Source organism: Schistocerca cancellata, chromosome 9 (assembly GCF_023864275.1).
Source record: "Schistocerca cancellata isolate TAMUIC-IGC-003103 chromosome 9, iqSchCanc2.1, whole genome shotgun sequence".
Classification (NCBI taxonomy): domain Eukaryota; kingdom Metazoa; phylum Arthropoda; class Insecta; order Orthoptera; family Acrididae; genus Schistocerca; species Schistocerca cancellata.
In genome coordinates, this window is record NC_064634.1 from 304,430,527 (window position 1) to 304,573,068 (window position 142,542).

The 142,542-nt window shown below is 42.0% G+C and overlaps 1 protein-coding gene across 2 annotated transcripts; it reads left to right on the forward strand.

The window, feature by feature from the left end:
- Positions 1 to 11,528: 11,528 nt before the first annotated feature.
- On the forward strand, positions 11,529 to 84,997 carry LOC126100566 (uncharacterized). 2 transcript variants are annotated; one of them, XM_049911183.1, is made up of 6 exons: positions 11,529 to 11,669; positions 42,941 to 43,177; positions 46,142 to 46,351; positions 59,540 to 59,685; positions 65,995 to 66,399; positions 84,470 to 84,997. In XM_049911183.1, the coding sequence occupies exons 1-6, from the start codon at positions 11,581 to 11,583 to the stop codon at positions 84,748 to 84,750; spliced, it is 1,368 nt and encodes a 455-aa protein (XP_049767140.1). In that variant the 5' UTR covers positions 11,529 to 11,580; the 3' UTR covers positions 84,751 to 84,997. The 2 variants fall into 2 exon arrangements, with proteins under 2 accessions (XP_049767140.1, XP_049767141.1); XM_049911184.1 differs by lacking the exon at positions 46,142 to 46,351.
- The last annotated feature ends 57,545 nt before the right edge of the window (positions 84,998 to 142,542 follow it).

Here is a 142,542-nt window from a genome sequence, read left to right on the forward strand (position 1 = left end):
TTTCAGTTTCTCCAGGTCTCATCTTCTTAAATTACTGCATTTCTGCAGTTTCTTCAATTTTAATCTACAGTTCATAACCAATAAATTGTGGTCGGAATCCACATTTTCTCCTGGAAATGTCTTGAAATTTCAAACCTTTTTCCTAAATCTCTGTCTTACTCTTACATAATCTATCTGAAACCTTACAGTGTCTCCAGGCCACTTCCATGTATACAACCTTCTTCATGACTCCTAAACCAAGTGTTCGCTAGGATTAAATTGTGCTCTGTGCACAACTCTACCAGGCGCCTTCCTCTTTCATTCCCTACCCCCCGTCCATATTCACCTACTATTTTTCCTTGTCTTTCTTTTCTTACTATCGAATTTCAGTCCCATATGACTAAGTAATTTTCGTTCCCTTAACTATCTGAAAAAATGCTTTTATCGCATCATACATTTCTTCAACTTCTCATCATCTGCAGAACTAGTTGGCATATAAACTTGTACTACTATGGTAGGCGTGGGTTTCGTCTCTATCTTGGCTACAATAATGCGTTCAGTGTGCTATTCGTAGTAGCTTACCCGCGTTCCTATTTTTTTATTCATTATTAAACATACTCCTGCATTACCCGGACTTTTTTTTGTATTTATAACCCTGTATTCACCTGACCAGAAGTCTTTTCCCTCGTGCCACCGAACGTCACTAATTCCCTCTATATCTAACTTTAACCTATACATTTCCCTTTTTAAATTTTCTAATCCACCTGCCCGATTAAGTGATCTGACATTCCACGCTCCGATCTGTAGAACGCCAGTTTTGTTTCTCCTGATAACGACATCCTCCAGAGTAGTCCCTGCCCGGGGATCCGAATGGTGGACTATTTTACCTCCGGAATATTTTATCCACGAGAAACCATCATCATTTAATCATACAGTAAAGCTGCATGCCCTCGGGTAAAATTACAGCTGTAGTTTCCCCTTGCTGTCAGCCGTTAGCAATACCAGCATAGCAAGGCCGTTTTGGTTCATGTTATAAGGCCAGATCAGTCAATCATCCAGACTGTTGCCCCTGCAACTACTGAAAATGCTGTGCCCCTCTTCAGGAGCCACACATTTGTCTGGCCTCTCAGCAGACACCCCTCCATTGTGGTTGCACCTACGGCACGGCTATCTGTATAGCTGAGGCACGCAAGCCACCCCGCCAATGGCAAGTTCCACGGCTCCAGAGAGGGGGGGGGGGGGATCCCACATTTATACTTTTTTTATCATCAGGTAGATCTGATGATGGCAGTCTGATGAAACGCTTAATTATAAGAAGTAAGTCACGATGTTGTTAGGAAAATTTTCGGAATAAATGTGTCATGGTCAGTGTCTTCTACAAAGAATTACCGTCTTCCAATAGAGTACCTGCCGCATATACATGCGTCCATTACCTTGTACATTTGTCTGGTAATAAGTTCAAAAACTGAAAGTCCATTGCACTGTTCTGCATACTGCCTCACGAAAGTCGTATTATAAACTGACGACCGAATCAGCCGATGTTTGCCGGCCGGTGTGGCCAAGCGGTTAAAGGCGCTACAGTCTGGAACCGCGTGGCCGCTACGGTCGCAGGTTCGACTCCTGCCTCGGGCATGGATGTGTGTGATGTCCTTAGGTTAGTTAGGTTTAAGTAGTTCTAAGTTCTAGGGGACTGATGACCTTAGAAGTTAAGTCCCATACTGCTCAGAGCCATTTGAACCATTCAGCCGATGTTTGTTTTCACGCGAGTGCAAAAATATTGTTCACTAGTTGAGATAATCGATCACAGCTTCAACGGAGATGCTTAATTTGCAAATCTACGTCTTTTGTTGTGTACCATGAATAAAGGGCTCCACACACACGAGAGACGGATCGCAGCGAGTCGTCGCGGGCAACAACGCTGCACTCGGTCGCTCGCCTTCGCTCCACACACGCACGGACTACTCGGCAACCATTTTTCTGGGAAACTGTAGGTTTATGTTCTAGAATGCATTTTTCAATTACGTAAAGTGCGTTGTGTTCCTCCTACCAGTGTGATAATACAATTCATTTTTCAATAATTTTTCGATTTTTCGTCTTAAGCTTACTGCAATTAATTTAAGAAATTTTACACTAGACGCTTTACGCTCTCATTTACACAGCATGTTCTGTTGTCATGGGTGCTTCTGCCTCTTATTTACAATTCTGCAAACTACTGCCTTTTTCCTTCGATATTACCGGAGCTTGCGGGCGAAAGAAGCTTAGTTGCACAGTCATTCTTGGCAACATTTTGCCTTTTTTGAAACCACTTTTACTTGCGCTGCACTGTCGATAGTTTCACTTCACCTCGCTTCTGAACAGAAACAGAGCTGCAGTTACATGTGTTCCGCAATCAGCATAGTGTTTATGTTTATTTTAACATTCTAAACAGGAACACTATGCTGAATGCGGAACACATGTAACTGCAGCTCTTTGGCTCTTTTTTTTGTGCTGTCCATCCAGCCGTTAATTCGTCATTGGACTGCTAGTTGTGAGTTTCAGTGAAGTAAATAAAACACAGTGGATTGAGACCCTACCCACACTTGACAAGCTCAACATATGGTCACCCTACACCATTTTTCGTTTACCTGCAGTGCTGTAGTCCAATATCAACAGCTACAGCGAATGTATTTCCAGATCTTTGTCATGAGCTACTCCACTCCGCCGCGTTTTAATTATTTTATTAAAACCCCACAAACACAGAAATTTAACATGAATTAGTTCTAAAAAAGAATGATTATTAATTTTCAAGAAAATTTGCTTCTGTGTCTACCACGGATTTAATAAAGACAGCCAAACGGCATTTTCCAGGCACTGAATCCATTCCTGTCTTGAGTAACCCTCTCACCACACTGTGGGCACCTCGTTGCAGGTAATCCAGGATACAGTTCTAGTCCTTGTGCTCGGTTATACGACAATGTCGTTCACATACGGTAGAAAGGCGACCTGGTAACGTAACTGTTGACCGATCTCTGGGACATAAATGTAAAAAGTAACGGTCGTAAGGGATCCCCTTGTGGAAAACATTTGTAGATGGTTCTAGAAGTCATTTGTCCGTCCGCCTGCTTAATCCTAAGATGCTGTGGTGTAGTAAATGCGAGCACGAGTTGACCATTTTGGGTGGTACACGAAGCTCACATGGTTTGTCGTAATATATAAATATCAACACTACAATATCAATTGAAAAGGAACTAAAAAACGTTGTAATTTAATCTCAAAGATACAAGAAGAAAATTTGTTCGACTGTCATACCAGAGGAATACTCTAAAAAACTTTTTTTATCATTGAGAGCCAAAGGACTAATTTCGAAGTTCTTTTATTACTTCTAGTATTAACTACCTTTTTTGTTATGATGTGCTGGCGCGAAGACGTACTGTATAGTTTCATGTCTATCTGTGTGTTAAATAAAGGTGTTAAATGATGAAAAATGTGTTTTATAATTTCTGTCAAGATCAAGCCTAAATCCCATACCAATGGAGTACAAATTATTCTGTTAATTCGAGAAGGCGAATTTTAGATGGAGGCGACGATGTTTACGACGGCGCTGCTCAACAATAGAGGTACGTGATTGTGCTCACTACTTTCCTTTGGTGGCCGCTAAGACAAATTTCGATGTGTTTTTGCCGAGGCATTCAGAACCTGCAATCTTCCTTTTCTTATAAAAATAGGAGTCTGACTGAAAAAGAAATATTCTTAAATTTAAATAATTGCAATTCTTTTACCCAGGCCACGGGGAATGATAGAAAGTACGTGCCTCTACCCTGATTGTACGTTCGCAATCTCCGAGTGTGTTACGACGTAATTATTTTACACAAAAAAAAATTAAGATAGATCTTTCTCATCAGATCGCAACCACTCGTACGCGAATGTACGTACCCTCTGAATGTGTCTAGTCAGTCGTGCGCATTGTTCTAAAGCTTTGCTGTTAATATTCTGTGGATCAGATCTCCGCAATTAATTTTTGTTTATGCCGCAAATCGCACTTCACGCGAAGTATTTATTACGCAAGTTTCAGGCTCCATTTAATGTCAAAAAAATTCCGAAGTTCGGCTGTCTAAGCAAACCGCTACAATAACTTCATATCTCTACAACTACAATAACAAAAAATAATAACAAAAAAACAGGAACAATAATAGAGAGAGGGTACGTTACACAATCTATATATCTTCTACGGCTGCAAACGTATTCCAGATTCTCGGATAAGTCTAATTGCACATCTGTAACAAAAGCACTTAGTAAATCCGTTGCGCTCACATTTTTAGGGAAACCAAATATCCTGTTATTATTCTTTACAAACTATTCAAATCTGTTCTCGATCATCTTATTCATAATCTTGCAGATCTCTAAGTTAAGGATGTTGGGTGGAAAGTTTGGAGACTGGCATCATTTTGATTAGCTTCCATTACTCAGGGACGTAGGTGTCTCGAAACATATCTTTGACCAGCACTAGGAGAACGATTTTTTTTTTGGTATGGGAGATTAAAAATTATGCAGTAAGATATTTTGTCTGAGCCTATATTTTTCTTCCTCGTTTATACTAAAAGGTGTATCCAGCTATGATGTATAATTAGGTGCATATCCTTGCTGGAAGGTCAACTCAAGCGCCCCTCGTGGCACATGGGGTGGTGCTGTTCAAATGTGTGTGAAATCTTATGGGACTTAACTGCTAAGGTCATCAGTCCCTAAGCTTACACACTACTTAACCTAAATTATCCTAAGGACAAACACACACACACATGCTCGAGGGAGGACTCGATCCTCCGCCGGGACCAGCCGCACAGTCCATGACTGCAGCGCCCTAGACCGCTCGGTTAATCCCGAGCGGCTAAGGTGGTGCTAACAGGTCCATGAGTGACTGTGTAGTCCTTCGTCTGGGCTACATTCTTCTGTTTCTTTAAAAAAATTAAGTGTTTTTCCAGAGTGTTTGTGCTAAAACTTTGTTCCCAAGTTTGGAACAACATTTAATCCAGCCTCCCTTTCTTGCGTTACGTGTGATCTTGCAGTTTTATTCCTCATGTCTACAAAATTGTTATACGCACCAATTTTAAATATCACATGCCGTCTTTTCCGGCCCCGGTAGCTGAGTGGTCAGCGCGACAGAATGTCACTCCTAAGGACCCGGGTTCGATTCCCGGCTGGGTTGGAGATTTTCTCCGCTCAGGGACTGGGTGTTGTGTTCTAATCATCATCATTTCATCCCCATCGACGCGCAAGTCGCCGAAGTGGCGTCAAATCGAAAGACTTGCGCCCGGGGAACGGTCTACCCGACGGGAGGCTCTAATCACACGACATTTACATCTTTTACAAGCCGTCTTATGACAATCGCATAAGAACACTATGCAACAATTCAACGGCAACTGACAAAATTACTTTCTTAAAGTACATCTATCTACGTTTGGGGTCATCGTTAGATGTATCGGTTGATCAAAAAGTCAGTATAAATTTGAAAACTGAATAACTCACGGAATAATGTAGATAGAGAGGGTTTTATTAGAACAAAAAAAGAAGTTCACAAAATGTCCGACAGATGGAAATGCGTGATTCTGGTTTTGTAACTGCTAACGTGACGCGCTGGCGTACGCACGCACACACACACACACACACACACACACACACAGCGAACTGTTTTTGTTCATGTGGCAACCAATGTAAACAACAACATACGTAATCAAAACGCTTGAAGATGAACTTGTCGATTCGAAATCGGTAACGCCCTGTTTGTCTAGTGAACAGCATTATTAACAGTGGTTGATGAAAGTTTTCCTCCTTTTTGTACACAGACACAGTACCGAAACATTCGTTTTCGACAAAACCGCATTCTCCCTGAAGGTCTGGTAGCAGCTCCGGAGCAGTGGTCTGCTGCTGTTGTGGTTGTTGTTGTCTCTGCTGATATTTTCCGGTTTCTGAGTAGTCGTTCAGAAGAAGAAAAAAAAAGGTGCTTCACCTGGTGGAGTTGTTGCAATTGCTTTGCCTGGGTCTGCATCTGGCGTTGCGGCGAGGCGGTTTGGACACTATCTTCGCTAGCACTGAGTGAAGCAAGCTGCAAAATTAATGCCCACCTGAGTATAGCGTTCGTTCACCATCCGTTGATCTGCATTCGTAGGTACTATGCAGACGATGTTAAAAGCAGCGTTGAAGGAAACCATCGTCCATATTTACGATTTCATAGTCCACGTAAGTCAGGTAACAAAAAAAACCTGTAAATCTCTAGTAATAAAGGGCATAAGGGGATGCTTCCTTCCTTCATTGAAAGTATCCGTTTATCGATACTAATGTTTTTTATTGTCTTTTAGCTATAGTGTCAACAAGCCCATATTTACATCCGCTACTACACATGCAGCTTACGTCACACGTAAGACAGCCAGATATGTGCTAAGTCCAACCCGAAATATTACAAGATTAATATAGTCAATACTCTGCTACGAAATGAGTTTCACACTCGGTCCTTTTCAGTGGATTCTTCAAATGAAGATGCTCGCCAAAAATGTTCTGTAAATGCATACTGAGCACACCACGCAGAATTCTTTACAAAGGCCGATAGTTTCATAAGCGGTTTTCTCTACAACAAACACTCCAAAATCTCTCAAACTTCACAGAACTGTCCGTAACTGCATCTGCTTGCACGGCGATACAAATCGAATGCGATATAACAGCCGTTTCTTCATTTTACAAATAATTTTTTCGGACACGTCTAACATGACCTTCTTGTTCGGCAGCTAGTCCACAACTCATAGAATGGCGTTGCTTTCGGGGCATGTAACTCATCCCACTGCGCGGGAAAGACTGTACTCTCATTGGTTGATCAAAATGAACAGCCTATCAGCTTAATCTTTCATGATCATATTCGCACTCAAACTGCTTTACTTCAATCAACAATCGCATATGCATCTACGTCATTTCGTGCTGCAAGTATTAACTAAATGTTCCATCAAACCAAACCAAACGAAAACTAAGAGAAAACTATGCTTGAAATATATTTTAGAACTGATTCTCCTCTTACTACATTTCTGGTTGCCTTATTACAAAAGCAAAGGCTCATAAACATATGTCATCCGCCTGTTATGGGACATGACATCCTGGTGGTGAAACACTTGCTACACTCCTGGAAATGGAAAAAAGAACACAATGACACCGGTGTGTCAGACCCACCATACTTGCTCCGGACACTGCGAGAGGGCTGTACAAGCAATGATCACACGCACGGCACAGTGGACACACCAGGAACCGCGGTGTTGGCCGTCGAATGGCGCTAGCTGCACAGCATTTGTGCACCGCCGCCGTCAGTGTCAGCCAGTTTGCCGTGGCATACGGAGCTCCATCGCAGTCTTTAACATTGGTAGCATGCCGCGACAGCGTGGACGTGAACCGTATGTGCAGTTGACGGACTTTGAGCGAGGCCGTATAGTGGGCATGCGGGAGGCCGGGTGGACGTACCGCCGAATTGCTCAACACGTGGGGCGTGAGGTCTCCACAGTACATCGATGTTGTCGCCAGTGGTCGGCGGAAGGTGCACGTGCCCGTCGACCTGGGACCGGACCGCAGCGACGCACGGATGCACACCAAGACCGTAGGATCCTACGCAGTGCCGGAGGGGACCGCACCGCCACTTCCCAGCAAATTAGGGACACTGTTGCTCCTGGGGTATCGGCGAGGACCATTCGCAACCGTCTCCATGAAGCTGGGCTACGGTCCCGCACACCGTTAGGCCGTCTTCCGCTCACGCCCCAACATCGTGCAGCCCGCCTCCAGTGGTGTCGCGATAGGCGTGGATGGAGGGACGAATGGAGACGTGTCGTCTTCAGCGATGAGAGTCGCTTCTGCCTTGGTGCCAGTGATGGTCGTATGCGTGTTTGGCGCCGTGCAGGTGAGCGCCACAATCAGGACTGCATACGACCGAGGCACACAGGGCCAACACCCGCCATCATGGTGTGGGGAGCGATCTCCTACACTGGTCGTACACCACTGGTGATAGTCGAGGGGACACTGAATAGTGCACGGTACATCCAAACAGTCATCGAACCCATCGTTCTACCATTCCTAGACCGGCAAGGGAACTTGCTGTTCCAACAGGACAATGCACGTCCGCATGTATCCCGTGCCACCCAACGTGTTCTAGAAGGTGTAAGTCAACTACCCTGGCCAGCAAGATCTCCGGATCTGTCCCCCATTGAGCATGTTTGGGACTGGATGAAGCGTCGTCTCACGCGGTCTGCACGTCTAGCACGAACGCTGGTCCAACTGAGGCGCCAGGTGGAAATGGCATGGCAAGCCGTTCCACAGGACTACATCCAGCATCTCTACGATCGTCTCCATGGGAGAATAGCAGCCTGCATTGCTGCGAAAGGTGGATATACACTGTACTAAAATGGCTCTGAGCACTATGGGACTTAACTTCTAAGGTCATCAGTCCCCTAGAACTTAGAACTACTTAAACCTAACTAACCTAAGAACATCACACACATCCATGCCCGAGGCAGGATTCGAACCTGCGACCGTAGCGGTCACGCGGTACACTGTACTAGTGCCGACATTGTGCATGCTCTGTTGTCTGTGTCTATGTGCCTGTGGTTCTGTCAGTGTGATCATGTGATGTATCTGACCCCAGGAATGTGTCAATAAAGTTTCCCCTTCCTGGGACAATGAATTCACGGTGTTCTTATTTCAATTTCCAGGAGTGTAGTTACGTAAGGGTGTAATACAATATAGAATTGAAATTTGATGTATGTCCCACATACACATTCAAATTCACTCTCGTTTACTCTCACCCTAACACAAAATATAAATATTAACTTTTAAACTGTTATTTCCATTACGAATGAAAAACTATCGGAAGGTTAGAATTGAAAATCTTTATAAAATAAATCAGCACACTAAGAGTGCTATTACTGTTTTCAAATAACAAAAGGAATATAATCTGTTATTATTACTATCTGAATTTATTTGCTGAAATATCAGTTAAGTTCTTTTTAGTAGGTTGTTTTTATATCTCTGAAACTATTACAGGTAGTGGTCTGAATAACAAAAGGTCATGTACCAAATTTGGAATAAAACAGCTAATATTTAATGTAGTTATTTAGTTTCTTAGGTGAGGTGAATGATTTTAGTACGCGCCACAGTGAGTATTCTCACGGTCCGCTTTAGCGACAGGTGTGGCTATGACGCATACGGCAGGCCACATGCCGGCCGCCACCGAACGCTACTATACTGCAGGCTTCCAAAACAGTTTGCCATAACGTAACAAACTTACTGAAAAATCTGCAGTCGCGTAATATCTGCGATGATACAGTGTGGTGGAATCACATGATAGGCTGCCTGCTAGATTAGATGGTTATAACTATAGGCTGCCTGGCAGAAAGTTTGATTTACAGAGATACCATTTCGTTAGACACTAGTGGGGTCAGCATAGCTGTCACTTGGCCAGTATCTGTCAGGGGTTTTTCCACCACCTTCTTTAGTGTACTTCAAGCAATTTGTGTGAGTACTACAAACAAGCAAAAGTGCGTAATACACTTTCAACTGCACAGTTTCAGGTGTTTACTGTCGCTAACATTGAGGAGGAGGAACTGCGCCCACGACCGCTGCCCGCGCCACTGTAGCTGCGGTTCTCTACGTCACCTGTAGTCTATCAAGAGAGAACCCTGCGAGCCCTTGTCTCAGGTCTTCTCTACACAAGTACATCTGTTTCTTTTTTTGAGTTTTCTGATTGCTGAAAACTGGCTTAAGTTCGCTGAAAATTTATTTTAGGGTATTGCAAATGCAACGAACATTACAAAATAGTCCACAAAACGTAACTTGCCCACTCTTTCTTTTTCTGCTTTCACTTCCTCTTCAAATTTGTCAACATATGTTTTAATTCTTTAATCTTTTTTGAGAGTACCACTAGATATGTGGAGCATCCTTATCTTACTGGTCAATCAGTGCTTCTTGCCTGTGTCCGCCTCATTAAGTGGACGTGCTGGACACGATTTCTCTACGCTGGCAGTATTAATTTTTAGGGTATTTGGGACCGTTCCTCAACAAACTGTTCGAGACGGAACTTCGAAAATAGGAAATTAGAATTTCTGCAATCATTGCTTCTGTTTAATGCAGATTCAGACTCAGTGAGGTTTTAGAGAACAGACATATGTTTAAACTATTTGTTAGCAATTATAAAGAAACCTGATTGTTTTGTCTTTGAATCGCAAGCGGTAAATTCACAAAAGGAAATTAATATGTTTGTTCATTAGACGTGAAATAACGACTACAGAAAATCTGAACTACTTCTGGTGCATGATAATAGAACTGATTGTTCCTATACGAGAAATAAATGTAACTTAAGGAAAAGGAAATTTAATGTTTTATTTGGTTGTAACTTACAACTTTCAAGCATATTTTTTGTAGTTAATATTTTACTGCTGTGTATTCACCATCGTCTGAATCAAGGGAATGATATCTCTTTTCGTCTTCACACTTCCTTGCTTTCTGACTTACTTTGCGCAGTTGAGAAGCCTGCACCTATTTTTGTCTCCGATACTTTTGAAAAAAAATAACATCGATACTTTTTTATGTCCTCCTGAGTTGTGCCTAGATTGACTCCTAATCTCTCCAGAACATCGATTCTTTCATATACCTTCGTTAAAAGATGGAAGAGCTTCTAAACCACCCAGTTTTACTGTTTCGTAGCACACAAATACCGTCTTCGGTAAACGATTTTAATTTACAGATTTCAAACTTTCATTGAGTTCTGGGCCTCCCCATACTTAGAATGTTATTAAGCAAGGTTCCAGGTACAAGTATTATGGTGTTCACAACTATCGTGTTCCTGTTCATAATTTTTGCCATGAGGTAATGCTCTTTTATATTTGCACTAGCTTTCAGGATCGCTGGTACAAAGATTGTATTGCTGATCGCCATCATTTCGTATTTTATGAAAAAACACACAGCTTTTAATCATGCCGCTCCTGAAACGAACCCAGGATCTGCACCTGTTACCAACAGCCTTTCTTCCCGGGTACCATTCATGACTGGAAGATGAGGGGGAGGAAGAGACAATGGTATTCAAAATACCTTTCACCACACGCCATAATGTAGCTTGCAGAATAGTTGTAGGTGTAGATAATCGACATGGAAGTCGGCATGAAATCAGTCGAATGATAGGCGTAGAAAATTTGAGAATGTAGAGTCATAGATACATTTTAACAGTCGTTTGTACCGTGTCCAAGACTGGAGTCAACGACCCGACCCAAGACCGAGACAGTTTTGTAGCCGATACAAATTCTCTCCCTGGGCGAGTAACTGCTTGTTGTCTGCTCATGAGAGGTGAGTTCATCTGGTGGAGGGCAGATGAATTCGGCTCCCTTAACACCGCGATTTGCCAGACGACGTTCGCCCTGCGTATGGGTTTGTATTGTGCGGCGTTCGCCACAATTGGGATCAACCGGAGCTTTTTCCTATCTCGCGAATCCCACTTCCTGCCGCCGGATACCGTCGTGTGCTCACTTCCGGCCCTAAAGCAGAGCTCGTGTCGCATCGAAGCGGCGGGCTCCTCCAGGATGCATTTCCAGTAGGTAACTGCAGGACACCGCCATGTCATCGCGACCGGCATGCTTCATGGTCCTGCTGTGCATCGCCATCGGCGTAGCCACAGATGATCAGCCGCCAATAAAGGACAACAGGTGACGTTCTAGTCTATAGTTAATGTAATAGCACGGCGGAATTTAAACATAGGTTTAGAGGCTGATAGTCTAGCATTAAAATGTACGGCTTTGTGATTTAATTCCTTAATGTGAAGTATCTCAAAGGCTGTGTAGATGTTCATGGTTGAAACATGCGTAAGTTTCCGCTCCCACTCTGCCTTGTATTTTAGTTCACCTAGTTGTCAACATCCTTCTATAGCAGCACACTCAATGCATTAACAGTCACATATTCAATTAAATGCTAGGAGCATAAAATCAAAACAGAAACAAAAGCTTAACATGCTTTTGCTGAGAATGCGATAATGTTAAAATACTGTCACCCTTTTAATCTCTTGTTAGTGCAGTCAGATTGTATTCGGAGCTTGATTACGTCGTGCCATACTCCACTAATTTCATATATACTGATCAGCCAAAACATTATGACCTCCTAGCTAATAACCTGTATCTCCGCCTTTGGCGCAGATAATGGCGGCGACGCGTCGCCGCAAGGGAGCAATGAGGCCTTGGTAGGTCACTGGAGGGAGTTCGCATCGCTTTTGCTGACACATGTCACATAATTCCTGTAAATTTCGGAGAGGGATGCTAAGTTTAATCACATCCCAGAAGTGTCCGATCGGGTTCAGATCTGACTCGTTGGGGGCCACCATATCAATTGTTCTTCGAACCACTCCATCACAATCCTGGCCTTTTGACATGACGCATTATCTTGCTGAAAAATGCAACTTCAATCGGGAAATATGATGGTCATGAAGGTGTGTACGTGGTCTGCAACAATTGTACGATACTCCTCGGCCGTCATGGTGCGTTGAGCGTGAATATTCCCCAGAGCATAATGCAGCTGCCACCAGCTTGTCTCCATCCCACAGTACAGGTATCAAGGAGCTGTTCGCCTGGTAGATGATGGATTTGAGCCCTCCCATAGATACGACGAAGACCATGCAACGCTCTGCCACTGCACCAACGTCCAGTGTCGTTGGTCACGTGCCCATTTCAATCGCAGCTGCCGAAGTCGTGGTGTTAACATAGGTGAACACGCATTGGTCTTCGGCTATGGACTGTGTTCGGGCACACTTGTGGACTGTGTTCAGGCATACTTGTTCTCTGACCAGAATTAAAGTCTGAGGTTAGTTTTAAAGTCTGACGTTAGTTCTGACACAGTTCGCCTCCTGTCCTGCTTTACCAGTCTGCCAAGTCTGTGACGTCCGACATCTGTAATGATGGGTGGCCGCCCAATCCCACTACATCTGGACGTAATTTCACCCTGATTTCGTCACGTATTTAAGTCAGTCACCACAGCACTTCTCGAACACCCGACAAAATGTGCAGTTTGCGTATTTAGTGCCCAGTCTCTGGGGCATCACAATCTGCCCTCGGTCAGACTCATACACTACCCACTTTCCCCATCCTACACAATGACAGCATGCTCACTAATACAATATGCACCATGCGTGTGTCTGACTAGCAGTTATTCCTTGCCAGGTGACGATGCTATCGCGTAGACAGGTTTATATCGACAGTAGGTCGGTGGACATTACGTTCTGGCTGCTCAGCGAGTTTTCGTATACACTACTGGCCATTAAAATTGCTACACCAAGAAGAAATGTAGTTGATAAACGGGTATTCATTGGACAAATACATTATACTAGAACTGACATGTGATTACATTTTCACGCAGTTTGCGTGCATAGATCCTGAGAAATCAGTACCCAGAACAACCACCTCTGGCCGTAAAACGGCCTTGATACGCCTGGGCATTGAGTCAGATAGAGGTTGGATGGCGTGTACAGGTACAGCTGCCGACGCAGCTTCAACACGATACCACAGTTCATCAAGAGTACTGACTGGCCTATTGTGACGAGCCAGTTGCTCGGCCACCACTGACCAGACGTTTTCAATTGGTGAGAGATCTGGAGAATGTGCTGGCCAGGGCAGCAGTCGAACATTTTCTGTATCTAGAAAGGACCGTACAGGACATGCAACATGCGGTCGTGCATTATCCTACTGAAATTTAGCGTTTCGCAGGGATCGAATGAAGGGTAGAGCCACGGGTCGTATCACATCTGAAATTTAACGTCCACTGTTCAAAGTGCCGTCAATGCGAACGAGCGGTAACCGAGACATGTAAGCAATGGCATCCCATACCATCACGCCGGGTGATACTCCAGTATGGCGATGACGAATACACGCTTCCAATGTGCGTTCACCGCGATGTCGCCACACACGGATGCGACCATCATGATGCTGTAAACAGAACCTGGATTCATCCGAAAAAATGACGTTTTGCAATTCGTGCACCCAGGTTCGTCGTTGAGTACACCATCGCAGGCGCTCCTGTCTGTGATGCAGCGTCAAGGGTAACCTCAGCCATGGTCTCCGAGCTGCTAGTCCATGCTGCTGCAAACGTCGTCGAACTGTTCGTGCAGATGGTTGTTGTCTTGCAAACGTCCCATCTGTTGACTCAGTGATCGAGACGTGGCTGCACGATCCGTTACAGCCATGCTGATAAGATGCCTGTCATCTCTAGTGATACGAGGCCGTTGGGATCCAGCAAGGCGTTCCGTATTACCCTCCTGAACCCACCGATTCCATATTCTGCTAACAGTCATTGCATCTCGACCAACGCGAGCAGCAATGTTGCGATACGATAAACCGCAATCGGGATAGGCTACAGTCCGATCTTTATCAAAGTCGGAAACGTGATGGTACGCATTTCTCCTCCTTACACGAGGCGTCACAACAACGTTTCACCAGGCAACGCCGGTCAACTGCTGTTTGTGTATGAGAAATCGGTTGGAAACTTTCCTCATGTCAGCACGTTGTAGGTGTCGCCACCGGCACCAACCTTGTGTGAATGCTCTGAAAAGCTAATCATTTGCATATCACAGCATCTTCATCCTGTCGGTTAAATTTCGCGTCTGTAGCACGTCATCGTCGGGGTGTAGCAATTTTAATGGCCAGTAGTGTATATATACTGGGTCCTCTCCTTAGAGTCGCTGGCGCTTTTTCTCTGGTATTTCGGGAAATATGTACTGTTTCGTTTTGAAACGTGTAGCTGTGTCAGGCCAAACAAATACTGCTCATCCCATGTTTCATGCGAGGCCTAGCGTCGACGGAATGCATCACTTTGTTTCCCCTTTCAAACCAAATGGTTTTTAAATCGGAATTTTATGTGTCCATTCAATAGAGCGCTACAAGATTAGTCTAGTGCGATAGTCATTTTAGCGATAAGTGTTAAACGGGAAAGGGAAACACGAGGGATAACGAGCACTTCGGCAGCGACTGAGGAGCTCACTCCTGCTTGGTGGTAGCAGACAGCATGGGCCACGGCGTCTGAGAATTACAGCCTCACCTTACGTCTTCTAAAACAGCGGGTAGAACGACAACACCTATGTTTTGCTCCACGTCACCCTGAGCCATATAATGCTCCCTTCAATGCGTGCGAATTTCTCAGGGCCCTTGCCGATTGTCCTAACACATCCCCTGCTCCAGATTGCATCCATTCCCAATGATTAAACATCTGTCGGTGGATTTCCAGCATCATCTCCTTGCCGTCTTCAACTGCATCTGGATTGATAGCGAATTCCAGTCGCAGTGGCGAGAAAGTATCATCCTTCCAGTGCAAAAACATGGCAAGCTAGATGTGGATGGCTATCGTCCTGACAGTCTTACCAACGTTCTCTGCAATCTACTCGAAAGTATTGTGAGCTGGCGGTTGTGTTGGTTCCTTCAGTCTCGGTGCTTTCTTGCTCCGTCCCAGGTCGGCTTTCGCCAAGACCGCCTCAACACTGACAATTTGGTATATCTGCAGTCTACCATCCGAACTGCCTTTTCCAGTCGTCGAAACCTTACAGTCGCTTTTTTTTTTTTTTTTTTTTTTTTTTTTTTTTTTTTTTTTTTTTTTACCTGTTGGAAGCTACGATACCACTTGGCGACACCATGTACTCGCTACTCTGCCCGAGTCTCCAGGGTCCATTCCATATTTTTATATGAAACATTTTATCGCTGCGCACTTCCAGAGTTCGAGTCGGTGCTTCATATAGTCCGCCCCATATTCAAGAGAATAAGGTCCCGCAGGGCTCTGTACTGAGCGTCCCACTCTTTTTGATTGCCATTAATGGTCTCACAGCAACAAAGGGGTCCTCGGTATCCCCCGTCTTATATGCTGACCATTTTTGTATTTCTTACTCCTCTTGGTAGAACTTCGACTGCAGAGAGTCATACGAAAGGTACAGTCTTGGGACCTCGCTCACAGTTTTCAGACTTCAGCCGCCAAGACTTGAGTCATACACTTCTGTCGTCATCAGACTGTCCACCCACATCTGGAACTTTACCTTGATGACCAATGTAATGGTGACTTACCGCTTTTTGGGAGTGGTCTTCGACACTCACTTCTACATCTATCTACATCTACATTGATACTCCGCAAGCCACCCAACGGTGTGTGGCGGAGGGCACTTTACGTGCCACTGTCATTACCTCCCTTTCCTGTTCCAGTCGCGTATGGTTCGCGGGAAGAACGACTGTCTGAAAGCCTCCGTGCGCGCTCTAATCTCTCTAATTTTACATTCGTGATCTCCTCGGGAAGTATAAGTAGGGGGAAGCAATATATTCGATACCTCATCCAGAAACGCACCCTCTCGAAACCTGGCGAGCAAGCTACACCGCGATGCAGAGCGCCTCTCTTGCAGAGTCTGCCACTTGAGCTTATTAAACATCTCCGTAACGCTATCACGGTTACCAAATAACCCAGTGACGAAACGCGCCGCTCTTCTTTGGATCTTCTCTATCTCCTCCGTCAACCCGACCTGGTACGGATCCCACACTGATGAGCAATACTCAAGTATAGGTCGAACGAGTGTTTTGTAAGCCACCTCCTTTGTTGATGGACTACATTTTCTAAGCACTCTCCCAATGAATCTCAACCTGGTACCCGCCTTACCAACAATTAGTTTTATATGATCATTCCACTTCAAATCGTTCCGTACGCATACTCCCAGATATTTTACAGAAGTAACTGCTACCAGTGTTTGTTCCGCTATCATATAATCATACAATAAAGGATCCTTCTTTCTATGTATTCGCAATACATTACATTTGTCTATGTTAAGGGTCAGTTGCCACTCCCTGCACCAAGTGCCTATCCGCTGCAGATCTTCCTGTATTTCGCTACAATTTTCTAAAGCAGCAACTTCTCTGTATACTACAGCATCATCCGCGAAAAGCCGCATGGAACTTCCGACACCATCTACTAAGTCATTTATATATATTGTGAAAAGCAATGGTCCCATAACACTCCCCTGTGGCACGCCAGAGGTTACTTTAACGTCTGTAGACGTCTCTCCATTGATAACAACATGCTGTGTTCTGTTTGCTAAAAACTCTTCAATCCAGCCACACAGCTGGTCTGATATTCCGTAGGCTCTTACTTTGTTTATCAGGCGACAGTGCGGAACTGTATCGAACGCCTTCCGGAAGTCAAGAAAAATAGCATCTACCTGGGAGCCTGTATCTAATATTTTCTGGGTCTCATGAACAAATAAGGCGAGTTGGGTCTCACACGATCGCTGTTTCCGGAATCCATGTTGATTCCTACATAGTAGATTCTGGGTTTCCAGAAATGACATGATACGCGAGCAAAAAACATGTTCTAAAATTCTACAAGAGATCGACGTAAGAGATATAGGTCTATAGTTTTGCGCATCTGCTCGACGACCCTTCTTGAACACTGGGACTATCTGTGCTCTTTTCCAATCATTTGGAACCCTCCGTTCCTCTAGAGACTTGCGGTACACGGCTGTTAGAAGGGGGGCAAGTTCTTTCGCGTACTCTGTGTAGAATCGAATTGGTATCCCGTCAGGTCCAGTGGACTTTCCTCTATTGAGTGATTCCAGTTGCTTTTCTATTCCTTGGACACTTATTTCGATGTCAGCCATTTTTTCGTTTGTGCGAGGATTTAGAGAAGGAACTGCAGTGCGGTCTTCCTCTGTGAAACAGCTTTGGAAAAAGGTGTTTAGTATTTCAGCTTTACGCGTGTCATCCTCTGTTTCAATGCCATCATCATCCCGTAGTGTCTGGATATGCTGTTTCGAGCCACTTACTGATTTAACGTACGACCAGAACTTCCTAGGATTTTCTGTCAGGTCGGTACATAGAATTTTACTTTCGAATTCACTGAACGCTTCACGCATAGCCCTCCTTACGCTAACTTTGACATCGTTTAACTTCTGTTTGTCTGAGAGGTTTTGGCTGCGTTTAAACTTGGAGTGGAGCTCTCTTTGCTTTCGCAGTAGTTTCCTAACATTGTTGTTGTACCACGGTGGGTTTTTCCCGTCCCTCACAGTTTTACTCGGCACGTACCTGTCTAAAACGCATTTTACAATTGCCGTGAACTTTTTCCATAAACACTCAACATTGTCAGTGTCGGAACAGAAATTTTCGTTTTGATCTGTTAGGTAGTCTGAAATCTGCCTTCTATTACTCTTGCTAAACAGATAAACCTTCCTCCCTTTTTTTATATTCCTATTAACTTCCATATTCAGGGATGCTGCAACGGCCTTATGATCACTGATTCCCTGTTCTGTACATACAGATTCGAAAAGTTCGGGTCTGTTTGTTATCAGTAGGTCCAATATGTTATCTCCACGAGTCGGTTCTCTGTTTAATTGCTCGAGGTAATTTTCGGATAGTGCACTCAGTATAATGTCACTCGATGCTCTGTCCCTACCACCCGTCCTAAACATCTGAGTGTCCCAGTCTATATCTGGTAAATTGAAATCTCCACCTAAGACTATAACATGCTGAGAAAATTTATGTGAAATGTATTCCAAATTTCCTCTCAGTTGTTCTGCCACTAATGCTGCTGAGTCGGGAGGTCGGTAAAAGGAGCCAATTATTAACCTAGTTCGGTTGTTTAGTGTAACCTCCACCCATAATAATTCACAGGAACTATCCACTTCTACTTCACTACAGGATAAACTACTACTAACAGCGATGAACACTCCACCACCGGTTGCATGCAATCTATCCTTTCTAAACACCGTCTGTACCTTTGTAAAAATTTCGGCAGAATTTATCTCTGGCTTAAGCCAGCTTTCTGTACCTATAACGATTTCAGCTTCGGTGCTTTCTATCAGCGCTTGAAGTTCCGGTACTTTACCAACGCAGCTTCGACAGTTGACAATTACAATACCGATTGCTGCTTGGTCCCCGCATGTCCTGACTTTGCCCCGCACCCGTTGAGGCTGTTGCCCTTTCTGTACTTGCCCAAGGCCATCTAACCTAAAAAACCGCCCAGCCCACGCCACACAACCCCTGCTACCCGTGTAGCCGCTTGGCTTCCCCATCTACGTCAGTTTAAGGAAGACTGCTGGTGGCATCTTCATATTATTCAATGTCTGAGCCACACTGACTGTGGTGCTGGTCTCCCTACATTTCTGCAGCTGTACAACGCCCTTGCTCAGTCGCATCGTGAGTCTGGGAGCCTGGTGTATGATTCAGAATCGCCTTCAGCATTGTAGCTGTTGGACCCTACACACTACTGTGGAGTTCGGCTTGCAGTAGTAGCTTTCAGAATGAACCCACTGTACAGCCTCCTCGTGGAAGCTGGCATTCCTCCATTGTGGATAACGTGACAACAACTGTTTGCAAATTATACCACGCACATTCATAGTTCGCCTCGACATCCAAATTATTATCTCCTTTTCCCACAATGGCGGCCCAGATCAGGGATTCCAATTGCAGTCTGTGTTCGGTCCTTTCTCAATGAACTCGATTCTTTCCCTCTGTCACCTTTCCTCTGGGTCCAGTACACCTCCATGCTCCATGCCTCGGCAACAGCTTCGTCTGAACCTACCACAAGCCCCAAAACACTCAGTTCCTCCTGAGGCCCTCCAACGCCAATTTTTCTTTATTCTCGGCGAGTTCCAGTACTCAGAAATAGTCTACGCTTACGGCTCAATGGTCGACGGTCGCGTTGGCTCCGCTCATGTTCACGCTGGACATACTAAACAGCGATCCTTGCTGGATGGCTGCAGTGTTTTCACTGCGAAGTTGGTAGTCATCTCACACGCACTTGAGCATCTCAGCTCCTGCACAGGTGAGTCATTCCTGTAGTGACTCCTTAAGAGCCTATAAGCTCTCGACCAGTCCTTCCCTCGTTATTCTTTGGTACTGACCATCCGGGAATCTCTTTATGCCCTCAAAAACAGTGGACATTCAGTGTCCTTCATTTGGACCCCAGCCATACTTGGCTGACTCGCGATCACCTCTTACGTCACAAGGACTCACCTCAGTGTTTTTATTGTTTCCACTTGACTGTGGTCCGCATCTTGTTGGGCTGCCCAATTCTAGCCGCCCTGAGCGCATTTTTAACCTTTACACTTTTTTACTTTCCCAGGCTCCTTTTGAGAATGGTTTTAACGTGTGATCTGTTTGAGTGAAGAAAAAAGGGGTTGATGACCCTGTAGTATGGTCCCTTTACTCCCCAAACCATCCAACGTACACCACAGAACATGCACCTGACGACCCTTAGAAGAGACACCCTATTAAAACCATCGCGAACGGAAATGTTATTCGGACATGGGTTCCTATTCAAAATATTACATACTCACTCCCATATGCAAGTCCTAGAAGTTTGTAACGAGAATGTCCGAACATTATATATATAGGGAAATCATCTGAAACATTACCGCAAATATTTCGGAAATGTAAAGTGCTATTGATGTGCTGTTTTCGGAGAATTGATTCGTTCTCAGGGGCTCGTACTGTGTGTTTTGTGCTAACATTAACTTTTTAAAATGAAACAATGCCTATTAATACACTAAATGTGGAATAAATTATAATGTCAGTGGTTTTTGTTGTAGGATTCTAGTGCGAGTCGGTTACGACATATAGCAATTTGAAAGTTCCCACACCGACACTTGTACAATACCTGGGGTAGCACACACTAAACAAGAACACAAGTGCGTACACTAGTCAGGTGTATTCTGACCAGTAATGAGACAACTGACCATCATAGGTTGTGTTCAAAATAACCAGCAGCAGCAGCAATACACGCTTCCAGTCTGGTCTGCAGGACACGTGGTAGCATTTAAGCTGAGATGTCCCAATAGGCTGCAGTAATATATCGCTGCATATCATTGGGTGTAGTAGGTATGTCCTTGTAGACAATATCTTTCAGATTTCCCCACAGAAAAAACTGTACAGGCATCAAACCCGGAGAATGGGTTGGCCAAGATACCGGTCCTCTGTTTCCAACGATTTGGAAACAATTCGTGAAGGCATCCTGTAGTACTTTGTGCACTATGGGCTCGTCAGCCATCATTCTGGTACGAGAGGTTCTTCCTGGTCCACAGAGGAACATCTGCTAGCGTCCGTGGAAGATGGTCTCTTAAAATGCTGCGACACTTGTGCTCTTTCAGTGTTCTGTCCATGAAACACGGACCGATGAGCTGGTGGTTCACTATCCCATACCACACGTTTACACTCCATGGACGCTGACGTTCCACCTTCCGAAGCCAACGGGGGCTGAGAAAAGACCGGTAGCCCATGTTTCAGCGGTTTACCTGGCCACAAAAATTGGTAAATGTTGCTTCATCACTAAACAAGATACATGATACATCTGGAGTATTCTGTCTTAATGTCCACATACTGAAGTTAACACGATTCTCATAATCGTTTACATGCAGCTCTTGATAGGGATGGGACCTATGTCGATGGAGAATGAATAAGACACTTGCTTGACTGATATCACTTCCTTGTGCTATTACGCGACAGCTAACTCGCGGAACAACTGCAGCAGCAGCAAGAACATTAATTTCCCCCTCTTCCGTCGTCCCTGTTTCCTTCTGTTACGTTGTCTAGATGTTGCACTACCTCTTTCACGTAACTGGTTGAAGAGTTTGATAAATAACTGCAGAGCTGATTGACATCTACTGGGATATCTTGCCGCATACACCGTACATTCTTCGGACACTCTCTACACACCATGAGCACGTCTGCTTTTTCTGCATTGGTAAGTCCCAGCGTCCGCTCCTGACCTACTCCTCGGACTGTCACACACTAACTTACAGCAAGGCGCAATGCTCTAAAGGAACACACAATCACACAGTAGGCAAACATAAGAACACCGTACCTAGCAACAATGCAGGCTAAACGGCACAAACATGTGTCGGTGTGGAACCTTTTCAAAAAACGATACCTCGTAAGCCATTCCCACTAGAATCCTACCCAAAATCACCTATTTTTCGCCTTATCTGGCAGTTTCAAAGAAATTTAAATCAAAACATCTTGACATATTCACACTTTTTACGATTTAACCCTAGTTCTCCCGCGCAACGAGGTCTCTTAGCTATAAGAGTCATACTACATGACGTGACAAATGATATGCTGGATGACATCATGACATGTTTCATGTTATACGATACGACATCATGTATCATGTTACTTTACTTGAAACAGTGCCTTATAATACATGACATGGGTACTAATATAACAAGTAAAAAAGGGTGAATTCGTCGAGATGTTTTCATTTAAATGTCTCTAAAGCTGCCAGATAAGTCGAAAAGTTAGTTCCCTTATTTTACGTCCCTAACTCTGCCCAGGCCATATTCGCCTTCATTTTTCATTCTGATCCCTAACTATAACTCTACCATAATTTTGGCATTACACCGCCGTAATCTGGAAAGCAAATGTAAATTTTTATTGACTAGGGTGACGCCCGATCCGGTACACATTTTTTTTAATTGTCTTTTGAACCATGTTGCTTATGTCGTGGCAGTTGTTTTCACAAAACAACTGGGCCTCCGTTAATTACATGCATTTGTCTACCTTCGTACAAAATTTGACACGATTCGCAAAAGCCTGAATCACAAAAAAGGTACACACAAAAAAATAAAAAGTGTTTTTTGCGCGTAAAATCCGAATGAAGCTATATTTTTGAGAGCGATTTTTCAATTTTGTCGTAATAATGCATTTTTATTTATTTTATTCAGTTTAAACTCTTCCCGCATATTCAATTCATCTAAGAACGAATTTTATGTCCTACATTTAGCTCGACTTTAAACCATTGTATCTCGACAATAGAAAAACATTACTGTATAAAAAAATTCGTTTTGACTTCATCCGTTTACCTACCTTCGTGCAAAGTTTGAACCGACTCGCGAGTATAGAAGCGGAGTGCTTCACAAAACCCCCAGGAAAATGTGTTTTTTTGCACGTAAAATCCAAACGAAGAAATATTTTTTTCAAACGATTAAAAATTATCTTAGATCAAGTTCCGACATACCAGTGGAACAAAGGTGAACCATCACTCTCGCTCCAGTCTTGAATTACATAATGGTGACCACTTTTGCGTGTAAAATCCGAACGATGCCCATACGAAAGATGCCACTGGCTGAGCATTAATTTCAGCGCAATTAAAATATGTTTCAGAAGGAAATAATCGATTCGCACAGTTTGCCTGGGCGCCAGCTCCGGTTTCGTCGTTTAAACCTTGCTTCATATACTGTAAGACAGCGACATTAAAACATTTCGGGGCTTGTGATGACGTCGTTGGTCGAAGTGATTGGGTTGGATCGAAGGCTCTGGTTTATCATAGTAATTCATTGCCAACACTTTGTCCAGACAACTGTAAGTAGGCTGCTTAGGTTTTTATGTTGGTACCGTCACCTAGCGCTCTATATGAAAATCACTGACTGTGCTGTGTGCAGTCAGTGGCTGGTTTGCATTGTTGGAATTTGCTATTGTAATGTTGGGCAGTTGGCTGTTAACAGCGCGTAGCGTTGTGCAGTTGGAGGTGAGCCGCCAGCAGTGGTGGATGTGGGGAGAGAAATGGCAGAATTTTGAGAGCGGACGATCTGGACGTGTGTACATCAGAAAGAGTAAATTTGTAATATTGGGTATCATGAACTGATATATATGAGTTTTGAACACTCTTAAGGTAAATACATTGTTTGATCTCTACCAAAATCTTTCATTTGCTAACTGTGCCTATCAGTAGTTAGTGCCTTCAGTAGTTAGAACCTTTTATTAAGCTGGTAGTATTGGCGCACGTTGTTTTGCAGTAGTTCGAGTAACGAAGATTTTTGTGAAGTAAGTGATTCAAGAAAGGTCTAGGTTGTTGCTAGTCAGGGCCATTTTTTGTAGGGATTATTGAAAGTCAGATTGCGTTGTGCTAAAAATATTGTGTGCCATTTTAAGAACAGTCATTTATAACTTTTCTAAGGGGACGTTTCACAACGTTCCAGGAGGTAGTATCTTTTAACCAATTAAGTACAGATGTAACGTTTTGTTATTTCGCAGATGGTCATAGATGAGACGAGTGAAATGTGGGAACGATGTGCTAGGGTGACGTGACTGTTTAACAATTCACAGTTTTAGCCTCAGGTTTAAGCGTTGCTTTTAAAATATAAAATTTACATGCAAAGATCAGCTTGTTATATTCCAAAGACTGCGAAACAGTCCAGTTATAACGAAGACAACAGGAATATTTCCCTGAAAAAGGGTACTATGTGAAAGTGTTACAAAGTATAATTTTCAGTGAGTGGATAGTGTTAAGTATAAATGTAACTGTGTTGGCTGCAGGAGAGCTTATCCGATGGAAGTAAACTAATATAAATAAATCGAGCCATAATGTCATTAGGACTGTATTTGAGATCATGAATCCAGATATAGTCCCAAGCAACACAGAAGTGCTCTCAAGGAACAACTTCAGATAAATAGCTCAAATGGCTCTGAGCACTATGGGACTTAACATCTATGGTCATCAGTCCCCTAGAACTTAGAACTACTTAAACCTAACTAACCTAAGGACATCACACAACACCCAGTCATCACGAGGCAGAGAAAATCCCTGACCCCGCCGGGAATCGAACCCGGGAACCCGGGCGTGGGAAGCGAAACCGCTACCGCACGACCACGAGCTGCGGACAACTTCAGATAACTGCCAACTAACAATTCTGAGTCGAATCTACTTGAGATACAACAAAAGGAAAGAAAATCGTTACCTGAACGATTATACAAGCATTGGAGATTCACATTATTTGGTAATTATTACTCCAAATTGTGACCACAATAACCCACCCATAATTTTTAAACTTTCATTTAAGGCTTCCTCAGGTTTTGTTTTTATTTCTTTTCCTCCAACCATCGCTTATCATAAAGCAGCCATACACAAATTCAAAGAACTTGTACGTCATCAGAATATGGGAGAAGTCGGCTTCTGTTCCTTCAGTCACGTACTGAAACAGCGTGTTGTTGTCAGTATCAGGAGAGATGGCAGTTTCCTTCATTGCGAGAAAATATTCGTGAAGAGACTCTCCTGTTTCTTCTTTCGTTGATACTGCAGTCGTTGGATCTCTACAGCACTTATTTTCATGTCGAACTCTTCCAGAAAAGCTTTCTTCAGTGCAGACCTGGTATAAGACTCTTCTCACGATGAATAAATAGCTTCAAGTGATTTTTTTTTTGTTGCTAAAACGAGATTTACAGTTGACTCCAACCCACTGAAAACGCCATTTCCCGAAGTCCATGATATACTTTCTAACAAGTTATCCGTCACCCCCACTAAATAACTTAACCGCAACGACACGAAATTACGGAGAAAATTTACATTGATCTTGTGAATATGGTGAGGATCTTTTCTGTCTTCTTTTCGTGTAAATTTGATCTTTTATCGCTATCCATTTGGATTGCATCCTCTTCTTCGTCATCAGCATCATCATCATCCTCTTCAAATTACATGTTGTTGTTAATTTTCACCGCACGTTTGTCAGTGTTAGATAAATTCCGGCAGTTATTTCGTTTTTCCTCCCACTATCTGTACGCAATATATTGAGAAATATTGCGATTTGCTCGTAACTCCGCTTTTAAAAATGATGCTTCAATGAATGACTTCTCAGTTTCAAATTCACCAGCTGTTAATTGAAAAGTAAAACCAGAAAATTCTCTCAAGCCTTTAGGATTTCTTTTTTCATCTGAAATCCTTCGAAAATTAACTTATGTAGACATTTAATGATTTTAATCGGCGCGGAGGTTCTGTTTTATTTTGTTCGTCGATTTTGTCTAACGCTCGAAAGTCTAGAGTTTTTTCTGTTTTTAGTCAGCTGTTACTCCTTTCGTCACATTGCCCCGACACAGCTCCTGGACCAGATCGGATCCACAGTCAGATGATTAAACATCTCTCCGCTGACTAACAGCGGCATATCCTCGTCATCTTCGACCACACTGGTGCGATGGCCTATTCCCGTCGCAATGGCGGGAGAGCACCATCGTTCCAGTGCTTAAATCTGTTAAAAACCCACTTGATGTGGATCGGCCCGTCAGCATCATCAACGTCCTTTGCAAGCTGTTAGAACGTATGGTGAGTCGGCGGTTGTGTTGGCTCCTAGAGTCACGTGGCCTACTGGCTCCATACTAAGTGTGGTTTCCGCCAGGGTCACTCTACCGCTGATAATCTAGTGTCCCTCGGGTTTGCCATCCGAACAGCCTTTTCTAGACACCAACACCTGGATGCCGTCTTTTTTAATTTAAGAAAAGATTACGACACAACCTGACGACGTCATATCCTTGCCACATTATATGAGTGGGGTCTGTGGGCCCCCTCCCGATTTTCATCGAAAACTTCCTTTCGCCCCGTACTTTCCGTGTTCAAGTTGGTGCCTCCCATAATTCCTCCTATATTCAGGAGAATGGGGTCCTGCAGGGTTCCGTATTGGCTGTCGCTCTATTTTTAGTGGTCATTAATGGTCTCACAGCAGCTGTGGGGACGTCTGTCTCACCTTCTCTTTATGCAGACGACTTCTGCATTTCCTATTGCTCCTCCAGTAGTGGTGTTGCTGAACGGCGCCTCCAGGGAGCCATCCACAAGCCGCAGTTGTGGGCTCTAGTCCATGGTTTCCAGTTTCCAGCTGCGAAGTCGTGCGTCATGCACTTCTGTCGGTGTCGTACCATTCATCCGGAACCAGAACTTTACCTTGATGACGATCCACTCACTGTAGTGGAGACATACCGATTCTTCTTGGGACTGGTCTTCGACGCCCGATTGACTTGGCTTCCTCATCTTCGTCAGCTTAAGCGGAAGTGCTGGCAGCACCTCACCTACACTGCTGTGGCTCTACAGAGCCCTTGTTCAATCCTGCCTTGACTATGGGAGTCTGGTTTATGGTTGTTTCATTCTTCTCTTGTCCAATTGTTTTAATAGGAACAAGGAACCGATGACCAAGCAGTTTGGTCCCTTCCTCCCTCCCCCGCCCCCCCTTAAACCAACCAATCAGTCCTCGTCACAGATGAAAAATCAACACAATTACACGTCGCTAAGTCGCCGCACGCCAAACGGCACTCAGAAAAGTTCGTTGTGAATGTCATAGGTTAGGCGGCAAAAATTCGTCGTCACTCGTACAGTTGAATTGGGAAAGAACCCCCAAATTTTGTAGGAAAGACTTACATGAAGAAATATATGTTAATCACCTCGTCATAAACTTTAATGCTAAACTCCCTTCCCCCCACCCCAAAAAAGAAAAATCTTCACCACCAAACTCGTGTTTTGAACATTGTTTCGCCATGAACGCACAATACTACTACCCAATATTCAGCCACTCTGGCGTGTCACCAGTCTCGCCGACAAGGAACCCTTAAACCCCACAACCGAATCCCACATAATCGTCACTTGAAAGGAGATGCCCGTCGCAGAAACATTACTTATAATGACTTGCCAGAAAGCGAGTTTACGGCGAACAAGAGATGCATTTAAAGTAAATCGTGACTGTGTGTAATATCTGCCGGAACCCCTGCGTACAACCAGGTATCTCTCAACCCGTACTGCTCCGCATATCCTGTCACCAGTAATGTTACAGCACGTGACTCACTGTAAAGCACCTCCAACAGCGAAGACGTTCTCCACTCGCGGAGCTTCCTCTTTCTGTCCTCCTGCACGCCAGCAGAATAACTTCTCAGTGCGATGGAATATTACTGCAACGAAAGTAGGCAGCACGTGAGACATCGCTCAGGCCGTCTCCATGAGTAAATCTTATAGCAGTACGTCACAAGTGGGTCGCAAGAGAAACCTGGGACAATGACGTCATGTCCGTAATCCTAGATTTTGTAATAAATATACCTGTCAGTGACAAAGAAAACTTTGAAATCTGGATTGATGCAACATCTACGCTCCTGGAAATTGAAATAAGAACACCGTGAATTTATTGTCCCAGGAAGGGGAAACTTTATTGACACATTCCTGGGGTCAGATACATCACATGATCACACTGACAGAACCACAGGCACATAGACACAGGCAACAGAGCATGCACAATGTCGGCACTAGTACAGTGTATATCCACCTTTCGCAGCAATGCAGGCTGCTATTCTCCCATGGAGACGATCGTAGAGATGCTGGATGTAGTCCTGTGGAACGGCTTGCCATGCCATTTCCACCTGGCGCCTCAGTTGGACCAGCGTTCGTGCTGGACGTGCAGACCGCGTGAGACGACGCTTCATCCAGTCCCAAACATGCTCAACGGGGAACAGATCCGGAGATCTTGCTGGCCAGGGTAGTTGACTTACACCTTCTAGAGCACGTTGGGTGGCACGGGATACATGCGGACGTGCATTGTCCTGTTGGAACAGCAAGTTCCCTTGCCGGTCTAGGAATGGTAGAACGATGGGTTCGATGACGGTTTGGATGTACCGTGCACTATTCAGTGTCCCCTCGACGATCACCAGTGGTGTACGGCCAGTGTAGGAGATCGCTCCCCACACCATGATGCCGGGTGTTGGCCCTGTGTGCCTCGGTCGTATGCAGTCCTGATTGTGGCGCTCACCTGCACGGCGCCAAACACGCATACGACCATCATTGGCAGCAAGGCAGAAGCGACTCTCATCGCTGAAGACGACACGTCTCCATTCGTCCCTCCATTCACGCCTGTCGCGACACCACTGCACGATGTTGGGGCGTGAGCGGAAGACGGCCTAACGGTGTGCGGGACCGTAGCCCAGCTTCATGGAGACGGTTGCGAATGGTCCTCGCCGATACCCCAGGAGCAACAGTGTCCCTAATTTGCTGGGAAGTGGCGGTGCGGTCCCCTACGGCACTGCGTAGGATCCTACGGTCTTGGCGTGCATCCGTGCGTCGCTGCGGTCCGGTCCCAGGTCGACGGGCACGTGCACCTTCCGCCGACCACTGGCGACAACATCGATGTACTGTGGAGACCTCACGCTCCACGTGTTGAGCAATTCGGCGGTACGTCCACCCGGCCTCCCGCATGCCCACTATACGCCCTTGCTCAAAGTCCGTCAACTGCACATACGGTTCACGTCCACGCTGTCGCGGCATGCTACCAGTGTTAAAGACTGCGATGGAGCTCCGTATGCCACGGCAAACTGGCTGACACTGACGGCGGCGGTGCACAAATGCTGCGCAGCTAGCGCCATTCGACGGCCAACACCGCGGTTCCTGGTGTGTCCGCTGTGCCGTGCGTGTGATCATTGCTTGTACAGCCCTCTCGCAGTGTCCGGAGCAAGTATGGTGGGTCTGACACACCGGTGTCAATGTGTTCTTTTTTCCATTTCCAGGAGTGTATATACAGACTCCATTACATCGAGGCCTCAGTTTAAAATGCCACGCGAAGACCAACGAAGTAGTTCAGCATTACACAAGCCTAGGATCAACTGAGCGTTTCAGAGCTTTTCACTGGGCAAGTAAGAGACAACACCATGTGGAACACTGCTGAGTATCGTCGACAGGGCCCCGGGTTTTCATTGTAGCCTTTGCAGCATAGCACACATAACCGCTTGACCGGTTACTGAGAGGAATTCGAATTCACTAACTGATCACATAGCCACACGGCCATAAAATCGTGAAAGTACAGTGAGAATGTTGTAGCGAAGTTGCCTAATATCGAGAAACTCACCTTTCTTTTACTGGGTCCGTTGAGCCCTTGGCTTCGAAAGACGACCAATAAATCCTTTTTTGGAATCAGATACTCGAATTCTCAACATTTTACTACAGTAAGCTTATCCACTTGTTATTAGTCAAGATTTCATTATTTTATTCTTTCTTTTTTTGGCAATTCGTAATGTATGTATCAAAATAATAGAAGTTTTTCGTAGACAGAAAAGACGTGCTCGAAATGTGGTACATTTATTCTGTTAGGATACTTTTTTTTTTTACGACGATTATTTGAAACCTTAAACTGTTGGAGTGAACATTAATAAACTTTATCTTTGTCCAAACATTACAGCGTGAATTGCTTAGTGCTGAACGGTCGCTCAGTAAGGCGATCTGGGGCAACGTGTTGGGGGTTCTGTAAATTTATTGCCAACAAAACCATTCCCCGATGAGCCCATTCTATCCACAGTGTCTGACGATTTTTACAGCGATCCTCCACTGAAAGTGTATTCCCACCAGGTTCCACGCTGTCCGTTCTTTCGTAGTCATCCGCAACATAAGTACAACCCTAAATGTACACTTTTCACCGTCATGTGAGCTGAAAAACTGCACGTAGGATGTAGTGACCATATCTTGCACTGAAAGATGGCCAGCGATGTCAAAATGAAGATTCAAATGGTTGGTTGGTTGGTTGGTTGGTTGGGGGAAGAGACCAAACAGCGAGGTTATCGGTCTCATAGGGTTAGGGAAGGAAGTCGGCCGTGCCCTTTCAAAGGAACCATCCCGGCATTTGCCTGCAGCGATTTAGGGAAATCACGGAAAACCTAAATCAGGATGGCCGGACGCGGGATTGAACCGTCGTCCTTCCGAATGCGAGTCCAGTGTCTAACCACTGCGCCACCTCGCTCGGTAAGATTCAAATGGCTCTAAGCCTCTACGCACTATGGGATTTAAGATCTGAGGTCATCAGTCCCCTAGACATAGAACTACTTAAACCTAACTAACCTAAGGACATCACACACATCCATACCCGAGGCAGGATTCGAACCTGAAACCGTAGCAACAGACTGAAGCGCCTAGAACCGCTCGGCCAGAACGGCCAGCTCAAAATGAAGAATACACCCAAATCGCTACTAAATACCCACGGAATTTAAGGGCTAACGTTGCTCCAAAATATTAATTCTATTTCCTTAAGCAAGAGTAGAAGAAAACTCGACTGTACATGACTATAGGCACATTGCACCAGTGTGTCGCACTCTTGAGCAGAAAATTATAGCAGCACGATCCTACGATGATCAAAGACAGAATGCTTGTGAAATCGACAAGCGAGAAAAATGGTTGACATCGTTGTCATTGAGGAACAAACCAATGAATTTGAGACTTCATGACGAAAACTGTGGCCTGCCTTTACAAGTGAGGCACCTAACCTTTGAAACTGCGTGAAAATGAAACCATTGAGCTCTTACACATGTTATACTGTTACTAACTACGAGGCGTGTTCAGTAAGTAATGCAACACATTTCTTCTGAAAGTACGTTAATTTTATACAGATTTCCAATACACCATATTATTCCCCACTCTTTGGGCTACAAAATCCTATTTTTCAACATAATCTCCGTTCAGTGCGACGACCTTACGCCACCTTACTGGGAGGAACTGTATGCCAGCATTGTACCACTCTATTGGTCGATTTCTTGCTGTATCAATAACCTCTCCATCATCCACGTACTGCTCCCCGCAGAGAGCGTCCTTCATTGGGTCAAACAGATGGAAGTCGGAAGGTGCGAGATCCGGACTGTAGGATGAAGGAGGAGGAGCAGTTAAACAAAATTTTGTGAATTCTGAGATCCTCTCGGGTGCGCAGACTTTTGTGGACAAACACGCTGAAGTCGTTCCTTCAGTTTCCTAACGGCAGCCCAAACATTTCACAGTCGATCGTTGCACCGTGAGGCAGGACTTCAAATCTCTCCATGACTTTAATGGCTGATGGTGAGGCTTGGAACTTTTTCTTCCAAGGAGAGACGGTGTGGCGCCATTCCATGGATTGCTGTTTTGTTTCCCATCCGAACTGATCAACCCATGTTTCGATGTTCGACGAAAGACTGTCAGGATCAGCCCCGCAACGTGCAAGCAATTCTGCACAGATGGTCCCTCGTTGATCCTTAAGGTCTCCTGTTAGGTGGCGAGAACCCCACCGCTCACACACCTTTGAGTACAATAACTGGTGGACTAGTGTGTAAGCACTACCAACTGAGACGTCCAGTTGTGCAGCGAGGTGTTTGATTGCGTTCCGTCGATCACCTCGAATCAATGTGTCCGCACATTCCAACAGTGTAGAAGTCACGGCTGTGTGTGCAGCCGACCAGCACGCCAGAGGTGGGATAGGTTTGCGTGACGTTGTTGCAATGACAGACGTCCCGCCGAAAGACTTATCGTGCTTTTGTTCACTGCCATGTCCCCGTAGACATTCTACGACGCTCTAATTTTCAGCCAAAAGAAACTCAATAACAGCTCTCTGCTTGGAAAGCACCTCCGCTACAAGCGCCATTCTGAAGGATATGTGTAGTGCCGCCACAAATTGGAACTTCATGGAACTACAGAGGCTGAAGCGGGAATATCCCACGGTGACACACAACAAATTCCGCATTTTTTCAACCGAAATTTGTTGAAAAAATGTGTTGCATTAATTACTGAACGCCTCTCGTACATATTCCGAAATCACATCACAGATCACCGCACGCGTCGATTTACCAGTACATCTGCACTACATATACAGTCAAATAAAAACATATACGCTCTTCTAAATGCTACTGCTGTTGTATGGTAGATAAATAGGTGACAGTTACGTCAATCGCTCTCACCTCTTCCTGGGTCAGCGTATCTAGTCCCTGCAGCTGTGACTTTCGCTTTTTTTCAGAGCTTTAAATCTCCCCAGCAAATTTGGAAGCTTTCGTCAGCTATAGTCGAAACACAGAATCAAATGATTCAAATGGCTCTGAGCACTATGGGACTCAACATCTGAGGTCATCAGTCCCCTAGAATTTAGAACTACTTAAACCTAACTAACCTAAGGACATCACACACATCCATGCCCGAGGCAGGATTCGAACCTGCGACCGTAGCAGTCACGCGGTTCCGGACTGAAGTGCCTAGAACCGCACGGCCACCGCGGCCGGCGAAACACAGAATCCAACAGTACAACTCTTGAATAAAAAATGATGTTTCTTCCACTCAACAAAACAAGGAGCCTATTCGTATCAGTACTTCAGGTACTCGAGAGAATACAGAAGTAATTGTTAGGCAACGACAAGCCACGCTTCATCCGACGTAACATTGTTGTCAGCATGTCCTGTGATCAACATTAAACAACAATGGCAGTAACTACAGGGCACCTCGTTACTGGACACCGTCGACAACTACGATTAAAGGGCACTGGAATAATTTTTATACAAATTAAATGTATGTAGGATGTATCAGACAAATTTTGCGATTCAAACGTACCCAGCGGTACCTAAATGATGAAAACATCCGAATGGCTAATAATACTCCCAATGGGTTTAATAGCTAACGATGCTAGAAGATATTGACTCAGCTTCCTTAAGCAACAGGAGCAGAAAAAATTTTGATACGGTGCCAGCTGGATTCAACAATACTATAAGCAGGGCACCAGCACGAACCTGCAACGATCACAGGCAGCATGTATGTGACAATCGAAAACGAGAAAGGCAGGTGACGCGTTTGTCACTGTAAAATTAAGTAATAAATTTGAGAATACACAAAGAAAGCACATTAACTTCGTCAAAAACGAAGGGGAAATGGTCTGTCTCTACAAGTCAAGCTCCTAATCTTTGCAATTACTTGTAAAATGAAAACAATGCGCTCTTTCACGTGTTATACTGTTACTAATTACATGTTTCGAACTCACGTCAAACTCCACTGCACGCATCAGTTTGCCAGAGCGTCTGCACTACATACACAGTGAGATTAAACCTTGTATACTCGTCTAACCGCAGCTGACGCTGCATCGTAAACAAAAAGGTGACAGTTGAGTTAGTGGCTCTTACCTCTTGATGAGGAGATGTACCTCGTCTCTGCAGCTGTGACTTTCACTTCGTTCAAGACTGCAAAGCTCCACACGAACTTTACAATGTTTTGTTATTTGTAGGCGAAACACAAAATTCAACACTACAATGCTTGAATCATAACTTAACCGTCTTTTCCTCAATAACTCAAAGAACACATTCGTAGCGATACTCCAGAGAATACAGAAGTAATAGCTACGTAACGACAAACGATGTTTTATGCGACGTGGCACTGCTGTTAGTATTCGCTGTGATCAACATTAAACAACAACGATACTGACTACAGGGGCAACGATCATTCAAAGCAATGAAGTATAGTAAACATGGGCTCTAAAACACATACCCTGGGAGCTATGAACACTTCTTCGATACTTTAAGCAAATATCTTCCATTGCAAGTTCTTTTGTTTTCCTTATTTTGGGAGGACTAATACAAGAAAAAACTACAAAGTAAATATAGCATCTAAAATGCACACCTCAAGGGCTTATGAGCACTTGTGCATCAGAAGAATTGCGTTCACAGTAGGGAAGCTCTTAAGGTTGCACTTTCTTGTTTGGCTCCGTACTACGACCTCTCAAAATATGGAAAGTAAAGCGCTTGCAATAGAAGAAATTTGTTCCACACTGTCGAAGATGAAGAAGTGATCATAGTCCTTAAGATATGTACTTTAAAACCCTTGACTGCTACACCTTTTGCTTCGGTTGATCGTTCCCATCATATCCATGAATATTTTTAAACCTATTATTACAACGTCTGTTCTTTCAAATGCGTGCATGTCTGATGGAACAGACATTTAGTAATAAGAATTACAGCCTAGAAGGGCAAATCAACGATAATACTAACATTGAACGAGTTTGTCCCATCAATGCTGTTGTGGGAATCCAGGTAATGCTTCGAGAAATATAGGCGTGACCTTGTGGCATTTGGTGGATTGGATCCGTCCTGGAAGTGTGCACGGATAGCTGAATCATTAAGGCGACTGCTTGCGATAAGCCGGAAACTCGGGGTAGAGTCCCGGACCAGCACAGAATTTCATGTGTCACCAATAGGTATGATTACCATGCCCAACACTGTTGATGTTAAAAATATTCGCAACTACGACAAAATTTCGTAATACACATGATTATTGACAATTTCTCCTAGGACAGCTTGCACGTACTGCATAAAAACCGTATTTTGCTACTGATGATGAAAATTCACGAACAGCTAACAAACACTCAATGGATTTAACAGCTAACGATGCTGCAAGATACACTCCTGGAAAGGGAAAAAATAACACATTGACACCGGTGTGTCAGACCCACCATACTTGCTCCGGACACTGCGAGAGGGCTGTACAAGCAATGATCACACGCACGGCACAGCGGACACACCAGGAACCGCGGTGTTGGCCGTCGAATGGCGCTAGCTGCGCAGCATTTGTGCACCGCCGCCGTCAGTGTCAGCCAGTTTGCCGTGGCATACGGAGCTCCATCGCAGTCTTTAACACTGGTAGCATGCCGCGACAGCGTGGACGTGAACCGTATGTGCAGTTGACGGACTTTGAGCGAGGGCGTATAGTGGGCATGCGGGAGGCCGGGTGGACGTACCGCCGAATTGCTCACCACGTGGGGCGTGAGGTCTCCACAGTACATCGATGTTGTCGCCAGTGGTCGGCGGAAGGTGCACGTGCCCGTCGACCTGGGACCGGACCGCAGCGACGCACGGATGCACGCCAAGACCGTAGGATCCTACGCAGTGCCGTAGGGGACCGCACCGCCACTTCCCAGCAAATTAGGGACACTGTTGCTCCTGGGGTATCGGCGAGGACCATTCGCAACCGTCTCCATGAAGCTGGGCTACGGTCCCGCACACCGTTAGGCCGTCTTCCGCTCACGCCCCAACATCGTGCAGTGGTGTCGCGACAGGCGTGAATGGAGGGACGAATGGAGACGTGTCGTCTTCAGCGATGAGAGTCGCTTCTGCCTTGCTGCCAATGATGGTCGTATGCGTGTTTGGCGCCGTGCAGGTGAGCGCCACAATCAGGACTGCATACGACCGAGGCACACAGGGCCAACACCCGGCATCATGGTGTGGGGAGCGATCTCCTACACTGGCCGTACACCACTGGTGATCGTCGAGGGGACACTGAATAGTGCACGGTACATCCAAACCGTCATCGAACCCATCGTTCTACCATTCCTAGACCGGCAAGGGAACTTGCTGTTCCAACAGGACAATGCACGTCCGCATGTATTCCGTGCCACCCAACGTGCTTTAGAAGGTGTAAGTCAACTACCCTGGCCAGCAAGATCTCCGGATCTGTCCCCCATTGAGCATGTTTGGGACTGGATGAAGCGTCGTCTCACGCGGTCTGCACGTCCAGCACGAACGCTGGTCCAACTGAGGCGCCAGGTGGAAATGGCATGGCAAGCCGTTCCACAGGACTACATCCAGCATCTCTACGATCGTCTCCATGGGAGAATAGCAGCCTGCATTGCTGCGAAAGGTGGATATACACTGTACTAGTGCAGACATTGTGCATGCTCTGTTGCCTGTGTCTATGTGCCTGTGGTTCTGTCAGTGTGATCATGTGATGTATCTGACCCCAGGAATGTGTCAATAAAGTTTCCCCTTCCTGGGACAATGAATTCACGGTGTTCTTATTTCAATTTCCAGGAGTGTATATTGAATCATTTCCTTATGCGTCAGAAGGAGGAGACAGTTTGGTACGCTGCCATATGGACTCAACATGACCCTACGGAGTTGGCAGCAGCTTTCAAACTGTCTTCGTGACACAAGGCGGAAAATGACTAAGTAATCGACATTCGCAAAAAAATTAAAGACGGCGTTTTCATGGTGAAAGTAAGCAATGAATTTCAGAATGCACGATGGCAATACATGATCATCATGAAAATCCTAGTCAAGCGGTCTGCCTCTGCAAGTCAGGGATCTAATTTTTGAAACTGAACGAAAATTAAAACAATGTGCTCTTTAAGGCGTTACACTGTTACTAATTACATGTTCCGAAATCATTTCACACTCCACCGCCCGCATCAATTTGCGAATACTTCTACACTACATAAACATACAAATAAAAATTCATACTCATTTCTAACAGCAGTTGAGGTTATGCAGTAAATAAATAGGTGACAGTTAAGTCAATGTCTCTTACTTCTTGCCGGGGCGATGGATCTCGCCTCTGAACGTCAGACTTTCACTTTGTTCAAAGCTTTTAAATCTCCTCAGGAACTTCGGAAAGTTACATTAGTTGTAGACGAAACACAAAATCTAGGACTACAATGCTTGAATCAAAAGTGAAGCTTCTTCTACTCAATAACACAAAGCACGTATTCGTATCGATACATCAAGTACACGTAGAATGCGGATGTAATTGCTAGACAACGACGCACGACGTGGCAGGCGACATAGAATTGTTCTCAGCATGCTCTGTGTTCAACATTTAACAGCAATATCAGTAAAATGGGGTACATCATTGCTTATCAACATTGACAGCAATGATTAAACGATGACTGGAATACAATTTTAAAAACACATGGTGAACGAAGAGAAATTGTCAATATTCAGCAATATGACAGGAGCGGTCACTCGAAGCAAAAAATATTTTAACTATGGCTCCAAAATGCATACCTTAAGATCTATGACCACTTCTTCATCTTCGATGCAGTGAAACAAACTACTTTTACCGTAGGCTCTTTGCTTTCCATATTTTGGAAGGAGATAGTATGGAGCAAAACATGAAAAATTTCTGTATAAACATGGGCTTTTAAACGCGTACCTTAAGAGCTATGAATACCTGTTCAGTAAAAGAGATGTGTTTCACATTAGCGAAGATGAAGTAGAACTCAAAGCCCTTAAGAAATGTATTTTAGGGCCCTTGTTCACGGGACATTTTTTTCTTGTTTTGGTCCATACTAACTTCTCTCAAAATATGAAAAGCAAAGAGCTCCTAGTAGAAGAGATCTCTTTCACTCTGTCGAAGATGAAGAAGTGTTCATGCCTCATACGGTGCGCATTTTAAGAGCCCACCAGTACTAGACATTTTTCTCCGAATAATCCTTCCTGTCACATTCCCGAATACTGACCATTCCTCCTGGAACATCCTGCATGCACGGTACAATAACCATTTTTTGCGACTGAAAGATACCCAGTGGTATCTAAATGATGAAAACACCCGAATAGGCAATCAACGTCCAATGGATTTAACAGCTAAAGATGCTGCAAGATATTAAATCAATTTTCTTAAGCAATCCCAGGAAAAGACACATTTGGTACAGTTCCAGCTGGTCTCAGCATGAGTATACGCAGGTCGCATTAGTTTCCAAACCGTTTTCTACGTCGTAGGCGGGAGGAAGTTACAGCAGCACGAACCAACAACAGTCACAGACAGTTTGTATTTGAAATCGACAAGTGCGAAAGATTGACGACGCCATAGTCAGTGGAACTAAGCAGTGAATTTAAGAATTCACATGAAAGCACATGAACTTTTTCAAAATCTTATTGATGTGATCTGCCTCTACAAGTAAAGCACATGATCTTTAAAACTGCTTGACAATTACAGCAATGAGCTCTTTCACGCGTTGTACTGTTACGATCTACATATTCCGAAATCAGATGAAGCTCCGAAGCACGCATCAATTAGCTAGTACACCAACACTTCATACACAGGCAAACAAAAGCTTCTACGCTGTTTTAACCTCAGCTCACGCTATATGGTTAGTAAATAGGTGGCAGTTATGTCAATGGCTTTACCTCCTGGTGAGGTGATACACTCTCTTCTGAAACTAGGACTTTGCTCCGTTCAAAGTTTTTATAGCTCCCCAGGAAATTTAGAATCTTTCGTTAGTTGTAGTCAAAACACGAAATTCAACAGCACAATTCTAGAACACAAACTAATTCTTCTTCTACTCAATAACACAAAGAAAATATTCTAATCGATACTTCAAGTACTCGAAAGAATACGGAAGTAAATGGTAGGCAACGACAAACGAGGCTTCATCCGACATAGCATTGTTGTCAGTATGTCATCTTACCAACTTTAAATGGTAACTCAATGACAATGGGACGCATCGTTATTTAGCATTGTCGATAGATATGATTAAACGAGAACTGGAATAAAATTTTAAATAAATTAAAGTATATGTGCGATGTAATAACCATAATTTACGACTGAAAGATACCCAGTGGTAGCTAACTGACAAAAACATCTTGGCAATGAACATCCAACGAATTTAACAGATGCTGGAAGATATTGATTCAGGTTGTTTAAGCAACAGGAGCAGAACACATTTTGATACGGTGCCACTTGAACTCGACACGACTCCACGCAATTTCCAAAATGTCTTCTTCGTCACAGGAGGCAGAAAATTAGCACGAACCTACAAAGCTTACAAACAATATGTCATGTGCAATCGACAGTCGAGAAAGATTGACGACCCTGTTGTCGCTGTGAAACTAAGCAATGAATGTGGGAATACACGTTTAAAGCACATGAACAGCGTCAAAATCGAAGGATAAGTGGTGTGCCTCTACAAGCCAAGCACCTAATCTTTGAAACTGTTTGAAAAATTAAAACCATGCGCTCTTTCATGTGTTATACTCTTGCTAATTCCACATTCCGAAATGACCTCATCCATTTGCTGGTACTTCTTCACTACTTACAGACATGAATAAAACCTGCTGCAGGTAATATTGCATAGTATATTAATCGGTGACAGCTGAGACAATGGTTTTTACCCTTTGCGAGGACTAGATGCGGGTACATACGAACACGTACAGTCGTGGACAAAACGAGCGAGACACCCCGCCTTTTCGATATACTGATCCGCACAACTTTGAAGTCTGCTACACAGCATAATAGGCAAGGCTACGAAGTGCTACCAACATATTATGCACAGGCGTGAAATTGACAAACTATCCGAATTTTCTCAGACTGTTTTCAATCATGTGTATGACTATATTAATGCTGATTAGTGTGTTAAACACAACACGTAAATATAAGATATAAATGAAAGAAGAAACGCTAATTAGTATGAACTGTACTAATAAAAATTAATTTCAGCTTATCGAGGTAACATAACTGTTTTAGTAAGACAAAGTACCCCAGATCGTTACGAATTAGCAAAACGGGTTTTAAGGGCTGGGTAGACAGATAGACGATAAGGAAAGTGAGACTAGTAGGGTTCCATTTTTACCTATTTAAGTGACAAAATCCTAACAACGAAAATAGCTACAACAGTTACTGAAGATGAGGGCCGCATAAATAATTCCCCTACTCTTTATTGGAAATGTTCTAGTTGCAGTCGATACATCAGCATATTACTCGTAGCTATGCTTTAGATCCAAATCACGTTTACAGGAATGCAACTAAAATCCATTTGCATATACACGTAGTAATTCTGATCCCAGTATTAATGCCACCGCGTTTTAGAAGTGCGAGCATTCCCATTGCTAGATAGCGTAAGAAACACTTCGGCTAATGAACGTTTTCAGGTTGTGGCGAGTCTAATGCAGAATTCGAAACATTGTAGAATACGTTTGGCAGCTATGTAGCCGTTTATTTCCTGGGGTGGTGCAGAATTATGCTATTATATTGACTCGCTAATAACAGTATTTTGTTATTTCGATAAACTTCCCGAATGATTGAGACATAAGCGGTGACATAAAGGTAGAAAATTCTTGTTTTTGAGCCCAGAAAGCTCTATGCAACAGAAACTGCAGATCATTTTGCCATTTTCATTGCGAAATTGCCGGCTTATTCAAGTCTAGGGTAATAATAGAGGGCTGTTTGCCTGTGTTGTCTGCTACCGTAGTGAAAAGTGTTTGCTACTGCAAGGTCGGTCTGGTTTGGTTTTTTGTTCTAATCTCGATGGAGACAGATAGACTAGTAGTACAGCAATTTTAAGAAATTCTCGCGCCCCCAATATGTTTTATTGCTATCTTTATTCAGTACTGGCGCCCTGTGGATGCAAATATGAAAATCTTGTGGAATTTCATAGCTCTTACTGATTACTTTTTCCGCTTCTGTCAATAACTGGATTGACTTACGTGTGGCACTAATGATTTTCAACTGAATTTCATTATGAATCTTCACGCTTTGCTAAATTTGCACATTTTCATGGTAGGTCAGCAACGCTAATCCAGCATGACTGGTCTGAACGTTGACACAGACCGTTTTGCAGCCAAATACGCATAATATTTCCCTAATTCGTAACGATCTGAGGTACTTTGCCTTACTAAAATAGTTATGTTATCTCGATAAGCTGAAATTCATTTTTATTAGCACAGTTCATACTAATTAGCGTTTCTTCTATCATATACATCTTATATTTACGTGTTGCGTTTAACACACTAATCAGCATTTATATAGTCATACACATGATTGAAAACAGTCTGACAAAGTTCCGATAGTTTGTCAATTTCACGGCCGTGCGTGGTATGTTGGTAGCACTTCGTCGCCTTGCCTGTTATGCTGTGTAGCAGACTTTAAGGCTGTGCGAATCAGCATAACGGAAAGGTGAGGGGTCTCGCTAGTTTTGTCCACGACTGTACATGTGCTGAAAAAAACTGTGGAAGTGCCGCGAGATATGCAGAGTTGAACATAAACGCAGATGCTTGGCAAGCCTGCAGGTTGCGCTGTTGCACTTGACCAGGATCGGCACCATGTTGCAAGTGTGTCTCGTGATCAGAACAGTGTTCTGTGTAGCTGGTAGTGTGGTATGTCGGCGCCAAGTGAACTCGAACATTGCAAAACAGTTTGTGGTCGTTTGATGGGTGTTTCCGTTACCAGGGTGGCCGAAGTATTAGGCGTTTCAAGAGGCAACCACTTACAGGGAAAGCGGAAAACCTCATGTACCACATCACGACTCGGACTAAAGCGTATGTTGAATGATTGTGACAGACAGTCACTGAAGTGGACTATGACGAAAAATAAGAGGTCAAGAGCAGAACCCATGGCAGAACTGAATGTCGCACTCGCGAACCTTGTCAGCGCCGAACGATGCGAATGGAGCTCCAGAAAGAGGAAAGAGTAGGGCGAGCTGAAATTCCAAAACCACTGACCAGTGATGCAAATGCTCATAACAGGAAAACGTGGGACTGGGGACATAGAACCAGACTATGGAGAAATGGAATACTGTCAGTTGCTCGGGTGTGTCTTCCTTCACACAACTTCCAACTTCTGGCCAAGTTCATGTACGGAGAGTAAATTATGGTTTGGGCAGTTATATCGTTGTATTCCCTGGGCCGACTGGTTAATCTGCAACATCCCATTACTGTCACTGATTATGTGATCATATCGGCTGATCAGGTCCAGTTCATGATGGAATGTTTGTTCCCCAATGGTGATGCCGTGTGTTCCAAGGCGACAGCGCCCCTGTTCACATAGCTTGCGTCGTCCATGACTGGTTGTGGGGGCACGTGGATGTATTTTCCCATCTCCCCTGGCCAACGTAGTCACCATATCTCGAAGGTATTGGCCCTTTTTGCCCACTTTGGAGAGATATGAGCGTGATCGCTTTCCACCTCCATCGTCGTTACCTTACACTGCCGCTATTTAGCAGGAAGAAGCGTACAACATTCCATTAAAAACCATACTGGACCAGTATTTATCCATTCCGAGATAACTGGAAGCTGTTTTGAATGCCATCGTGTTCCCTACACCGTATTAAACGTGGTAATATGTTTGTGGCGTTTCCATATATTTGCCCATCAGCATGGTTCTGTAGATCGTACATGCCACCGAAAATGAAATAATTAAACATTTTTATGCCGCTCGGGATTTGCCGAGCGGTCTTGGGCGCTGCAGTCATGGACCGTGCGGCTGGTCCCGGCGGAGGTTCGAGTCCTCCCTCGGGCATGGGTGTGTGTGTTTGTTCTTAGGATAATTTAGGTTAAGTAATGTGTAAGCTTAGGGACTGATGACCTTAGCAGCTAAGTCCCATAAGATTTCACACACATTTTTTAAAAACATTTTTATGTACAACGTATTTTATTTATGGTTGGCGTGTACGATTTAGTAACACTATCTCAAAAATTTCTCTCTTTGTCTATTCCGTGAGTGACCTCATCGTTTCTTATCAGTACATTTAAATATCAACGTGCTTCTGTGACGACGTATCCCACGCGCTTCGATTTCCGTGTTTTCCGATATTCTACAGTTAATGATAACTTACCTACACGAATTATTTCTGAGAATATCAGCCCTGGAATCTTGGAGCAGTCGACGCTACTCTGAGGAAGACTGCCAGTGTTTGGTAATGAAATGTGCCTTCTTCTTGCCGTACCAGCAGCACTGGCGAGATCCTGGCGCTGGAGTTCCCGGGACACCCTACCGCGTACTGCGGCTACCACTCACATCCAGAGGTGGCGACCGCCGGCTCCTCCTTGAGGTTCACCGTGGTCCAGCGCGGTGAGGACGGGCGCGGAGTCAGGGACACCTACTACTGCGTGCTCGCGGGCGACGAGGTCGACTTCAAGCAGCTGGCGGAGGACAACGCGCTGGCCGTCCGGCGAGGAGCTTTCACGTAAGTCTCTGCTGTTTTCTACAGACTTGTTACACTGTTCAACACACGAGAAGTGTGCCGCATGGTTTCAAGCTTAAACATACTCACACTTCGTTACATGTGTCTGAAACCATATTTATGAATTTTCGTAGTTAGTTAACAGGAACAAGAGTTGCCGGATCGGAGTTCCAGTCCCTAGTCCAGTACAAAAAGGTTCGTTCCGTTGTGTAATTTCTAGTGGTAACTTGTTTTAGAACATATCATTTACTGTATTAAATTTATTTACAAGCATTGAAGACTGAGTGGTCTGTAATAACGTGTTTTCTGATATTTTCATTATCGTGATACTAATCCAATTTTTGACTGACAGCCAGACATAGAAGTTTTCTCTAGTGGTCTCATGTAGTATACTCAAACGACTGAACGAAAAGAGAACAGAGGACCGACAAAACAGTTACATGATACGGGTTGCACACAAATGAGATGGAACGCAATTCAGTTCGTTCGGATACTTCTGAGCATGATAGTACATCGTCTTTATTGTGGGAATGATGAGTTCTTCTGGTAAGTGTGGATAGGGATTGGGATGTAATAAATACTGGAAGGATACTGTACGCAATCAGATGGATGTTCATCAGGGAGGGAATGGTAGTTGTGGTGTTAGGAGATAGAGAGGACGCCAGCTGGTAGTCCAGGGTCCTGGACTACCAGGACAAAGGAGACTCAAGTTAATGGGAAATGTAGGAGAGGAGAATGTGTTCTAGGTGTTTGAGAAGGTGTGGCAAATTGATTAGCTGGTACAGGATACGAGTGGGAGAAGTAGCCGAATATGGAAAGCGTGTTAATGTCATTCCAGGATTCGGAGGCAGTGATGTTGCGCTTACTGGCGAGTTAAACAGATAAAGTTGTGTTGCTAATGATTATGGGAGTGACATTCTTCGAAACGTCGTGCCGTTCCGGTGAACTCACCCAGCTGGGAACTCGAGAATTCAATATACCGGATGATCAAAAAGTCAGCATAAATTTGAAAAGTGAGTAAACCACAGAATAAGAATAGAGAGGTAAAAATTGGAATGACATGGGGTTTTATTAGAACCCAAAAAAAAACGAAGTTCACAAAATGTCCGACAGATGGCGTTGGACAGCAAAACTTCAGTGACTGCGCATGACAATCGTGTATAAAAGGAGCTGTAATGAGAGAGAGAATCAGATGCGCCAGCAGTCGCAGCATGTTGACTTACCTGAAAAGGCGCTTTTAGTGAAGCTGTATTATCAGAATAGGGAATGTGCTAGTTCAGCGTTACGATCGTATCGCTATAGGAAGGGAATTCGAACGGGTAAAGGTCCGTTGACAAATGCAACTGTGGCGAGAATGATTTCGAAGTTCGAAGCCACGGCTTGTTTAGACGATAGATTCCGTAGTGGCCGACCGAGCACAAGGCGTAATGCTGCTGAGACAGTTGAGGAAGAAATGGAGACTGTAGCGGGTTCGTCTTTGCACGGGGAAGTCAGCGCTTGTGCAGTCGTACGTCGCACCGGCATTCCATACACTACTGTTTGGTTGGCCCTTAGGCGTACCTTCCGATGCTATCCGTACAAAATGCATTGGCGTCATGAACTGTTACCTGGCGATTTAGTGAAGCGGAGGGCATTTGCGGTGTGGGCGTTTCAAAAGATGGCGGAAGATGGCGATTGGATGAGTAACGTGTTGTGGACCGACGTAGCTCATTTCTCGCTCCGAGGGTCTGTCAACGCCCACAACTGCAGAATTTGGGCTACCGAGATTCCTAGAACTGTCGTGGAAACTCTATTGCACGACGAGAAAGTCACGGTATGGGTTGGATTTACCACATCTACCGTTATCGGGCCTTTTTTCTTCGAGGAAATGCGTGATTATGGTTTTGTAACTGCTACCGTGACGGGTGAGAGGTACGCCGATATGTTACAGAATCGCATCATCCCCAGCCTGGCTGATAAACACCTGCTGGAACGAACCCCATGTTGCTAGACGCGTGAAAGATCTCTTGCGCGCGTCGTTTGGTGATGATGGCGTGCTCTGCCGCCACTTTCGTCGTGCTTGGCCTCCCAGGTCCCCAGACCTCAGTCCGTGCGATTATTGGCTTTGGGGTTACCTGAAGTCGCAAGTGTATCGTGATCGACCGACATCTCTAGGGTTGCTGAAAGACAACACAAGTCGCCAATGCCTCACCGTTATTCCGGACTTGCTTTACAGTGCTGTCCACAACATTATTCCTCGACTACAGCTATTGTTGAGGAATGATGGTGGACATATTGAGCATTTAAAATGGTTCAAATGGCTCTGAGCACTATGGGACTTAACTTCTAAGGTCATCAGTCCCCTAGAACTTAGAACTACTTAAACCGAACTAACCTAAGGACATCACAAACATCCATGCCCGAGGCAGGATTCGAACCTGCGACCGTAGCGGTCGCGCGGTTCGGGACTGTAGCGCCTAGAACCGCTCGGCCACCCCGGCCGGCCTTGGGCATTTCCTGTAAAGAACATCATCTTTGCTTTGTCTTACTTTGTTATGCTAATTATTGCTATTCTGCTCAGATGAAGCACCATCTGTAGGACATTTTTTGAACTTTTGTATTTTATTTTTGTTGTTGTTCTAATAAAACCCCATGTCATTCCAAGCATGTGTGTCAATTTGTACCTCTCTATCTCTCTATCTCTGCACCATCTGTCGGACATTTTTTGAACTTTTGTATTTTTTTTTTGTTCTAATAAAACCCCATGTCACTCCAAGCATGTGTGTCAATTTGTACCTCTCTATCTACATTATTCCGTGATTCATTCTGTTTTCAAATTTATACTGACTTTTTGATCACCCGGCATATTAATATATGTTTATTTTTTCTCCTTGAGTTGTTCGTCAGCTGGCCTTTCTACCGCCTTTCACCACTACGAACTGGAGTGCCGTGAATCACTAGCAGGGGAATCGTGCTCGCATTTCGCAGAGACAGTGAGCCGGCCCTGGAGCTGGGGCGCGTGCACTGCGTGCTGCAGCCCGCTGCCTCGGTGCCCGCCGGCGTCTTTGACTTCCGCGCGACGCGCCTCGCCTCGGGGCTGCCTGCATTCCTCTGCCTTCGTCTGGACGCTGCCAGGACCCTCGCTGAGCCGCTGGTGGAGAGCGCTGCGCTGCCAGTGGGGGACGCACTCGTCTTCAGGTCAGGTTCTCGCTCGTCCACTTGAGCAGGCGGGTAACGCACTGCACAAAGGAGGCAGTAGGACACTTTATACACTACTGGCCATTAAAATTGCTGCACCACGAAGATGACGTGCTACAGAGGCGAAATTTAATCCACAGGAAGAAGATGCTGTGATATGCAAATGATTAGCTTTTCAGAGCATTCACACAGGGTTGGCGCCGGTGGCGACACCTACAACGTGCAGACATGAGGATTTCTCATACACAAACAGCAGTTGACCGGCGTTGCCTGGTGAAACGTTGTTGTGATGCCTCGTGTAAGGAGGAGAAATGCGTACCATCACGTTTCCGACATTGATAAAGCTCGGATTGTAGCTTATCGCGATTGCGGTTTATCGTATCGCGACATGGCTGCTCGTGTTGGTCGAGATCCAATGACTGTTAGCAGAATATGGAATCGGTGGGTTCAGAAGGGTAATACGGATGACCGTGCTGGATCCTAACGGCCTCGTATCACTAACAGTCGAGATGACAGGCATCTTATCCGCATGGATGTAAAGGATCGTGCAGCCACGTCTCGGTCCCTGACTCAACAGATCGGGACGTTTGCAAGACAACAATCATCGGCACGAACAGTTCGACGACGTTTGCAGCAGCATGGACTATCAGCTCGGAGACCATGGCTGCAGTTACCCTTGACGCTGCGTCACAGACAGGAGCACCTGCGATGGTGTACTCAACGACGAACCTGGGTGCTCGAATGGCAAAACGTCATTTTTTTGGGTTAATCCGGATTCTGTTTACAGCATCATGATGGTCGCATCCGTGTTTGGCGACATCGTCATCGCCATACTGGAGTATCACCCGCCGTGATGGTATGGGGTGCCATTGGTTACACGTCTCGGTCACCTCTTGTTCGCATTGACGGCACTTTGAACAGTGGATATTACATTTCAGATGTGTTTCGACCCGTGGCTCTACCCTTCATCCGATCCCTGTTAAACCCTACATTTCTGCAGGATAATGCACGACCGCATGTTGCAGGTCCTGTACGGGCCTTTCTGGATACAGAAAATGTTCGACTGCTGCCCTGGCCAGCACATTCTCCAGATCTCTGACCAACTGAAAACGTCTGGTTAATGGTGGCCGAGCAACTGGCTCGTCACAATACGCCAGTCACTACTCTTGATGAACTGTGGTATCGTGTTGAAGCTGCATGGGCAGCTGTACCTTTACACATCATCCAAGCTCTCTTTGACTCAATGCCCAAGCGTATCATGGCCGTTATTACGGCCAGAGTTGGTTGTTCTGGATACTGATTTCTCAGGATCTATACACCCAAATTGCGTGAAAATGTAATGACATGTCAGTTCAAGTATAATATATTTGTCCAATGAATACCCGTTTATCATCTGCATTTCTTCTTGGTGTAGCCATTTTAATGGCCAGTAGTGTACAACACACGGACCATCAAAGCACCCTCTTTTTTTCCAACTTCGTCACCTCAGAGTAACAAATGCACCCGACGTCATCAGTTGTGTGATGATTACAGGGTGTTAAAGAAAATGGTATTCCATATATTGAGATGTGGTAGTATGAACCAAAATAAGAAAAAAATTGTCCTCTAAACATGGGCTGTGAAATGCATATGTTGCCAAAGCTCCAAGCCCTACAAGCTCTGTCATATTTCGAACGACTTACAGAATGCACCCTCCAAATTAATAGAAACTAATAACTACAGAATCCATCCTCCAGAAGTAGCGTACCTAAATAGCCCTACTAAAAATTAACTCCACTCTAACGGACCACGAAGGCCCAACTGTACTGACTGGCCGCCGTGTCATCCTCAGCTCACAGGTGTCACTGGATCCGGATATGGAGAGGCATGTGGTCAGCACACCGTACTCCCGGCCGTATGACGGTTTACGAGACCGGAGCCTCTGCATCTCGATCAAGTAGCTCCTCAGTTGGCCTCGCAAGGGCTAGGTCACCCCGCTTGCCAACAGCGCTCGGCAGACCGCATGGTCGACCGAGCGAGGTGGCGCAGTGGTTAGATACTGGACTCGCATTCGGGAGGACGACGGTTCAATCCCGCGTCCGGTCATCCTGATTTAGGTTTTCCGTGATTTCCCTAAATCACTCTAGGCAAATGCCGGGATGGTTCCTCTGAAAGGACACGGCCGACTTCCTTCCCCATCCTTCCCTAATCCGATGAGACCGATGACCACGCTGTCTGGTCTCCTTCCCCAAACCAACCTACCAACCAACCAACCGCATGGTCACCTATCCGAGTGCTAGCCCAGTCCGACAGCGCTTAACTTTGCTGATATGATGGGAACCGGTGTTACCAACGCGGCAAGGCTGCTGGCTAACGGCCATAGCCTCGCACCAACTTTTCTTGTCGGACGGTCGGTTGAGAACGACCACATGACAACCGATTCAACCCCACAAATCCCGCCTCCCAGCCTCTGCAATTCACCTGACGCCTGCCTCAACTTCAAATTGTGCTGTGCACCGGGTGATTCAAAAAGAAAGAACAGATTTCCGTTGTTTGTTACAGACAAACTATTAAAAATTGAAACACATTGCTCATGGCACTGCATACAAGAAAGGTCAAAGTTTTGAAACAGCTGCGCTGTTGTTTGTTTGTAGCAAGAGAAATCATTTTCTGTGTTGGAATTTGTGCAAAGTTAATCCATTGGTCAAGTGCAACGTGCATTCCGCTGTAGATCCAGCAATAAGCCGCCTCTGCACAAACATATGTACGACTGACATACAAAATTCTCGGAAGCTGGTTGCATATGCAAAGGGAAAAGCACTGGTAGGCCAGGCACGTCTGCGATCATAACAGAAGGAACGCATTTTGCAGTTCATTTCTGCACGATATGACAGAGGACATTTTTATGAAAGATTCATTTCTTCGGATGAATCGACGTTTCATATGTCAGGTGCATAATGTAACAATTCGGGGGGGGGGGGGGGGTCACAAAATCCTGGCGTGACATGAAAGCGGGCACGAAAAAGACTCACCGAAATTGAATGTGTTTTGTGCAGTTTCTGTTCACAAAGTTTATGGATCTTTCCTTATTGTGGAGGAAACTCTGGCAGGAATATCGTACCTAGACATGATGAAGAATTGATTGTTTCCCCAACTTCACAAAGATTCTAATGATTTCATTTTTATGCATGACAACACTCCGCATCACCTACCCCTTCAGGTGCAGAGTTATCTTGTGAACACTATCCCACAAAGTTGGATTGGAAGAGGTGTGCAAGAAGACCTTAAGTAGTTTCAAGGACAAATAATTTATTCAGAATGGCGACTAGCTTTTCCCCACTCTCACTCCCTTTGACATCGCAACCCATCCACCCCTGGAAATGGCGTGAAATTTTGGCAGGAAATAGCATAATAGGGGTACCTCCACTATACTAACTCTCTCACCCCTTCCCACACTTCTATGTGGTTACCCAATCTGCACCCATCCTATGACATCATCCATGTAAATGGCAGAAAATTGTCTGTCTGTGTCAAGATGCAAGATTGGAGGAAGCCTAGGTTAGTGTACTTAATTTATTTTTGATGGGAAACGGTAATTCTGTGCTGGACAGGAAGGCAGGGTATTTCATTTATATATATTTACTTATAGCTTAACTGGACTATCTACAGTAATCTAAGTTGGAGACGTGTGTTCGCCTTGAAGTGCAGTGACCGACTGAGCAAGTTCACACTACAACCACCAGAGAGCACAATTGGTCTATTCCCTCCTGCTACCCTTCCCACCTCTCTTATGATGACACCCACCCTCACCCCCATTCTCTACCCTGGAAATGGCAGGAAACGGTCAGTATCTGTCCAGCTGCCAGAGAGGAAGGCTATGTTAGCGTACTTTATTTATTTTTGATGGGAAATGGAAGTAAAGACCACTCCTAATTATACATATTCATGCATAGTACTACAATAGTGCCTGAAATCTTAATATGCAAAAAATTTGCGATGTCACTCACTTGGTGTTATCCTGCTGGAAAGATTTACAATTCCACTCGAAACTAGTAGCAGGTGGACTCAAAATTAATATTAACTCCACATAGGACACTTCCTTTACCTACAAGTCGAAATAAATCTCTGTGCTCCACAAGTGAATTGGCGGGAAAAACTTTCAGTCTGAAACGATAACTGAAACAATCCCTTAAACTGGTGCATACATACAATTTAAGAAGAAGAGAACTGCAGTGATGTTAAAAAAATTGGACTACACATACCTGCTACTTACAATAACACCATGGTAAAAAAAAACAACTGTACGAAAGCCGGCCGGTGTGGCCTAGCAATTCTAGGCGCTTCAGTCTGGAACCGCGCGACCGCTACGGTCGCAGGTTCGAATCCTGCCTCGGGCATGGATGTGTGTCATGTCCTTAGGTTAGCTAGGTTTAAGTAGTTCTAAGTTCTAGGGGACTGATGACCTCAGATGTTAAGTCCCACCGTGCTCAAAGACATTTGAACCATTTTCCGACTGTACGAAAGATAACACCACTTCTGTAAATTACAACTGCATGCTGTGGGATGTAAAAACAACATGAAAAAGCTTTATAAATTAGCAAGTGCTGCGTCTACGACGCAGATAAACCATTTGTCTGGAATGTAGCCTTTTACGGAAGGGCCGGCCATGGTGGCCGAGCGGTTCTAGGCGCTTCAGTCTGGAACCGCGCGACCGCTACGGTCGCAGGTTCGAATCCTGCCTCGGGCATGGATGTTTCTACATCTACATCTACATCGATACTCCGCAAGCCACCTGACGGTGTGTGGCGGAGGGTACCTTCAGTACCTCTATCGGTTCTCCCTTCTATTCCAGTCTCGTATTGTTCGTGGAAAGAAGGATTGTCGGTATGCCTCTGTGTGGGCTCTAATCTCTCTGATTTTATCCTCATGGTCTCTTCGCGAGATATACGTAGGAGGGAGCAATATACTGCTTGACTCTTCGGTGAAGGTATGTTCTCGAAACTTTGACAAAAGCCCGTACCGAGCTACTGAGCGTCTCTCCTGCAGAGTCTTCCACTGGAGTTTATCTATCATCTCCGTAACGCTTTCGCGATTACTAAATGATCCTGTAAAGAAGCGCGCTGCTCTCCGTTGGATCTTCTCTATGTCTTGTATCAACCCTATCTGGTACGGATCCCACACTGCTGAGCAGTATTCAAGCAGTGGGCGAACAAGCGTACTGTAACCTACTTCCTTTGTTTTCGGATTGCATTTCCTTAGGATTCTTCCAATGAATCTCAGTCTGGCATCTGCTTTACCGACAATCAACATTATATGATCATTCCATTTTAAATCACTCCTAATGCGTACTCCCAGATAATTTATGGTATTAACTGCTTCCAGTTGCTGACCTGCTATTTTGTAGCTAAATGATAAAGGATCTATCTTTCTGTGTATTCGCAGCACATTACACTTGTCTACATTGAGATTCAGTTGCCATTCCCTGCACCATGCGTCAATTCGCTGCAGATCCTCCTGCATTTCAGTACAATTTTCCATTGTTACAACCTCTCGATACACCACAGCATCATCTGCAAAAGCCTCAGTGAACTTCCGATGTCATCCACCAGGTCATTTATGTATATTGTGAATAGCAACGGTCCTATGACACTCCCCTGCGGCACACCTGAAAGTACTCTTACTTCGGAAGACTTCTCTCCATTGAGAATAACATGCTGCGTCCTGTTATCTAGGAACTCCTCAATCCAATCACACAATTGATCTGATAGTCCATATGCTCTTACTTTGTTCAATAAACGACTGTGGGGAACTGTATCGAACGCCTTGCGGAAGTCAAGAAACACGGCATCTACCTGTGAACCCGTGTCTATGGCCCTCTGAGTCTCGTGGACGAATAGCGCGAGCTGGGTTTCACATGACCGTCTTTTTCGAAATCCATGCTGATTTCTACAGAGTAGATTTCTAGTCTCCAGAAAAGTCATTATACTCGAACACAATACGTGTTCCAAAATTCTACAACTGATCGACGTTAGAGATATAGGTCTATAGTTCTGCGCATCTGTTCGAAGTCCCTTCTTGAAAACGGGGATGACCTGTGCCCTTTTCCAATCCTTTGGAACGCTACGCTCTTCTAGAGACCTACGGTACACCGCTGCAAGAAGGGGGGCAAGTTCCTTCGCGTACTCTGTGTAAAATTGAACTGGTATCCCATCAGGTCCAGAGGCCTTTCCTCTTTTGAGCGATTTTAATTGTTTCTCTATCCCTCTGTCGTCTATTTCGATATCTACCATTTTGTCATCTGTGCGACAATCTAGAGAAGGAACTACAGTGCAATCTTCCTCTGTGAAACAACTTTGGAAAAAGACATTTAGTATTTCGGCCTTTAGTCTGTCATCCTCTGTTTCAGTACCATTTTGGTCACAGAGTGCCTGGACATTTTGTTTTGATCCACATACCGCTTTGACATAAGACTAAAATTTCTTAGGATTTTCTGCCAAGTCAGTACATAGAACTTTACTTTCGAATTCATTGAACGCCTCTCGCATAGCTCTCTTCACACTACATTTCGCTTCGCGTAATTTTTGTTTGTCTGCAAGGCTTTGGCTATGTTTATGTTTGCTGTGAAGTTTCCTTTGCTTCCGCAGCAGTTTTCTAACTCGGTTGTTGAACCACGGTGGCTCTTTTCCATCTCTTACGATCTTGCTTGGCACATACTCATCTAACGCATATTGTACGATGGTTTTGAACTTTGTCCACTGATCCTCAACACTATCAGTACTTGAGACAAAACTTTTGTGTTGAGCCAACAGGTACTCTGAAATCTGCTTTTTGTCACTTTTTCTAAACAGAAAAATCTTCCTACCCTTTTTAATATTCCTATTTACGGCTGAAATCATCGATGCCGTAAATGTTTGTGATGTCCTTAGTTAGGTTTAAGTAGTTCTAAGTTTTAGGGGACTGATGACCTCAGATGTTAAGTCCCATAGGGCTCAGAGCCATTTGAACCACTTTTTTTACGGAAGTGAAACGTGCACGGTAAGTTCAGACAGGAGAGAAACGTTTTGAAATGTGGTGCTACAGAAAAATGCTTAAGAATATACAGGTAGATCGAATAACAAATGAGGAAGATAAAAAGCAAAGGAAGAAAGAAAATTATAGCACAACTTGACTAACAAAAGGAATCGGTTAATACATTAGGATTGCGCAAAAGTTCGCAAAGCTTTGGTTTGGAATGTTGGTATTCCGATTGCTATGGGTTTATTTATCGATTGTCATTTTTTATTTGTAGTTCACTGTTGACTTGCCATTCAGCTGATTTTGTTACGGGATGTAAAAGTCAGCTGGTTCATGTGAAAGATATCCAACGTCATTATGGCAGCGCGACGGGAATTAACTGACTTTGAACCGGAATGGCAGTTTTAGCTAAACGCATGAGACATTCTCTTTCGAAAATCTTTATGGAATTCAATATTCCGAGATCTATAGTGTAAAGACTGCACCGAAATAACTAAGTTACAGGCATTACCTCTCACCTCGGAGACGCAGTCGCCAACTGCCTTCGTTTAACGGCCCAGAGCAGCGGCGTTTGCATAGAGTTGTCAGTGCTAACAGACAAGCAACACTGCCTGACATAACCGCTGAAATGAATGTGGGACGTACGATGAACGCATCCGTTAGGACAGTGCGAAGAAATCTGGCGTTAATGGGCTATGGCAACATAAGTAAAATTCGGGTCAAGCACGTTTTATCATATAGTACCTATTTAACAATAGCCGTTAATATAAGAGACGATAATTCTCTTTTGTAGCGCGTAGTGAAATTGACCTCTGTCGGTCGATGGAGTATAAGGGCGATGAAAGGGCGTTGCACGTCCGTTCACGCAGTTACCATTTTGTTTACACATGAAACATAATCTGACCTATGCTGGTCAATTGCTATACATGGCGATGAAGTGGCGTTGTTCGTTCACTAACGTGTTATTTTTACTAATAAGATAAAAAATTAATCTTGACAATATTCTTCATTCAGTGTGTGTCAGCAATAAGAAGTATATCTACACCAACTGATAAAAACACCTACTCGACTATCTGTCTACAGGTTAACCGAGATTATTACATTATGGCGTTTACATACTACAGTTAGCTGTTTTATGTATATGTCATCTTTCATTAGTAACGGTGGGTGCGTCATGCAGCATTCGTTGTGAAAGGGCCGATATATTCTAATAGTGTAAGTCGGGGTACTGTGTTCGAATTTATATAAATCCATGCATAGTTTGTTACATTTTAGTCATAACCTGGTGTAGAGGCTTTATGTTTAAAATTTTTAACCTTTCTATAAGTTATTTGTTTTAAGGTATAACTGCGCTGGGCTTTTATCTTTGACAGTCATGGTCTCATTTAGACATGCGTAGTGTTCTCCGCCATGTTGATTTGCAGCGCGTTATCTAGTTCAAATGGCCTTGAGCACTATGGGACTTAACTTCTGATGTCATCAGTCCCCTAGAACTTAGAGCTACTTGAACGTAACTAACCTAAGGACATCACACACATCCATTCCCGAGGCAGGATTCGAACCTGCGACCGTAGTGGTCTCGCGGTTCCAGACTAAAGCACCTGGAACCGCTCGACCACAGCGGCCGGCCGTTATCTAGTCCTACTTAGTTTCACGTGAGCTCATGAGGCCCACCGCGTGGCGTCCATGGAGACGAGGCGCACGCCAGAGCTTAAGTTATGTCTTGATGACTTAGTACCTATGCACCGCATTTTTAAAATGTGACTACGGCTATTCAGGCTGTTTTAGTTTTATTTCCAGACCATGCCCACTTAGACAAATTATAGATTCAGGTATATCTTCTGAAGAAGGCTCAATTGTTTGGGCTGAAATCTAGGTAAAGGTTGGTTTCACTACCGCAATCGAAGCTGATAGTTTCTTATATATTAGATTATCATGATTGCTGACTGGGCTGCAATGTTGAAAGTACTAAAATGTAAAGAGAGTTCAACCTGGATGCCGTTGATTTTTGGAAATCCTTGCAATCTGCAAACCACATAAGGTTTAATTTTCCTGGGACTGCACATCAGAAATTGCCGGCTGATAACGAGCCAGGAATGCCGAGCTAGTGTTAGCTACGATATTATATTTTGTGACGGCCATACTCATGTTGCCCATCGTTAAATAGCTAATGTATTGTAAAGAGCTGTCTTCAACCTACTAACTAGCTTCAGGATGTGGCCATTTTTAAATGTAGGTGTACATCGATAACGTGTGTGTTAGAACATTTAAAATCATTTCCTTTTGCGTGGACCTAATTAGTTGCGATATTAGATTGACTGTCACACTCGTGTTGCCCGCCATAAGCTATTTAATTTATTGAAATGAGGTGACCTTATACTCCAACACCTGTTTTGAATTTGTAGCCGATTTCAGGCAGTGGCTGTTTTTAAATGTACACTATGTGATCTAAAGTATCCGGACATCCGCAAAAACATACGTTTTTCATATTAAGTGCATTGTGCTGCCACCTACTGCCAGGTACTCCATATCAGCGACCTCAGTAGTTATTAGACATAGTGAGAGAGCAGAATGGGGCGCTCCGAGGAACTCACGAACTTCGAACGTGGTTAGGTGATTGGGTGTAACTTTAAACATCACTAGGTCCTCTATTTCCGATGTGATAGTGAAGTGTTAACGTGAAGGGACACGTACAGCACAAAAGCGTACAGACCGACCTCGTCTGTTGACTGACAGAACCCGCGGACAGTTGAAAAGGGTCGTAATGTGTAATAGGCAGACATCTATCCAGACCATCACACAGGAATTCCAAACTGCATCAGGATCCACTGCAAGTAGTATGACAGTTACGCGGGAGGTGAGACAACTAGGTTTTCATGGTCGAGCGGCTGGTCATAAGCCACACGTCACGCCTGTAAATGTTAAAAACATTTCCCGATTGAACAATAGAAAAATGTTGTGTGGAGTGACGAATCACGGTACACAATGTGGCGATCCGATGGCAGGGTGTGGGTACGGCGAATGCCCGGTGCACGTCATCTGCTAGCGTGTTTAGTGCCAACAGTAAAATTAGGAGGCGGTGGTGTTATGGTGTGATCGTGTTTTTCATGGATGGTGCTTGTACCCCTTGTTTTGCGTGGCACTATCACAGCACAGGTCAACATTAATGTTTTAAGCACCTTCTTGCTTGCCACTATTGAAGATCAATTCTGGGATGGCGATTACATCTTTCAGCACGATCGAGCACCTGCTCATAATGCTGTTACACGACAATAACATCCCTGTAATGGACTCGCCTGCGCAGAGACCAAACCGGAAACCTATAGAACACCTTTGGGATGTTCTGGAACGCCGACTTCGTGCCAGGCCTCACCAACCGACATCCATACCTCTCGTCAGTGCAGCACTCCGTGAAGAATGGGCTGCTATTCCCCAGCACCTGATTGAACGTATGCCTGCGAGAGTGCAAGCTGTCATCAGGGCTAAAGGTGGGCCAACAGCGTATTGAATTCCAGCATTACCGATGAAGGGCGCCACGAACTTGTAAATCATTTTCAGCCAGGTGTCCAGATACTTTTAATCACATTGTGTAGATGTACATCGATAACGTGTGTCGATGGATTTAAAAGCAGTTCGTGTTATGCGGACGTGAATAAGAGGAACCTAATGGAACTTTTGCCTAATGAGTCCTTGGCTGCATTTCAACATGGCCGTAGCCAGAATGTGGCTAGTAATGGAAAATAAATATTGAAGTTAACGTTCAGCTTGTTCGAGTACATTAAATAGCCTGTTGTGTCTATCATGTAGACAAAAACAAATATCATCCGTCTTTTGCAACTGAGTGTTTACTTTGTTTTTAACTAAACACGTTTCACACATTCATGTTAGGCATCATCAGATTAATGTTTAACTACACCTATTATGATGTGAGTTAGGTTATCTTACTACACTCCTGGAAATTGAAATAAGAACACCGTGAATTCATTGTCCCAGGAAGGGGAAACTTTATTGACACATTCCTGGGGTCAGATACATCACATGATCACACTGACAGAACCACAGGCACATAGACACAGGCAACAGAGCATGCACAATGTCGGCACTAGTACAGTGTATATCCACCTTTCGCAGCAATGCAGGCTGCTATTCTCCCATGGAGACGATCGTAGAGATGCTGGATGTAGTCCTGTGGAACGGCTTGCCATGCCATTTCCACCTGGCGCCTCAGTTGGACCAGCGTTCGTGCTGGACGTGCAGACCGCGTGAGACGACGCTTCATCCAGTCCCAAACATGCTCAATGGGGGACAGATCCGGAGATCTTGCTGGCCAGGGTAGTTGACTTACACCTTCTAGAGCACGTTGGGTGGCACGGGATACATGCGGACGTGCATTGTCCTGTTGGAACAGCAAGTTCCCTTGCCGGTCTAGGAATGGTAGAACGATGGGTTCGATGACGGTTTGGATGTACCGTGCACTATTCAGTGTCCCCTCGACGATCACCAGTGGCGTACGGCCAGTGTAGGAGATCGCTCCCCACACCATGATGCCGGGTGTTGGCCCTGTGTGCCTCGGTCGTATGCAGTCCTGATTGTGGCGCTCACCTGCACGGCGCCAAACACGCATACGACCATCATTGGCACCAAGGCAGAAGCGACTCTCATCGCTGAAGACGACACGTCTCCATTCGTCCCTCCATTCACGCCTGTCGCGACACCACTGGAGGCGGGCTGCACGATGTTGGGGCGTGAGCGGAAGACGGCCTAACGGTGTGCGGGACCGTAGCCCAGCTTCATGGAGACGGTTGCGAATGGTCCTCGCCGATACCCCAGGAGCAACAGTGTCCCTAATTTGCTAGGAAGTGGCGGTGCGGTCCCCTACGGCACTGCGTAGGATCCTACGGTCTTGGCGTGCATCCGTGCGTCGCTGCGGTCCGGTCCCAGGTCGACGGGCACGTGCACCTTCCGCCGACCACTGGCGACAACATCGATGTACTGTGGAGACCTCACGCCCTACGTGTTGAGCAATTCGGCGGTACGTCCACCCGGCCTCCCGCATGCCCACTATACGCCCTCGCTCAAAGTCCGTCAACTGCACATACGGTTCACGTCCACGCTGTCGCGGCATGCTACCAGTGTTAAAGACTGCGATGGAGCTCCGTATGCCACGGCAAACTGGCTGACACTGACGGCGGCGGTGCACAAATGCTGCGCAGCTAGCGCCATTCGACGGCCAACACCGCGGTTCCTGGTGTGTCCGCTGTGCCGTGCGTGTGATCATTGCTTGTACAGCCCTCTCGCAGTGTCCAGAGCAAGTATGGTGGGTCTGACACACCGGTGTCAATGTGTTCTTTTTTCCATTTCCAGGAGTGTATTTACAAGCGTTGGTTTATGTTTCATTACGTACTTTTATGTTTCCTATTGTTTTCACGTGTCGATTCGTTTCTCGCTGCACACTGCGCCTGGCCGCGCTGTAGGATTGACTAAGGGATCATGGGAACTGTAGAGAGTGGGATTCTAGCGTGATGATGACCTGAGAAGAAATGCTGGGTTGCTGAAATAGTGCTATGGTAGTGCAGGCTCTATGTGTGTGTGTGTGAGTGTGTGTGTGTGTGTGTGTGTGTGTGTGTGTGTGTGTGTGTATGATAGAGTGAGAGTGAGAGAGAGAGAGAGAGAGAGAGAGAGAGAGAGATAGAGAGAATTTCTTTGTGTTTTAATTTTATATTTTAATTATTCTTTATTTCTTTTGATAAACTGCGAATTAGTTGGAATATTTCCCTTCTATTACTTTTATTATTATGCCGTAAGAGTACCACGTCTGGTTTCGCACCAATGTGGTGGTGGTGTTCTGCATATCGCAAAGGACGGACTGTATCTACATGTTAAACGTAAATGAAGAAGCAAGTGAGGAAGAGAAACTGCAATAGTATTAACAATATAAAAAGCTTGTGTTGTACGGAATGGTTTCGATTTTCAGAAAATACAGTGAGGCTGTGGACGAGAATGGCTAGCAACGAATGTCACGTTATTAAATCGCATACATTAAATATCCAAATCGTTACACTATCGTGTGTCTAAACGTCGTTCGTGCAACGATTGGCATTAAATCAGCACTTATTGGGTAACGCCACGACAGCTATGTACAAGTAAAGACTTGATTCTACTTTACCTGGAACTAAGAAGGATTTTCGCCAGCAGGTTCACCCGCGTTAACGTGCCGGACCTAGTGTGCCGTCCATTTTCGGATGTTCCTCTGGCGCAGTCGGACATCGAGGTGGAACTCTTTGGTTTCTTACATCCAGCCAGTGGGCCACTCAACTGTCATTTCCGGCGTGTTTACGAAGGTAAGTAACGTTGATGTATCATGGTTAACTATAGGTACTGATATGACAGGCGAAGACGATGACGTTGGCAGATTTCAATAGGCTGGAATGATTCTGGAGATATGCAGTAAGTCTTCAGAGGTGAGTGCTTATAAAACACTAGTAAGACCTACCCTAGAATACTGTTCAAGCACGAGGGGCGTTCAGTAAGTAATGCAACGCCTTTTTTGCTCGGCCAATTTTGGTTGTTGTGGGACATCGTGGAACATCCCACTTCAGTCCTTACAGTTTCATGAAGTTCCGATAGATGACTGCGATTTACATAGTCTTCAAAATGGCGTCTGCAACGAAGGTCCGTTCCGAACAGAGCGCTGTAATTAATTTGCTTTCGACGGAAACCCAGAGCATCGTAGATATTCATAGGCGCTTGCGAAATGTCTATGGTGACCTGGCAGTGAACAAAAGCACTTTGAGTCTTCGGGAAAGGCGTCTGTCATCATCGCAACAAGGCCGTGTAAATCTGTCCGATCTCCCGCGTAGTGCGTCTCATACACCCACAGCTCACAGACAGGAGTTTCAACACTGACGTGCAGGGAAAACAATCAACACGACACGGTATACACGCGGGGTACCCCAGGGAAGCATCCTACGGCCCCTACTGTTTAACCGCTACATAAACGATCTCCCAACCACACACAACACAACGATAGCAACCTACGCGGATGACACAGCCATCCTCGCGCAAGATTGGAAACCATCAAACATTACGTCTCGCTTTAAGACTGCACTCAGAGTGGCTGAGCCTTGGTTAGAGAAATGGAGTGTTAGAGTAAACGTCGACAAGTGCGAAGCCGTTCTGTTCACTAGAAGACCGAAGCAACTGCGCAAACACCAATACTGCAGACCAATAACTCTACATGCACGCCCAATACGTTTCCGCGAGAAAGTCAAATACCTTGGTGTCTGGCTGGACCAGAAATTACTCTGGGGAGACCACATACAACACATGAACAACCGAGCAAACGTGAGGCTCAAACAGCTCTATGCTATGCTCAACAGACGTAGCACACTGAACACAAGTGTGTCGGGGTCCATGTACATGAGACTTATTCGAACCCTGATGACGTACGCAGCCCCTGTCTGGGCATACGCTGCGCCCACACGCCTGCACCGTCTGCAGATCATACAAACCGAAGTACTCAAGATCATAAGCAATGCTCCATGATACACACGCATCGCGGGCCTTCACTGGGAATACCGACTTGAGACTCTCACGGAGGTAATCCACAAACTCACCACAAGACTATACAGAAACCCGAGACATTCGCAGAACCCGTTTATTCTGAATCTGGGGCACTACGACCACAACCATAGATGGAAACATAAGAGACAAAAAGACATACTTGTAAGGAGCTAACATCTATGGTCAAGTACACGCAAACACAACGGTACAGGTGAGCCCCTGTTAATCAGCCACCACTACTGGATATACTGTTGGAACACACTTGGAGAACAACTGGCACCACGCAGGGAAGCCGTACCGTACACTACATGCAGACAAGCTCCACACATCCCACACACAGTGAGATGATCTATGGCCGACCTCCCACTAATATATAACGATCCTGCTTGTTCCAGGAATGCAGCGGCTGCAGCAAACTCGGATGCATCGCCATCGCCTGCCACGGCAATGATGCATGGTACTCACATTAACAAACCCAACCTTGCATGAACTATCGCAGCTAGTAAGCCACTACCGCTCTTACTACCAATCCCACTGTCGCAGAGGTTTTTTTCCCACGGCACGAGCCTTGGCACTTTTTTCCCCTCTGCTCATCAAATTGCTGCCCTCATTCGCGTTTCGTCCACTATCTATCACCTGATGGATCGTGTTAATGTGTAGTCTTACCCAGACGCACGGATAACATCACAGCCCAGCATCCTGTGATCCACCTATTAGATAACTAACATGTTGACGGAGGTGACAGTAGAACTTTTGGTTTGGTCACCACGTTGGTGCGGGCGTGGAGGGGCCCCATCTCTATCCCGCGTGCCGGCTGGCCGCACGTAGCTGTGACTCCTTCAGTGTACGGACGTGCGGACACTCCCATTCGAGGTGATCAACGGATCACAGTCAAACATTTCACTAATCCGCTGGACGTCTCTGTTGGTAGTGCTGACACACTCGTCCACCAGTTAGGGTACACACAGTTGGTACCTGCTGGGTTCCTCGCCGACTAACAGAAGAGCATGAAGAGAAACGAAAGACCGCCTGTGCGCAGTTGCTTGTGCGTTACGAGGGTGATCGTAACAATTTCCTGTCGAACATCGTCACAGTCGATGAAACTGTAATTTTTCCTCCTATCTACGTAATTCTGTAGCTCTCAGTTCGTTCGAGCAATCAATCATTCATGATAGGAAACACAGTCATAGCTCAGTCACTCAAAATGATTCTGAAATTTTACTTGTTAGAATGAAATCAGGCGATGATTCTTCTTCTCTGCAGGCTCGTGCTTTGCGGCAGTCTGCTAATCTGTACAAATAAAATGCCTCGTAATTTTGGGAGCGTTGTATAATCAGTCGGGAAACCTCTGATCAAGCGGATATTTGGCTTTGATGAAGTTTAACCTTCCGAAGAAGTAATGGAGCTCTTGGATTATTAAATGCAGGTTCGTATCCAGTCTTTCGGAAGTCCCTTCTGCTTAATAACTACGCAATATATCGATAAATATCATTAATTCTCACATTTCAAATACACACCATTTACTTGAAGGAGCCATCAATATGTATTTCCTTTTAATCGTACAGTTCGTATCAGTTATCTTCTGTGATAAATCTCAATAATCAGGTTACAGTTCTTCCAAACCAAGCTCATGCTAATCAGCACGAAGACAATCTCGTAAGCTCCCTTTCTTTTTTTTCTAACAACCACCAGAGAGAGTACTACAAAGAATACTTATGCGCTCATGGCATAGCTATTGTATGAAACTATTTTGCGCATGGATTCTGCGAGTATGAAGATAGAAAATTAGTAAACGTCATTCAAGGGTAGAATTGTATCAGAATAATTCATCGAATATAAAGAGATATTACAAAACGTGGGTTCATTACGTCGAACTGGAAACAAAACGGCAATCCATTGAGTGGCGCCACACCATCTCTCCTCTGAAGAAAAAGTTAAAGCGGCGCCCTCAAGCTGTAAAGTCGTAGCGACAGTCTTGTGAGACAGTGAAGGAATTATTCCGTATGATGTCCTCCGTCATGGTGCAATCATCAACTCTGAAGTGTATTGTGCTACCCTCAGGGAATTGAAGAAACTATTTCGGCGTGTTTGTCGCACAAAAATGCAAACGAACTTCTCATTCTCCATGACAACACAAAGCTTCACACAGATCTGCGGCCCTGAAAGGAGCTCACAAACCTTCATTGGACTGTTCTTCCTCATCCACCTTATAGCCCGGATCTCACGCCTTCCGGCTTCCTTCTGTTTGACCCAATGAAGGATCACTCTGCAGTAAGCAGTACGTGGATGTTTGGGAGATTGTTGATGCAACAGAACGTTGGTTCCGACTTCGACAGGTAGTGTTGAACCTTGCGGGCATCTAGGCTACCCAAGTAAGGTTGCGTAAGGCTGTCACATTGAAGGAGATTATGTTGAAAAATAGAGTTTTATAGGCAAGAGAGTGTGGAGAATATGGTGTAATGGAATCCTGAATAAAACAAACATGCTTCCTCAAAAAGTGTGTCGCATTACTTAGTAAACGCCCCTCTTATGTTGGATCCATAAAAAATAGGACTATCAGGGGCTATAGGACGTATGCAAAGGAGAGTAGCAGGTATGATCACACACTCGTGTGAGCCACGGAAGAGCGTCACGTAGATTCTGAAAAATCTGAACAGGCAGAGGCATGAAAATAGGCGAAGTCATCTCTCGAAACCAGCATAAAGTGAGGAATCTAGGAATATACTGCAATACCCTATATGTCAGCCCCACAGGGGGTGCGAAGACAAGATTAGACTAACTTATTTCAGCGTGCCAAGTGTAAATAATTCTTACAGTGCTCCTTATGTTAATGAAATTCATAGGAGCTTATACAGATATTAGAATGGGAAGTACCCTCTGCCGTGTACTTCACATTGGTTTGTGGAGTATACACATGGACGTACAATTCACAGTATGGGTCCTCGTGCCTTCCGCACGTTCAAGTATCATCATATTAATTATTGACGCTGTAACTTACCTACTGACGGTAGTTACTCAGGCCCATAGTTCTTGACTTTTTGCGACCTAACCATAAAACAAGAAACACCCGTCTGTTGTTGATTCAACGACTGGGGCTCCGCCTCACAAGCGAACTGCTAAAACCGAATAAAATGGTTCTTTTGCTACGGAGACAAGTCTATTCTATCACTAATAAAAGTCTATTTTCTTCAGAACTCATCATTTACGAACTGATGTTTGAAGGTTAACGAATCTAAAGACTGCAGTTGTATAAGCTGCTCAAGAAACAATCACGTCGAACAATTATGGCTAGCGGATTTGTAGGAGCCATACATAATGTATTATTTGGTCAATACTAAACATATGTTTGATAAAATCTTGAAAAAATACACAACACCTGCACTACTCACAGAGCCACATTTTCGAAAATAGAAGTTACAACCTAACCTACCCTTACTTTCCGAACAGCCCTCGTACAATGGCATGAGAACACCACTTGGCGGTGTTAACACCGCAGTACTCGAATCCGGCCACAGTTTTAGCACATCTCTCGATATTTTTGCGTAAAGGTTCCACCTAAAACTAACAAGTGTTACGTCACTGTACACGACTTTTCAAAAGTTTTCGAATGCCGATAACAAGGGTAACGCTACATTTAAAGAATCGAACTTGCTTCAGTATCTCAGATGATACAGTAATTAACAGGACTAAATTTACAAAAAAATTATACTATCTGACCAAACGTATCAAGACACCTATATAAATAAGGAATTCACCACTAGATGTCACCAGAGGTGGACGCTCCAATATGAAAGAAGGCAGGGAGTATTATGTCGTCACTATAGAAGCAATAACAACACAATCCATTACGTGATTAGTGACTTCAAATGTCTGCTAGTCATTGGCGTTACCTGAGTAACAGATCAATCAGGGACATTTCAAAGCTTCTAAGGCTGCGCAAATCGACTATTAGTCACATGACTGTGAAGTGGAAATGCGTAGGAACAAACACTGGTGAGCCAAAACCAGGCAAACGTCACACAGTGACGGACAAGGCCGGTCGATCATTGCGGAGGATGGCTGTAAAAAAAATAGCATGAAATCATTGGAAGCGAATCATTCGTGAGCTCCAAAATGCTACCAGCATACCAGATAGTGAAAAAGTAGGGAGTCAAAAAGCAATGGGTATCACGGCGTAGCAGCTCATCGTAAGTCACATATTATTGTAGTCATTCTATGCGACGCTTGAGATAGCGATGCTGCTGGGGAGTGGATGACTAGAAACGAGTAATTTGGAGTAATGACCCCATGGCAATGCAATGGAGGGGTTTCGGTTTGGCGAATGCCTGGAGAACGTTAACTGTTATCATATGTAGTGTCAAGAGTGAATTACAGAGGAGGTGATGTTACGGTAATGGGGTGTTTATTTTGGTTAGTGAGTGGTTCCTTTACTGCGCTTCAGAAAACAATAAATTCAGACGAATATGGACACATTTGAAAGCCTTGTGTACTGCTTACAATAGAGGACCAGTTGGGAGACGATTTGTATCACAGTGACAATGGTCCATATCATAAAGCAGCATCTGTCAGAATGTTTTGCGGACAAGAACATTCTTGAAATATACTGGCCAGCCCAGAAACCCTATCTGAAACCAATGCAACACCTTTGGGGTGACTTGGAACGTTGGCGCCGCTCCAAATCCCAGCGTGCAGCATCACTGCCTTCTCTGGTTTCTGCTCTTGAGGAGTAATTGGCTGTCATCACTCCACAGACTTTCAGGAAACACATTGATAGTGTTCCCAGCAGAGTCCAAGCCATCATAAAGGCAAAGGTTGGGCATACCCTATATTAGTGTCCACTATAGGTGTCCAGATGAGGTGTTATGTTTTGAGGGACTCAACCTGTGTGTTATGAACAGTATGGTCCTATAATACTCTTTTGAGGTATGTCAGAAACTAATTTTACATCACTCTGTAACGAGAAAGATACTGATTTCTATTTACTGGAAACCCTTCAGTCCAGTTGGTTTATGTTTCCATACTCATTGATGCTCCTATGGTTGTTTGCTAGTGCCAGTAAGCGGCCGCGCTCTCTGTTGTGTTTTTAGGCCAGTCTGCTGCTGAGCTGCTGAACAAACTGTGGCAGGAGATGCGCGCGCAACTGGTGATCCGCCAAGACCTGCCCCCGACTCTCACCCTGCCCAACTTCACGTGTCAGGCGGCGATGCGAGCGGACCAGCCGGCCCCTCCTGCAGATGATCTTTCACCATCATCATCGCCTGCCTTCGCCGTGACCGGCCCCAGCAGCCGATGGACTCTCTGCTGGACTTCTCTTCAGCATGCGCTAGAAGATGTGACCATCGAGTTCCCGAACGTCCCTCGCATCATGTGCAGATCTCACGAAGTCCCTGCCGTCCCCAGCCTCAACGACACCGAGTTCTACTTCGTCCTCCAGTTGGGATCTTCCTCGCGGCTCCTGTGTCGGTTCGCTGGGCTTCCGAAATTTGAATCAGGTATAGTTGTTGCTTATCTGTTTCACCGAGTGATAAGATACTGCATCTCGACGATGTTCTGATGTGATCTCTGTGGTGTTCTTGAGCTATGATTAATTCATGAGTTTATTCGTCCACAGTTAATCTTCACAGTGATACTCGAAAATTTTATACAATGGAGAAACAATTAAACAAGCAATGGATTACTATAGTCAAGTTTAACTTTTATGTTGAAAACAGTACCATTTTTGAGTATACATAGTTGCAAACAAGTTAACAAATAATGTCAAAAAAATCACAAACACACACACACACACACACACACACACACACACACACACTCCATTGTACACATGTCATACACTACACAGAAACTCCTGGCTTCAAGACCATTACCACACTTCTGCCTTTGTGTGATGTCGTTCATGTTTTCACACTTCTGTCTGAAAATTGTCACCATCCCTCAAAATGTAGTGTTCAGCATAGAGAAATGGAAGGAGGTCGATTATCATTCGTTACAAATGTGAGGCTTAAGACTTTACAACAAGATGCACTATATATAGGGCATAAAGTATAGAACAACACGGATGTTTGTTAGTTATTTGTGTTAATATATTTATGATCTGTTCTTTGTGTTCTCTAAATAATGCATGACCTTGTAGTATGTGTTACTTAAGAGGTATGATTTAATGGAAATTTTTTAGTTCAAGATTTTTAACTGTCACCTTGGTTAGTTTATTGCACAGTTTTATTCCATGGTACAAAATGCTGTTTTTTGACTATTTTTCTCCTTAAACGTAAGTACAGCTCTATTTAGATGATTATGGATGCTGCTGTTAATGGAACAATTACTGATGTTCTTGTTAATGTGCATAACAGGTTAGTAGATGTATCCATATCATACAATAGAACCCATCACAATCACCACATATACGGCATTTTGTTATTAATCTAGTGGCCTGTTTCTATAGTTTGATCCGTGTTTTGGATTCCCATAAATGCTACGAACTTAGTGCATATAAGAATAGTACGGAACTACAAGGCACTTCCTGTTACATACTATTAACAGGACCCTGAGGGTATAAGAAGGTGACAACATATTATGAGGTGCATTCAAGTTCTAAGGCCGGTTTTTTTTTCTAATTAACTACTCACGCGAAATCGATGAAACTGGCGTTACTTCTCGACGTAATCGCCCTGCAGACGTACACATTTTTCACAACGCTGACGCCATGATTCCATGGCAGCGGCGAAGGCTTCTTTAGGAGTCTGTTTTGACCACTGGAAAAACGCTGAGGCAATAGCAGCACGGCTGGTGAATGTGCGGCCACGGAGAGTGTCTTTCATTGTTGGAAAAAGCCAAAAGTCACTAGGAGCCAGGTCAGGTGAGTAGGGAGCATGAGGAATCACTTCAAAGTTGTTATCACGAAGAAACTGTTGCGTAACGTTAGCTCGATCTGCGGGTGCGTTGTCTTGGTGAAACAGCACACGCGCAGCCCTTCCCGGACGTTTTTGTTGCAGTGCAGGAAGGAATTTGTTCTTCAAAACATTTTCGTAGGAATCACCTGTTACCGTAGTGCCCTTTGGAACGCAATGGGTAAGGATTACGCCCTCGCTGTCCCAGAACATGGACACCATCATTTTTTCAGCACTGGCGGTTACCCGAAATTTTTTTGGTGGCGGTGAATCTGTGTGCTTCCATTGAGCTGACTGGCGCTTTGTTTCTGGATTGAAAAATGGCATCCACGTCTCATCCATTGTCACAACCGACGAAAAGAAAGTCCCATTCATGCTGTCGTTGCTCGTCAACATTGCTCGGCAACATGCCACACGGGCAGCCATGTGGTCGTCCGTCAGCATTCGTGGCACCCACCTGGATGACACTTTTCGCATTTTCAGGTCGTCATGCAGGATTGTGTGCACAGAACTCACAGAAATGCCAACTCTGGAGGTGATCTGTTCAACAGTCATTCGGCGATCCCCCAAAACAATTCTCTCCACTTTCTCGATCATGTCGTCAGACCGGCTTGTGCGAGCCCGAGGTTGTTTCGGTTTGTTGTCACACGATGTTCTGCCTTCATTAAACTGTCGCACCCACGAACGCACTTTCGACACATCCATAACTCCATCACCACATGTCTCCTTCAACTGTCGATGAATTTCAATTGGTTTCACACCACGCAGATTCAGAAAACGAATGATTGCACGCTGTTCAAGTAAGGAAAACGTCGCCATTTTAAGTGTTTAAAACAGTTCTCATTCTCGCCGCTGGCGGTAAAATTCCATCTGCCGTATGGTGCTGCCATCTCTGGGACGTATTGACAATGAACGCGGCCTCATTTTAAAACAATGCGCATGTTTCTATCTCTTTCCAGTCCGGAGAAAAAAAATCGGAGGCCTTAGAACTTGAATGCACCTCGTACATTCCGTGGGCTGCAGTCCGTAGTTCCTATAAGGAAGGAAAGAGAGGGTAGGGGTGGGGAAGCACTTGCTGAATCATGGGAAGATTGATTGTACAAAGTCCTGCAACCGTTCCACAGGACTGACAGTTGGGAGCTTAGGATGGAAGCACATCTAGGTAACATTCCAGTCATTTCGAAAAGAAAACGATATTACTGAAAACAAGCAGTCTTCATACCCGTTTTCCTCTGACAAGAGAAAACATTGTTTAAAATAGATCAATGACTTAAGAAAAATAAAACAGGGAGTGTTACACAAATAATGCACAAAAACATAAGAAAGATCACCGGTATAGAACAAGAGACGATCACACAAAATGTTTAATGAGGTACGGAGTAAACGTCATATTCGAAGCAGAGACATAATTATTTTCTACCCGGTATGGTGTGGAAAAGGTGTACTACTCAAGATATAGGAAGATGGTTAGTGTGTAGGAATTCCTGTGCTGGATACTGAGAAAACGTCACTGAGTGATTCTCAGGCAACTATAGAGGGTAAGCACGTGAAGTAAAACTGTCGTTGACCCGAAACCGGTGTGAACAACGCAGTGGTTTGCTAGGCATGGTCCTACTGAAGATGCATTCCTGCGACCTTTAACCTCTTCACTTTTGAGATTTAACAAATTCACAGGAAATTTTCCTTTTCATATTTTCGAACAAAACAATATTTAGAAATTTTTTTAATGATCCATTAAGGTATAAATGGAAGGCCACGTGTGTGCACCACCAGCCCCATTTATCGTGAAAACTTACTAGCCTTGTCTTTGTATCTTCTCTTCATGTTACAGTAAAATATTTATTTTATTTGAAATAGTCGACTGCATACGCTAACATACAGAGAAAATAGGTTTCTTAATGTGATTATTTTTGAAATATCTGATTTCCAATAAAGGTTTTGTTGATGCTCTGAAACAGCTTCATATATGCAAGGAAATCAGTATCACACAATTATTTCTGGCAAGTAATAATTTGCTAGTGGCAGTAAAAAAAATCTTTACTTTTCTGCATAAGCTCTTAAACAATTGTTTTCCAATATATACAAATAAATTTTACATCTGATGCACGTGACTCTTGTTCCTGAACTGTTCCCTGTTCCCTGCACTCTCAAACATTTTTTGCTCATTGTCAAACCCAACTTCTGCAGTTGGCTGCAAAAGAGCTCTTCTTAGCTATTTATTCACATTTTCTACAGCATCTGCATCTTCACTGACAGAGAAATTCATTGTACAACAATGTCCTCTTCGCGTAGTGTCCACAGCTCGTGGCCTAGTGACTAGTGTTGCTGCTTCGTGGGGTTCCGGGTTCGATCCCCGGCCATGTGGGGGATTTTCTCTGCCAAAGGACTGAGTGTTTGTGTTGTCCTCATCATTTCATCATCAATCGTAAACGTGGCTACATTGGACTGTGTAAAGAGTGGGACTTTTTATGGGCACTGATGAGTGCGCAGTTGAGCGCCTCACAAACCAAACATCATGATGATGATGATGATCATCATCCCTTCGCTTAGCAATTAGCAGGACATATTTGTAATTCATTATAACATTGCCAATCGCTGACAGTCCTTTTCTTTGCCAGCCGCGGTGGCCATGTGGTTCTAGGCGCTTCAGTCCGGAACCGCGTGACTGCTACGGTCGCTGGTTCGAATCCTGCCTTGGGCAGGGATGTGTGTGGTGTCCTTAGGTTAGTTAGGTTTAAGTAGTCCTAAGTTCTAGGGGACTGATGACCTCAGATGTTGAGTCCCATAGTACTCAGAGCCATTTGAACCATTTTTGAACCTTTTCTTTATCTACTTGACTGATTTAACACACTCTGTTCAGAATGGTTCAAATGGCTCTAAGAACTATGGGACCTAACATCTGAGGTCATTAGTCCCCTAGACTTCATCATCATCATCATCATCATCATTTAAGACTGATTATGCCTTTCAGCGTTCAGTCTGGAGCATAGCCCCCCTTATACAGTTCCTCCATGATCCCCTATTCAGTGCTAACATTGGTGCCTCTTCTGATGTTAAACCTATTACTTCAAAATCATTCTTAACCGAATCCAGGTACCTTCTCCTCGGTCTGCCCCGACTCCTCCTACCCTCTACTGCTGAATCCATGGGTCTCTTGGGTAACCTTGCTTCTCCCATGCGTGTAACATGACCCCACCATCTAAGCCTGTTCGCCCTGACTGCTACATCTATAGAGTTCATTCCCAGTTTTTCTTTGATTTCCTCATTGTGGACACCCTCCTGCCATTGTCCCCATCTACTAGTACCTGCAATCATCCTAGCTACTTTCATATCCATAACCTCAACCTTGTTGATAAGGTAACCTGAATCCACCCAGCTTTCGCTCCCATACAACAAAGTTGGTCGAAAGATTGAACGGTGCACAGATAACTTAGTCTTGGTAGTGACTTCCTTCTTGCAGAAGAGAGTAGATCGTAGCTGAGCGCTCACTGCATTAGCTTTGCTACACCTCGCTTCCAGTTCTTTCACTATGTTGCCATCCTGTGAGAATATGCATCCTAAGTACTTGAAACCGTCCACCTGTTCTAACTTTGTTCTTCCTACTTGGCACTCAATCCGTTTATATTTCTTTCCCACTGACATTACTTTCGTTTTGGAGATGCTAATCTTCATGCCATAGTCCTTACATTTCTGATCTAGCTCTGAAATATTACTTTGCAAACTTTCAATCGAATCTGCCATCACAACTAAGTCATCCGCATATGCAAGACTGCTTATTTTGTGTTCACATATCTTAATCTCACCCAGCCAGTCTATTGTTTTCAACATATGATCCAACAGTGGATATGAACAACAGTGGAGACTGGTTGCAGCCTTGTCTTACCCCTGAAACTACTCTGAACCATGAACTCAATTTACCGTCAACTCTAACTACTGCCTGACTATCCATGTAAAGATCTTTAATTGCTTGCAAAAGTTTGCCTCCTATTCCATAATCTTGTAGATCAGACAATAACTTCCTCCTAGGAACCCGGTCATATGCCTTTTCTAGATCTATAAAGCATAGATACAATTCCCTGTTCCACTCATAACACTCTCCATTATTTGCCGTAAGCTAAAGATCTGGTCCTGACAACCTCAAAGAGGCCTAAACCCACACTGATTTTCATCCATTTGGTCCTCAACTAATACTCGCACTTTCCTTTCAACAATACCTGAGAAGATTTTACCCACAACGCTGATTAAAGAGATACCTCTGTAGTTGTTACAATCTTTTCTGTTTCCATGTTTAAAGATTACTGCTTTTGTCCAGTCTGATGGAACCTGTCCCAACTCCCAGGCCATTTCAATTAGACTTAGACTTAGAATTAGACTTAGAACTACCGAAGGACATCACACACATCCATGCCCGAGGCAGGATTTGAACCTGCGACCATAGCAGCAGCGTGGTACCGGACTGAGGCGCCTAGAACCGCTCGACCGCAGCGGCCGGCCACTATCTGTGATACATCACCCAACAATTGACAATTACGTGGTATATAAAATGATTAAAAATCCATACCGGCTATTTTCCTGTGCGGATGTAACATCTGTAATATGATGAAAATCTGTCACATAGAGAAACATCGCCCATGTTTTCATTATAGAGTTTCACTACCATTGGTTGTGGAACATCTAACTACTTTCCACGTACGAAAATCCTCAGAAAGTGTGTAATTTCACAATAATGAAATGAATTTAAGCAGATGTGAACTAATGCTCATAATCTAGAGTAGTCGGCGAACTCTGTATAAAAACACATATTTTCAGTCAAACCTTTAGGGATATTAATTATTTATAAACCCTTCTGGTTTGTTGAAGCAGCCATTTTCAATGTATGACAAACTATTATCTATCACACGAATTTTTATTTGCAGGATGCCACGTTCTATTGTTAAACTAAGAACTAGGAGGTCCACTCTAATGGACCAACGTTCTATAAGAGGAAAAATCCGCGTATTTGCGGAGAAAAAAATGAACGAAGGTTCTCATTTACGTCCTCATTTACAAGGACGTCTGCGGATTAGCATGGGTTCCGAATCAAGGTTCAATTAGATATACACTGAAGAACCAGAGAAACTGGTATACCTACCTAATATCGGGTAGAGCCGCCGCGAGCATGCAGAAGTGCCGAAACATGACATGGCATTGACCCGACTAAAGTCTAAAGTAATGCTGGAGGGAATTAGGGAATTGACTCCATGAATCTGTTGCGTACCGCCCACTCGTCTAATATACACAATCTCGTACTGGTATTGAGACAACAGCAAAGCCCATCGTTGCAATTTTTGGGTAGTTCGTTCAGGACCCGGTTTCGGCGGTTGAAACAAGGATTTCAATGGCTTGTGATGCGTTACTAAGTAGAATTTTTGGCCATACAAATAGTGTTGGAATTTGGTGACACAATACGCAATAACCAATGACTCTTTCTCTATTTGTGAACTGTTACGCGGAAGTTTGGACAACACTTTTGATGCGAAAGCAAGAGGCCTGTCTTTATCACCAATTCTGTGCGAAAGCAGTGCACCAATTCCACAAGATCAAGTGTCAACTTGCAACACAACATTGGCGACGAGGAGATCAACGGATTCCATCCTCGTCGCCAATGTTGTGTACTGTCTAATCGTCTAATATAGGGTGCCTAGGAAACCTGCTTTTCCGGATCGCTAGACAAGAATTCAAGCAAATCATATTAACGAATTTTATTTATAGAAAATAAATGATAATACTTAACTTTGAGACATTACAATGCTGTGGGGGGATGGGGTGAAAAGGGTACATAACCCTAAAATCTAGGCTGCCCTGCATTACTTGTATGTTATGTGGGTAGTTTGAGGATGTGTTCCAAAGGGCATATATCCAGATGGGCTCAGCTGAGCATTGAGAGAGGTGTGGAGGCGATCGATAGATGTAGATGGACAGAGAGAGGTGTGTGTAAAAGATGGACAGTGTGAGAGTGGCGGGGGGGGGGGGGGAGGAGGACATGGGCCAACAGAGTGGGACAGTAGATGTACAGGTAGAGATGGAAAGGTGATATGGACAGAAGGAGAAGAGGGAGGGGTTGACAAGTAGACAGAGTGGAGGGAGGAGGAGATGGACAGAAAGAGGTGAAGTAGGAGATGGTGAGAGAGAGGGGCTAGAAGGACTCGGTCAGAAAAAGGAGGGAGGAGGAGATGGACAGAGAGATGAGAGAAGAAATGAATAGAAAGGAAGTAGGAGGAGAAAGAGATGGTGAAAGAGATGTGTCAAAATATGTGCCATGCACAGTGAAAGCATAGGTGAAAGTCTAGTATGTCTATATATTTATAAAAATTGTTTAGTGTATGTATGTTCCACCCCTCCTCCTAGAACACGGGATCAATTTCAACCAAACTCGTTATACATATAACTTATTATCTGGAAAGAACCACTGTGGTGGTAATAACCGCCCACCCTCAAAAGGATGGGAGTTGGTAAAAAGGAGGTAATATCTACACTCCTGGAAATTGAAATAAGAACACCGTGAATTCATTGTCCCAGGAAGGGGAAACTTTATTGACACATTCCTGTGGTCAGATACATCACATGATCACACTGACAGAACCACAGGCACATAGACACAGGCAACAGAGCATGCACAATGTCGGCACTAATACAGTGTATATCCACCTTTCGCAGCAATGCAGGCTGCTATTCTCCCATGGAGACGATCGTAGAGATGCTGGATGTAGTCCTGTGGAACGGCTTGCCATGCCATTTCCACCTGGCGCCTCAGTTGGACCAGCGTTCGTGCTGGACGTGCAGACCACGTGAGACGACGCTTCATGCAGTCCCAAACATGCTCAATGGGGGACAGATCCGGAGATCTTGCTGGCCAGGGTAGTTGACTTACACCTTCTAGAGCACGTTGGGTGGCACGGGATACATGCGGACGTGCATTGTCCTGTTGGAACAGCAAGTTCCCTTGCCGGCCTAGGAATGGTAGAACGATGGGTTCGATGACGGTTTGGATGTACCGTGCACTATTCAGTGTCCCCTCGACGATCAGCAGTGGTGTACGGCCAGTGTAGGAGATCGCTCCCCACACCATGACGCCGGGTGTTGGCCCTGTGTGCCTCGGTCGTATGCAGTCCTGATTGTGGCGCTCACCTGCACGGCGCCAAACACGCATACGACCATCATTGGCACCAAGGCAGAAGCGACTCTCATCGCTGAAGACGACACGTCTCCATTCGTCCCTCCATTCACGCCTGTCGCGACTCTACTGGAGGCGGGCTGCACGATGTTGGGGCGTGAGCGGAAGACGGCCTAACGGTGTGCGGGACCATAGCCCAGCTTCATGAAGACGGTTGCGACGGCGGCGGTGCACAAATGCTGCGCAGCTAGCGCCATTCGACGGCCAACACCGCGGTTCCTGGTGTGTCCGCTGTGCCGTGCGTGTGATCATTGCTTGTACAGCCCTCTCGCAGTGTCCGGAGCAAGTATGGTGGGTCTGACACACCGGTGTCAATGTGTTCTTTTTTCCATTTCCAGGAGTGTATATTACTAAACGGTTAACTCAGATCATTATTCGTGGTGCACAGTTCCAGCTGCAGGTTGCATACATTGGCCTACAAATTTATACTTTACTATTGTTCCATATTAGGTGATCCTATTGACTTTTCATATCCTAAGTTCAGAAATGCTAACCGTTTCCCCATATCACTTGAGGCATTTCCAGGAAGGAATGATGACGACCTAGAAAATTCATGCTAAACACATATATTCGATAAAGCTTTAATAATAATAATAATACATGTTAAAACAAGATACTCCTAACATAACAATGGAGTATTGTGTTCTGTAGAACTGATACAAAGCATAGATATTAAGTCTCTTCCCTCTCGAGAGCAGTGTGCTGACCACATGACCCTCCACACCCGCATCCAGTGACGGCTGTGGACTGAGAATGACACGGTGGTCGGTGGATAAAGTGAAGCTCGGACGTACAGAGTTTTCCCCCTTCAAATCTCCGTCGCGTTTTCTTCTTTATTGTACCTGAAGGCACTGCATGGGGAGCTTTCAGCAGCAGTCAATTGCCATTCTATTATTACATCGACCCTTTTACTTCCGTTGCAGTTATTTAATGTCTTGATGGAACCATTCTCCTTGTCCCCCAATCATAACACCATGATTTTCAGGAAAGCAGTTGACGCTGGAGTTCAGAATATGCAGCTTAAAGCTCACTGAGGCATCCATTACTTTGAAATTAACCAGCACGTTTCTATGCTCTTGTAATGAAGATGTTTGCAGTTGCCGAGAAAACTTGTGTCAATTTCTTTAAGGAATATATGGGAATGCAGGCTTTCTTGGTGAATCTCGATGATGAAGTCTTCTCGGGTTGTCAATTGAGTCAAAGTGTCGTTCTGCGGCAACGTTTCGACAGGCCTGAAGGTGATGAGTAGGAAACTTATCGAAACGTTGCCGCAGAACGACACCTTGACTCGGCTGACGACCCGAGAAAACTTCATCTCTGTTTAAAGAATATCTAACATGGTCTTTAAATTTCATCCATTTTATCTTCGTTAATTAGTTTCTGATCGTCAGACCCAACGAAAACCTCTTATTTCATCTTGGCTTCTGATAGCTGCTATAATTCACTCATCATTTATTTGAAAGCGTCACCATCTTTTGGTAGGACGTTTATAATTTCATAGCATAAAATTTTGTGAGAAGTCGAGGCAGAAGATATTATTTGGAATCCGCCAAAGAATCGAACAGTACTCTATTCTCTTCAACGTTTGTCGTACTAATTGGCAAGATTTTCTAATATCAGTGCTTGTCTTTTGCAAGGCTGCCCCATTCCTATTGGAAGCAGACGTATTTGGCACAGTCACCATCCTGACTTGTTTGAAATCCCCACAAATAGTCAATTCCTATACTTAAGTTTGACCAGGATGAAGGCCAAAGAATCACACTTCTCTTTCAAATGTGTTGAATATTCATCAGGTATGGAAGCATATCTGTACCAGTTTTCAACAATACATAATATCATCGTCATGAAAAAAGTAAGGAAGGAAATCTGTTTTTCTGCTTCTGAATCAACAGAAAAAAAGTTCCAAAGCCCACCATGTCCTTTTCCTATAGCCTAGAGGCTAACAGCTGTGCTACATCTTTTAGGAGTGCCAGGTCTCTGGTCATATCGTTCAATTCGGATGGTGAAAACTATTGTGGCCCACTTCATATCCTCATCAGAACTCTCATCCGTCTCAGTAGCAGAAAATGGAAGCACTTCATCGAAATTATCAGGCGGAAGAGATACAGAAACATCAGATCCGTGAAGCACAGGACGTAACGCAGAATCAAAGATTGGATAACGGATATCCCTATTGGTTTTCCTTCCTCACAATTCGAACACATTCAATGTGGGGCCTACGACTTGCCCCGATTCTCAATCTTTACGCCAAAGTACGTAAAAATATGCTTCTTTGAAAACGTATGAAATTGTCCGCTGCTGCGTTTTCGTTGGATGTTTGCCACAGATGTAACAGAAGCGGTCAGAATAATTAATATACCCTCTTGAAGACATGACGTTCGCAAAGAGCCAGGTGACTTATCAGCCGTTGCTGAAGTTTACGTGAAAAGTTATGTGTAAAGCAAACATAGACCTTGAAATTACATTATCACGGTAATATGTAGGTGGCAGTATAATAGACGTTACAATGAAACATTTTTTTTTGTGGTAGGTCACATTGCAAACATTCACAAAACAATACTGGCGTCATTATATAGATTAAATTGATACAATTTGCGAGACGCTGATAATAGTTTCCACAACGAAATTTTGTCCCAAAACCTGGCAGAACATCTAAAGCGATTCTGGTCGTATATAAAGTATGCTAGCGGCAAGACACAATCATTGCCTTCTCTGCGCGATAGCAATGGAAATGCTATCGACGACAGTGCTGCTAAAGCGGAGTTACTAAATACAGCCTTCCGAAACTCTTTCATCAAAGACGACGAAGAATTCGGATGAAGAACAGCTGTCAGAGAAGTCGCAGTTCGTAGTAACTGAAAGAAAATCATCGATTTAAACAGAAGTGATTTCTGTCGTTGCCCAAGGTAATGTTACAGGTTCTTTTCCGTTCCTTGTCTATATAAATGATTTAGGAGACAATCTGGGCAGCCGTCTTAAGTTGTCTGCAAATGGCGCCGTCTTTTATCGCCAAGTGAAGTCATCAGAAGATCAAAACAAATTGCAAAACAATTTAGAGAAGATATGTGAACGGTGCGAAAATTGACCCTAAAAATGGAGAGTGTGAGGTCATCCAATTAAGTGTTAAAAGGAATACGTTAAACTTGGTTTAAAATATAAATCAATCAAATCTAAAGGCCGTAAATTCAACTGAATACCTAGGAATTACAATTACGAACAACTTAATCCAAAAAGAATGCATAGAAACTGTGATGAGGAAGGCGAACCGAAGACTGCGATTTATTGTCAGATGGTTTAGCAGAAGCAACATATGCACTAAAGAGATTGCCTACACCATGCTTGTCCGTCCTGTTTTGGAGTACTGCTTCGCGGTGTGGGATCCCAGATAGAATTAAAGGAGTATATCGAGAAAGTTAAAAGAAAATCAGCATGTTTTGTATTATCGAGAAATAGGGGAGACAGTGTCAGGGACATGACCTAGGATTTGGGGTGGATATAATTTAAAACAGCGCATTTTTCTTTACGGCAGGATCTTCTCAAGAAATTCCCATCACCAACTTTCTCCTCCGAATTCGAAAATATTTTGTTGACGCTGCCTTACAAAGGGGAAAACGATCATCATAGTTCCACGGAAAGACAGATGTATTCGCTTTTTCCGAGCGCTGCTCGAGAGTGGAATAACAGAGAATTATTGTGAAGGTGATTCGATGGACCCTCTGTCAGGCACCTAAGTGTGATCTGCAGTGTATCCATACAGATGTAGATGTACATTTTGCGTACCTCGCCGAAATTCTCATTTTGTGTCAAAATTGTACATGACTGAATGTTACCCATTCAGCACCCAAAACTGCCCCAGAAAAACACTCTACCTTTATGGATACAGTGGGAATAATACAGCCATCCAGTTACACGTCAAATGTTTATTCAAGCCTTTACGCAAGTTTCGACAAATGTGAACCTGTCTTCCTCAGAGGACGTAATAATACCTAAAAATAGGATACATTACAACCATTACATGGAAGTCATACGTGCAGAAAAGAGAAACATCAAAAATTACGTACATTGGAAGTATAAGATCAACTTACGTGTTACATATTGTCAGAGGAGAGAAACGAAGTCATAAAGCTCAGTCAACAGGAAAATGATCCTTGTATAAAAAGTGTTCAAAAACAAACGAGCCGGAGTCTGGAATGAGCAAACCGGTGACAGGAGGGTAATATCGTGGGGTGTGTAACGAGATGTGGTTCCGGCCACAGCGTGGAAGTTCACAGCCCGTCGCTAAAGGGCTCGCGTGCTCGTCACGTGACTATACAGAGCTAGCAGCAGAGTGCATCAATCGTCCAATGCTGCCAGTCGCATTGCAGACAGTGACATAGGGGCATCAACAGAAGAGCAAAGAGGTGTTGTTCGTTTTCTGACAGCGGAACGGACGTTCATCGGGGAATGTCACAAGTGTACGGCGAAGACTTCATGTCCCTTACAAGGGACAAGGCGTAACACAAGCGCTTCAGGGAAGGAAGGGTGTCGTTAGCCGACGATGCACTGTCGGGAGTACCACATTGCACTACCGATGACATCGTCCAGCTGGTGGATGCACTAATTACCCAGGACCGCCGAGTGACAGTGAAAGCCACAGCCGCCATGGTCGGATTGAGCGCCGGAAGCGTCCACACCATCACGAAGAACGACTGCACATGCACGAAGTGTGTGCTCAAAGGGTGCCCCACAGTCTTCAACCACACCAGGAAGCATGTCGAATGGCCCCCTGCCTTGCTCATCTGCAGTGCTATGCTCGGGAAGGGAGTGCGTTCCTGGCACGAGTGGTGGCTGGAGATGAGTCATGGTGTCATCACATCGAACCAGAATAAAAAGGACAAAGTCTCCAGTGGAAGCATCCAGGATCACCACCACCACCAAAAAAAAGCCAAGGCCATCCACACAAGTGCAGGAAAGGTTATGCTGGCGTTCTTCTTCGACCAAGATAGCCCCCTTCTGATTCACTTCCTGCAGCACAGGGCAACAATGAATGCCCAACGTTACTCGAAAACCTTGACCACCCTTCGCCAAGCGATCAAATCAAAACGAACAGGCAGTCTCACCCGTGGGGGCATTCTGAGCCACGACAATGCAATGCCTCATACGGCCAATACGGCCAACACAGTCGAGGCACTCCTGCAGAAATTCAAATGGGAGGTTCTCGGCCACCCTCCATACAGTCCGGACCTCTCTCTCTCCCTGTGATTACGTCGTTTTTGGTCCCCTTAAAAAGGCTGCGAGGAGCAAACGTTTCACCTCGTACGACGACGTCCAGCTGTACTTGCGGAACTGGTTAACATCGCAGCCCCAGAAATTTTATGAGACAGCCATTCACTGCCTTGTGTCACAGAGGGACAAGTTTCTCAACAGCCAGAGTCAGTACTTCTAAGATACAGGTATTGGGTTCTGTAATTATGCCTCCGGCTCGTTTCTTTTTGAACTCCCCTTATAAAACCTAAGGTAGACGTGGATAATACAGACAAACAGACACCTAACGGGACAGAAGTGACAAGCCAACAGGAAACTTGCAACAGCTGGAGCTCACATAAGAAGCGGCTCTGCCACAAAGGACACCTGTCATGTTAATAAAACTACGTAACATTACAGAATCACTAACATAACAAAAATTTAAAAAAATAAATTATGAAAAGCATTTAAATTTATGCAAATGGTGAACAAAACTACGACACACATTAAAGTAATATAACGACACAGTGCGTATTGAAAAATAACATGTCGAAACTGTGAGGAACACCCGATGTAGCTGCTATGTCAATTTACAAACAGGCCGAAACCTGTCGAAAAGCTTTCCTTTTTTAAGCTGTAATTGATCGTTAATAATAAAGAATATATAACTGGGATTGTGCTTAAATATTTGATATTCCTCCAGCAAATGCAATCTAATATAATTCTCTTTCCTATGCACAACAACCGCGTTTTCCAATTTAGTAGGGGAGTGTGCACATTGTGTGAGATGGCATAAGTAGAGCCACGAACGATACAACGTGCTTTACCCAATAAATGTTCTTTGAATCTACCTCTGACTGCTCTTCCTGTCCGTTCTATACAGAAACAGAGACAATCATTATACCTTATTTTGCACTATGGTGATAAGTCATGGGATATCTCCTAATATCGTGTGGGATCTCGTTTTTCCAGCGCAGCAACTCGACATGGCATGGACTCAACTACTCGATGGAAGTCCCCTGCAGAAATACTTAACTATGTTGCCTCTGTAGAGGTCCAAAATTGCGGAACTGTTGCTGGTGCAGGATTTGTGCGCGAACTGACCTCCCGATTACATCTCATAAATGTTCGATGCGATTCATGTCGGGCGATCTGGATGGCTAGATCATTCTCTCGAATTTTCCAGAACGTTCTTCAAACTAACTGAGAACAGTTGTGGCCCGATGACATGGCGCGTTGTCATTCATATAAAATTCCATCGTTGTTTGGGAGCATGAAGTCCATGAAAGGATGCAAATGGTCTCCAGGTAGCCGAACATAACCATTTCCAGTTAATGATCGGTTCAATTGAACCAGAGGGCCCAATCCATTCCGTCTAAACACAGCCCAAGCCATTATAGATCCCCCATCAGCTTGCACAGTGGCTTGTTGGGTCCATGGATCCATAGGGTCTATGCCATACTCATACCCTACCATCAGCTCTTACCAGCTGAAATCGCGACTTATCTGCCCAGGCTACGGTCTTCCAGTCGTCTAAGATCCAACCAATAATACCACGATCCCAAGAAAGTCGCTGCAGACTGTGCTGTTAGCAGAGGCACTCGTGTCCGTCGTCTGCTGCCATAACCCATTAACACCAAATTTCGCCCCGCTGTCCTAACGGATATCGCCGTCATACGTCTCTCAATGATTTCTGCGATTATTTCACTCAGTGTTGCTCGTCTGTTAGCACTGATAACTCTACACAAACGCCTCTGCTCTAGATTGTTAAGTGATGACCGTCGGCCACTGCGTTGTCCGCGGTAAGAGATAATGACCGAAATTTGATGTTCTTGGCACACGCTTGACAACGTGGATCTGAGAATATTGAATTCTCTATCGATTTCCAAAATGGAGTGTTCCATGTGTCTAGCTCCAACTAGTATTCCGTGTTCAAAGTCTGTTTCCCGCCGTGAGACCATAATCACGTCGGAAACTTTTTCACATGTGTCACCTGAGTACAAATGATAGCTCCGCCAATGTTCTGCCGTTTTATACCTTACGTACTTAATACTGTCGCCATCTGTATATGTGCATATCGCTAACCCATGACTTTTATCACCTCAATGTATAGATGCCAAAGTGAGAAAATGGTTCGTCGTTACGCTTTGTGGCCTGAATTACACCTTTTCCAAGACTGTTATTATTAGAAAACGAAACTTTACAGCTGTATTTCTTAGTAAGTCGGCAGTTTACCTTATTAAAAATGTTTCCTGGGAACTACATGGGAAAATAAATTACTCCTTCTTTACCTTCCTTACCAGTTTATAATCTCATAGAGTGGAACATTTTTTAGCGGTTTTATTGTTCAATATCCGGTCAGCTAATGACGGTTCGTAGCCATTATTACTGGTAACAGTTTATAACCAAATTTCTCTCTACCCGGTAATTCTTCGGGGATAACGGAGTAACCGAGTCATGATGTGTATTAGGACGAAAAAGACCAACGTCTTAAACACAATTACTTTAAGTTTAACAATAAATTATATGTGCAGCCTTTTTGGCTTGGACAAGGGTAGGCCCCTAGCCGGAATTTTAGTAGACATGTTCATAAATTCCCACGAAGAAGATTTCTAGCCAGCCGTGGTGGCCGAGCGGTTCTAGGGGCTTCAGTCCGGCACCGCGCGACTACTACGGTCACAGATTCGAATCCTGCCTCGGGTATGGATGTGTGTGATATCCTTAGGTTAGTTAGGTTTAAGTAGTTCTAAGTTTTAGGTGACTGATGACCTCAGATGTTAAGTCCCATAGTTCTCAGAGCCATTTCAACCATTTGAAGAAGATTTCTTCAAGAGTAATTGTGAGCTAAAAAGTAGCATTAGCTTCAATGCTCGGTATGTTGATAATATAATTATTGTATTCGAAACTACTTATGAAGCATCAGAAAATTCCATTGGCTCTGAGCACTATGCGACTTAACTTCTGAGGTCATCACTCCCCTAGAACGTAGAACTACTTAAACCTAACTAACCTAAGGACATCATACACATCCATGCCCGAGGCAGGATTCGAACCTGCGACCGTAGCGGTCGCGCGGTTCCAGACTGTAGCGCCTAGAACCGCTCGGCCACTCCGGCCGGCTAAGCAATAGATAACCCTTTCATTCCTTCAATCAGTTTCACGAGAAAATAGTGTTCACTAAAGATTTGCATAACGAAAATAGTGAGTAGATTTGCCTTGTTCTTACTTTTGCTATGTAAAACGATAAATTTGGCTTCAGAATCTTTCGTATTTAATCTTCTTGAGATAACATTACCCAGGTTGATTCGGCTCACCCATCAAGCACACAAATTGGCCGTTTCTCATTATAACATCCCACATAAATGACCGAAGCAAATCCTTTGTGATATACAGTTGAAAGTCAGCCATATCATTCTTCATCGCGAATATTCGTACGTTCGCCATTAAAGATGATGAACCATTTTCATACTGAAGCTTCATTCATCACATTTTCATATGCTTCGATTATCTGTCTGTGAATTTCGATAGGGCGTTATTTGAATTTTTATTTGTTTGTTTATTTTTGTTAGGAAATCGTATTACAATACGAACTTTATACTTGACAGTATCGTTAATTTTGTGACACATGGATTCACACAGATTAACAGTGATGTTAGACATGTATAACACTGTCAAAGACCTCTACAACCTTATATAAAAGCTAGTATAGCGCTCTAATTTTTATAAAAGATATGATAAAAGTACCGCACTACACCGCCAAAAGTTCAATAAAACCTTCTTTATAAGAGTTATCTGACAAAGTTCTATGACAGGGTAATAGATTGTTTTAGGGGCCCACGTCATACAGGCGCCAATGGTTAGGTGGTGGTAAGTTCCTATGGGATCAAACTGCTAAGGTAATCGGTCCCTAGGCTTACACACTACTTAATCTAACATTAACTTACGCTAAGGACAACACACACACACACACACACACACACACATTCCCGAGCGAGGACTCGAACCTCCGATGGGGGGGGAGCCGAGTGAACCGTGACAAGGCGCCCAAGACCACGCGGCTGTGATCAGGAAGCTGTATGACACACGGTCGGAGGTGCAGCGCTCGTCAGAGCAGGACTTTCTGTACCTTTTAGAAAGACGCTCGCAGCTTTTGATGAAGATGCATCTTGTGAATTTTGCTTACATTTCAGCAATGACACAGTTGTTGCTCGCGTCGGACTAATGACACCTACTTTCCAGCAGATGCGGAGGCTAGGCTACACGAGATGCTGGAGAAGTCCTCCAGAGAGATGGGGGCAACTCTGCGGCCTGAGGGAAGCGTTCTCGTGCTGGAAACGCCTCCCGCCGCCTGCGTGGACTCCCCTGGCTACTCTGGTTCTTCTCTTTCCGACGGCGCTCAGTTCGTCTACTCTGTCCGCGGCAAGACTCACCTCTGCGTGCTGGCGAAGCGCGAAGCCACCCCTAGCCAGCCGGTGCTTTCGCAGCCTGACAAATTTGCGGGCCGGTTACCAATCGCTTAACTTATCATTGCTTCAGAGATCAACTTTAGAAAACTGTTCTGAGTCCAAATTTTATTTCATTCATTACTGTGTTCCCAATTTTAAAGTTTGTAAATTTGATTCTGTGTGCTTTCCTGTAATTGCTGTTTTATTTTCCACCTATGACATTAAGCCTATTTTATTTTCCTCTTGTAAGGTAAAGTGCAGAAATAAAAATAATAAGATTTGTTGATGACACTGTCATTCTATCAGAGGCAGCCATGGACTTTGAAGACCCATTGAACTTCAATACTGATCCCATCGCCCAACAAAGTGTCACAAGCCTGTAGCATAGAATTCTTGTGGCAGCTAAGCAAGTTGAAAAAGAGGGAGAGGGAGGGAGAAGTGATACGGTGATATATTTACGTACATACGATAAATCCCCTTTCCCTCAAAAATATTTCTCTCTTTCACAGCTCCTCTGTGTTTCCACAGATGACGTGTCACTGATCTCATTTGTACTAAGATTGCAGTACACGCGAGGTGCCTATTTGCTTCCACCGCCCAGAATGGAATGCATAAGTTCTAATAAAAGTTCACAAACCTGCAGTCTTCTACAGTTGTTGCCCTATGCGCAGAAAACAGCACGTAGGTCGTGAATCCGTAATCTTGAAGGTGTAAGAAACTCTTTGCGAGGAACTATTATTTTAGAAAGGATTAAATTTCCAATCAGTTTGTTTATACGAGAGGCCACTCGATTTTTATTGGCAGAACATGAGAAACCGCACAGTTACAATCCTTTCAGAGTCACAAATGATTTCTATTCTTCAACAAATTAATGAACTGCATATTTCCGTAATTAATATTACACTGTCCTCAACCATATGTCCAAATAACCATACATTGCTAATAAAGTCTTAACTAACACTGAGTGCGGCAGACATGTCTGTCTTCCGAGGCTTCCGAACCAACTCTGATCTTACAGCCGAATCATTTCGCTCGCTATCCAAGTTAGGCGCCATCCGAAGACCACTGAAGTGCTTCGTCTGCCTTTTCGTTTCGCAGATGTTTATTATTCTACTGGTTATAAGTACTTGTGTAATAATGGAATGATAGCACGCTATTGAGAGATTCTTTAAATAAAAGATGTAAGTAAATATGCTGTTTAGCTTGTCTACGAGAGTGAGTCAAATGAAAACCCTAAATTTGTAATAACAAATCGAAATTTCGCGCCGTTATCCTGTAATTTGGTAAGCGTGCTACAAATATCGTGCAGAATGGCCTGTAGGTGGCAACATAGTGCAGATGCACACATACCGTCGCAGTATCAGTATAAAGATGACCGCCCATTTGCGACTTGCACCAGGGAAGAACAGCGTTCTGCTATTCGGTTTTTGCGTTGTGAAACCTATTGAAATTCATTGATGAATGTAGGTTCAGTACGGTGATGCATGTTTGTCACAGCAGCAATTCTACGAATGGAGTAGGAAGTTCGCAAACGGTGTTACTTCAGTGGAAGATGCTCCTCGTTCAGGTCAGGCACAACGAGTTGTGACTCCACAGAACATCGCAGCAGTGGAAGCCATAGTGAAGGAAAACCGCAGAGAGACACTGAATGACATTGCAGCATGTTTACAGATTAGTCGTGGGTCAGCACACCACATTGTGCATTTTATGCTCCAGTTTCACAAAGTGTCTGCAAGGTGGGTGCCACAGTAGCTGACTCCTGAAATGAGAGAACGACGTGTTGACGCTTGTGAAAAACTTCTTCGGCGCTTTGAACGCGAAGATGATGGCTTCCTTGCAAGAATCGTTACTGGGGACGAAACCTGGGTTCACTTCCACCAACCGGAAGCGAAAAGAGTGAACAAGAAATGGCGCCATTCCTCATCACCAAAACCAAAGAAGTTTCGAACAGAACCATCAGCAGGGAAGGTTATGCTGACTCTCTTTTGGGACAAAAAAGGCGTCATTTTGGAGCATTACATGCCTTGAGGGACCACTGTCACCAGTGCATCATACACAGATCTCCTAAAAAATCATCTGAGGCCTGCAATCAAATCAAAGCGACGTGGATTGCTGTCAGCAGTTGTCCTTTTGCAACATGACAATGCAAGGCCTCACACTGCTCGTACAACAGTTGCAACAATCACAGACCTGCATTTTGAGTGTCTTCCTCATCCACCATACTCACCAAACCTTGCTCCAAGTGATTTCCATATGTTTGGACCACTCAAAGACGCAATGGGAGGAAAGAAGTTCCGTTCTGATGAAGAGCTACGCCACGCGGTGCATGAGTGACTGCGCGGACTACCAAAAGAATTTTTTCTAAAGGAATTTATGCACTTTGTAAGCAGTGGAGGACTTGCATTGAGCGTGGGGGAAATTATGTTGAAAAGTAATACAGCTTTGTACCACTTCTGCACAATAAACAATATTTAAAAAAATATTTGTTTTCATTTGACTCACCCTCGTAATATTAATAACAGAAGATTGTCATATTGGCGCGCAACTTCCGAACACAGCAGCCAATCGCTGAGAAGGACCACAATTTAGGCGGTCGTTCTCACGATACCTGTACCGAACAAAACATCTACCATCGGTACCTCACACCACATTTCGTCATCTTGCCACAGCTGCCTTCTCAACTGCTCTAAAAAGAGCTTCTTGTAGCCGAATATGATGGCTGCAAAGCCAGAAATAATACACAGCGTTCGCATCTAACGAGTGACCACTCGGGATATACACTGACGGGAAAACAATCGCAATACCAAAAAGTAACTAATGCAGAGTAATGAAATTTCGGGAATACATTTGTCTCGGTAAAATATTTAAGTGATTAACATTGCAAGATCATAGGTTAAGTAAGCGAGAGACAGCCATTGAAAATGTGAAATGCTGGTACATTAATAGCGGGCGTACTGCCAGAATATTGAAATCTGTTTTGCTAATCATTTCGTTTTTCCGTTTCGTGACACAAAGAGCAGAAGCTACAGCACTATACGTTGGGATTTTTGGCATTTCCGTTCGGAGTTTGTAATTCTCTTCCTTGAGTGCCTTGATTTCCACTTCCAGTTCAGCAATTCTGAATGATGCAACAGGAGCATTGGCGACCACAAGTTCCTTTCTTAGTCTTTCATTGTCCACTCTGAATTCATTGTTGTTACCTGTGAGTTTAGCCTGACCATGAACAAGTGACCAAACTTTTTGTCTAACACAGGGCCGGCCAAACGCTGCACAGTGTGCGGAAGTGCTGCACATGTGCGCACGTGTGCGACAGCGAGCGACAGCGACATCTGTTATTAGACATGTGTCCTAAATGAACAGCGGCTGCTCCACTTCCCTGTTTATGTGGTACAAGCAAGAGCGCAACATACCCAGTCTCGTTTACCCCTAGTGACCGCAACTTCAACAGAGAAGTACCGAGAAATGGCAGGTACTGTGAAAAAGCAAAGAACCGAAGATCTATGTTCTCAATCGTTTCGACCAAGCATCAGTGATGAAAATCTCCCGCAATTGCTTCCGTTTGTCAATGAGGCGTGCTTTTGTGCCCGATATTAACTATATCATTTCTCATGACCAGTGATAAACGTGTTGGGATTTATTCCTTTCGTAATTAAAAATTATTGTTTCTAACTGTGCATTATTGCCTCATTCTGCTCCGTGTTACATTATTATCAGGAAAATTGGCCATTAAACTGGTTGTTGTATACTTAAATTTGGCCATTAAACTGGTTGTTGTATACTTAAATTTAGGGATTTTTTTTAATGTGTGAAGGGCTACGCTCAGCTGAAGTCGATAAAACATAACATTCATCAAATTGTCGGTTATTATGCAGATTTCAGACGGAACTGATGAAAGAAATAGCAATAATGGTACAGGTCATCATCGAGAGGTCTGCGGTTGTCATTCTGTTCAGAAGTCAGTGAGACAGAAATTACACTCCTGGAAATTGAAATAAGAACACCGTGAATTCATTGTCCCAGGAAGGGGAAACTTTATTGACACATTCCTGGGGTCAGAGACATCACATGATCACACTGATAGAACTACAGGCACATAGACACAGGCAACAGAGCATGCACAATGTCGGCACTAGTACAGTGTATATCCACCTTTCGCAGCAATGCAGGCTGCTATTCTCCCATGGAGACGATCGTAGAGATGCTGGATGTAGTCCTGTGGAACGGCTTGCCATGCCATTTCCACCTGGCGCCTCAGTTGGACCAGCGTTCGTGCTGGACGTGCAGACCGCGTGAGACGACGCTTCATCCAGTCCCAAACATGCTCAATGGGGGACAGATCCGGAGATCTTTCTGGCCAGGGTAGTTGACTTACACCTTCTAGAGCACGTTGGGTGGCACGGGATACATGCGGACCTGCATTGTCCTGTTGGAACAGCAAGTTCCCTTGCCGGTCTAGGAATGGTAGAACGATGGGTTCGATGACGGTTTGGATGTACCGTGCACTATTCAGTGTCCCCTCGACGATCACCAGTGGTGTACGGCCAGTGTAGGAGATCGCTCCCCACACCATGATGCCGGGTGTTGGCCCTGTGTGCCTCGGTCGTATGCAGTCCTGATTGTGGCGCTCACCTGCACGGCGCCAAACACGCATACGATCATCATTGGCACCAAGGCAGAAGCGACTCTCATCGCTGAAGACGACACGTCTCCATTCGTCCCTCCATTCACGCCTGTCGCGACACCAGTGGAGGCGGGCTGCACGATGTTGGGGCGTGAGCGGAAGACGGCCTAACGGTGTGCGGGACCGTAGCCCAGCTTCATGGAGACGGTTGCGAATGGTCCTCGGCGATACCCCAGGAGCAACAGTGTCCCTAATTTGCTGGGAAGTGGCGGTGCGGTCCCCTACGGCACTGCATAGGATCCAACGGTCTTGGCGTGCATCCGTGCGTCGCTGCGGTCCGGTCCCAGGTCGACGGGCACGTGCACCTTCCGCCGACCACTGGCGACAACATCGATGTACTGTGGAGACCTCACGCCCCACGTGTTGAGCAATTCGGCGGTACGTCCACCCGGCCTCCCGCATGCCCACTATACGCCCTCGCTCAAAGTCCGTCAACTGCACATACGGTTCACGTCCACGCTGTCGCGGCATGCTACCAGTGTTAAAGACTGCGATGGAGCTCCGTATGCCACGGCAAACTGGCTGACACTGACGGCGGCGGTGCACAAATGCTGCGCAGCTAGCGCCATTCGACGACCAACACCGCGGTTCCTGGTGTGTCCGCTGTGCCGTGCGTGTGATCATTGCTTGTACAGCCCTCTCGCAGTGTCCGGAGCAAGTATGGTGGGTCTGACAAACCGGTGTCAATGTGTTCTTTTTTCCATTTCCAGGAGTGTATTTATAGGAAACCTTGCATTGGTTTAATGTTATTTGAAATCATGACTAAGGTTCGTTGGAAGTCGCTAAGTGCTCTCTTTCTTAAATACTAGATCAAAAGCATTACGCGTATTAACGTGCCGTCAGTCAAGCTGCCTTAATAAAAACCCACGGTTGTTAACTGTATTACTTGTCTTACTGGGTTAAACTGTTAACATAAAAGTAGACGTCTCAATGAGTAGACTGTGACAGTATTTTAAATGTTTAATAAGCGAAATACCTTCCCGTGGTTGGCTTGCAAGCTGTGGAAAGAGCATTAGAATGCGCCGGTACAGAGTATCTCAGCAAGTGGATAAAGCGACATCTGTGCATAGAAACATGCACTACACGAACGCTGACGGCTGCGGCGTGCACGCTGTGAGCCGAAAGTTGCACATATGCAGGAGCACCGCACGTGTGCAGAATTTCTGGCCGGCCCTGGTCTAACAGGTGCTGTAATTGTTGAGGATACCCTTTTTGTTTTAATTCAGCTTGGTCTGTGAGAATATCATCAATAATTTCTATTAGTTTTCTCTCAATGCTTGGTCGTCGTGGCATAGCTCCCCCCTCGAGCTAGTTGCTTCAGTGAGCGTGTTGTTCCCACTGTCTGACATATTTGTTATGTTCATACCTGGGGACTGGATCGCACCAACACCATTTGCAGTGGTTGCTGCCATCTTATGCCAAGTTACTTGCTCCAGTATCTGTGTATTAATGCGGTTGTTAAGCTAAACTTAGTGGAGAGTGTAATGTTTGGTGTCCCTAGTACCTCAATGTGTGACATAAAGATAGCTCACACGAGACAGAAATCACTGAGCAACAGGCACACTATGACACTTGCTGCCGTAGTAGTGTCTTCAAACAATCACTCGCTATGTGAGAATAGCTGCATGCAGCTCAGCACCTGCTGAGTTACCTGCAGCTGTCAGGAATGGCTGGGCAGGTGGCATCCGTGAAGACCAGATGTAGCGCGGAAGTCAGCATGTGGTGTTGCTCCCTCAGGTTTGGCTGAGATGCGCAATATGTGATGTAGCACAAGCCAGCTCACACCAAGCACCATGGGAGACCACCACACTGGTGTTACCGAATGCAATTCAAAACTTTTATCACTCCGACTGTCTAATTCGCACATGATTTCTCTTTTAAATATTGTGCACCACAATGAGTGTCACTTTCGGCACTTGTGAGAACAAACACCAGTTGTTGAAATCCACTTCTACCATGTGAAAACTACATTCCAACATGGAGCCGATGTGAAGCCACAACCGAGCTGAATGGGCGAAGGCAGAGGCTGTATGCTGGCAACACACAATACCCTGTTGCAGAGCATGCTCTACAACATGACAGTCATGACCTCGGTGCCTGTTCCATCGCATGTGCCATCTGGATTCTTCCCCAGACACCAGTTCCTCAGAACTCTGCAGGTGGGAACCATGCACTACAACATGTACTTGGTTCTCTCCACCCAGCTGGCCTTGATTTATGTTAATTCCTGCTGTCTCAGCATTCCTTCACAGTAATTACTCCTTTCTTCACACCATTTCAGTTTCCTACATCTTTCATTGTCTGACCTGTCTATTTCTCGCCGTCCCCCCTGCCATCTCTGTTACATACAATACACTTAGCTTTTCAGTCTTAATTACCCATGCACATTGCTCTAGTAGTAATCTCTGTTTTGCATATTACCCTGCTTCCACATTTAAGCTCTCAGGTTTTCAAATCTTGTCCAGTGCAGTTCCAACAATCAGTCTTTCCTTCTCATCCCATCTGGTAAGTCTCCAGTGACTGGGGGTTCTGAGTGTCTTTTCTGAACTATACCCCTTTCCCTAAACCTCTCCAGTCCTTTTCCTTCACCGCTCCTTCTTCCCCTTTAACTCTTCTGCCAGAAGAAGGAGCCACTGGCTCTGGAAGCTTGTAAGAGTTAAACCTTTTTTTGTGTGTGTTCTCCTGCTGTTGTTTCGTGAGTAGCTTTTTATCTGTCCATTTATGTTAAACATACATACTCTAGACCCGTGGTCTAGGGGTTGCCGGCACGATAGCTCAGCGTGTTCGGTCAGAGGGTTAGTCGCCCTCTATAACAAGAACTGAGTAAACAGATCAATGATGAACCTAAATGGGTGTCATGGGACGTCCGCCCCGAACAAATGGAACGAACAATAAAGAACAAAATAAGAAAAAAAAAAAAAGAGAAAGGGGGGTAGCGTCTTTGATTCATAATCAAAACGTCTTCGGTCCCGGGTTCGATCCCCGCCACTGCCTAAATTTTGATAAATAATCAGCATTGGTGGCCGAAGACTTCCGGCATAAGAAGTCATCCTCATTCTGCCAACGGCCTTATCAAAGAGGGCGGAGGAGCGGGTAGAGGTTCAGGGCACTCTCTTGTCCTAGGGGTGGGAAATTGCCCCTAAAGGCGGAAGAATCAGCAATGATCAACGACATGAGGATGCAGAAGGCAATGGAAACCACTGCATTAAAGACACGTAACGTGTATCCACAGGACATGTGGCCTGTAATTGAAGAAGTGTCATGATGATCTCTCCATTGACAAAAGATTCCGGAATAGTCCCCCATTCGGATCTCCGGGAGGGGACTGCCAAGGGGGAGGCTACCATGAGAAAAAGATTGAATAATCAACGAAAGGATAACGTTCTACGAGTCGGGGCGTGGAATGTCAGAAGCTTGAACGAGGTAGGGAAACTAGAAAATCTGAAAAGGGAAATGCAAAGGCTCAATCTAGATATAGTAGGGATCAGTGAAGTGAAGTGGAAGGAAGACAAGGATTTCTGGTCAGATGAGTATCGGGTAATATCAACAGCAGCAGAAAATGGTATAACAGGTGTAGGATTCGTTATGAATAGGAAGGTAGGGCAGAGGGTGTGTTACTGTGAACAGTTCAGTGACCGGGTTGTTCTAATCAGAATCGACAGCAGACCAACACCGACAACGATAGTTCAAGTATACATGCCGACGTCGCAAGCTGAAGATGAACAGATAGAGAAAGTGTATGAGGATATTGAAAGGGTAATGCAGTATGTAAAGGGGGAAGAAAATCTAATAGTCATGGGCGACTGGAATGCAGTTGTAGGAGAAGGAGTGGAAGAAAAGGTTACAGGAGAATATGGGCTTGGGACAAGGAATGAAAGAGGAGAAAGACTAATTGAGTTCTGTAACAAGTTTCAGCTAGTAATAGCGAATACCCTGTTCAAGAATCACAAGAGGATGAGGTATACTTGGAAAAGGCTGGGAGATACGGGAAGATTTCAATTAGATTACATCATGGTCAGACAGAGATTCCGAAATCAGATACTGGATTGTAAGGCGTACCCAGGAGCAGATATAGACTCAGATCACAATATAGTAGTGATGAAGAGTAGGCTGAAGTTCAAGACATTAGTCAGGAAGAATCAATACGCAAAGAAGTGGGATACGGAAGTACTAAGGAATGACGAGATACGTTTGAAGTTCTCTAACGCTGTAGATACAGCAATAAGGAATAGCGCAGTAGGCAGTGCAGTTGAAGAGGAATGGACATCTCTAAAAAGGGCCATCACAGAAGTTGGGAAGGAAAACATAGGTACAAAGAAGGTAGCTGCGAAGAAACCATGGGTAACAGAAGAAATACTTCAGTTGATTGATGAAAGGAGGAAGTACAAACATGTTCCGGGAAAATCAGGAATACAGAAATACAAGTCGCTGAGGAATGAAATAAATAGGAAGTGCAGGGAAGCTAAGACGAAATGGCTGCAGGAAAAATGTGAAGACATCGAAAAAGATATGATTGTCGGAAGGACAGACTCAGCATACAGGAAAGTCAAAACAACCTTTGGTGACATTAAAAGCAACGGTGGTAACATTAAGAGTGCAACGGGAATTCCACTGTTAAAAGCAGAGGAGAGAGCAGATAGGTGGAAAGAATACATTGAAAGCCTCTATGAGGGTGAAGATTTGTCTGATGTGATAGAAGAAGAAACAAGAGTCGATTTAGAAGAGATAGGGGATCCAGTATTAGAATCGGAATTTAAAAGAGCTTTGAAGGACTTACGGTCAAATAAGGCGGAAGGGATAGATAACATTCCATCAGAATTTCTAAAATAATTGGGGGAAGTGGCAACAAAACGACTATTCACGTTGGTGTGTAGAATATATGAGTCTGGCGATATACCATCTGACTTTCGGAAAAGCATCATCCGCACAATTCCGAAGACGGCAAGAGCTGACAAGTGCGAGAATTATCGCACAATCAGCTTAACAGCTCATGCATCGAAGCTGCTTACAAGAATAATATACAGAAGAATGGAAAAGAAAATAGAGAATGCGCTAGGTGACGATCAGTTTGGCTTTAGGAAAAGTAAAGGGGCAAGAGAGGCAATTCTGACGTTACGGCTAATAATGGAAGCAAGGCTAAAGAAAAATCAAGACACTTCCATAGGATTTGTCGACCTGGAAAAAGCGTTCGACAATATAAAATGGTGCAAGCTGTTCGAGATTCTGAAAAAAGTAGGGGTAAGCTATAGGGAGAGACGGGTCATATACAATATGTACAACAACCAAGAGGGAATAATAAGAGTGGACGATCAAGAACGAAGTGCTCGTATTAAGAAAGGTGTAAGACAAGGCTGTAGCCTTTCGCCCCTACTCTTCAATCTATACATCGAGGAAGCAATGATGGAAATAAAAGAAAGGTTCAGGAGTGGAATTAAAATACAAGGTGAAAGGATATCAATGATACGATTCACTGATGACATTGCTATCCTGAGTGAAAGTGAAGAAGAATTAAATGAACTGCTGAACGGAATGAACAGTCTAATGAGTACACAGTATGGTTTGAGAGTAAATTGGAGAAAGACCAAGGTAATGAGAAGTAGTAGAAATGAGAACAGCGAGAAACTTAACATCAGGATTGATGGTCACGAAGTCAATGAAGTTAAGGAATTCTGCTACCTAGGCAGTAAAATAACCAATGACGGATGGAGCAAGGAGGACATCAAAAGCAGACTCACTATGGCAAAAAGGCATTTCTGGCCAAGAGAAGTCTACTAATATCAAATACCGGCCTTAATTTGAGGAAGAAATTTCTGAGGATGTACGTCTGGAGTACAGCATTGTATGGTAGTGAAACATGGACTGTGGGAAAACCGGAACAGAAGAGAATCGAAGCATTTGAGATGTGGTGCTATGGACGAATGTTGAAAATTAGGTGGACTGATAAGGTAAGGAATGAGGAGGTTCTATGCAGAATCGGAGAGGAAAGGAATATGTGGAAAACACTGTTAAGGAGAAGGGACAGGATGATAGGACATCTGCTAAGACATGAGGGAATGACTTCCATGGTACTAGAGGGAGCTGTGGAGGGCAAAAACTGTAGAGGAAGACAGAGATTGGAATACGTCAAGCAAATAATTGAGGACGTAGGTTGCAAGTGCTACTCTGAGATGAAGAGGTTAGCACAGGAAAGGAATTCGTGGTGGGCTGCATCAAACCAGTCTGTAGACTGGTAGACTGATGAGGAAAAAAAAAAAAAAAAAAAAAAAAAAAGCCACCATAGGGTATGTGAAAGGGAACCTTGTACTACTGCAAGTCATTTCTTTTGCTGTTGCACTCTCATGCTTCCACATGAATAATGATTTCTCCCATCATGCCTCTGTGGTCCTTATGCAAGATGTACATTAGGTGGCAGTAGGATCATTCTCCAGTCTGTCATTAATGCTGGTTCTCTAAACTTTCTCAGTAGTGCTTTCTGAATAAATGTCTTCTTCCCTCCATGGACTGATTTCTGCATTCACGTACCATTTCTATAATATTGACACACACCTTCCCTACAATCAAACTCACATGCTCCTTCCATTTTATTTTTCTTTGCAATGTAATGTTTAGATATATCACGGACATGACTGTATCAATCAGCACACAACTAATATTGTATTTGAACATTATAGGATGTTTTTCCTTGTCATCTGCATTAATTTATATTTTTTTCACATTAGGAGAAAGCTGACATTCATCATACCAAATAGATAATCTGTCCATGTCATCCTGTATGCTCCTACAGCCACTACAAGACAGCACTGTCCCATACACTACAGTGTCATTAGCAAACAGTAGTAGACTGCACTTCACTCTATTTGTCAGATTGTTTATGTATATAGAGAATAAGGCCACTCCCTGGATACTCAACTTCTGAGAACATACCTTTCTCTCTGATGAAAATTCATCAGCCACTCCAATTTATTGATTTCTATTGTTTGAATAGGTTTAGGGCTCTAACACCTCTGAGAACCTATTTTGTACGGTCCTCAGACATTGTTAACAGGTTGCCGCATGGCACTGTGCAAAACTATTTCCAGAAATCTAGTAATGTGCAATCTGCCTGTTGCCTTTCATCCACAGTTCACAGGATTTTGTGTAAGAAAAGGGCTAACTGAGTTTCAAAACAGTGATGTTCTTAAATCTGTGTTGATTTGTGGGCAGAAGCTTTTCTGTATCCAGGAAGCTGCAGAGGGTAAAAACTGTAGGGGAAGGCAGAGACTGGAATACATCCAACAAATAATTGGACAATGTAGAATGCACATGCTATTCTGAGATGAAGAGCTGGACCCAGGAGAGGAATTTGTGGCATGCCCCATCAAACTATTCAGGAAACTAGTGATCACCCCTCCCTCAACCCCAAAAAAATTAATAATAATAACTATAAACTTCGCCATTGCTGGTCCCAAAAAAGACTGCACCTCATCTCACAAGTAATAAGAAAGGAGGAAGGGGAGGAATAACGCCTCTTTAAAAAAAAACTCTAGATACATCTGGTTCCTGATAGAAGCACCGTATGAGGACCCCTATGATGGGTTACAGGTGAAACCTGGTCAACAATTTCAAAGGCAGAAGAGGAGTCGCACTTCCCAACAGCAAAGAGAAAAAAAGAACAACTCTGAGAAACAATTGCAATATCTGCTCATCATGAGTGGAGAAAAGTCAGTGTCTGTTTGCTCAGTTGGTGTGGCTGCAAACAAGAGCTCTAGAACTAATCACTCCCTTTCTAGTTAACCAGAGAAAACTGGAATAAAAACCAAGCATAGACATAAAATGTGTGAGGACTACTATTAATATCCCAGGCCCTGCAGCCCTACCACTAAAGCAGAGGGAATCACAAAAATCTGCTGAACTTTCCGTCAGCATGAAGACATACAAAGGAACACTGAACATCACTATGCTAACCACAGTAAGGAAACTACATAAATTAGACAATGTGCTGTAAAAATAAAAGATTTTGATATTGGCAACACAAGAGACCCACATAAGAGATGAAAACCCTATACTTCGGCAACTACAGACAGGTCAAGAGCAAAACACACAGGAAAACAAGCAAAGGAGCTCCACTTCTGAGAATGGCCTCTGCAGTCATGAAAGGATCCTCTGATCCGAAGCTGAAGTGAAACCAATGGACAACTGACTGATAGTAATGAGGCTCAAATGTGCTACTAATACACAATAATTCAGCACACATGCACCTGTAAACCCAGATAACATGTCAGACAAGGAAGGAGTCCATATGTACTGGGGTGAACTAGATTAAAACATGAGAAAAACCCTTAGTGGGAATGTTAAAATTTTATTAAGTTATTTAAACTCACAATTAGACAAAGAAAAAAGATTCAGGAGAACAACAGAACAATAACCAGGATACAGATTCACTTACAACAATAGCTAGAGACTAGTCAAACTATGTTACTAATACAATATGGGGTAATGTCAACTTGCTTCAAGAAAGACACTGAAAAAATCAAGATGTGGACATTGCCATTCAAATCCTTAAGAGAAAAGAAAATTGCCCTTGTAGCAATTATACACGAGAAATACAGAAAAACTATGAACCTACAAGTCAGAAGAGGGGCAAACATGGACTCCGGTTGTTATCTTGCCAGAACCAAAATCAGGGTGACACAAAATAAAATGATAAGACCACCATGATGATATCAAAGATCTATATTACAAAATTAAAATTATTAAGGATCAAAGAGAAAAGAGAGGAAGAGACAGCCAAGACCTGGGAAGAACTCAGAGAGAAGAAAATGAGTGAAATAAAAGAGAAAATACCTCTTATTAAAAAGAAAAGATGTCCACATTGGAATGACAAATGCAATAAAGCAATTGAGAACAGGAAAATAACATACAACTAATGGAACAGTGGCAATGTATCTAAAGATGAGAAAGCAAATGACAAGAAACATCAGGAGGATCAGAAGAAAATATGAAAAGGATCTGTTTAAAGAAATAGAAGAGCATAACACAAGAGACTTCTATAAGACATTTAAAACCAGAAACATAAGATACTAGCCACAAAATTTGTGTTTCAGGAAAAGCATGGACAACCGGTACTGAGCAACAAAGGGAATTGCGAGACACTGGTGAAGTACTTCAGTGAATTACTTAACTGTCCTGAAACAGCAGAGAGATTCTCAATGAGCAAAGAGATCAAGAGAAATGATAAGTCAATAGCACCACACAAATTGGAGACCAAGGAACAAATCGTGAAACTGAAAAATCCAGAGAAGATGGCATTGTAACTGAACTGCTAAAGGATCTGGACCGAATAACACATATCACAGAAAACATACAGGAGACCAAAGTAATACCAGAAAACTGAATGTGTACACTTATACAACCTCTGCATAAGAAAGAGGAGAGGACCAATGCTAACAATCACAGAGGGATACATATCACAATGCCTGCTGGATATGATACAGTTGTAACTAGAAAACAAGACAAGAGAATACCAATCAGACTTCAGATAGGAAGGATTCTGTGAAAGAGGGACCTCAGCAAGAAGACACTGCAGTTATCAGACAGACACTAACAAATATTAAATCCAAAATTAAATTCATGGGAGAGTTGTTAGAATCCTTGAGATTAAAACAGGAGTGAAACAAGGCAATGGCATTTCACCACTATTTTTCAGTATACTATTAGACAAAATTGCAAGGGAATGGGAAAAAGAATTGAAGATACAGGGACTTTATAAACCAGTTAGACTAGAAAAGGAATACAAAGGACTATATATTGGCTGTCTGGCATTCGCTGATGAGCTGGCAATACTCACAGATGGCACAGAAACTTCAGTAAAGCAATTGAGGTCTTGAAATACAAGGATGGAAAGGTGGAACTAAACATCTCCTTCAAGGAAACAAAATTTATGTCAAAACAAAAAACAAAATGATGCACCAAAAACAGGTCATGGCAAAATATGGTGAAATCAAGGAAGTTCATAAATTCAGGGATCTTGTTGAGATGATACAGGCAAATGGATACAGAAAGAAGATCATGAATAGAAAAAAAATCAAAAGGTGGCTAGAGCATTCTGCAAGTCTGGGAACATCCAAAATAAATAGGCCTATTCACATTATTGGAAAGTGAAACATTAGAACACTACCATCACATCAAAAATCCTGCACTCCAGAAACATTGGTCATGAATTGAGAAACATGTACTAGAAAACATAAAAAAACTAGAGAAGAGAGTCATCAGAAAATCCTATGGCCCAAAAGAGAGAAATAGGCTACAGACTGCAGAGTAACCAAGAGACCAAACAGATATCTAAGATAGAACATGCATGAAGAAATGCTGAATAATATTTTATGGGTAAAACAAGAGAATGCCAGAAACCTGACAAAATAAACGGCTATTGGAGTACACAGAAAACAGTAATTAGATGAAGTGGATCACCAAATTCAGAAATGATCTAAAGGATGCTGGCACAACAGACTCAGATCATCCACCCACAAAGTGCTCAAGTAAAAACAAGACTGTGGAATGGGAATAGAGAAGGGGATAGGTGGGTGACAGACAATGACTATTGGAGGTTGAGGCCTGGAGGGTTACAGGAATGTAGGTTATAATGCATCAAGAGTTCTCACCCGCCCAGTTCAGAAACTCTGGTGTTGGTAGGAAGGATCCAGATGGCACAGTCTGTGAAGCAGTCATTAAAATGAAGAACATTGTGTTGGGCAGTGTGTTTAGCAACTAGGTGGTCCAGCTTTTTCTTGCTCACAGTTTGTCAGTGGCCTTTCATGAGGACAGAAAGCTTTTTGGTTGTCATGCCCATGTAGAATGAAGCACAGTGGTTGCAGCTTAGCTTGTAGATCACATGACTGGTTTCACAGGTAGCCCTGCCTTAAAAGGGATAGATGATACTTGTGACCAGACTGGGGTAGATGGTTGTGGGAGGATGTATGAGACAAGTCTTGGGTCAAGGTCTGTAACAGGGATATGAGCCATGAGGCAAGGCATTGGGAGCAGGGGTTGTGTAGCGATGAACAAAGTTTCTGTGAAGGTTCGGAGGGTGGTGGAGGGGTGTGTGATAGGAGTGGTGGAAGATAGTGGGTAGGCATTTCAGGGCATGAAAAGACGTAGTCAAAACCCTGGTGGAGAATGCCATTCATTTGCTCCAATCCTGGGTGGTACTGAGTCACAAGGGGAATGCTCCTCTAAGGCCAAATGGTGCACCTTTGGGGGATGGTGGGTCACTGGAGAGATAAGGCATTGGACATCTGTTTCTGTACATGGTTGCAAGGGTAATTGTGGTCTGTGAAGGCCACAGTAAGACGCTTGGTATATTTTTAGAGAGCAACAAATCTGAACCAGGTGAGGGGTTTAGGATTTTGTGTGGTTACAAAGGATTCCTCTAGATGAAACATGAATAGGTTATCATAGGATGGTGCCACATGGATGCCCATTGCTGTACCCAGGTTTGTTTGTAGGTCACACCTTCAAAGAAGAGGAAATTGTGGGTGAGGATGTAGGATGTGGTTGGTCATGGTGACCAGGAAGGAGGCTGTAGGTTTGGAATCCATTGGGCAAAGGGAAAGGTATCATTCAGTAGTGGCTAGGCCATGAGCATTACGGATGTTAGTGTAACTGAAGGTGGCATCAATAGTGGCAAGCAGGGCACCATGTTATAAAGGAACAGGAACTGTGGAGAGTTGTTGGAGAAAATGGTTGGTATCTCTTATATGATTAATAAGAGTAACAATAATAGTTCTCTTATATGATTAATAAGAGTAACAATAATAGTAATAATAATAATAATAATAATTATTATTATTATTGTTGTTGTTGTTGTTTCAGGAGTCACCTGCAGTTTTTACTAGTCATTTTGGACTATCTGCTGGGTGAGAGATTTGTGATAAATGCAAGCTAAGTATGGTACCAATGCTAAAGAGGATGCTCTGCAAAACCAAATTGTCATTCCATCTAGACCATGTGATTTATTTGTTTCCAACTTTTTCAGCTGTCTTTTGACACCAGGGATGTGTATTTCTATATCTTCCATATGACAGCTTGAGTGGTGATTAAACAATCATACAACTGTATGAATCTCCAGAGTGAACAATTTTTTAAATGTGAATTTTAAAACTTCAGCTTTCCTTCTGCTGTCTTCTATTGCCACATCAACCAGCCTAGAAGTACCTTTCAATGCACTTAGCAATTTTACATAGAACCACAATTTTCCAGGGTACTCACTAATACCTTTCACTAAGATATGGTGGTCTAATCTGTCCTATGCTTTGTGCAACAATCTTATTACAAATGCACAAACTCATACTAACTTTTGTCTGTCAACATTTACATTTTTTTTTAAACTGAGAGTGTATAAATATCTGTCTCCTCAGCATTTTCTGGACTTTGTTTTAAGCCATTTTGTCTTTTCCATTATTAATCCATTTATTTGACACAGATTTTCTGGGGCACAATTTAAAATTAGTTTAAACTTCACCTGTGATTCCTCTATGGCCATCTTATTGGAACTAAATGATATCTATTTGTCATCTAAGTTGGATGCTAACAACTGATTATCTACTCTTTCCAGAAGAAAAACTCTCCTAGCCTTCTTTATGGACTTATCATTCTAACAACCATCATTGCTATGATGACATCATGATCAGTAATCACCGTATCTAGGCTGACATCGTCAATAATATGAAACCTATTTGTAGCTATAAGGACATAAAATAATTTCATTCCATATGGGTTGTCAAATTAGATACTCAAGGCAGTTTTCAGAAAGTGTGTTCGATACCACTTCACAAAACTGTCTGTTCATACCAACTGCAGTGAAGCCACAAACAATTTTGTCTCCACTCAAGTTTAATGCTGCCTCCAACTAACATTGCATGACTGAGATACTTCTGCCATATGACTGTAGACTTTTTCTGAATGATTGTAGAAGGCTTTTTCCAGTAAAGAATCCCTTAGCAAAGCCATACTTAGAAGCAGTTAAAAACAACTGCTAAGAAAATTATATCAATATTCTATGCAGGTATGTGTTCATGCAAATGGAAGTAAAATAATAAAACATGCAAGTAGAAAGTTTTAGTCCTATTTGGCACATTACAGAGCCCTGTAATAAGAATTAAAATCTAAAAATTCGGTTTTCCTTAGAATGAGTATTTACAGAAGAGTAGATGACTTTTTCCATACCTTTTTATTCCAAAGGACAGTATAAATACAGCACAGCAAGGAATCTAATGGTTCCTTATTTATACAGTCATTTCACAAATGATATGGAAAATTTCAACTACATCAAACAAGCCGTCCATCTTCAGGCAACAAGTGGCCCATTGGGGCCATTCAACTGCCATATAATCCTCAGCTGAGGATGTGGATAGGAGAGGCATGTGGTCAGCACACTGCTATCCTGGTCATTATGATGGTTTTCTTTGACAGGAGCCAATACTATTCGGTTGAGTAGCTCCTCAATTGGCATCACAAGGCTGAGTGCACCCAGAAAAATAGCAACAGCACATGGCAGCCTGGACAGTCACCCATCCAAGTGCTGGTCACGCCTGACAGCACTTAACTTCAGTGATCTGACGGGAAGCAATGTATCCACTGTGGCAAGGCTGTTGCCCTTAACTACATTGCTTCAATAAATAGTACAGTCATTATTTGTTACTGATTCAAGTATTCAACATTATTTTATCAGATTTCTATTTGCATGAAAATTATAGTTTTTATAATTCTGCACTTTATACCTATGAATATTTACAGATACAGAAGAAAAGTGTTTCACTTAAAAAACCCAGTAGAAAAAGGTTTTCTCATGAGATGGAAGTTGTGTACCTTAAACGTAGTCTATGGTATTGACATAACTCATCAAAACTCTTTTCAGAACTTCAATAAACAAGAACTAACAACAAATACGTAAACTGAAATGAGTAATCCTCACCATTATGATTGACTGAGAGTACTTCGCCAGTAGCCATAGAATGAAGATAACACAGAGAATCAATGTTTTAGAATGGCTTTCTGAAAACTTTCACACACATTAACATTTTCACAACATAATGGTTCATACAAAGTTAGGAACCACTTCCTTTAACTGCAAATTGTCATTTAGAAATTTATACATTTAATGTAACAATGAAATGTTTTTCCACAATGCACTGCAGTAAAATATTGTTTAACAGCTAATGGTTAAAATAAAATACCATAAAATTTCAGTACATGGGAAAACCAATTAATAAATAGTAATCTGCACTAAGCATAACTACAACACAATTGTGTGAGCTTCCTCACTAAAATGTTCTCAATGTTCTTGCTGCATCATATCTGGATAAAATCTCAAACTTTCAATAGTCATCACATCATCTTCATCAGGTGTAACTGATTACTGCTTCTGCTACTGCTGCTGCGATGGTTACCTTTTGTAGCCTATAGACATTTTGTGATTGGTTGGTGTATGTCATCATTCTGTCATGTTGCCATAGAATTTGTCATAATTTGCCCTGGTTGGGGTAAACATCCCTGTAGGCAGCTCCGTAAACTTTCCTGGTGTAATGATTGGTTGTATTCATATTGGGTCTCCAGCTGGAACATCTCATTCGCTGGACACAATATTTCGGCAGTCCACCTGGCCACCATCTTCAGGTGAGTAGGGCATCACACTATCTCACCAGAACTGAAATCAAACACACCATTGCAGCTCCTTTATACATCGACTGTGGGTCCACCACACATGTGTGAACATAACCACCCTCTAGCAACAGGCACAACAGTGCACTGGTGGTGAAAGCTTGTGGAAACGATAAATCAATAGCAAACACTATTGACAGTTTTTGAAGACCAAGACAAGGACCATTGTTTATTAATGTCAAAATAGAACAGGGTTCCAACTCTTACTTAAAGGATACCCTTTATCTTTGTTTATAATTTTGTCAGATTCAGTGACTTCTTTCACTACACATTCCCAATACCACAATGCAGGAGCAACCACTTGTGTCTCATTGTACAACATTTTATGTCCTTCAGTAAGATAATGTTCTGCCACTGCAGATTTTTCTGACTGAAATAAATGCATGTGGCAGTGATGCTCCATGCAACAATGCTGGACCATACGAATCATTTGTCCAATACAGACTTTGCGCAATGGCAGGGAATCTTGTAGACTCTGGGCTTTCTCAAACCCAAATCATTCTTCACTGAGCCAAACAGGGCTCTGGTCTTAGCTGGCAGATGAAATACATTTTTAATATTACATTTCTTTAAAATTCTACCTATTTTTGAATTTATGCTCCCCACAAAAGATAGGAATGCCACAGATTTGCTTCTGTTGGTTCCTGAAAAGATACAATCTGTAGAGCATGATGGATCTGATTGCCAGTATAACCATTATGCTTGAACACAACTTTTAGATGGTCCAGTTCTTGTGTCAAACTATTTGCATCTGAGATGGCATAAGCTCTTTTTACCAATGTACATAGGACCCTGTTGTGTTGATATAATGGATGACAACTTGATGCATGAAGATATCAGTCTGTGAACAAGGGCTTACGATAAACACTATGTCCTGATGTCCCATCATCCCTCCTGTAGACCGAGGCAACTAAAAATTGCAGTTTTCCATCCTTCTAAACTTCCATTGTGAACTTAATATTGGGATGCAGACAATTAAAATGATATAGGGAATGATCCAGAGCATCTCTCCCATGTGGCCAAACCATAAATGTACTGTTGACAGAAACAAGTTGGTTTTAAGAATGCTGTCTTCAGTGCCATGTCCTCAAAATCTTCCATAACCAAATTGGCAACTATGGGGGGAGGGGGGGGGGAGGAGGGTGTAATGGACACCCAACAGTCACTCTGTCAGTTTGTTCAAAGTATTTGTCATTAAATAAAAAATACATCAACATCAACACATGGCAACAAAGCTTAGTAATAACCAGGGAGTTAGAGATATGGTGTTCACATTTTCCGACATGGGGACTGAGAATGGACACTAAATACTTGGCTAAGTTGTAAGTAGGAGCACCCAAATTGCTAACAATGGGCTGAAGAGGAACTCCTTGCTTGTGTACCTTAGGCAAATAGTATAATCTCAGCGGAACTGCAGCACCAGGTCAAAGCAAGAGTTGGAACCCTGTTCTGTTTGACATTAAGAAACAACTGTCCTTGTCTCAGTCTTCTAAAACTGTCAATAGTGTTTGATATCAGTTTATTGTCTCCATGAGCTTTCACCAATGGTGCACTGTTGTGCCTGTTGCTAGAGGGCAGTTATGTTCACGCAAGCACAGTGGACCCACAGTCGATGTATAAAGAAACTGCCATGATGTGTTTCATTTCAGTTCCAGTGAGCTAGTGCAATGGCCTACTCACCTGAAGATGGTGGTCAGGTGGACTGCCGAAATATTGTGTCCAGATGATGAGATGTTCCGGCTGGAGAGTCGATATGAATAAAATTCCTGTAGGTGCTTAAAACAGTTAAGCATATTTCCCTTTGCCTTCTCCACATTCAGAACTCTCTTCCACAAGCTACTAAAATTACAACTGCTGTCCCAGTTGAACAAACAGAAGTTTTTAGATAACATACAGGTCCAATCATGCAGCATTATATTACTTGTAAATATTGCTCTTTCTGTTAAGCTCTCATTCCCAGCTGCAGTGTCATGAATTGCATAATATAAACAGTACCCAATGTTGCCTAGTTCACAATTAGAACATCAATACAGTTACAACACCTTCATTTGTATACAGTTATCTTTTGCATTAATTATGTCTGACAGCACCATTATTTTACTTACCTTTCTTACCTTGTTAGCTAGTGGAGTGCATTCTTGAAAAATATCCCTACTACAGAGGCAGGCTCGTTAACCATTAAGACCCTAACATTATTCATTATTATCTTATTTCAGTATTATTTCATTATGTAATAAACACACAACTGCCCTGCTTATCTAATGCAAAATTGATTGTACAGATAATCACTCAACAGTATAAGATCCTTATGCTAAGGGAAACTTAGCTCTCATTACTGATCAGACATAATTATCACTTAGAAAAACCATTATTTCAGTGTACTCCATCAAATTGCTTGAGATTATAACCTGAAGGGCAATATACATATAAATCTTGCCTTTTCTTTCCACACACATTACTCCAGGCAATTATGTTTTAAAGTTGTAGTTCCTGGAAAAGGTTGTGCCATGACACTTCTATGGGTAGACAGTTATCTCCATATACTGCTTGCACAGACCACAAACACTTCTATTATACCACATTTAAGATTAAGATCTAGTAATCAAGATGATTTTTACTGCATATTGCCTCTGCTGCTGCACCAATGAGTTCATTACTTCAGATGTTAATTATCCTACACATATGCTGATGCCTTTCATTTTCAGTTTACCTTACCTCTTTGTTTGACAGAAATTCCATAGCCATGATACCAACTTACTTTCTTCCCTCCTCTTATCACTCCTTTACTTACAACTAACACAACATATAATATACATATACACTGTGAAACTTTGTCTAAAATATTTCTATACTAAAGTATCCAAGTACCAAATCACATGACAGTCAGAAAAATAATGTTTTGGATTCACTTATAAACTACTGATAGGATAATAGAAGAGTTTGATGGCCTCAGGAAATATGAAAAATGAGACAGACAACTGGGGAAGCATTATCACCACATAATGATTCCAACACAGAATGTTGAACCCCATACTTGCTAATTGCACAAGCAATTAGTCCCAAATATTACATCAATGCTGAGATTTTGAATCAACAACAAATTGCATTTCAACAGCTGTCCTGCCAATTCCACAGTTAATAGTACTTTTTGTTTCACACTCTTTGATAGCTTACCAGTAGCACCAATAATTTTTATTCCAGAAACAGGCATCACCACTATACCTTATGTGTTCTTAATAGATTCAAAAAAATGCTTATGACAGGCAATTCAGATATATACCACTGTCTAGTAAACACTTAACACTTATACCTTGTACCCTTGATGTTATTGCAGGGTGTCGCACTTCCTTTTTACCTGCCATATGATCTTCTTCATACAAAAAACGCTCATTAATCCTTTCCCTGGAAAATCTATCATCCTGCTTACCAAAATGATTATCAGACGCGGTCAAATAACAGATAGAAGGTTCCTCATCCTCAGTACCACTCTCAAACTCAAACTCTTCATTAAGCCTAACATTATCATCCTTTATTCTTTCTTTACTTAACACATTGCCATCGTTATCAATTATAAATTCAAATACCCCATTCTGATCACTACTGGATTTGTCATTGCTATCATCATTATAACTACAGTTAGAATCAGACTCACTGTCACTTAGCTATAGATTTGGTACCTCTTCCACTTTTTTCTCTATTTCAGTCAATTTTAAATCTATATTTTCATTTATTTTAACCGCTTTTTCCTCTACCACTGCTGCACACTTTGTTTTCACCTCCATTTCAAAATCATTTTTAATGTGCTTCATTTGGTTCTCAAGTATAATCCTGTTTTCAGCACAAAATTGTCTGGCTTCCTTGATTTTATTTTGAAACTGTTTTTCAGAAGCCTCCATCCTTCTACCATAGTTATCACAAAGTTTCTTTCTCTCTACAGCTTTGTACTCAGCCTCATTGTCTTATTCATTAAGGGCACTCATTGTACATCACTTAATATGAAACCACTTTTGCTATGAAATTGTCTTATTCTCATTCACTCTTCTTCTGCACTCTGCTGCTGCTGTTGCTATAGTCATCTGGATGTCCAAGGCTGCAGCAATTTGTAGTTCTCTCGGCAAGGTATCTTGTTTATCATGATCAGATGTGCTTCTTGCCTGCTCCTGTACTCAATGACTGCTTCCATATAACCCACTCACTGATTGGCCGCTGTCCCACTGTGACCATGAAATGCCAGTGCTGATTAGCTGTAGCATCTCTCATCTCTTCCATTTAAAAATGTAAACCGCTGGAGTTCACACTTCACTGTCAAATTTCGTGACTTCTAGTTTATTGTGCCCACATACAATAGTCCTCACCTGGGGCACCATATGTAGTGGTTCACCTACTTTGTTATTTCACATGGCTCAACACAAAAGTTTTGTCTCAAGTACAGATGGTGTTGAGGATCGTGGACAAAGTTCAAAACCATCGTACAATATGCATTAGATGAGTATGTGCCAAGCAAGATCATAATAGATGGAACAGAGCCACCATGGTACAACAACTGAGTTAGAAAACTGCTGGGGAAGCAAAGGGAACTTCACAGCAAACATAAACATAGCCAAAGCCTTGCAGACAAACAAAAATTACGCAAAGAGAAATGTAGTGTGAGGAGGGCTATGTGAGAGGTGTTCAATGAATTTGAAAGTAAAGTTCTATGTACTGACCTGGCAGAAAATCCTAAGAAATTTTGGTCTTATGTCAAAGCGGTAGGTGGATCAAAATAAAATGTCCAGGCACTCTGTGACCAAAATGGTACTGAAACAGAGGATGACAGACTAAAGGCTGAAATACTAAATGTCTTTTTCCAAAGCTGTTTCACAGAGGAAGACTGCACTATAGTTCCTTCTCTAGATTGTTGCACAGATGATAAAATGGTAGATATCGAAATAGATGACAGAGGGATAGAGAAACAATTAAAATCACTCAAAAGAGGAAAGGCCGCTGGACCTGATGGGATACCAGTTCGATTTTACACAGAGTACATGAAGGAACTTGCCCCCCCCCCCCCCCCCCCCCCCCCCCTTCTTGCAGCGGTGTACCATAGGTCTCTAGAAGAGCGTAGTGTTCCAAAGGATTGGAAAAGGGCACAGGTCATCCCCGTTTCCAAGAACGGACGTCAAACAGATGTGGAGAACTATAGACCTATATCTCTAATGTCAATCAGTTGTAGAATTTTTGAACACATATTATGTTCGAGTATAATGACTTTTCTGGAGACTAGAAATCTACTCTGTAGGAATCAACATAGGTTTTGAAAAAGACGATTGTGTGAAACCCAGCTCGCGCTATTCATCCACCAGACTCAGAGGCCATAGACACAGGTTCCCAGGTAGATGCCGTGTTTCTTGACTTCCGCAAGGCATTCGATACAGTTCCCCACAGTCATTTAATGGACAAAGTAAGAACATATGGAGTATCAGACCAATTGTGTGACTGGATTGAAGAATTCCTAGATAACAGAATGCAGCATGTCATTCTCAATGGAGAGAAGTCTTCCGAAGTAAGAGAGATTTCAGGTGTGCCACAGGGGAGTGTCGTAGGACCATTGCTATTCACAATATACATAAATGACCTTGTGGATGACATCGGAAGTTCACTGAGGCTTTTTGCGGACGAGGCTGTGGTATATCGAGAGGTTGTAACAATGGAAAATCATACTGAAATGCAGGAGGATCTGCAGCAAATTGCTGCATGGTGCAGGGAATGGCAATTGAATCTCAATGTAGACAAGTGTAATGTGCTGCAAATACATAGAAAGAAAGATCCCTTATCATTCAGCTACAATATAGCAGGTCAGCAAAAGGAAGCAGTTAATTCCATAAATTATCTGGGAGTATGCATTAGGAGTGATTTAAAATGGAATGATCATATAAAGTTGATGTCGATAAAGCAGATGCCAGAATGAGATTCATTGGAAGAATCCTAAGGAAATGCATTCCAAAAACAAAGGAAGTAGGTTACAGTATGCTTGTTTGCCCACTGCTTGAATACTGCTCAGCAGTGTGGGATCCATACCAGATAGGTTTGATAGAAGAGATAGAGAAGAACCAACAGAGAGCAGTGCGCTTCATTACAGGATCATTTAGTAATCATGAAAGCGTTATGGAGATGATAGATAAACTCCAGTGGAAGACTCTGCAGGAGAGACGCTCAGTAGCTCGGTATGGGCTTTTGTTGAAGTTTTGAGAACATACCTTCACTGAGGAGTCAAGCAGTATATTGCTCCCTCCTATGTATATCTTGCGAAGAGACCATGAGGATAAAATCAGAGAGATTAGAGCCCACATAGAGGCATACTGACAATCCTTCTTTCCACGAACAATACCAGACTTGAATAGAAGGGAGAACCCATAGAGGTACTCAAGGTACCCTCCGCCACACACTGTCAGGTGGCTTGTGGAGTATGGATGTAGATGTAGATGTAGATTTCATTTGTTGTCCTTGATGTTGATGCACTGCCAAAAAAAGTGAGGGTTGGATGTGCAACCACTGTCTGTAATTGATGTAGCCAACAGATGCACAGTTGCATTTCATAGTCTTTTACTTTCACTTTTCACACCCCTCCAATAATACACATTTATATATGGCCAGTGCACTACTGTTTAACTTTTGATAAGCCTCATTACTAGTTTTCAGGCAAACATCCACATACTGCTACAGTAGTTTACTATTGAACATATACGGGCAGTAAAAACCTAACCACAAAGTTCACAATTCTTGAAGAATAGAAAGGTATAAATGAAACAGACACTGTCATTGTTTTTACTCATGGCCTAATAGTTTAACACTTATTCCACAGTTAAGCTGAAGCATTTTTGTTGATTTTGTCTGAAACTCAGCCATGGACTGACTGTCTCGAGACCAAAAATCAGGCCTTTATATATCATCACAATAATAGGTACTGAAACAACACATTGTTTAAAGTTAAATTTATAGAAATTAGAATTAAAATGTAACTCATTAAATTACTTGAATACATCAAAAAATCTGTTCCTTTTAACACTTTCTTCTACTGCAAACTTTGGGCCGAATTATTTGTTTAAATGATGAAATTAACAAATATCATTATGCAAACAATACTTCTGACAAAACTGTTAATTACTTTGGAATTAATCAAGGGTTGGCTTTGCCAATATGTTTTCAAATAGAGCTAAATAGATAATTTAAGAATGCTATTGTTTAATCTCCCAAATGTTTATAATAAGTACAGAATTTATATTTGCTTATATGTCAATAACAGAATGTAAGTTACAAAATAATTACTGTATTCACCCTATAACAAAATATACTAACTAGGAATAGTCAAAATGATTTAGAGAATCAATTACATACCTAAAACTAAGCACAAAATTAGATCTGATGTTATATTCTTTAAAGCTAACAACAAATCTTTCTCTTTTATAAAAATGCAGATTATATTCATGTATGTTAATTGTAAGTAGTAAAAAATGAAAAAAAATGAATTTAAGTAGGCAGGTGGCAAAATAAGGGGGGAAGTAAAAATATCACAGCTTGCTTTGCCACAAGTGCAACCTCAGGGTCAAATAACAAAATGTTTTAAAGTGCCATGAGATATGTTGAAAGCAGCTTAAATTCAATTTCAAGTAAATTAAAATCAAGAGGAACTGATATCAAATGATCACACTGAACTATAACAATTTTTCATAGCTTTTAAAACACTTTTCATACTAGTTCACAGTGGAGAAAATCTTCATCTTCTTGTTATGGTCTTTGATCCAAAGACTGGTTTGATGCAGTTCTCCAAGCTAGTCTATCATGTGCAAGCCTCTTTATCTCTGAATAACTACTGCAACCTGCATCCTTCTCAGTCTGCTTATTGTATGCATCTCTTGGTCTCACTCTACAATTTTTAACACACACACACACACACACACACACACACACACACACACACACACACACACACACCAAAGATCCCTCTAATAGGAAATTGGTAATCCCTTGATGTTTCAGAATGTGTCCCAACAACCAATCCCTTCTTTTAGTCAAGTTGTGCCACAAATCTCTTGTCTCCCCAATTCTGTTCAGTACCTACTCATTGTTATGTGATCTACCCACCGAATCTTCAGCATTCTCCCATATCACCATATTTCTAAAGCTTGTATTCTCTTCTTGCCTAAACAGTTTTTTGTCTATGTTTCACTTTTATGCATGGTTACACTCCGGACAATTATCTTCAGAAAAGACTTCCTAAAACTTCAGTCTATATTCGGTGTTAACAAATTTCTCTTCTTCAGAAATACTTTTCTTGCCATTGTGAGTATACATTTTATATTCTCTCTACTTTAGCCAGCATCAGTTATTTTGCTGCCCAAATAGCAAAACTCATCCTCTACTTTAAGAGTCTCCTTCCCTAATCTATTTCTCTCAGCATCGTCTGATTTAATTTAGCTACATTCCATTACCCTCGTTTTGCCTTTTGTAATACCACAACCCTCTTTGGGATCCTGTATCCTCTTCCAGTCTCATCCCCACTCTCCCGAAGAGGGCATATGTGTAATATCAGTAATTTACACCAATTTAAGTTTCTGCTTTGACTTTGTCTTTTTTGGTAATCTGTATTCAAATACACTGAAGATTTTTTTGTGCAGTAAATTAGTAATTTGCACTAATTTAGGCTATTGTTTTGACACTGTTTACATTGGCCTCACCAGTATGTAGAATTAAGGAAACATGTTGGATTAAAAGCTGATGTACTAACACAATTTTCCCAGAATACAAACTTACAAACTACAGGCACTTGGTAGAAATAAAATTGCTTTTGTAATTATGGAGTAATTAACAATGAAAGTTCTGATATTTCTAGTCATCAAGAGACAGATATTTTTATGCTTTGTTAAGTCAAAGAACTAATTGTATCCCTAATAGAAATATGGCGATGATTTTTCAGTCAGAATTAAGAATACTGATGTTTTAATTGGTATTAGTTAACAGAACTGTCATTATGACTATAGGAATGTAAAGCTTTACTTGTACAAAATTTAATTAATTGAATCTAGGCCTTTCATTCAATAAAAGTAGTCCCTGTGTTCACCTGAAAATGATAGGGTGATTATCCTTTATGTAAGTAAAATAATATATGCAAATTAACAAAATATATTGTTGCACTTATAAAACATGTAATTTATAGTCTTAATAGAAACAGATTCTTTCCTGTCTTTGTATTTCATGTAAATTTCTATGTAATTTGGGAAGATGTATGTAAAAAAATTTAATTGTATACATCTAAAAATTTAATAATTAACAATGACATTAATTGTTTAAAACCATATAAATAGAGGCAATTCATACACTGCCAGATGTCAATCTTTCATCAGTCATGAGGCAGTCTTAATCCAATTTTATACATGTAGTTTGCCACCAAACATCTAGCATGCAAAATAAAACTCTTTGTGAACAAGAAATACTGGACCTTATTTCTACCATTGCATGATTCCCGTGTGGTAACACAGTAACATCAAGATGAACCTATGGCAGAATTAAGAAGCAGCATCTCAGATTACACAAGATATGTATTATTTATTTGGTAAGGATATCCATAATATGACATGATATATTGGTTTTCTTGTGTCAAGCAGTGACACACATACCAAACTTCACCAATAAAAACATTTTCACTATGTTATATTACATTGTTTTTGTTGATGTTCATCCTATATCCTCCTTTCAAGACATTGTCCACTACACCCAACTGCTCTTCCAAGTCATTTGTTATTTCTGACAGACTTACAATGCCATTGGCAAACCTCAAATATTCATATCTTCTTCATAAGCTTTAATTCCAACTCCAAAGTTTTCTTTACTGCTTGCTCAATGTACAAGTTGATAACACTGAGAATAGGCAACAACCCTGTCTCACTCCATTCTCAACCAATGCTTCCCTTTCATGCCTCTCAGTTCTTAATAACTACTGTAAAACAAGGTGAATAGAAACAGCAGGGTGAATAGAATGGTTCAAATGGCTCTAAGAACGATGGGACTTAAAATCTGAGGTCATCAGTCCCCTAGACTTAGAACTACTTAAACCTAACTAACCTAAGGACATCACACACCTCCATGCCCAAGGCAGGATTTGAACCTGCAACCGTAGCAGCAGCGTGGTTCCAGACTGAAGTGCCTAGAACCACTCATTCGCAGCAGCCAGTGGTGAATAGAAACAAAACTTCATATACACAATTACTTTGATTATTATAAGGTTGAACTGGACATAAGTTTTAACTATTATTGCTTTTGGGTTGGCAACACTTCAGACTAACAAGGAAATTATGTCTTGTTGGGTTGGCAGCATTGTAAGTTGATGTGTATTCTTGTGTCTGTCACTAATTTTTAACTTGTTTTCCTTCCTACTTTGAATTTCTATGGTAAGTAAACATGTAATCTACATGTGGCAATTAATGGCATTGTGAGTACTAGGTATAACATCTGTATAAAACTGTACGGGCTGGTTTTTGTTTCACTTTCAATGAAATCAGGTCAGTGAATTTTCAAATTTTTTACATTATGTTTATAATCTTTGCAGGGTAAATAGAAACATATGAATTCTGGTGTTTCTATTCATCCCACAATAACAAACTCTAAAAAAATCTATTATAATGCGATACTAATGCTATATAATTCTCTAGTTATGTTACATGCACAACTAACATATCTTCCTTGTTTCAGAGTTGCTGTTCAAATACACCACAGAAACACAATCCCATCATAAAAGGTGGTTACAAAAAACACATACCGAACCATATAAAAAAATGCCCTCTCTGACATCAAATTGGGGGTTAGCTAGTGGAAAGCAGCTGAAAAACATGGAATTCATTTTAGTGTACTATGCAGACACGGTGGACAAACTGCCTTTTTTGAAGAAGAGGAGCTGTTTATACACAGATTGAAAATATGCAGTGAATGGGGCTATCCTGTTGACTTTACAATCTTAAGACTTCTAGTAAAGGAGTCTTTGGACAGAAGGGGGAAGGGAAGTGAGAACGTTTATGAATAATCTCTCTGCTCATGATTTTGTGGTATCATTTATGAGGTGAGACAAAGGTCAATTAGCCAGGTGAATGTGCCAAAACATAAAATGCTCCAGAGCTGGTGTTACCCCAGAAAGTATCGACAGTTACTTCAATGAACTATCAAAGGAAATGGAGAATGTGCTGCTACCTAAAATAATAAATTATGATGAGACAAACCCCACAGATGATCCAGGAAAACAAAAGGTAGTCACATGGAGAGGAACTAAAAATCTTGAAAGGGTCATGAACTCCTCAAAGGTATCAATCACCACAATGTTTGCAGCTACTGCTGATGGCACTATACTACCCCAGAAACTATCGACAGTTACTTCGATGAACTATCAAAGGAAATGGAGAATGTGCTGCTATCTAAAATAATAAATTATGATGAGACAAATCCCACAGATGATCCAGGAAAACAAAAGGTAGTCACATGGAGAGGAACTAAAAATCTTGAAAGGGTCATGAACTCCTCAAAGGTATCAATCACCACAATGTTTGCAGCTACTGCTGATGGCACTATACTACCACCTTATGTCATGTATAAGGCTTTGCATTTAAATCAAAGCTGGACTGGAGGTGGGCCAAAATATGCAAGATACAATCAGACAAAATCTGGCTGTTTTGATTCGTTCTACTATACTGATTAGGTCCTTACAGTCGCTGTCCCATACCTGAAAAAGCTGCAAGGTAAGAAATTTCTCATTGGAGACAATTTATCTTTACATTTGTCCATAGATTCAGTTAAGCTGTGTCAGGACAATGACATAAGATTTATATTTCTACCAGCATATTCAATGCATCTGACACAAGCACTGGATGTGGCATTTTTTCAGGCTCTTAAAACTACTTGGCTCCAAATATTAGAAAGGCCCAGGAAGAAATGAGGCAACAGTTCTTACAGATAAATTTCCTCTGCTTTTGAACAAGCTGTGTGACTCTTTGAACGGAAAAAAAATGTTATTGCAGGTTTTAGGAAATGTAGGATTGTGTCTCTAGACCGCAATAAAGTGTTCTCAGTGCTCCCAGGTACTGGTACCAGTATACCAGTAAACGAAAACCAGGATAAGAACAATAATGAAAAATCCACTAATTGCCTATAGAAGAAGTACACAATTTCATAATAGTGGTGTGATCCCATTTAATGAGATTGATTTACCAAGTAAATATTAAACAACTTACCAATATTTGGTGGTAATTGGTACATGGAATACTGTGTATAAAATATCCCAGCAGGTAAATGCCCCTTATCAAAGCTTTAACAACACTGTGCAGCGTCCTATAAAATAGAATGAAACAGGAGACGGCTGAAACATATATATTTTTTAAAATGTGTAACCTACTTTGTCCCTAAATTGATGACTCCAACAAGAAATAAGAAGGAAGCAGCAGATTATCTTGCTACAGTATGTGGTGCAGTCCAATGCAGACCAAACTGGATCAGGCCTACAGTAAAGCCTTACATCATAAACCTGCCAGAGGTGCAGTGCATATTCTGCTTGCATGCGTCACACTGAATACGAAAACATACAAGACCCCTAAGACTAGTGCACACAGCTCTCAGCAGATGGCACCTGCTGGCTGTGAGCTATGATAGTATTCAATTGCTAAATCTTATCATAACAAACTATGACAGTTGTTACAGATGACTGGTGTTCTGAAAAAGAACAGTATGTTGTTTAATATTTTCTTGTATATCAAGAAACAAAGATGCTGTAACTTACCAAACGAAAGTGTTGGTATGTAGATAGAGACAACAAACACACAAACACACACACAAATTTCAAGCTTTCACAACCCAAGGTTGCTTCATCAGGAAAGAGGGGAGGAGAGGGAAAGATGAAAGGATGTAGGTTTTAAGGGAGAAGGTAAGGAGTCATTCCAATCCTGGGAGCAGAAAGACTTACCTTAGAGGGAAACTAAGGACAGGTATACACTCGCACACACACACACACACACACACACACACACACACACACACACACACATATCCATCCGTACACATACAGACACAGGCAGAGATATGTCTGCCTGTGTGTGTGTGTGTGTGTGTGTGTGTGCGTGTGTGCGTGTGTGTGTGTGTGTGTGTGTGTGTGTGCGCGCGAGATATGTCTGCCTGTGTCTGTGTGTGTGTTTGTGTGTTTATTGTCTCTATCAACATACCAATGCTTTCGTTTGGTAAGTTACAGCATCTTTGTTTTTTGACATATTTTTCCCACGTGGAATGTTTCCCTCTATTACATTAATATTTTATTGGTAATACAATCTCACTATTATGAAATTTTGTATTTTTCCATGGGCCAATCCAAAGATGCCTAAATAAAGTTGAAATATGTTATACAGAAATAATAAAAAAAAAAGAAAAGTGCCATCAAGATTGTTTGTTTCTTTTTATAGTTATAAGGCCAGTATTACCACATGTTCCTACATTTCTCCAGAACAAGAACTGACATTCCCTGAGGTTGGCTTCTACCAGTTTTCCATGCTTCTGTATGTAATTCATGTCAGTATTTTACAACCAGGCCTTATTAAACTGACAAAACAGTAATATGCACACTTGACAGCACACATACACAGACAATTCACTCACATATGGCCACTGTTGTCCCTGGGTGTCACATCCACATGTGTGGGAGTTGTGCATGTGTAAATGTCCTTGTGTTTCTTCATCTGATGAAGTACAGTGCCCAATAGCTAAAAAATATCCAACAGTCTACATTTAAATGTGGCGGTCTATAGTAAAATGGCTCCTTTAACACTAGTAGTTTCTGTGACTTTCATCATATCACTTACTTGAGTAATTTCTGAAGTGCTGAATATGATCAGTTAATGCTTTAAGTCTTTGTAAACAAATCTTGCATCTTTTCTCTCTCTCTCTCTCTCTCTTCTTGACTAAAAATATTTTTTGAAATGAAATTTTCACATGGAGGCAATTTCCAGGTATTATAAACTGAAGTACAGTGCCCAATAGCTAAAAAATATCCAACAGTCTACATTTAAATGTGGCGGTCTATAGTAAAATGGCTCCTTTAACACTAGTAGTTTCTGTGACTTTCATCATATCACTTACTTGAGTAATTTCTGAAGTGCTGAATATGATCAGTTAATGCTTTAAGTCTTTGTAAACAAATCTTGCATCTTTTCTCTCTCTCTCTCTCTCTCTTCTTGACTAAAAATATTTTTTGAAATGAAATTTTCACATGGAGGCAATTTCCAGGTATTATAAACTGCATAGGTTAGGTAACTTATGTCTATTATTTTACTGATTCATTGCTTTCATTTCCTTGCAAGCAAGTGTAATTATGTGGCTCTTCTTGATACTGATTGCAGTTCCAACTGTTTAGCCTTTTATCTATAAATGTGAGAAGTTTTTGCAATTTTGTGCAATAGTTCACTTGTTAGGTGTTAGCACAGAGAATACAACTCTTTCATGTAAATTGATAATTGGTTCACACACATAAAAGGCACGAAAAGGCACTTACCTGTCAAAGACAACACAGTGAAACACAAAATATAGAAATGACTTAGAGTAATCAAATGCAGTACTTCAAAGTTTTATAAAATGTATTAAATAAAATAGACAGTCTGTAACATTAACATATGCTATGCCATTATAATCAGTAAAGAAACAACATGTGTTACCAACCTCATCAATTGCAGTGTCAGAGAGAACAAATATCCAAGTAGCTTGTAAATAAGTATAGACAAATTATTTTAAAGGACTGGAAATAAGGCTGATGGTGGCACGTGTAAATTTTGAATGTGGTAGCCTCACTATAGTAGTAATTAAATACAGTGATCTGACAATGGTGAGAAACTAATTATCTACTGTGATGTAATATTATTGCAAATCTAACCATAAAAAGGAGCATAAAAACAAGAAAATGCAATTGAATGTGTAGTATCCACATCATCTCACAATCTGCTCTCTGGAATGCCTGAACTGATAGACTCAAATCATTGTTGCTGTAAAAAGCATGTCGCTACAGATACCATTTGTATGAAGTATGAAACTGTGAATCATTATAGCTGTTTGAGCAACAGTCTCAATCAAAATGTCTGGTTGGTTCGGAAATGCCATGACATCACAAACTGCAAAATCAAAGTCATCACAAAGTTGTTGTTGTTGTTGGTGGTGGTGGTGTGATCTTTAGTCCAGAGACTAGTTTGATGCTGCTCTCCAATGCTACCCCATCCTGTGCAAGCGTCTGGTAGAGTGTGCAAGAACAAGAATACCAACAAGCACAGCATCAGGAGGTTGTGGGGCAGGGAGGTGGGGAAAATGGAGCAAGAAGGGAAACAAGTGGGAAAAGATGGGCAGGTCATTAGCAGAGGATGGCAAATAAAAAGGATGGTAAATGAGAATGGGGAGGAGGTGACAGGACGGAAGGGGTGGACATTGCTGGGTGGAGGATGTGAGGACAGTGCATTACTATAAGTTGAAGCCATGATAATTATGAGAGCGAAAATGTATTGTAAGGATAACTCCTATCTGTGCAGTTCACAAAAGATGGAGGAAAGGATCGAGATGGCTTGGGTAGTGAAGCAGCTATTGAAATCAGTCATGATATGTTCAGCTGCATGTTGTGCTACAGGGTGGTCAGCCTTACTGTGGCCAACTGTGAAGTAGACCACCCTTTCTTATTTTGTTATTGTTTCATTATCTAATAAACAAACATCTGCTCTGCTTATCTTATGAAAAATTGCCTCTACTGAAAACACTCCACAGTTACAGGCCCTTATGCTATGGCTAACTTAACTCTCATTACTGATCAAATAAAATTATCACTACTATTATTTGCTTGACATTCTAGCTGGACAGATGATATACATACAAATCTTACTTACTCTTTCCACACACATTACTTCAGGCAACTATGTTTAAAGTTGTAATTCCTTAATGCTAGAGAAGGCTGTACCACGACACAGATAGATAGTTATCACACATGTACTGATTGCACCACACACAAACACTTCTATCATACCACAATTAATATTAAGATCTGGTATTTAAGATGGTTTACACTGCACACTGTCTCTGCTGCTGCATCAATCAGCTCATTACTTCATATGTTAACTATCCTCCACATATGCTAACACCTTACATTTTCAGTTTACTTTACCTCTTTGTTTGACAGATATTCTTTAACCATGGTGTCACTTTATTTTCTTCTATCTCTTTGGGATTCATTACTAATAACTAACACAACATAATATAAACAGATATGCAGATACCACAGAAGAAAACCTTTCTAGCATATTTCTATACTAAAGTATGCTACTGCACAAAATTACGTGAAAGTTGAAGATAGAATAATTTTGATTTACTTACAAACTACAGATAGGATAGGAGAAGGCTGACAGTCTCAGGAAACATGAAAAATGAGACAGACAGCTTGGGTAAGCATTATTGCAACATGATGAATCCAACACAGAATGTTGAACCTCCTACTTGTTATTTGCACAACAAATTAGTCCTAAATCTTACATCACTACTGAGATTTTGAATCACCAATAAACTGCACTCCAACATCTGTCCTGCCAATTTCACAGTTACTAGTTTTTCTTGTTTCATACTATTTGATAGCTTACCAGCACCACCAATAGTTCTCAATCCAGAAACATGCATTTCTATTATACCCTCAGTGTTCTGAGTAGATTTAAAAAATGCTTGTGACATGCCATTCAAATCACTACCACTGTCTAGTAAACACTTAACATGTACACCTTGTAAAATTGATGTTATCACAGGTTGACACACTTTCTTTTTACTTACCATGTGATGATCTTCATACAAGAAATCCTCATTAATCCTTTCTTTACTTAACACATTGCCCCCATTATCAATTATAAATTCAAACACCTCATCCTCATCACTACTGGCTTTATCGTTACTATCACAATTACAACCACTGTCACATTCGGAACCACTTTCACTTTCTCTAAGATTTAGATTTGGTATCTCTTCCACATTTTTCTCTATTTCAGTCAATTTTGAATCTAAATTATCATTTACTTTTACAGTTTTCTCCTCTACCGCTACTGTGCACTTGGTTTCTACCTCCATTTCAAAATCATTTTTAATCTGATCTTTTTGGTTCTCAAGTTTAATCCTGTTTTCAGCACAAAATTTCCTGGCAGCTTTGACTTCCTGTTTACAGTGTTTTTCAGAAGCCTCCGCCTTCAGATGGTTCAAATGGCTCTGAGCACTATGGGACTTAGCTTCTGAGGTCATCAGTCCCCTAGAACTTAGAACTACCTAAACCTATCTAACCTAAGGACATCACACACATCCATGTCCGAGGCAGGATTCGAACCTGCGACCGTCACGGTCGTGCAGTTCCAGAATGTAGCACCTAGAACCGCTCGGCCACTCTGGCCAGCCCTCCATCTTCCTTCTATAGCCATCACAAAGCTTTTTTCTCTCTTCTACACATTTACTACTCATAAACTTTAATTTCTCGTTACTGTTATGTACTACTGTGTTTATCTTTTCATCACAATCTTTAGCTACCACCTCAACCTTCTTATTTAATTCTGAAAGATTAGAGCTGACTACCTCAATCTCCTTTATAATTTCTTTCTACAGTTTATCCTTTAAGCTAAACATTGTAACGCTTCTTGTTGAATGTTACTTAACTTGTGTTCCTTCTGCCTGGTCCATTGATGAATAAATGGGAAATTTTCATGCTTCACAAAATTTTATTCACATTAATTGTCATCTGAAATGCACTCTCATCATGTAAACAAAACACAGACAGACTTCACTGATCTCTTTGACTTCCAAAAGTAATTTCAAAAACTGACTCACAAAACAACAACTCAACAACTAACTCGCAGTCTCACTGCATTGCTTCATACAGAATTTTAACAATAACTTCCAAAATAAAGCATTATTAATTTTGTGCTATTTTGATGTTACAATTAAAATTTACAAAATGTAAAGAAACTGATGTTACAGCCAAATAAGGTGTAAAATACAATATTCAATGACAATATTTTTTAGTAATATCTTTAGTTTTCCATAAGAAAATCATTCTGAACTTTAATTACAATAATGTCTCTCATATTATTTTAGTTACATAATTAATTACAGTTTGTATTTGGTTACTAACATGTAATGGTAGTACAGAGCTCCTGCTTCATCCGATTATATACATAGAACATACAAATAAGACCTCAAATTCTGGAAATTGCAAAACTGTGAGATGTAAACAATTGGAGAGTTAATTAGAAATGTAATTAAAAGAATATTAATTACAGAGGAAGACATAAAAATGAATAATCAATGAAAATACATCACTTGGTAATAATGTTTAAGCTCTTTCTCAAGATAGGGAGGTCTAAGGTTACTGGATTTTTAGATTACAATTTTGTTAATTAGAAGCATTGATTTTTCATGTTAATGTCTCTGCAGTCTCTAGTTATTTTTTTCTAACGACTTATTACTTCAGTTTCTTGATTAGTTACTTAATGTAGTATATGTACATAATTTTATCAATGACAACAATCCACCGATAATTACGACAATGCACGTCCTTCTAGAACATTCCACATGCCTTCGCAATGAATATCAAATTTTTGATCAAATAGGACAGAATGATATAAATATAGACACACATACAATGCCTTAGGTAGCACAGAATTGTCTGATAACTATCCAGATACATATAAAAAAGGTGGTACTGGACATTTCATATGAGTCCTGGGGAAGGCTGTACCATTATACACCAGTCCCCACCCCACTCAGCCACTCTCTCAAGTATTACTTGTATGAATGGCTGCTAAATACATACAGGCAATCCAAAAAATCATAAAAGTTTTCTTTTTTTAGCTGTCACTGCAGTCACTGGTTCACACTGCACGTCTTAAGGAATTGGCAGCTCATAATCATCAGTCCTTTTGTGCTGTCCATCTTGTGTCTGCAACCCCCCCTTTTTCTGGCAGTCTCTATGCAGCAATAGCACAGTCCACTATTAGTTTCACAGTTTTTTAATTTTCACTTCCAGGTCAGGTAAGGATTTTGGATACAGTTCTCTAGGTAGGAACAGAGATGAACTCATTACTCAAGGTACTCATGTAGGTTACAATTAAGGTCACATCAGGTATGAATTTATCAAAAGCATTCACATATTACCCTATACTATCAGCATATTTACAAACAAAATCACACAAAATTAAGTATCTCTAGATGTAAAGATTTAGCTATATACAGATTAAAGTCAATGAACCAAAAATGAATGATATTTGTATCTTTCTTTTTGATTAATATTTCAGTATATTCCACTATACTGTATATGTGACCCTCCAGGTCTCATTTAACTCTTTATCATATCAAACAATCTCACAGACTGCTCATCATCACACCATCTTTTAATAACAAACTTTTCAAAAAATGTCTTTTGTCACAGTGCAACTTGTCCATTTAATAACACATGTATATCTTTACCGTTGTCCATTTGTTCATCTCATTAGCAAATCCACAAAATCATGACCATGCCTGTAATTCTCAAAGAAGCACCCACAAATCAAATACATGCTCCACAGAGTATAGCTACAATAATTGGTCAATTACCATTGTAGGAAAGTCAAATTTAGTACATGGTTACATTTTCAAATTATTTCTCAAATAATGTCATGCAATAGTCATATTACAAATGGAAAACTTACACTACACAGAATGGATAGTATTTTCAGTAAGAGATAACTTCATTACAGGTTTATAGATGAGTAAAAGATGCATCCGTAAACGAAAAGAAGAAAAGAGAATACTACATAGCTCAGAAACCTAGTGCTCGCCACGCACTTGACACAAAGATGTGTCTTCCTGAGGGCTTTTACTTTTTTTTTTTCAGTTGCTTGTAGGGTTTCAGTTCAGTTATGTTATGTAGACCAAATAACCTCCAAGATTTTGGATACACTAACCTGTATGCATTTGGATGTGACATAGCCTGAATTTTAAATGGACCAGTATAGATGTCAAAGAATTTCTTTAATTCATTACTTAAAACTTTGGTTTTTCATGTGTTTTCACCAGGATCAGACCACCAATTTCAAAATTTGTAGGTTTCATCTTTATTTCTTTTATTACTTTATTAGTAGGTCTGTGTTGTTTACTAGTCATGACTGGACAGACTGCATCAAGATTAATTACGTATATACATTTAAAAAATATTCACAAAATTAAGACATTTATACTTAATAGAAACAATATTTATTTGTCCATTCGCTTTGGTCACTATTAAAGAATTCACCAATGGAGTACAATGGGCATTCTTTCAGGTCCTGTGCTACTCTCCTTCTGAATGTTCCTAGCGGCAGGCATTGCACTTCTTGAGGCAGTGAGTTGAACATCTATTGGGCAACCACTGGAAAGCTGTCTTGCGTTCCCATCAGTCGATACCTGGGTATTTCGATGCTCCTCTTGTTACGGGTATTGTGATTGCGTATATCTTGCCTCATGCTGGAGACTCCTTGGTTTTCTTTCATGCTGATGAGACATAAAAACACATACTGGTTGAAGATTGTCGTAATTCCTAACTACTTGAATATAGGCCTGCAGTGCTCCTGTCTTTTGCTTGATGTGATTATTCTGAGAGCTTTTTTATGTAGAATTAGCACATCCTTACAACCTGCAGAATGTCCCCATAACAGTAGGCCATAATTGATGTGGCTATGAAACAGGGCATAATATACTGTTATGCGATATTGGTCACTCAATACACCTTTTAACTTCCTCAGAAGGTATATTACACAGGAGAGCTTGGTGCAAACGTACACTGTGTGTTCGTTCATTGTTAGTTTCCTGTCTATAACGAAGCCCAACAGTTTGACAGCCTCCATATTATCATGGCATCCAATGTTGTTAAGGGTGCAAATCAAATGTTGTGTTTTTTCTTCATTCGTTTTCATTTTATTTTTGGTGAACCATTGTTTAATGTTTTGGAAGAGTACATCTATTTCTTGGAGTGATTCTGCAGCAGTTCTTCCTTTGGCAAAAAGGGTGGTGTCATCAGCAAACTATAACATATTGTTGTTATAACCCATATCATTAACATAAATAAGGAACAGGAAAGGTCCTATGATGGGCCCTTGGGGTACTCCATATTCCAGCTTTTGTTCTTGTGATGTTGCTCCATGAATTGATAGCACTTGTCTCCGGTTTTCCAGATAAGACTGAAAAGTTGCCAGAACAACACCTCCGACACCATAACACTTCAATTTATTGTGCAGTATCTTGTGTAAAATGCAGTCAAATGCCTTGCTAAGATCACAGATTGTCAGTGCCACACTTTCTCTTCTTCAAGTCCTTGCCTTATTTTTCTGGTTAAGTCCAGTGCTGCCATAAACGTTGACTTTCCACTGCGAAAACCATGCTGTGTGTCCTGGAACTTATTTACTTTAAAATAATTCTGTAACTGGAGTTTTGCAACAGACTCCATAACTTTAGCTGGAATAGGAATGATAGTAATTGGTCTGTAGCTGGACACTTCACAAGGGTCACCTTTTTGTAGATTGGTACTGTCCATGCAAATTTAAGAAATTTTGGGAAGACACCAGAGAATAAGCATTTGTTAATTGCTATAGATAATGGTTGAGCGAGCCCTAGAATAATCTTCTTCAGCATTGTGCAAGACATGCCATAGATATCTTCACTCTCCGAGTTCTTGTATGACTTAACTATTTTTACGATATCCTTAGGGTGCACTTCCTTTCAGTTTTCAAAAGCGCTACTGGTTATGTTTCTCATGTGACTTGTGGGGACTAAGCCTGAGTCAGGTATTTCATTAATAGTATCTTTCACTATCCTAACAAAGTACTGATTGAAGGCATCAGGGCTATCAGAATTTAAGGCTGAGGTGGGCTTTTTTCTGCACTCGTTTACCAGATTCCAAGCTGCTTTGCATGTATTCTGAGCCTCTTTAATGAATCTGTCATTGTATCTCTTTTTTGCCTCCTCCACTTGCTTTCTGTAAATTCGTTTGGCTCTTACATAATTACAATGAAGCAGGTCTCTAGATGGGAGATCTCTAGCTGCTTTCATACGGTCCCTGAAAATTAGCACAATGCATTTTAATTTGTTTAGCTCAGGGGTTTACCACATCTTCCCTGTAGTAGGTTTGTCTCTTCCTTTAGCTTTGCCTGTAGGATACTTCTTGTGGATTTCTGGAAATATATCATCAAATTTAACTTTTAATGATTGGAACAGACATTCGAATGAAGCACTTGCCCTCATTCCTGCAATTTTTTGCTGCCAGCTTACACTTGACAGGGCTATTTTAAGGTCATTTAGTCTTTCTTCTCTTATGATCCTTTTTGTGTTGGCAGAAGAGCCAACACCGTGTTATGAGTGGAGGCCGAAATGCATGCATTTTAGCTCACGCAGGCTGGTGTGAGGAGAGAAGAACTATACTGATGTGAGGTCTGGAACATGACAAGGAATGAGAATTCAGAAAGCGGACGTAATTAGTTTGATACTTAACTTTAATCCATTAATGATGAACATTGCTCTTGACGGTACATGATTCACAATATTATCTGTTCAGAATACATTCTTGAAGTAATTATTATAGTAACTGAATATGGCGCCTTGCTAGGTCGTAGCAAATGACGTAGCTGAAGGCTATGCTAAACTGTCGTCTCTGCAGTGAACAATCGCTAGCAAAGTCAGCTGTACAACTGGGGCGAGTGCTAGGGAGTCTCTCCAGACTAGACCTGCCATGTGGTGGTGCTTGGTCTGCAATCACTGATAGTGATGACATGCAGGTCTGACGTACACTAACGGACCGCAGCCCATTTAAAGGGTGGTGACACCACAATCCTTTTACTAAATGTGTAACTGGAGTGCCATGAGCTTGGTTGCAGTTGACTCGAGCATTTCATACTTATTTCCATTACTAATGCACTATGGTCAGCAATCATTGGTTCAACTACACTGATATTATAGTCCCAGATATTGAGGTTAGTGATAACTGTGTCTAGGCAGTCGGTTTGCAACAAACAGCCCACAGCTATTTATCAAAGTCATGAAGACTCTCTTTAGTGCTGCCATCACTTATATGTATGTTGAAATCCCCACACAGTGCAGTTTTAGATTTAAGATGTGTTAGGTAGGACAAACAGGTTTCCATTTGTGCAATAATGTTTTCAAAATTACCATCTGGTGAGTGGTACACAGAGACAATAATAAAGTCAATATCTGTTAACACTAGTGAAGCTAATTCTAGATCTAGGTCAGTGGAAAAGTAATATAAGTCTATTTCCTTTACACTAAGAGTCTTGCTTGCAAATACAGATACACCACCATGAATTGTAGTAGTTCGATACCATGAATTTACCATGTCCAAATATTCAATGGCTTTGCAATAGTCACCTTCTGCTTCATCTAACCAGTGTTCACAGATACATAAAACATCTGGTTTGACTTCTTCTACAAAGAATGATAGAAGGTCCACCTTGGTTCTTAAACACTGTATTTTAACAACTGCTATAACTATGGGCATATAAGTATCATCTCTACTGTTACTTCTGTGAGATATTATGGGGCCTTGGGTTTTTATTTCAGGCGCTATTTTACTGGGGCACTGGTCGATCTCCGGAATAAAAAACGCCTGACAACAATATTCTTTGTCCATAGTGTTGAGTCCATCACCTTGTCCTTTACATGGAAGTCCACACCAATCTTGAAGCTGCTGTTCACACCCTTTGTTTCCAGTTTTTCTACATGAAAGTTGCTATATCCTGGAAAGATTTTCTCAAGGAATTTGGTTACATTTTCAGTTGTTGTGCCATTTTTTACTTTTCCTTAATGAAACCATGCTCTTTTCTTGCCATATAGCATTCCTTGCTCTTCACCAGTGCCTATTATTTGATTTTTTCTTTCTCTAGTACTTGAATTTCGGACTGATGCTACAGCAGATGCTTGAGGTCTTTCTTCCTCTACACTTTTCTTTAGTACAGTTGCATACAGCATTTTTGATTGTACAGATGCATTCTGCTCCGTTTTGTGTATGTTGTTAGTTTGTTGTTTTCGTGTTGTGAATGATACTTGCTGATCTGTAGATCGAAAAGTTCTTTTCCTACACTGTACATCACGCCAATTTGTATCTGTATTGGGTGAAGGTTTCTCATCAGAAGGTCTGGCTGAGATGTAGGGACAGGTTTCAATTATACTAGCTCCAATTTTCGAATTGTTCAAACAAGTATTGCTGACACATCGATCTTCTGTCGCTTCATGGACTGTAAGATCTTATTGGTAGGCCTATTTGTTTGTTCTGATTTTTCACATGCATCTGCCATTGTTGCAATGTTTTCTTGCCCAGTTTTTATTTTGTAAGAGGAAATACTGGTAGTATTCACACAGAGATTCTGGTTTACACTGTGGGTTATTGATTCACTATTGTTTATTTGTTCCAACTCGCCTATTGTGGTAATTTTTTTTTTTTTCGTTTGCACACTCAGTTTGTTTTTCAAGTAATACAGGAGGTTGTGACGAACTTACATTAGAATTTCGAATAAATGGAGCAGGGCCATGTGTTACAGGCTCAGTAGTTGACCCTATATTTGCTATTAGACATTTAGTGTTGTTATTTTTAGCAATCAGTGTGATATTTTTTTGGGGTTTTCCACTTTTTTTTGCGAGATGATATTGTCAGATGTGATGCTAGCTTTCCTAATCTACAGTTTGTGGCAATCACTGTACTGAGCTGCATTCTCATTTTTGAACTGTCTTTTATTAGTTGATTTACTGTTTTTGTTAAACCTTCAACTGCACTGGTTAATTTCAGGTGGTTTTTCATATTATTTACATCACAAGCACTGTTTTCTATTTCCAGCAGTTAAACTCCACATCCTTTACAGGGTTGTTTTTGTGAGTTGTCTTGCATATCAGAACTTTTGCATTCGTCACTGATTGTTATATCATCACCTACCTTTACTTTTTCACTGCTGCTGTGACTGGTTCCAGTAACAAGCTGTTGATACTTTGCTGTAGACACCATTTTCAAAGGTCCTTTGTGTAAACTAACTTCACATGCACCACAGGAGAACTTAATTTTTCCTTTGAACTATTTACCAGGCAAACTTCACTGTTGGTAAGTTCAACACATTCACTGTGAAACAAGTTCCCACACCATAATCCACAAATCACACTTATTATTGTGATTTTATTTTCTCAGTTTCCCCTGTTGCTCCATTACTTTCTTGACTATTTCTTCTCTTTCCTGTGGACTCATAGCCTTACATGCTGGGAATTCAGTAACAGTATTCTTTAGTTCCGCCATTTGTTCACTGAATTGCTGACTTACCTGTAGACTCTGTTGATTAATATCCTTAATCTGTCCCATCTGTTCCTATGCTTCTTGCTTAATCTGTACCAACTGTTCCTTCGCTTCTTGCCTGATCTGTCCCATCTGTTCCTTTGCATCTTTCATATGCTGCATTAATAACATTAACAAATTATCTCCGCTTCTTTTCCCTGTGCGTTTGGCGTACTCGCGGCGACATTTTCACTGGAACCCTCTCCACCAAAGTTTGGATCTACACTTTGATTACTATTGGGTGACCGAGCGAGGTGGCACAGTGGTTAGACACTGGACTCGCATTCAGGAGGACGACGGTTCAATTCTGCATCCGGCTATCCTGATGCAGGTTTTCCGTGATTTCCCTAAATCGCTCCAGGCAAATGCCGGGATGGTTCCGTTCACAGGGCACGGCCGACTTCCTTCCCAGTCCTTTCCTAATCCGATGAGACTGATGACCTCGCTGTCTGGTCTCCTTCCCCAGAACAACCCAACCCAACCCAACTATTGGGTGACAGTCACTGATACTTGTTCCTAGGTCTGAAATGTTTTCCATTGGTTCCTCACTCATTTTTACCTTGTCATTATTGGCCATGGTAAATTACAAAATATAACAACTTCCCACACAAATGTTTGTCACTGTCACAAAACTATTTAATTAAAAAGATAAATTGTTACTCATCTGAAGGTTGATGGTGCTGTCCGAGAGTTTGGTCCTTTTTTTATCCACACCAACTCTTCTCATGCAGTAACATCCATCCATTCTGTGCGCCCATAACACAAAATTTTTCAAGACAATTTATGTTTGGCATTTGTCTATGTTCACCTGAAACATCACTTGTTAAACATATTTCCACATTTCAAATATCGATCGCAGCTCAACTCCACCAAATGTAATGGTTCTTATTGAATGTTGATTAACTTAAGTTTCTTCTGCCTGGTCCATTCATGAATAAATGGGAAATTTTCATGCTTCACAAAATTTTATTCACATTAATTGTCATCTGAAATGCACTCTCATCATGTAAACAAAACACAGACAGACTTCACTGATCTCTTTGACTTCCAAAAGTAACTTCAAAAACTGACTCACAAAACAACAACTCAACAACTAACTCGCAGTCTCGCTGCATCGCTTCATACAGAATTTTAACAATAACTTCCAAAATAAATCGTTATTAATTTTGTACAATTTTGATGTTACAATTAAAATTTACAAAATGTGAAGAAACTAATGTTACAGCCAAATAAGGTATAAAATACAACATTCAATGACAATCTTTTATAGTAATATCTTTAGTTTTCCATAAGTAAATCATTCTGAACTGTAATTACAATAATGTCTCTCATACTATTTTAGTTATGTAATTAATTACAGTTTGGATTTGGTTACTAACATGTAATGATAGTACAGAGCTCATACTTGATCTGATTAAATACATAAAACATACAAATAAGGTATCAAATTCTGAAAAACCCAAAACTGCAAGAAGTAAGCAATTGGAGAGTTAATTATAAATGTAATTAAAAGAATATTAATAACAGAGGAAGATGTAACAATAAATAACAAATGAAAATATTGCTTGGTAATAACTTTGAAGCTGCTTCTCAAGATAGTGAGGTCCAAGGTTACTGGATTTTTAGATTAAAATTTCATTAATTAGAAGCATTGATTTTTCACGTTAACATCTCTGCAGTCTCTAGTTACTTATTTCTAAAGACTTATTACTTCAGTTTCTTGATTAGTTACTTAATGTAGTATATGTACATAATTTTATCAATGACAACAATCCACCGATAATTACGACAATGCACATTCTTCTAGAACATTCCACATGCCTTCGTAATGAATATCAAGTTTTTTTATCAAATAGGACATAATGATATAAATATAGACACACATACAAGGCCTTAGGAAGCACTGAATTGTCTGGTAACCATCCAGATGCATATAAAAAAGTGGTATTGGACATTTCATATGAGTCCTGGGGGAGGCTGTACCATTATACCAAGTTAGTTCTAATGCTATCAGTTTTGTTTTCAACCCTGCTAATGTATTTTGTTGCACTACTATTGCCTTCTTTCATACTACTTTCCATCCTATTCATATTACTTTCCATCGTATTCATATTACTTTCTGTCCTACGCATATTACTTTCCATGTCTCCTTTTGTACTAATATTACTCAAACAACTAATCATAATTTGCCTTGTCATTGAGCCAGCCAGAGTGGCCGAGCAGTTCTAGGTGTTACAGTCTGAAAAGGTGCGACCATTACATTCACAGGTTCAAATCCTGCCTCAGGCATGGATGTGTGTGGTGTCCTTAGGTTAGTTAGGTTTAAGTAGTTCTAAGTTCTAGGGGACTGATGACCTCATAAGTTAAGTCCCATAGTGCTCAGAGCCATTTGAACCATTTGAACCTTATCATTGCTCCCAAATTTTCGTCTGCCATAAACTTTTGCCCTTGCCAACTTTTGCTACTAGTTTTCTCCTCCTTAACCTTAATGATCTCATGCACTTCAGTACTGTTTTGTCCATTCCTCTCACCTTACCATACACTGTAGAACATGCTTTTAGTATAGGACTTTTGTTCCCATCATACATAGTTACACTCCAGTTTGATTTATAATCATCACCGTCTACAGAACCAGTCACACTTACATCCTCCTGTTCATTTAACAACTTAAGTTACACAGATTTGCCTTCAGTCACATTGTCTTGTTCATTAAGGTCACTCATTATGTATCACTTAATACAAAACAGCTTTTGTAATGAATTACCTTGTTTTTAATTGCTCATCTTCTGCTGCTCACTGCAGCTGATGTTGCAGTTGTCACCTCAATTTTTTGTCTGCTGCATGTTGTAATTCTCTTGGCGAAGTATCTTGTTTATCTTGATCTACTATGTCCAAATGTGTGCTGCTTGGCTGCTCATGTATTTCATGGCTGCTTCCACAGAACCTGCTCACTGATTGGCTGCTGTCCTACTGTGGCCATAAAACCCCAGTGCTGATTGACTGTATCATCACTACACTGTAAACCACTCTTGATTTCACTTTTCAAAGTTCGCAGGTCCTTGTTTATTTTGGTTACGTACAGTACTCCTCACCCGCCAGGGAACCACATGTAGTGTTTCCACCTGCTTTTTCTTTCTTCAGTTCTTGATTGTCCTCCATGTCAATGTACTGCATTGCTACACTGGCTGCAAAATGGGGTTTGTAATTTGAACATTGACTATAGTAAATAATGTAGCTGACAGGCACACAGTTATGTTTCACAGTCTTCTACTTTTGCTGTTCAGAAGCGCCCAGTAATACACAGTGAGCTGGCCAGTGCACTATTGTTAAACCTTCGATAATCCTCATTAATAGTTTGCAGGTGAACCTCCACATACTGCTACAATAGCTCGTTGTTGAACATCTACGAGCAGTAAAATCCTTACCACAAAGTTCACAGTTCTTGAAGAATAATCAGGTATGTATGGAGCAGACACTGTCATTGTTTTTAAGCATGGCCTAATTGCTTAACACTTATCACACTGTTAAGTTGAAGCAGTGTTGTTGTTCTAACCAGCACAGGTTACTCATCTGAAACTTGGCCATTGACTGACCAACCCATGACCAAAAATCAGGCCCTTATATATCATCACAATAATAGTTGCTAAACTACACACTGTTCAAAGTTAAATTTACAGAAATTACAATTAAAACTTAACTCTTTCAATTAACTGAATACATCGAAAAATTCTGCATTTTTAACAGTTCTTCTACTACAAGGGTTAAGCCGAATTATTTGTTTAAATCATGGAATTAACAAATATAGTTACACAAATACTGCTTTTGACAAAACTGTCTATTACTTCAGAATTATATAAGGGTTGACTTCACTAACATTTTTTGAAAATAGCCACATAGATACTTTAAGATTACTAGTATTTTGTCTTCCAAATGTTTACAATTATTATCGACTTTATATTTGTTTATATGCCAACAATAGAATTTACATTACGAAATAATTACTGATTTCACTCTAGAACAAAAGATACCAGCTAGGAATGTTCCAAATAAATTAATAAATCAATTACATACATAAAACTAAGCACAAAATTTGATCTGGTGTTATATTCTTTAAAAATAAGACAAATCTTTCTTTTTTATGAAAATATAGATTATATTCATGTATGTTAATTGTAACTAGTTAAACATGAAAAAATTGTACATTTTCTCAGCCTCATTCCTCAGTTAATACAGAGCAGTATCTCAATAAACATCAGAAACAAGGAAGTAAATTATCTCATACAGATAAATCCCAAGCACAAACTGTAATGTTCTTGCATATTAATCTGCAGTCTCTCACGTAGTTAAAGAAATACAGAACTGACTGAAAAGTTAAAACTACAGTGTGCCCTTAGTAAATGAATATTGTCATGGCCATCAAGAACTAAAATTAAGCATACGGTATGGTTATGAACTGGCAATTAGCTACTTTGAAACATGTGCAAAACATGGTGTTTTATCTGTCCATGTTAAAAATATTGTGAACCTAATTATGAAATTATTGATGTAAGTGAACTGTGCCTAAAGGTGAAATTTAAGGCCATCATCATAATGTTCCTGGGACAGGAAATTATAATTGCTTGGTTATATCACCCCTCAGATCACAATGAAGCCCTGTTTCTGAAACTGCCAGAGAAACTGATACTATTGCTGCTTTAATATAAAGATCAAGGAACTGTTACAAAGCACAGATGTATCATGGCCAAACGTAAAATTTACTCAAAGTTGTCTCCAGCCAACACTAAGCCAAGACAAGTGAGGACAACGGTCCACATCGCAATCAAAATGACAAACAAGCAGAATACTGACAATGTGGAAAGCAGAACAACACATGAGTCCGAGGCTTAAATCTTAAATTCACCAACATGACCTTAGTGAGGAGAGGACATCATGCCATTTTAACAGCACATTTTGATTTCATAAGAGAAAGTAAAAGTTTCATAAGAACGACTGTCAAGCTGCTGATACAGGGGAAAGGCAACAAGCTGAATCCCTGTAAGCCATTCTTGTGAAATAGAGGGGTGGTGAAGACCATTCATGGGCTCAGAAAAGTATGCCACATTCAGTCACTGCCAGACAGATATGACATCACTGCCTCAGACAATGAATAGCAAATACTCAGGTATTTGATCCTTGAACTCCATCTTTACATTGCAGTACATGAGCTACAATGCTGAGCTATGATGTGCTGCTATTGTTTGTGAAGATGACTTCAGCATTCGAGACTACTACCTGTCTGCTCTGCTGTACTCAGTCACTATGAGCTGCCAACCTTGCAACCACTGATGAGAATAGATTTCCACCTCCAGCTTGTTGAGCCAAACTGATGATGTCTGACACAATGTACAGCTGCTGCAGTACTTGGGAGGTGTGCTAACCACTGCTGCCAATGACTGGTACCTGTAAACAGTCATCAACATCCCCAGCATTCCTTGGAGGAAGGGGTATGCTGTTGCTCAGCTTTACATTGTTCAGTGCTGGTGAAAGATTACTCCAGCACACCCCTTCGATAACTACATGAGTCTTCTGATAAAACATTAGTCTGCATCATGACCTAACCTGGTTTGCCAATGTGACTTGCCTTCTGTGTGACACCATGGTTACATGAGCCAGATGCCACAGAGTGACTTACACCAGAGATTGTTGATGACTGTGTTGTCAAGTTCTGAGGTTGTGCACTGCACTGCTGCCGGCTTGGACACTGACACAGAGAGCAAACTGTTGTAAACTTTCATCTAATAAATTATTGCTCTGCCAATGTTGTTTCATTAGACCCAGTGTGCCTGTCTGCCTGCTCCACGGCATGCCATGCTCCATTGTCTTGAAACAGAAGGGGTTTTAATCCAGACCTCTACTAAACTGGTGTCAGAAGTGTTTACATTGGCCGCCACTGTAGCAGGACCACATCTGCAGCATCATCGTTGTCACCATCTAGACTTCCACCCTGATGCAATGCAATGCAATGAGTGAGTATTTTTATGTTTGTGGACTTGTCAAAATTCAGAGTGTTGTTTGTGAAACTGTAGGAAATACCAGCAAATTTATTTCATGGCAGTGATGTGCAAATTTTGTAATTTATTTGCCATGAGTTCCCAAGCACTAAGATTTTACTATTTATTTGTGACATTTGTGGAAGGTCTGAGTCACTTGGTGCAGGACTGCTCAAAGTCTCATTGGGTTATGATCTGACATACGAATTAGTTTTTGTATTGTTGTGTGTAATATAAACGTAGATTTCCCATCTCTTTCTTTTGTAACAGCAGAAGTAGAATCCACAAAATGGTGGAAAGAAGCACTGCTACTGTGAATGAAACTGACACTGCTTTAACAGAGGAAGTAAAAACATATTAACTGGAAAATGAAGACCTGCATAACCGAGCTGAAATCTTCCAAGCTGTGGTACCACAGTTGCAGTCAGGGCCAGGAGCAGCTAAGATCATGGTAAGTGCACCCTCCCCTGCTCTAGATCCACCAGCAGTAAATTTAATAATACATTTTTCTGGAAAAACAATGGAGGATGTCACTGTGTTCATTAGAGACATTTCAGATACTGCTGAACTGAGCAACTGGAAGAATGAAACATTTTTACGTATGGCTGATGCACGGTTAATGGGTAAAGCTAGAACATCTGTAATGTAACATGAGGCACTTCACAAGACAGGAACATTCCAGGAGCCAGCTGATGGTCTGCACTGGCACTACCAGAAGCAAAACAGCATGAGATTTGTTTTAAAGAGGGACTGAGTAATTTAGTGTAGACGACAAATGAATTAGTGGAATCTTTTGCAGATAGAATCTAGAAGATCAATGCAGAGACTTACAAGCTAACACAAGGAGCAGAAGCTGATGCAGTTACCTTGTGAAAATCTGAAAATAGGACTCTTGATGCTTTCTTATGCACTATCTCTGCTGACATGTCTCACAGAGTCACGATGGAGAATCAATCTGACCTGGTTGAAGCTATTAGGACTGCCACATGGTTGTAGAAAATAGATATTGCTATTAATGGGTGTAATGACCATTAGGTCTTTGCCTCTGAAATCAGGTGTGGATGTAAGGATCATTTGCAGAAGCAATGTCACCATCCAGATTGTTATGAGTGTGGTCAAGTTGATTGTAACACATGAGACTGTAGGAATAAGAAACAAGGAAAGCAACATGAGAGGAGCATTTATTACCCACAAACAGATAAATGCCATTTTGCACAAACAAAAGTTAAACATCTTGACCATGTAATTAGTGCAGAAGGTGTAAAAACTGATCCACAATTATTTCAGCAGTCTGTGACTTCACAACACTGCAAACAGCTAAACAACTTCAGCCATTTCCAGTAGAACAAAACAATATACATACATATGCAGATACAAAATGCTGCTTGTCAGACATAGTACTGGCCAAGGAACATAAATTTATAGTACACAAAGATGTGCATGTGTCATTCATTTGTCTGGATGTCTTAGGCAAGAACAGACATAGGTCTCCACAGGTACAGTACAAGTTACATGGAGTGGGTGATAATGATTTGAAGTCATTGGGTACAACACTGTTCAACTTTAACACTGGAGCTAAGAGTTCTCAAGAATAATGGAAGTATTGCCAACGTTGATGACTGGCTGTTATCAAACTAGACTTTCTGGATAAACATCATGCAAAAATCTATCTTTCATGATACACAACTGAACTCAGTGAAACTTTGTTCCCACTGGGAACAACAGCTACTAGTGAGGCAATGTCGCAAGGTACATCAATTGTGTGGGTGTTACCAACTGAAGTGTGAACACATACACTAAAGATTGGTTCCACAATAATGTAGCATCAGGTACACTAAAGCTGTTTTGGATTCCTGTAGATGCCAACGAGCCCTAAAAAGTTTTGTGTGGCACAGCCACTTCCAAGAAATGAAGATTTAGACAAAAAGCATTGTTTTGTATGCAGAAGCATATCATGCATTAGTAATATAAACAGAGAAATTATGGTTAGCCTAGATAATCTTGACATGGATGAGGTCAGTCTGCCAAAGGGCTTGGTGATTGCCAGTTTAGATGTTCTGAATGAAGAAATAATGACAGGTCATGTGATGACCAGAGCTGCAAGCAAACCATTAATCCATCTGTATTGCATTGTAAAGTGAATCTCTTGCCAGGAATGGATCAACAAGCAATGGAAGATTTGTTACTGTAATTTTTAGATTTGTTTAGCACAAATTGTCCTTAACCAGTGACACCTACTACACAAATCATATACCTATGTAAAACAGTGCTCCTGTCTATAAAAAAAAATACTGTGTTCTCAAACATTTACAACTATTGATCAAAGAATTTCTTGACCAGCAACTGGCAGAGGGAATAATACAACATAGTTATAGTCCACGGAGTGCAAATGCAGTCTTTGTCCAAAAAAGCCACCAGATGATTTAAGAAGTACAGATTCTATTGTCATTACAGGCAAAATTGTAATTGATGTTTATCTTATTCCTTATATTACTGGGCATTAGAGAATATGGGTCAATACGAATATTTTTCAACAATGGATCTAAGTTGTGGGTATCACCAACTAGAAGTTGTTCCAGAAGATGGACTAAAAAACTGTCTTAAAGACTCCACCAGATAATTAGCAGTACTGAAGAATGCCATCTGGGCATTGCACCAGCTACTTTCCAGAAATTCTGGAATGGATTACTTTGTGGACTGAAACCTAAAAAACTGTATGGTAGATGATGCCATTGTATTTTCAAGAGACATGGAATAACACATCAAGCATTTGGAAGAAGTATTTAACAGACTACTAACAGCACACCGGATGCTCAATGTAGATAAATGCCATTTTTACACAAACAAAAGTTAAATATCATGGCCATGTAATTAGTGCAGAAGGTGTAAAAACTGGTCCACAATTATTTCAGCAGTCTGTGACTTAAAAACACTGCGAACAACTAAATAACTTTTGACATTACTTGTTCTATGGAATTATTACATGAAAATCATTACACATTTTGCAAAAATTGCAAAACAACTGAACCAATTATTGTGAAAAAGGTGCCAAATTCAAAAGGAGAACAGAATGCCAAACAGCATTTGAGAGGCTGGAGGAAACACTAATATCATATCCAGCATTAATATTCCCAGATTTTGAAAAAAATCCATCCTTCCAACTGATGCTAGTAATATGCACCAGGGTGCATTCTCAATCAAAATGTAAATGGTGAAGAAAATCCTGTGACCTATGCATGCTCATCAAGGTAGAAGAGAATTATTCTATGACAGAAAAGGTGTCACCAGCGGTGATTTATGGAATTACATACTTTTTTAATTATTTGTATGATCAAAATTTTGAGTAGTAACAGAACACACATTGCTAAAACAGATGTTAGAATTAAAGGATCCTTCTAGCTGGTTAATGAAATGGGTACTAAAACTGAATGAACTCAGTTATGAAGTAGATCATAAACAAGGAAAGAATCACACAAATGTGAACACACTGAGCAGAAGAACTGAAGCACAGCAACATAGCTGACTGGTATAAGGCGCAAGCAAATGAAGTAGAGTGCCAGGTATTTAAACTGCAGCCATACTTCATGATGCACAATGGTTTACTCTGCAGATTGGCAAATTGCGGACCATATATGGTAGTTCCAGCAGCATCAGGGTCGATGTTTTGCAACACACACATGGCCATTTGTTATCAGGTCATGAGAGTCACACAACTACAGATAGGAGAGTTGCCAAAAAATACTGGTGGAAAACTAATGTGGAAGAGTATGTACAAAATTATGTATCTTATGCACATGGGGCTGATCTTAGCCACCAAAAAATTCTATTGCAAATATTGCCAGAAATGAATAAAACATTCAAAATGTTTGGATTGGATGGCTTAGGATCATTTAATAGAACCCATGCAGGAAATAAATAAATAAATACTAACAATAAAAGATCAATTTTCCTGATACTCTGAAATGGTAGAAATCTCATACTGACAAGCTAACACTGTAGCACATGCTTTACTAAATAATTGAGGCCTCAAGTTGGGAGTACCAGATGCCATAATAAAAGATACAAATTTTATATTGGATTTAGTGAAACAGTTCTTTCATTTGCTTCACATTTGCAAGTTAAGACCAAGTCCTTTCCATCCACAAACAAATGGACAAACAGAAATGATTCACAGGATGATTTCCAAAATGATGAGCCACATTGTTAACACACAGCACAATAACTGGAACATACACCTACCATTCATAGTTCTAAAGTTTGCATGAGTACCAAACTTTCACCACACAAGGCAGTATTGAGTAGAAAGTAGCCGTCTCGTTTTACATAATAAAATCCATGCTTGGAACTGACAGCAAGTCAGTAACAGAACTCACAAAATGTTTATGTGAAGTTTGAAAAGAGTAAAATGAGCCAGTACAAAATCTTTAGACCACCAGGAACAGACAGGGCATTGTGTAGTGAAACTGGCACAATACAGAGTTATATAAAACCAACAAGTTTTTAAGCAACCCATTTACACCAAAAGACAAAACCAAAAAGTTTTTAACTAAGTACCAGGGCATGAGTTTAATGGTAAATGTTAAGTTTCTATTGCCAATGAAAACATCTTGTGTTTACATAAGCAAGGAGAAACCATTCAACGGACCTTTTGATGCTTTACCACAAGTTCCGTCATTTGCACCAGTCTCAAAAACAGTGTCCGTAGATGATCAGAAACAGGTATCTGATGACAATAAAGAGATACAGAATATGCCTTACATAGTTGGATTGCATAATGTAAACTTATGATCAGATTTTTTATGTTGTGTGAGAGTTTTCTGTACATTTGTTAGCTTTGAGTGTTGCTGTGTAGTTATCAACATATCTTATATGATAGGGTTCAGAAGTTAGTAATGAGTATGTTAGGGCTTATTTTCTTTTTCTGTAGATGTACATATTTTTGGAAAAGTGAAGAAATTAATGAAATACTGACATACAGGAAACTTATTGTAGTCCCGATAAGGCTTTATTTTGTCACAGAGTACCAAATACAACTGAACCAAATGCTCAATTCTGGGATATTGTTCTCCAGCCATTTGGATGTACTATTAACTAGTCATCGATGGATGTTAAGACTAACATACAACATTTGGGAAATACAAAATGAGGTACACAGGTTACAGGAGGTATTCATGGAATTACAGGTGGAAGTGCAGAAAGAGAATATTTTGGATGAAATATAAAAGAGCTAACACTTTCATATGAGAAATTGTGGGCATAATTAAACCAAATAGTGAGAAAATATGACAGACTTTAACAAAATAGAAAAGAGGATGCAGGAAGCCAATGGACTTGCTACAGTGGTAACACCAGTTCCTGTCAGATCACTGAAGTTACCTGCTATCAGGCTGGGCAAGCACTTGGATGCATGACCATCCAGTCTGCCAAGCACTGTTGGCAAGCATGATGCACTCAGACCTTGTGAGGCAAATTTTATTTATTTATTTATTTATCTCTTGTTCCGGTGATCCATGTTGTGACAGTATCACAGGATATGGAACGTGTCAATTTTACAAGCTTTTGGCCAGAATTTATGGTAATACATAAAACAAAACAAAAACAGTAAACAGTAACTTAGGTCCCACTACAAAAAAAAAAAAAAAAAAAAAAAATACATTTTAGATATAGATAGAGATTACAAAACAACAAACAGTGAACAGTAACTTAGGTCCCACTACAAAAATACATTTTAGAGAGAGAAAAGATTACAAAACAATAAGTGTTACAAAGAAATAAATATTACAAAAGATATGTTTACCATAAAAATATTCGGTGTTACAAATACAAATTTGGGCATACATTTGCAATTTACAATACAAGAGATGTTAAACACTGTAGTTCAGTAACTCTTCTAATGTATAAAATGATCCTAGCAATAGGAACTGCCTTAAGGTTTTTTAAACAGGAGATCATCATCTATCAAACACTTAATTCTTGAAGGGAGGGCATTAAAAATCTTACAGCCACTGAAATGGACTCCTTTCTGCACCATACTTAGATTTGGCTGTTCATAGTGGATATCATGTTTCCTTCTAGTATTGTGACTGTGATATGCACTATTCAGCTTAAAGATGGATTTTTCTTTCCTTATGAAGCACATCAATGAGAATATATATTGTGCAGTGGATGTAAGTATTTCAAGCTTCTTAAAGCTACTTGAGCTTTTGATTGAGAAGTAATGGCTCCAGTCTCATAAACTTACATATGGCCAGGAGAGCAGTGTGCTGACCACATGCCTCTCCAGATCCACATACAGTGATTCCTGTGAGCTGAGGATGACATGGCTGCTGGAGTACAATTGCAAACATGGTGTCTAATGTGCTTAATAACACAAGTATTGTAAGATAACTGATTACAGAATTTGCACAGTATGCTAAAGGTACCATGCAGACAATGAATAACAGCTTGGAAATAATACAGACTCTACTCAGTGCATTTGATAGGAGAATGAGCATAGTTAGACTGCTGCATGCACTAGCTGATAGAAGGACTTGAGGCTAAAAGTAACAACACTGCAAGATGCAGTTCATTATGCTATGTATGGACAACTGAGATCTACACTGTTGCCTCTTGCCTCCAACACAGTTCCTACCAGGATTACACAAGGCACAAAAAGAATTCCCTTTAGGATTAAAACACCTAGTAACTGTAATTGAGAGAAACCTAGCCTAATTCTATGATGTGGTGTATTAATTCAGATAAAGCAAAATTGCATATACCCATTCTGCTTCTGATGGTGGGTACGAATGCCCAATATCAGTGTTTTACTTTTCACCCTTATCCAATAAAGTGGGGAATGATTAACAAGTGAATCCAAATATAAACACAAGAAGTATTGTTAATCTCAGAACACAGTGAAGCTTATGGCCTCATGTCATTACCACAGTTACAGCACTACATGAGAGAAAGCATTGTAATTTGTCCAGCCAAAGTGATACAAACTCATGTACAGGCGATGAGGTATGGTTCTAATTAAGAAAAACTAATGTACCAGAGTGTCAAAGAGAAGTGTTAACTACACAATCATATTTCCA

What these genes read in the sequence shown, in the direction of transcription:
- LOC126100566 (XM_049911183.1), top strand. Translation starts at nt 11,581, where the DNA reads ATGTCATCGCGACCGGCATGCTTCATGGTCCTGCTGTGCATCGCCATC. An exon ending in TTTCCGGCGTGTTTACGAAG is followed by an intron (nt 59,686 to 65,994) that starts GTAAGTAACGTT and finishes TTGTGTTTTTAG; the next exon opens with GCCAGTCTGCTGCTGAGCTG. An exon ending in GCTTCCGAAATTTGAATCAG is followed by an intron (nt 66,400 to 84,469) that starts GTATAGTTGTTG and finishes CCTACTTTCCAG; the next exon opens with CAGATGCGGAGGCTAGGCTA.